This window comes from Carcharodon carcharias, chromosome 20 (assembly GCF_017639515.1).
Source record: "Carcharodon carcharias isolate sCarCar2 chromosome 20, sCarCar2.pri, whole genome shotgun sequence".
NCBI classification, from domain to species: domain Eukaryota; kingdom Metazoa; phylum Chordata; class Chondrichthyes; order Lamniformes; family Lamnidae; genus Carcharodon; species Carcharodon carcharias.
In genome coordinates this window covers 66,027,096-66,171,274 of record NC_054486.1, presented here as the reverse complement: position 1 = coordinate 66,171,274, position 144,179 = coordinate 66,027,096, and the positions used below count along the sequence as shown (strand labels likewise).

Genomic DNA, 144,179 nt, shown 5'->3' with positions numbered 1-144,179 from the left:
GGACTGTCACTGACCTCATCTCCTCTGGAAATCTTCCTTCCACAGCTTCCAATCTGATAGTCACCCAACCTTGGACGGCCCGCTTCTACTTCCTACCCAAAGTCCACAAACAGGACTGTCCCGGCAGACTGATCGTGTCATCCTGTTCCTGCCCCATGGAACTCATTTCTCGCTATCTTGACTCCCTTCTCTCTCTCCTTGTCCAGTCCCTTCCCACCTACATCCGTGATTCCTCTGACACCTTACGTCACATCAACAATTTCCAGTTCCCTGGCTCCAACCGCCTCCTCTACACCTCCATCCTCCACGGGGATGGTCTGGTGGCTCTCCACTTCTTTCCTCGAACAGAGGCTGGAACAATCCCCATCCACCACTACTCTCCTCCGTCTGGCTGAACTTGTTCTCACACTGAACAATTTCTCCTTAAACTCCTCTCATTTCCTCCAAATAAAAGGTGTGGCTATGGGTACCCGCATGGGCCCCAGCTATGCCTGTCTCTTTATGGGGTATGTGGAACATTCCTTGTTCCAGTCCTACTCTGGCCCCCTCCTACAAATCTTTCTCCGGTACATCGATGATTACTTCAGTGCTACTTCATGCTCTCGTCGGGACCTGGAAAAATTTATTAATTTTGCTTCCAATCTCCACCCCTCCATCATTTTCACATGGTCCATCTCTAACACTTCCCTTCCCTTCCTTGACCTCTCTGTCTCAATCTCTGGTGATAGACTGTCCACCAATATCCATTACAAACCTACTGACTCCCACAGCTACCTCGACTACAGCTCCTCACACCCCACTTCCTGTTGGGACTCCATCCCATTCTCTCAGTTCCTTTGCCTCCGTCGCATCTGTTCTGATGATGCCAATTTCAAAAACAGTTCCTCTGACATGTCCTCCTTCTTCCTTAACCGAGGTTTTCCACCCACAGTCGTTGACAGGGCCCTCAACCGTTTCCGGCCCATCTCCCACGCATCCGCCCTCACGCCTTCTCCTCCCTCCCAGAAACATGATAGGGTCCCCCTTGTCCTCACTTATCACCCCACCAGCCTTTGCATTCAAAGGATCATCCTCCACCATTTCTGCCAACTCCAGCATGATGCCACCACCATACACATCTTCCCTTCAACCCCCCCCCCCCGGTGGAATTCCGTATGGATCGTTCCCTCCGTGACACCCTGATCCACTCCTCCATCACCCCCTACTCCTCAACCCCCTCCCACAGCACCTTCCCATGCAACCGCAGAAGATGCAACACCTGCCCCTTCACTTCCTCTCTCCTCACCGTCCAAGGGCCTAAACACTCCTTTCAAGTGAAGTAGCATTTCACTTGCACTTCCCCCAACTTAGTCTACTGCATTTGTTGCTCCCAATGCGGTTTCCACTACATTGGAGAGACCAAACGCAGACTGGGTGACCGCTTTACAGAACATCTTCGTTCTGTCTGCAAGCATTACCAGACCTCCCTGTCACTTGCCGTTTCAACACTCCACCCTGCTCTCATGCCCACATGTCTGTCCTTGGCTTGCTGCATTGTTCCAGTGAAGCTCAACGCAAACTGGAGGAACAACACCTCATCTTCCGACTAGGCACTTTACAGCCTTTCGGACTGAATGTTGAGTTCAACAATTTTAGATCATGAGCTCTCTCCTCCATCCCCACCACCTTGCCTTTTCTTCCCCCTCCTTTTTGTTTTTTCCAATAATTTATATAGATTTTTCTTTTCCCACCTATTTCCATTATTTTTAAATGTATTTCCACCCATTGTTTATCTCTACCTTTTAGCCTTTTTAGTATTCCTTCCCCCCACCCCACCCCCACTAGGTCTATCTGTACCTTGTTTGTCCTGCTTTCTACTTTTAATTAGCACATTCCTTTAGATAATATCACCACCTTCAACACCTCTTTGTCCTTTTGTCTGTGACATCCTTTGGTTATCTCCACCTAATACTGGCTTCTTGTCCAAACAACCACCCCGACTCCCCCCCACCCCCCAAACCAGCTTATATTTCACCCCTTTCCTATTTTTACTTAGTTCTGTTGAAGGGTCATGAGGACTCGAAACATCAACTGTGCTCTTCTTCGCCGATGCTGCCAGACCTGCCGAGTTTTTCCAGGTATTTCTGTTTCTGTTTTTGTTTTGGATTTCCAGCATCCGCAGTTCTTTGCTTTTAGTTTGTTTATACTAGTCAGACAAGCAAGGCTAAGGAGTTTGTTTATTCTTCTCAAAGGTTACTGACAATATTGGCAACATGAAATTTTTTGTATTATGGGAAAGATACCTATCCAAAGACATATGGAACAATAGAATTTACATATTAAAGAGACACAAACATATATAAAGGAGAATGAAGGGTTACATGAGGTGAGGGCCATGTAAGATCTAACAGGAGGATGTAAAACAGCCTTGAAGAAACTACCAGCCTTTTGTGCATAAGTTGGCTGTGTCCAATAACTGAAGTTGGGGAAAGTCATTTGGAATTCCCCTTGTCAAGTGGGGACTGTGTTAACTTGCTTGTCTTGTTTTAAATCTAAAATCTATTTTGGACTGTTGCCTTAAAGAGGGTGTGTAACTGGGAGTCAGGTTAATTAGGAATTTTAGGATTTGTTATAGTAGTAAATAGTTGTAGTCTTATGCATGTGTTTAAAATCTTTTTTTTTGTTAATAAATATTTTAATTTAATTTTTAAAATCTCTAAGTGTCTTGGTGGACTCATTACTTCTGTATTCAATGCACACATCTTCTCGAAGTAGATATAAATTGCAAAACCATTGTGATAGGGCAACCAATTTTCCCTTGTGGATTTGGTCTGCCTGGCACACATCATCTGCCAAGTCATAACACCAGGCTTTCCACAACGGTAACATTCTGGGCTGCTTGCTATCTTGTGTGTACACTCAGCTGTCACGTTATGCACTCGAGTTGATACATTCAGCTGCTGTGCTTCTTTTGCAGCCAGTTCCATGGAGACTGTGCTCTCTATGGATTTCTGCAAAGTGAGGTTAGCCTGTGTCAAGAGATGTTTCTGAATTGCTTCACTACAAGGCCACAGACCAACATGTCACAGAGGATATCATTCAATACTTCATTGAATTCACAATGTTCAGTGAGATTTTTAAGTACTGCAACATACTGCACAATTGTTTTCCCCTTTTCTTGATTTCTTTTGTGAAACCTAAATATTTCTGCTATGACAAGTGGCTTGGGGAAAAGTATGTCTCCAGGACTTTTACAATGTTCTCAAATGATTTTTTTGCCAGGTTAGTCAGGCCGCACCAAGCTTCTTAATAAGCCAAAGGTTTCATCTCCCATCACATTTAAGAAATTTGCCACCTTTCCATCATTTTCAATTCCATTTCCAAGGACAAAAAACTCAAAGCATTCAGTGCAGGAGTTCCACTGTTCATCAGTTTCATTGAAATGTCTCATAGGTCCGGTAAGTGTAGTAATTTTCTGCCTTAAATGTGTTACTGCTTTAAGAGCTGTAACTCTTTAACTTCAGGTGTTCTCTGCAGCTGTTCGCTTTCTGTTTTTGTGTTTCCCATGCTCTTCTTGTTTTGGCGGGCTCCCATTGAGCATGGGCGTTCTTTTCCTAAAGTTTTGAAAAATCGCTGTAGAAACCTCTTTGACCCCAATGTAATTTTTTCCTTTTGTTTTTATTCTGCAGGTGTTGCTTTTTTTAACTTTGGGGCTGTCTGCAGTCAACCAGTCCACTCCCAGTAATTTTCCCGTGCTTTTCGAGCTGGAGAGGATCTGAGCGATTATGGACCTTATTTTTCTTTTAAAACCCCCAAAACTTTTAGAACTGTATGTCTTGTTTAGCTTGCTGTACTTTGCAAGCCATTGCAATATGGGATCGCAGAATCCATCTTGTTGGTTTGGTTGCTGAAGTAAAATAAAATGGAAGCTGCAATGTTCAATCACCTCTGCACCCACGTGTGTATTGATTAATCTTTGAAAGTTATCAGCAGTACCAGTATTAAAATGTAACAGTCAGGAAGAAGGAGAGGCTGTGAGTCAGAGATTCAGCAGCAATCAGGAGGATCATTGAGAGGGAGAGTCAGGGAGTTGGAGGGTTAGGAAGCAGGAGAGGCCGTAAGCCAGAGGGTTGGAGAGAGGGCAAGTCCGCATCAACTGGAAGGGTATAGGAAATGGGTGAGGCCACTATAAAATGGTGCAAATAGGGTCGCATAGCCCTACGTCAGACCAAGCGTGAAACAACTTTACAATTAAACTCCTGCTGCTAAATGCGAATATCAGCCCCATTACTGACCAATATTAAATTGGAATGACTTAAAACGGGGCAACTTAAAGCAGGGAATTACTGTACTGAAACTCTTATGGTTTGCCGCAATGTAAAATGGGCTCATGTGTTGTGCAGTGGGGAGAGCAGTGCTGGTTGTGGAAGGGGTGTACTGGGGGTATGAGTTGGTAGTCAAAATTTAAGATGAGACAGGATCCACTGGTTTAAACCATTTTTAGGTTCTGGCCCAAATTTGACTGGGAAAGAGGGAAATGTAAGGGGCACCTGCCTTAACTAAGGTACAAGCAAGCAAATAATGGGATTAGACCAGGATGAAACTGTTGGTGCAAAATTCCAACATTTCCATCTTAGTATCTATCCAGTTAACTCATGCCACTTTAAAACAGCAATAACTTAGATCAGCAACTGAGGAAGAATGGGGAGGAATAATGATCAGTAGTAGAACCTTGCCCTAATTTCCCTTCTCTAACCCCAGGCTCTGGTACTAACAATAGCAGCCTCAACCATCTTTGACTGTGATGAGCTAACTTAATATTGACAGTGGATTAGACCTGTCATCTTCTATGCTGTATGCCTCAGCTACTTACTGTTTCAGTTAGCTGGGTTAACAAAGAAGTTGTCTCACCTCACTTCTGACACAAGGAGCTTCAAAGCAGAAGTACAGGCCTGGTTGGTTGTCAGAAAATTAGTTTTGGTGAAGTTAGTTCATTCATTCAATTTGAAGAAAACTTACTAGATTTCCATGCCCTGATAATTAGCATCACAACGATGGCAACCTCCTATCAGTTGAGTGAATTTGGATTCATTTGCTGTGAAGCTATAATTTGCAAAGATCTTGCAAAGAGATGAACTAATTCCAATTCCTTATGGCCATCGTTAAACAGGACAATGACAACATTGCCCACTTAAATGTTATTCAGTGTTAGTGTTAGAAAGCAAATCACACAGCCTAGTGAGAAACGCATCCCTAGTGTGTTACAAGGCAATATAACAGGCTTATCAGATTTACATAAAGTTTAATTTCCTTTAGTCTAGTGAATGAATCCAGTATTTCAAGATATGAACTTACTTGCAGGAACCCAATTTGATTTGAAGAATGACTCATGTTTCAAAGCTGTTTTTACAGTAACTTCTTCTTGATCGTCAATGAAATTGGCAACAGCTGGTCTAGAATAGCCACGGAATCAATAATCTTCCTAACTTAGCTAATGTGTCACTTGATGTCAGCTTTCCTCCTTTTCAATTGCCCTTAGCTGATTGGCTGCCCCATGTGTTTCTTAATCTCTGTGTGTAGTCTCCTTAACTGTGGGTAGCATGGATTAGTTGCTTTTCTCTCCCCATCTTTACTGCTCCAGCACTGCTTTGTTATGGTTTTGTTTGGTGTCTCATTGCTGAGATCTTGAGACTTGTATCTTTAAACATGAACCATTTATTGGTAATCCTTAACTATGTAGAGACGCCAGTTACTGCCATGCATGGTGCTGCTCCCATGCAGGTTCCTTCTAGGCTGTTCTCTGACTCTATTACCATGTGACTCTATACATCATACTGTGGGCGGTGTTATTCTCCACTGCCACGTTAACACTTGCTCTGCCGAACACCTTTACATTACAATGGCATGCAGGCACATACAATATCCCCCTTTCTTCTCAAAAGAAAACTTTCCTCCCTTCCAATGGAATATAACTATTTACAATACAATCTTTATTTTCTATCCCTTCTCCCCCACCTCATGTCTCTGACTTTATAAATTCAGATGGTCTTAACGTTTGACAGTTCTTCCACAGCTCGGTCTGTCACATTTGGAGGAATGCTTGTAGTACTCTATGTATCTAGTACTTGGTTATCTCCATTTGATTCGCTTTATGCACTCCTTCCAGTTGTGTTGCTCTTTATTATTAACCCATCTGCTTTGTATGGGCATTGTGGATTTATCCCGTTTCTTCCAAAGGGAATATGCACTCCGTTCATTCCTAGAGTGGACTTGGATTTTCTGTTTCCATGTGGTTCACCATGTTCTTCCTGGCCATTGACATTTCAAAAATGGGAACTTTATTTCCACTCATTATACAATTTCAGCCAAATTAGTTTACTCTTTTATTTCCCAATTCTTTTGCAAGCTTATGAAGCTTTTCATTCAGCTCAGCAACTACACTGGTGTGTTCAGTTGTCTTTGTTTCAGAGTTATCTGTGAGGTCCTTATACATGCTTAACAACTTCACCTGGGCATTCAATTCCTTTTGGAGTCTTTCTTCTATGGTCACTGACTGCTTCTTAGATTCTACCAATTCACTTGTTAGATCATCAGTCTGTTTCTCAGGGTTTTCCTTTCCTACTTTTAAAGTCTGGATTTGCTCTTCTTCAGATTGGATTGAAGTTCAAGAATTTCATTTCTCTTTTCATGATCAAGTTCCAATATTTCATCAAACTCATCTTCTGTACACGAAAGTTGGTTCTCTACATTGGCCTATTTTTCCTTAGCAGAGTCTGATTCATGTGTACTATCCTTTGAGCTCATATTCTTTACTCCTGCTAGTTGTATCTTAGACTCTTCGCGCTCCTTTGTGAGATTCTACTTTTCACTGCAACTGCTCAACTTTTTCTTGACATTCTCAGCTCTTGATTTTCATTTCAGCATTTTTATTTTTCAACAACTCGATGATTCTCAGTACACCTGAGACATCGAGTGTTATCTATCTCTTCTTCTAGTTCCTTGCGCTTCAGAGTCAGATTTACATTTTCCGATCTTATTTCTGTCTTTTTTTTCTCTGTCTGCAACAGAAATTGGTCCTTGTCATTCATTGTGTTGGCCAGGTCTGTCTCCAGTGTTACGATCTAGGCTAATGTAACTACTGGACAAGCCTGATTCCAGGGTGGAACCTGGCTTGATAGATCCTAACTTTTGTTTTTTTGTTTAGATAAGTGGAGAGTGGCTACTGAACAAAGTCACAGGAGTCAAATGATGAACTTTTAACAAACATTTATTAAACGAAAAAAGATAAACTATATTACAATACTCCACCCACAGCTATACCTTTACAGATATATATAGATTTGTAAGGATAACACAAGTTACAAAAGCTATCTTATATTCTAATGTTCACAATAAATACATAGTCTATGTAAACCAATAGGCGACCTGTGGTCAGGCACACCACACTCTGAAACCAAGTGATAGATGCCACCCCAAACAGATGCTATGGATCTCTCTTCAACTTCCCCCAGACGCTTGTCATACTGTGAGCCAACTGGCCTCACTGAGCTCCACCTTTCACATGAGGGTTTCCAACCTGCACTCTCCAAGAATTCATTTTAGAATCTTCTTCCAAACCAACAGTTTCTCTCAGATACCTTCCACAAGGGTGCACCTCCAGGGTTCAAACTTTCCTTCTAATGATCCTCTCCCCTGGATCACCACATGCATTCAAGCTTTCTTCCACACACTCTCTGATTCAGCTATGCCAACACTACTGCTTCCCTTGCCCATTGTAAAGAATTACAGACCTTCAGCTGTCTCTTTGGACCTTCTGGCCTCTTGCACGCCTATATCGCTTCATATATTTTTCTATACCTTTAATCCCCGTATCCAAGGTCAAAACTACTTTGCTTTACCTGCTCAAACTTAATATAGGTCTGCTCAGGCTGTATTCTTACATTCTGAAATTTCTGCCTGTATGCCTTAGGAGCTAACTCATATGCACTAAGAATAGCCTTTTTCATTGCATCATACTCCAACCTCTTCTGAAAGTGCGGAATAAACCTCAATATAACTACCAAACAACTCTGTAAGAGCAATGTCCAGATCTTGCTTGGCCACTTCATTTGCTTAGTTACATTTTCAAACGAGATGAAGAAAGCTTCTACATCCCTTTCCTCAAAACTGAACCTGAATGATGAGGCCTGAGGTGGCCCAAATATTGGGCCTCATCTTCATGAGACTGAGGAGCTGCACAGAGAAATCAGTGAATCAGAACTGATGATAAAACCACTGATGATGTTAGTGGGCCTCAGTTATGTGAGGAAGGGAGGGTAATGGGGCCTGGGGCTTGGGCTGGGTGATAGGTGGATGTGGCGTGAGGTGAACAATCAGTGACTAGAGATAGAACCATAGCATAGTTACAGCGGCTCTCTGAAAGAGCAATTTAATTATTACCACTCCCCTGCCCATTCCCTTAGCCCTACAAATGTTTTCCTACAGGCACTTATCCAATTCCCTTTTCAGAACCATGATTGAATCTGCCACCACCACCCCTTCAGACATGCATTCCATATCCAAACCACTCGCTGCGAAAAGGAAGCTTTTCCTCATGCCATCTTTGGTTCTTTTGCCAACTACCTTACACCTGTGTCCTCTGGTTCTTCACCCTCCTGCCAATGAGAGCAGTTTCTCTCCACCTACTGTCTCTAGACCCCTCATGATTTTAAACAGCTCTATCAAATCTCCTCCCAACCTCCGCTTCTCTAAGGAAAACAGTCCCAGCTTCTCCAATCTATCCACATAACTGAAGTCCCTCATCCCCGGAACCATTCTCATGAATCTTCTCTGCACCCTCTCGAAAGCCTTCACATCTTTCCTAAAATGTGGTGCTCAGAACTGGACACAATGCTCCGTTTGAGACTGAACTAGTGTTTTATAAAGGTTCATCATAACTTCCAGGCTTGTATACGATGCATCTATTTACAAAGTCCAGGATCCCATATGCCTTTTTAATGACTTTCTCAACCTGTCAAGCCACCTTCGACATTTTGTTCACATATACTCCTAGGTTTCTCTGTTCCTGCACCCCCATTAAAATTATGCCCTTTAGTTTATTTTTCAGTCAGACGCCATTGGCCACAGAGCCAATAACAGTGGTTAGAGGGGTAGTCAGTGGTGACTGGGCAAGAGGTAGCAGTGCTAGTGGTGGGGGAGAAGCTTGTTTTCTTTTAATATGGGGATGGGAGGAGCATCCCTGTATTCTTTCTTTTTATTGGCCATGATAATGACATTGACACACATTATGGTTTAACTGTATTTTTACAGAACATACAAGGATGAAGGACAGGAGAAGACAAGCAGGGCTATCAAACCTATCCTATATTGTCATGGCAGCAAGATTTACATCATGAAACTCCATCTTAGGATGATTGCTTTTAATGGTGAGAGGGAAATGTAACATCTTGCATGCTGCATTATATGAGTGGTGTTTATGCATTGAGGTTCCAGGCCCTCCCCAGCTAAAAGGTTGTAAAGAAGCCTGGCCACAATCCTAAACCTTGTCCCACAGCAATTTAACATTAGGATCAGTGTTAGTTGCTTTAAGGTACTGAGACTTCCAACCCTTTCTTGGGAGGCAGTCCCACCATGTCAAGGAGCCCAGGTAAGCCCGGCGTCAGGAGTCTCAGCGAGGGCTTCTTTTGAAGATTGGCTGAGAGCCCAGACTCCCATAAAAGATTTTACTTTGTTGACACAGCTGGACAAGAAAGGAAAACTTTGCCTGATTGACAGCTTTCTGATGTTATAATAAGCTCTTTTTTCTCTGCGATCTGTTTTGTCAATGATTCAATGTTTATTTGCACAAGATAATGAGGTTTCAAGTGTTTCTTCGTTATTGATACTTTAAAGGTCTGTTTCATTGCTACTTATAGTGCTGTAACAACAGCATTTTTAAAAAATTATAAATAGGTCTTTTTTTAAGCAATTTCACAAGTGCCATTGTTACCACAGGGTTCATTGGTCCTGTACAGGTTGTATACTGGAAGAATGGGAATAGAAGTGCTATGAGTTGGTATGAGGGGCTATTGGGGGTGGATGGTAGGGCAAGAGTTTGCATGGAATGTATGAGGGGCCCTTGAGGGTGGGTGGGTGGCATGAGTTGGATTGGAAGGGACATGGATGAAGCCTTTGGACCTTACCTGTGAAAAGATTCCCAAATCTACACTATGGTTTACGATTCCTCCAAAAATTGTAGGGGCCAGGATATGCCCAGCCATGCAATGGAGCTGGCCAGGGCAGGAGTGCAGGGTGAGGGCTCACTACCTGCACCCTTATTCTGTGCTACTTAGAATTTGGGTCACTATGAATTGGTGGGGGGGGGGGGGGGGGTGGGTGCAGAAAACTCTAATCAGGTCTCATGTGCCATTTTAAAATTCCCCACATCTCCATTCCAACACAGTCAGAGGCATGAAAATTGAGGCCAAGTTTAGTCTTCATGCCTCTAACCAGGACTTGCTGAGTAACAATGATGAATATAATTGATGTAAATAAAGTGATCACTCAAAGGTATTGAAGCAAACACCTATACTTTCAATCAGCCATAGCGTTTCTTCACTCTCAATTCCTTTTGGCCATAAAAGTGATATCGCAAAATATCATAAAAATTCATAGAATAATTATAGCATCGAAGGGTTTTGGCCCTTCATGAATGTGCCAGGTCTCTGCAAAAGCAATTCTGCTAGTCACACCTCCCTGCCTTTTCCTCAAAGCCCTGCAAATGTTTTCTCTTCAGGTAATTATGCTGAAAGGGATGTACTGTACTTAGATTTCCAGAAGGTATTTGACAAAGTGCCACATTATGTTTAACTAACTTACTGGAGTTCTTTGAAGAATTAACGTGTGCTACGGATAACGGGAACCAGGGGATGTATTGTACTTAGATTTCCAGAAGGCATCTGATAAGGTGCCACATCAATGATTCTTGTGGAAAATAAACGCTTGTGATGTAGTGGTAACATACTGGCATGGATAATGGATAGAAGATTGGCTAACTAATAAGAAACAGAGTGGATATAAATGGTTGGCAAGAGGTAGTGAGTGGTGTGCCACAGGGATCAGCGCTGGGGCCACAACTTTTTACAATTTATATAAATGACTTGGATGAAAGGACCGAAGGAATGGTTGCTAAATTTTCTGATGACACAAAGATAGGTAGGAAAGTCAGTTATGAAGAGGATATAAGGAGGCTATAAAGGGATAGGTTAAGTGAGTGGGCAAAAGTCTGGCAAATGGAATATTGGCGAAATCACATACTATGTACAGTATTCGTTTCCTTTTTTAAGGAAGGGTGTAAATGTGTTGGAAGCAGTTCATGGAAAGATTACTAGACTAATGCTTGGAATGGGTGTGTTGTCTTATGAGGAAAGGCTGGATAGGCGAGGCTTGTATCCATTGGAGTTTAGAAGACTAAGAGGTCACTTAATTAAAACTTATAAGATCCTGAAGGGTTTTAATAGGATGGATGTGGAGAGGATGTTTCCTCTTCTGGGAGAATCTAGAACTAGGGGTTACTGTTTAAAAATAAAGGGTCACCCATTTAAGACAGAGATGAGGAGAATTTTTTTTCTCTCAGAGGATCGTGAGTATTTCGAACTCTCCTCCCCAAAAAGCAGTGGAAGCAGAGTCTTTGAATATTTTTAAGCAGAGGTATATAGAGTCTTGATAAGCAACTAGGTGAAAGGTTATCAGGGGTAGGCAGGAATGTGGAGTTGAGGTTACAATCAGAGCAGCCATGATCTTATTGAATGGCGGAGCAGGCTCGAGGTCAGGTGGCCTACTCCTGCTCCTAATTCGTATGCTCATATGTATCCAATTCCTTTTCTTAAGCCCCAATTGAATCTGCCTCCACAACACTCTCAGGCAATGCATTCCAGACCCTGACCACTTGCTGTGTAAAAAAGATGTCCCTCATGTTGTCTTTGGTTCTTTTGCCAATCACATTAAATTGATGTCTTCTGGTTCTTGACCCTTTTGCCAATGGAACAGTTTTTCCCTATCTACTCTGTCCAGAACTCTCATGATTTTGAACATCTCTATCAAATCTCCTCTAAACCTTCTCTTCTCCAAGGACAACAGCTCCAGCTTCCCTAATCTATCCATGTAATGGAAGTTCTTCATCCCTGGAAGCATTCTGGTAAATCTTTTCTATACCCTCTCTAATACTTTCATATCATTTCTGACATGTGATGCCCAGAATTGGACACACTACCTCAATTGAGGACTAACCAATGTTTTATAAAGATTCCTCACAACTTCTATGCTTCCAATTATAAAACCCAGAAACCTGTAAACCGTATTCACCACTTCTCAACCTGCCTTGCTGTCTTCAGCAATTTGTGCACATATACACCCAGGTCCTCCAATATCTCTATTAAAGTTGCACCCTTTTGTTTTATATTGCCATTATTAATTCTTTAATGCTCGGCATTAAATTTCATCTGCCGTATGTCTGCCCATTCCACCATCCTATCTATGGCCTCTTGAAGTCTGTTACTATCCTCCTCACAGTGTACAGTACCTCTGAGTTTTGTGTCATCTGCAAATTTTGAAATTGTGCCTTGCACACCTAAACCTATATATCAAGAAAGCCAGTGGTGCTGATACTGACACCGGGGGAAACCCCTTTGTACAGCTTCCTCCAGTCCAAAATGCATCTGTTCACCATTACTCTGTTTCTTGCCACTCATCTGAGTTGGTATCCATGCTGCAATGTCCCTTTTATTCCATGGGCTTTGACTTTGCTGATAAGCATGTTGTTTGACACTTTGAATAAACACCTCCTAGAAGTTCATCTAGATCACATCAGCTGCATTAACCTCATCAACCCTCCCATTACCACATCAAAACACTCAATCAACTTAGTTGAACCATTTCCCTTTAACAAATGGGTGCAGAATTTCCTGAACTAATCCAGATTGGTGCAAGTAACTGTTAATTTTCTCCTGGTTTATTGTTGCTTAAAGCTTTCCCAACACCAAGGTTCCTCCACCTATAACTGGCCCCTTATCGAGCTCTACCTGTCCCACCCACCCTCCTCTACCAGCTTATATTTCATCTCATTTCTATATGTCTTAGTTCTGATGAGGGTCATATGGACTCGAAACGTCAACTGTATCCCTCTCCGCAGACCTGCTGAGTTTTTCCAGGTATTTTTGTTTTTGTCCAAGGTTAAACTAACTGGCCTGTAATTATGGGGCTTATCCTTACACCTTTTTTGAATAAGGGTGTAACATTCTTCAGTCTTTTGGCACCATTCCTGTATCTAAGAAGGATTAGAAGATTATGGCCAGTGCTTCAGCAATTTCCATCCCTACTTCCCTCGGTATCCTCGGATGTATCTCATGCCGCTCTGGTGACTTATCAACTTTAACTACATCCAGCCTATCTAATTCCTGTCTTTATCAATTTTTGATACACCCCATGACTCAACTCCCTCATCTTTCACTACTTGCAGTATCATCTTCTTCCTTAATAAAGACTGATGCAAAGTATACACTTAGTACCTCTGCCATGCCCCTGCCTCCACGTGTAAATCCCTTGGTAGGTCTCTAATTGGTCCCACTCTAACTTTTACTAGCCTTTCTCTATTTAGATGCCTATTGAAAACTTTTGGATTCATTTTTATGGTAGCTTCCATTCTCTTCTCATATTTTATCTTTGCTTCTCTTATTAATTTTTTCACTTACTCTCTGAAATTTTTATATTCAACATGCTTCTCATCTGTATTATGAAGTTGACATCTGTCATATGCACCATTGTTCTGCTTGATCTTACTCTCCATCTCTTTTGACATTCAGGGAGCTCTGGCTTTGTTTGTCATACCTTTCCTTTTGTGGGAATGTACCTTGACTGTACCCGAACCATCTTTTCTAGAAAAGGCATCCCATTGTTCCATTTCAGATTGCCTACAAATTTTTGATTCCAGTTTACCTGTGCCAGATCGATTCTCACCTCACTGAAATAGGCCCTCCTCCTGATTAGTTATTTTTACCGTCCTTCTCCTTTTCCATAGCTAATCTAAACCTTATCTTTCCTTCTCCATCTTTCCTGAACACCTTGTATCCAGGAATATTTAGTACACTGCCCTGCCCCTTCTTGAGCCTAGTCTCCATTATTGCCATGACATCGTATTCCCCCATGTATATCTGAGCCTGCAGCACACCAACCTTATGTGCCATGCTCCATGTGTTCACACACATGTACTGTAAAGTTAATTTGGACCTTCTTGCAATCTGTTTTACTCTGACCCTGCCTAATGCCTTCCTATTTTTTACACTACTGCTATTTGCCTCTCTCAGGCCCTTATGTACCTTGTTTTTCATCTCTAATGTTACATCCAAATTCCTATTCCCATATCAAGTTAGTTTAAACCCTCTTTAATAGCACTAGAAAATTTGTCTAACAAGGATATTGGTCCTTAATCATGCAAAATGTGTAAATTCATTACAGGCATATTAAGGAACGTGTCACATAGATTTGATAGCAATTGATTAAAATCAGAATGATTGCGTTCATTAAAAAATTGGCCCTGACTTTCCTCATGACCTTCAGCATGTTTACCATTATTTTTGCCATAATTAGTTTTAGAGTTTTCCCTTTGAGTGCTGTTAATATGCAACATGCAAGTTACCTCAATCATTTTGACGCTATTGATAACTTGCCAATCTAAGCAGGGCACATTTCTGTAGGCGCCACTCGCTTAGTGGCACGGTGTTTGGAATTTCCTGCTGCTGCTCTGGGAAAATTCAACACATATAAAGCAAGCAGCACTGTATAGAACCTTGGTTAGGCCACACTTGGAATATTGCATGCAATTCTGGTCACCACATTACCAGAAGGATATGGAGGCATTGGAGCGGGTGCAGAGGAGGTTTACCAGGATGATGCCTGGTCTGGAGGTTATTAGCTATGAGGAGAGGTTGGAAAACTCGGATTGTTCTCACTAGAGCGACGGAGATTGAGGGGCGACTTGATAGAAGTTTACAAAATTATGAGTGGCAGGGACAGAGTAGATAGTCAGAAGCTTTTTCCCAGGGTGGAAGAGTCAATTACTAGGGGACATAGATTTAAGGTGAGAGGAGAAAACTATAGAGGAGATGTGCGGGGCAAGTTTTTTACGCAGAAGGTAGTGAGTGTCTGGAAGCAGGTACGATAGTGGTATTTAAGAGGCAGCTTGACAAATACATGAATAGGATGGGAATAGAGAGATACGGACCCCAGAAGTGCAAAATGTTTTAGTTGACGGGCAATATGATCGGCGCAGGCTTGTAGGGCCGAAGAGCCTGTTCCTGTGCTGTACTTTTCTTTGTTCTTTGTTCACTGCTCCGTATCACCCAGCGCAGGTCGATTAGAGGAGTTTGAGAGCTTTGAAAATTTCCAAACTTTGCTTGCTGATTTCTGACTTCCAACTTTTTCCAACCTATTTTCCTCCAAGAGTACTGCATTTGACCTCCTATACTTCACAACCCATCCCACACATCGCTGGCCAGCCCACAGATTCAGAATGACTTTGGGTATTGTATATCAAATTAATAACCTAAGAACAGGAGTAGACCATTCAGCCCCTTGAGTCTGTTCCACCATTCAATGAGATCATGGCGATCTGTGACCTAACTCCAAATATTCCCCTTGCCCCTTATCCATTAATACCTTTGGTTAACAGAAATCTATCAATCTCAGATTTAAAGCCAGCAGTTGACCCAGAATTAATTGCTGTTTGCAGAACTTCTACCCCCTTTGAATGTGGATGTGTTTTCCAACTTCATTCCTGAAAAGTCTTGTTTTTAGCTTATGTCTCCCTGTTCCGGATTCACCAATCATCAGAAATAGTTTCTCTCCATCGAACCTATCAGTTCCCCTTAATATCTTGAGAACTTCCATCAAATTACCCCAAAATCTTCTAAATTCCAGGGAATGCACCCCTAGTTTATGTAATCTCTTCTCATAATTTAACCCTTTGAGTTCAAGCCTGATTTTAAGCCACCCAAAATCTATTCACTTACACAGATACTCCTCAGGTAATCATTCTGGTAAATCTACGCTGCACTCTCTCCAAGGTCGTTATATCCTTTGTAACGTGCGGTACCCAAAGCTGATCACAGTACTCTAGGTATGATTTAAATAGGGCTCTGTATAGCTGTAGAATGTTTTCTAACCCTTTGTATTTTAGTTCTCTCACAATAAAGGCCAGCAATCCATTAGCCTTCTTTGTACCTGTCCGTGACATTTTAATGATCTAAATACATGAGCCCCTAAGTCTCTTTGGACTTCCAATGTTTCCAGCTTTAAAGGTTATGGCATTCCTCATTTCCTCATGGACAGATCTCCCATATCATCTTTATGGAAGAGGGGGAGGAGGAGAAACAGCAGTATCTAAAGATGAGATGTATAATGGTAAAAGACATTGGTAATGATTGTCAGACTACCTCTCTCCAAGTGACAAGGCTGCATCTCCTGGATTGCTTGCTGCTAAGCATAGACAGGAGTCAATCTGTTCTGTCTTCCAATGGCTGGATTTAATGCAGCCATTGTGGTGGGAAACATAGTCTGCCAGGCAGGCTTAATATTGGGAGAGACCCTGCGTCAATCCCCCGGTGGCTGCGAAACCTCCCCCAATTAAGTCAGAGTGCGGAAGGGGCTGACACGGGATTTCTGGCAGCCAGTGGTAAGATGTTAATTAGGCTCATTAATGGGCCAATTGACACCCGCGATTTTGTAGTGGCTCAGGGACTAAATTGGGGCCAGATGGCTTTCCCACGCCCTCAGTCAGGTTTGCCAGTGGCCTCCTGGGGTTAGTACCTCATACTGAGGCACCCTGTGTCTGACTGAAGTTGCTGGCATCAGATCCCCTGAAATGTGAATTCAGAAAGCCCTTTTGTAATATATCTTTTGTATGTAACTATAATCTATGTAAAGTGAAATTCTGCCATCTGGAGGAATGATGAAGAACGTACATGAGGAGGCCTATCAAAGTTGTACAAGAAAAATTATTTAATTCTAATTTAATGTGGTGGGATAGTGGCTCCCAAGCTGTGGGTCGTAACTCCAACTGGGGTTGTAGAAACAGTGACTGGAGTCCAAAAGTCCCCCTCCTCTGAAACTGTGCCCCTTACCAAAACGCAGCGAGTGCCCAGCCCTATCACCGTTTGTCTCTCATCTTGGGGATTTTATTTTTCCTCTTCTCAAGACCATTTAAAAATGTCACCTGCAGGATCATAGCTGCACATCAGCTGGAGTTCAGGCTGTCAGAGCTGCTGCACCTCTCCACTGGCTGCCGTTGGCTGGTTGACTTATGTGTGTGTGAGGGAGAGGGGCTGATTACAGTGTGGGTGTGTATAAGTGTGTTCAGAGGGAGAAGAGCTAATACTGTTTGTGTGCATGGTGTAGGGTTGGGTGGGATGGCATGGAGAGGGGCTTCACTGAGTCTTCATATGGAGAATATGGCTGAAACTTTAGTGGCCAGTAACTGTTGCACGTTACATTCTAAATCTTTTCAGAAGCTTTGTGCTTTCCACATTCCCATGTTGGAAGGAGCATGACTCCACATTCAAAATAGTTACTTACCTTATGAATTGAATCCATTTTATTTTAAAGTTGCATCACATGTAGCAAAATCCACAGTGAAACAGTCTCTGGAAATATAAATATTATTTTGTGTCATTTGAAATGCTCATACAGAGTTAAAAGTTTATTTGATTCATCTCACATTAAAATCAATGATGTCAAGATGGCCTTTTGGGAACCTTGCTGTGATGTTGCTATTAATCAGTAATGCCAAATGTAAATGTAAATATCAATAATATCTACTGCTTCCTGGCCAAGGTCCATGAGCTGGAGCAACTCAAATGAAGTAATGGACTGGTGAGTACATAAAATAATAATATTTTTACACGGTACTTCAAAACATTGATTTTCATAATTATATGATGTATTATATGTTGCTCTATAATATGTAAACTTTAATAATTATACACTGAATGTCGATATGCTGTGTTATTTCTGCTTTGTTTTTCTTGGCATCTGTTAATTTTCACATGTTAAAACAGGGTCACATTGGGGAACCTGGGAAGCATTGAGGGTCGGTAAAACTATTAATTTGCACCTACAGAATGCACGTCACCATTTTGAATGTTGTACTCATATAAATACACAAAAGTAAAGCAGCTTAGTAAATCTATTTTATAATTTAACTTGTGTAACATAGCTATTTCTGTTGTCATCAGAGAGAAATTTGAAAACACAGAACTATAAAATCTCTACATCTTAACAAAGCTCAATATGCTTATGAATAAAATCAAGTATTACATTTGAAATCAGATAAATTTTTTTGATAATATTAATTAAAAAGAGTATGTGAGAATAAAGTATGAGCAAATTTCAACCTATAAATTCAAAAATGAAAACATTGGGCAATAATGAATGGAGGGGGGGGGTCTCACCCAGCGCTGGAGAACCAATGGGAGGCCCTCTTTTGGGATGGCCCACCAAATAATGTGCCACTCAGGTACAACTGGAGAGTGGAGGGCCTAGTCTGGGATCAAGGACCCTGGAGATGGAAGCCCTGCCCAAGAGCTGCCAGCCAATCAGAAGCCGGAAGCTCTAATGAATTGCAATGCCAACCAGGAGGAGGCGGCTGCTGCAAGTACGACACCCACCTGAGGCTTAGTATTGTCGCTGAATCCCAGGCATAGGTGCCTTATGATAGGGGTGGGGGTGGGGTGGTCGTGAGGGAAGTACCTCCCTTCCCAATGTTGGTTCCTCAATCAAGCACTGAGTACCTTTGAACGAGGGACCTCCTGGCAGCCTGCAAACAACCCTGCACACGATTGCTTCTTATGATCCCCATATGGCGAGCCCCCCGCCAGCCACATTAAATTCAGTACGTTGAAGTACATTTGGTACTTCACTTCCAAAGTATACTTACTCAGAAGATGCAGTTTCCATTTTAAACTTATTCAGACCCAAGATCTAATAGGTGTTGTTGGTTTACTTTCTGAGTTTAGCTTTTCTAACCATACAAAACAGTGAGATCTTATTCCTCCCCTACACTGAAAGATAGTCTGGATAAATGGCCAACAGCAGAGCACTTTACGTTACCTAGTTAATAATGAAGAAGTGTTTCAGCCCATCAAAAAAACTGTTTGTCCTAAGAGAAATTCAAGTATTACAATTGACCCTTATGCTCTACAATTTTAATTAATGTATACTTTTTAAATAAGGTTTTATTAGACATTTTTTAGAATGTGGAAGGGAAATCCCAGATTACATTCAGAATGCAGCAATATTCTATAGAGCAGAGATGAAGGCAATCTGTTACAAGTCAATAAACAGGTCCTGTTAAAGGAGTGATATCTTCATGCATAAAATATTCACAACCTTCATTTGTTTGGGGATGGTGAAGGACCAAAAGAGCAGTATTCCATTTTTGCCATGGCCAACTTGACTTGGCTGTTCAATTTGATGCAACTGATAGTGCACTCTGAGATTGTTGAAATGTTGTATGTAGGGGAGTTGGGAGTCGGAGGATAGTTGGCGGTGTAGGGGGAAGAGAAATGCTTGACAAACACTTTATTTTCCTCCATAAAAACAGTTCCCCTTCATTGTACAGGTATGCTTGTTTGCAGATGTGTAAGGATTTTTCTATGTTGTTATGCAAAGGTTCATAGAAGTGCTAATAAAGACCATTGGGATTAACTGTCAAGGCCACATGAAATTACATAGAATATGCAGCACGGAACCGGACCATTCAGTCCATCTCATATGTGCTAATGTTTATACTCCACACAAGGGTCCTCCCATTCCATCTACTTCATCTCAGCCGATCAGCATATCTTTCTATTCCCTTTTCTCTCATGTACTCATCTAGTTTCTTTTTGCAAGTATTTAAGCTGTTTGCCTCAAATATTTTCTATGTAGTGAGTTCAAATTTTAACCATACTCTGAGCAAAGAAATTTCTCCTCATTTCCTTATTGGATTTATTAGTGCCTTGTGTTTATAATCCTGATTTTGGATTCTTCCACTGATGGAAAGCTTCTTTCCATATCTACCCTGCCAAACCCATTCATCATTTTAAAGGCTTCTATTAAATCTCCTCCAAGACTTGTCTTTTCTAAATAAAAATGCCACAATCTTCCTCAGTAGCTGTAACCTCTCAGTTCTGGTATCATCCTTGTAAATCTTTTTTGCACTTTCTCCAGTGCTTCTGTTCCTTTTTTATGGTACGGAGAATAGAATTGTCACACATCTATAATACCTTTGTCTACTCTTTCTGTTATCTCTTCAGAGAATTCTATTAAGTTCATTAAGCATGACAGCCTTTCAGAAAGTATAATTTGTTTTACATTGCCTATCTTTAGATTCACATATTTCTCCTAATGTTAAGTTGACGGAATTATAATTCCCAAGCTTTTCATCTCCCTTTATGTATATCGATACAACATCTGCTATCCATCTATCCTCTGGCAATACCCACCATTCTATGGATTTTTTATATAAATTAGCATCTGCGTTATCTCATCCTTAGTTTTCTTGAGTATGCTTGGGTGATGGGGTTTCATCCTCTTTTAGTTTTGCTGATTCATCAATTGTTTCTCTATTTAACTGAATTAATATTTTTTAAGCTCATCCTCCAATAAAGTGTTTATTATCTTTAGTAAAAAACTAAGGCAGCGTAATTAATTATCTAATACTTTGCATGATTTTTTTTATTCATTCACGGGATGTGGGCTTCACTGGCTGAGCCAGCACCAGCATTTATTACCCATCCCTAGTTGCCCTTGAGAAGGCAGTAGTGAGCTGCCTCCTTGAACCACTGCAGTCCATGTGGTGAGGGTACACCCACAGTGCTGTTAGGAAGGGAGTCCCAGGATTTTGACCAAGCGACAGTGAAGGAACTGTGATATATTTCCAAGTCAGGATGGTGAGTGACTTGGAGGGGAACTTCCAGGTGGTGGTGTTCCCATCTATCTACTACCTCTGTCCTTCTAGGTGGTATTGGTCGTGGGTTTGGAAGATGCTGTCTAAGGAGCCTTGTTGAATTCCTGCAGTGCATCTTGTAGATGGTATACACTGTTGCTACTGTGCATCGGTGGTGGAGGAAGTGAATGTTTGTGGATGTGGTGCCAATCAAGCAGACTGGTTTGTCCTGGATGGTGCCCAGCTTCTTCAGTATTGTAGGAGCTGCACTCATCCAGGCAAGTGGGGAGTATCCATCACATTTCTGACTTGTGCCTCGTAGATGGTGGACAGGCTTTGGGGAGTCAGGAAGTGAGCTACTCATCGCACGATTCTGAGCCTCTGACGTGCTCTTGAAGCCACAGTATTTATGTGGCTAGTCCAGTTCAGTTTCTGGTCAATGGTAACCCCCAGGATGACGATAGTGGGGGATTCAGCGGTGGTAATGTCTTTGAACATCAAGGGGTGATGGTTGGATTCTCTTTCGTTGGAGATGGTCATTGCCTGACATTTGTGCAGTGCGAATGTTACTTGCCACTTGTCAGTCCAAACGTAGATATTGTTTAAGTCTTGCTGCATTTGGACATGGACTGCTTCAGTATCTGAGGAGTCACGAATGGTGCTGAACATTGTGCAATCATCAGCGAACATCCCCACTTCTGATCTTATGATTGAAGGAAGGTTACTGATGAAGCAGCTGAAGATGGTTGGACCTAGGGCACTACCCTGAGGAACTCCTGCAGTGATGTCCTGGAGCTGAGATGACTGACCTCCAACAACCATCTTACTTTGTGCTCAGAATGACTCCAACCAGCAGAGAGTTTTCCCCCCTGATTCCCATTGACTCCAGTTTTGCTAGGGCTCCTTGATGTCAAAAACTGCCTTGACGTCACTCAGATCTCACCTTGAGTGTTCAGTTCTTTTGGCCATGTTTGAGCCAAGGCTGTAACGAGGTCAAAAGCAGAGTGGCCCTGGCGAAACCCAAACTGAGCATCAGTAAGCAGATTATTGCTAAGGAATGCCGCTTGATAGCACTGCTGATGACCCCTTCCATTACTTTACTGATGATCGAGAGTAGATTGATGGGGCGGTAATTGGCCAGGTTGGATTTGTCCTGCTTTTTGTGCACTGGACATGCCTGGGCAATTTTCCACATTGCCGGATCAGTACCAGTGTTGTAGCTGCACTGGAACAGCTTGGCTAGGGGCGCCGCAAGTCTTGGAGCACAAGTCTTCAGTACTATTGCCGGAATATTGTCAGGGCCCATAGCCTTTGCAGTATCCAGTGCCCTCAGCTGTTTCTTGACATCATGTGAGTGAATCGAATTGGCTCCGATGCTGGGGACCTCTGGGGGAGGCTGAGACAGTTCATCCACTCGGCACTTCTGGCTGAAGATTGTTGCGAATGCTTCAGCCTTATCTTTTGCACTGATGTGCTGAGCTCCCCCATCATTGAGGATGGGGATATTTGTGCAGCCTCGTCCTCTAGTGAGTTGGTTAATTGTCCACCATAATTCATGACTGGATGTGGCAGGACTTAGATCTGATCTGTTGGTTGTGGAATCGCTTGCTGCTTATGCTGTTTGGCATGCAAGTAGTCCTGTTTTATAGCTTCACCATGTTGACACCTCATTTTTAGGTATGTCTGGTGCTGCTGCTGACATGCCCTCCTGCACTCTTCATTGAAGCAGGTTTGATCCGTTGGCTTGATGGTAATGGGAGATGGGGGATATGCCAGGCCATGAAGTTACAGATTGTGTTCAAGTACAATTCTGCTTCCGTTGCTGCTGGCCTCATGGATGCCCAGTCTTGAGTTGCTAGATCTGTTAGAAATCTATCCCATTTAGCATGGTGGTAGTGCCACACAACACGATGGAGAATATCCTCAATGTGTAGGGGGGATTTCGTCTCCACAATGACTGTGCGGAGGTCACTCCTACCAATACTGTCATGGACAGATGCATCCACAGCAGACAGGTTGGTGAGGATGGGGTCAAGTATGTTTTTCCCTCACCATTTGCTGCAGGCCCAGCTATGTCATTTAGGACCTGGTCAGTGGTGGTGCTACCAAGCCTCTCTTGGTGATGGACATTGAAGTCCCCCACCCAGAGTATATTCTGTGCCCTTGCCACCCCTCAGCACTTCCTCTAAGTGATGTTCAACATGGAGGAGCATTGATTCATCAGCTGAGGGAGGGTGGTACTCAGCAGGAGGTTCCCTTGCCCATGTTTCGCCCAATGCATTGAGATTTCATGGAGTCCAGAGTCGATGTTGAGGACTCCCAGGGCAACTCCCTCCTAACAGTATAGCACTGTGCCGCCATCTCTGCTGGGTCTGTCCTGGGTGGTGTCTGGGACATTTTCTGTCAGGTATGATTCCGTGAGGATGACTATGTCAGGCTGTTGCTTGACTAGTCTGTGAGACAGCTCTCCCAATGTTAGTAAGGAGGACTTTGCAGGGTCGACAGGGCTACGATTGCCATTTCTGGTGCCTAGGTCGATCCCAGGTAATTGTCCAGTTTCATTCCTTTTTTGTGTCTTTCTAGTGGTTTGTTACAACTGAGTGGTTTACTAGGCCATTTCAGAGTCAACCACATTGCTGTGTGTCTGGAGTCACATGTAGGCCAGACCAGGTAAGGATGATTTCCTTCCCTAAAGGACATTAGTGAACCAGAAGGGTTTTTACAACAATTGACAATGGTTTCATGATCATGATTGGACTTTTAATTCCAGATTTTTATTGAATTCAAATTCCACCATCTGCCCTGGTGGGATTCAAACCCAGGTCCCCAGAGCATTACCCTGGGCCTCTGGATTACTAGTCCAGTGACAATACCACTACACCATCGCCTCCCCTTCATGCCTTAATCATTACCTGTGATCATATCTTACTCAACCTTTAATAGCCCTAGCCCTGCTTTAATTTCCCTTTTATCATTTATAAGTCTATAGAACACATTCTTATTGCTTTTTATTTTCCTTGATAATTTGATTTTGTAATTTTGTTTTGCCATACTGATAGTTTTTTAAAACTTATTTTCTAAGTTTTTCCTTATATCCTTTTGTCCTCCTCTCCTTTAAATATCTATGTGCTTTTTTATGTCTTTTTCTTTAGATTCATGTTCCATTTTGTTCTTTATTCAATAATGGTGCCCAACGGTTAGCTTGCTAATTTGGGCTTTTAACGGAATACATTTCTCTTAAACTCTATTGATCACCCTTTTTCTCACAGTTTTTCAGTCTGTTTTTCAAGATATTCTCCTAGTTTGCCTTGTTTAATACCACCCTTGTTTTCTCCATAATTGTTGCTTTCCAATCTATTAATTTGATCTTTGCCTTACTTAGTCACTCTTGATCCTAAACTTGTTGTGATCATGACTGTTAAAATGCTTTCCTACTTTTACTTCTCTTATCTGCTCTGATTAATTATCCATTAAAAGATTCAGCAATGATGCTTGTTGGACTTTTATGCTTTGTGTAGGGAAGGAGTCCTGTGTACACCATAAAAATTCAATACCCTTTTCTCCTTTTGCTACTACTTTCTACAAGTTTATTAGGAAGTAGTTGAACAACAACCATTTGTGTTTATATAGTACCTTTAATGTAATAAAATGTCCCAAGGCACTTTAAAGGAATGTTACAAAGCAGAATTTGACAGCCAGCCACATAAGATGAATTTAGGGCAGATAGCAAAAAGCATAATTGAAAAGGTAAGGAGCATCCAAAAGGAGAAAAGAGAGACAGAGTTAGAGAGACTTAGGGAGAGAATTCCAGAGATTAAGGCCTAGGCAGTTTAAGGCATGACCACAAATGGTGAAGCAATTAAAATTGGGCATGCTCAAGGATTAGATGCATTAGATGAGCACAGTTATCTTGGAGGGTTGTGGGGCTGGAGGAGGTTACAGAGATAGGGAGAGGCTCTGGAGGGATTTGAAAACAAGGATGAGAATTTGAAAATCAGGGCACTAGGGGCCAGTGTAGGTCAGCAAGCACAGGGGTGAAGTGGGCTCGGAGCAACTAAGTATATGGACAGCAGAATTATGGATAACCCAAAGTTTACAGACAGTAGAGTGTGGGAAGCTGGCAGGAATGCTTGAAATTGCCAAGTCTAGAGGTAACAAAGGCTCCTATAATGAAATCTCCTACAATTATTTTAAGCTTGCTACTCACCTTGTAGATTTGCCTACATATTTCCTCCTCCAATTCCCTTCTGAATTTTCTCTTGCCTCCAGTTCATCTATTTTATGTTGACTACTTCGTACATTGCGGTACCATGAGTTTAAATTGATTTTATTTATTAGTCCTCTCATTTTGCTTTTAATAGTCATTTTGACTCCATATTATATTCTCTATGTGCTGCCTGGCTATTTGTAATATCCTTAATCTTCCCTTTAGTTTGTCCTTTATTTTCCTGGTTCTTTGATTGTTATGTTTCTGTAATTTCTACCATTACACTCCATACCATGCTATTAGTTTAACATCCTATTTTCAGTCCTAGTTATCCTTTCTACTGGGACCTTGATCCCAGACCAGTTCAGATGCAACCTATTCCAATGGTACAGCTCCTTCTTGTCCCTGTAATAGTGCCAGTGTCCCATGAAATGGAACTCCTCTTACCCACACTACTCCTTGAACCAAATTTAACCTAATCTGTTCCTCTGTCAATTTGCAAAAGGGCAATAAATGCTAGCCTTCCCATTAGGACTCAAATTCCACAAATTAACTAAGAAAGAATGCCTTGGGTAATAATCCCAAGATTATGTGAAGTCCTGCTCCTCAGTTTAGCTCCTAACTCCTGATACTCCCTGAGCTTCCAATGCCATTTGTCCCGCCAAGAAACACAACATGAAGTTTCACCATAATGAAACTACTATATTCTTTAAAACAAGCTAAACAATAACCATGGAATGATTAGTGGATTTTGATAATATTCCCTGTTCCTGAGTTTTACCATTACAAATTGACCCTCGCCTAGTGGAGAATTTTATATCTCATCAATTTTGTATCAGCATCCCATGCAATCCTCAGTTTCAGTCCTGCAACCCCTTAACTTAATAATCCTCATCCTTTATTCAAGTCTGTATTGGCCTCACCTTTCCTGTCTTTGTAACTTCTACCAGCCCACAAACACCGCCTCCACTGAATTCTCTGCTTCTCTGTCACAGGCCTTTTTTTTTTAATTCATTCATTCATGGGATGTGATCATAGCTGGCTAGGCCAGCATTTATTGCCCATCACTATTTGCCCTTGAGAAGGTGGTGGTGAGCTGTCTTCTTAAACCACTACTGTCCATATGCAGTAGATACAGCCACAGTACTGTTAGGAAGAGAATTCTGCAGAGTTTAGTTATGATCCGTTAGTTGTGGAATCACTTAGCTCTATCGATTGCTGCTTATGTTGTTTGGCACGCAAGTAGTCCTGTGTTATAGATTCACCTGGTTGACACCTCATTTTTAGGTATGCCCAGTGCTGCTCCTGACATGCCCTCCTGCACTCTTCATTGAACCAGGACTGATCTGCTGGCTTGGTGGTAATGGTAGAGTGGGGGATATGCCAGGCCATGAGGTTACAGATTGTGTTCAAGTACAATTCTGCTTCTGTTACTGCTGGCCTCATGGATGCCCAGTCTTAAGTTAAGATCTGTTTGAAATCCATCGCATTTAGCACGGTGGTAGTGCCACACAACACGATGGAGGGTATCGTCAATGCGAAGAGGGGAATTGGTCTCTAAAGGGACTGTATGGTGGTCAGTCCTATCGACACTGTCATGGACAGATGCATCTGCGACAGGCAAATTGGTAAGGATGAGGTAAAGTATGTTTTTCCCTCTTGTTGATTCCCTCCCCCATGGCAGAGGCAGTTGTGTAATGGTATTGTCACTGGACTGGTAGTCTAGAGACCCAGGGTATGCTCTGTGGACCCAGGTTCAAATCCCACCACGACAGATAAAAAGCAGTGAAAGCAGACAGACCACCTGGCATTGACTGAGGCACTGGAAATGACAGTGGCAAACCCAGTCCTGTTGACTCTGGAAAATCCTCCTTACTAACATCTGGGGGCTTGTGCCAAAATTGGGAGAGCTGTCTCACAGACTAGTCAAGCAACAGCCTGATATGGTCAAACTCACAGAATCACACCTGACAGATCATATCCCAGGCACCACCATCACCATGCCTGAGTATGTCCTGTCCCATCGGCACTGTGGTATACAATCGGGAGGGAGTTGCTCTGGGAGTCAGCAACATTGACTCCAGCTCCCATTAAGTTTCATGGCATCAGGTCAAACATGGGTACGTACCAACTCCCTCAGATGATGAATCAGTACTCCTCTAAGTTGAACGCCACTTGGATGAAGCACTGAGGGTAGCAAGGGTGTAGAATATACTCTGGGTGGGGAACTTCAGTGCCTATCAGCAAGAGTGGCTCGGTGGCACCACTACAGACTGGGCTGGCCAAATCCAAAAGGACATAACTGCTAGACGGGGTCTGCAGTAGGTGGTTTGTGCTCAAGTCTCTGGAGTGGGACTTTGGCACATAACTTTCTGACTCTCCTTTTGTGCTGTACGATTCTATGGTTCACTATGATCTGACAGGTTTTTCAAACCACACTCAGTAAGGGATACATGGAAAGGAGATTCTGCCAGAGTGGGACTCGGACAGTTTGTAGTTGAGAGATTTGTTTCAGGTGGCAATTTGGTGCAGAGGGTTAAAGGAGGTCTTCCTTTTTCAGCCTCCAGTAGCTGGTGAGTTTTCTTCCTTTGTCTCCAAGCTAAGTGAGTGCAACTTTCTGTGTAAATTATTGACTAATTAAATAAATAAGTTTGGACAGAAATAGCAGGGCTGGTGTGCCATGGCTGCAGCATGTGGGAGTCTGGACTGTACTGCAATCCTGGAAACCCAGGGCCATCAGGGAGGTGGACAGTTGCCTGGACCCTTGCTTCCAGGAAACAGTCACATGCCTTGGATTAGGCTGAACTTTAGAGTTGATCAATGGTCAGAGACAGGAGGGTGTGGCTGTGGCTGTGAGTCAGGCAGGAATGGTGAATCAGCATGTTGTGATGGAGGAACCTCAGCCCCTGACTTTGTCCAACAGGTATGAGATGCTTGCTACCTGTGTGGATGACTGAGTAGACTAGTTGTGGTCCAATGGTGAAGGATGCCATTCAAGTAGGGGAGTGAAGGGGAACTGGCAGTGATAGGAGACAACATTGTCAGAGGGATAGATACTGTTCTCTGCAGCTGTGATTGGGATCTTTGAAGGTTGTGTTGCCTGCCTGGTGCCAGTGTTATGGAAATCTCGCCATGGCTGGAGAGGAACTTGAAGGGGGAGGATCCGTTTGTCATGGTGCATGTGGAAACCAATGGTATATGTAGAACCAGGAATGATGCTCATTTAAGAGAGTTTGAGGAGTTCGGGTCCAAATTACAAAGCAGAACATCAAAGGTCCTCTGGATTGTTACCTGCCCCATGTGCCAATTGTCATAGGATCAAGCAGGGTAGAGAATTAGATGTGTGGCTCAGAGTGGTGTGGGAATAAGGTGTTTTGATTCATGGGGCATTGGCATCTGTAATCAGGGAAAATTGAGCTAATCCATTGGGATGGGCTCCACTTGAACTAGGCTGGGGCCAGTGTCCTGATCAATCATATTACTAGGGTTGTGATCAGGGGTTTAAACTAATGGGGCTGGGTGGGGGGGTGGGGGGGTGGTGGGGGGGAGGTTGGGTGAAGTGTGATTTAGAAATCCAAAGAGAAGGGTTGAGGCATCGGAACAGTATAGTAATGCAGGTAAAGACAACCAGAATGGGACAGGAAGGGACAGAGTTTAACAAAAAAATGTACATTGGTGAATAAAGTCATTGCAGGTAATAGAAGTCAAAAAATGAAACTTAGAGTCTTTATCTGAAAGCACCTGCAGTAAGAGAGATGAATTAGTGACACAGAAGTAAATAATTTAGATCCAATTGCCATTACACATGGGGCAAGATTTTCTGCTTGGCATGTGGGCATGCGCCCAATGCACTCGAACATGAAATAGTGCGCAATGATGTCAGGCAAGCATCCTGACATCTTTGCACACTTGTGCGATATTTCGGTCAGCAAGCGCACGCAAGAGTTGGCAGTAAGCCCACTGACAATTAAGAAGCCTATTAAGGCCATTAAAGTATCAATTAACAGGGATTTTTCACTGCCCGTCCAACCTTGCAGTTGGCAAGTGAGCGATTCAATCAGGGGGCCTTTGCATTTTTTAGGAAACCTCAACCAAAGGCGGGAAGAGTTTTCCATAATTGAACGAAAAAAGAAAAATCTACACACGGAATTTTCATAACATCCACACACAGGTGACTCATTCCGATGCATGGATATTTTTTCTGGATTTTAAATTCTGTCTTTTATTGATTTTAAACTCATCAGCTCCCTAAGGCAGCTCTCTGCCTTCAGGGAGCTTTCCTTCCACACTGACTTCAGCACTCACCCTCTTCCCAACCCCATGCTGGCAGTGCTGTGTCTTTCACGCTGGCTGGCTGTTAATTGACCAGCAATGAAGCAATCCATGAATTGAAATTGCAGTCGGGGGCCGATCGCCAGTGGTGGCCCATTCCCTGGCCACTCCTGGGCCCACCAATCGCAGCCGCTCGCCGACCTGAAAATTCTACCCATGTTACAAGGTGACCAAGGTAGGGAAATAAATATTCCAGACAGAATGGCAAAGGAGGAGTGGTAGCTGTGACAGTAAAGGATGATATTAGGACATTAGTGAGAAGGGATCTGACCTCAGTAGATCATTAAGTAGAATCAGTATGGGTGGAAATTAGGAATAGCAAAAGACAGAAAAAACAGGTGGGAGTAGTTTATAGCCCCCTAACAGTAGTTATACTGCTAGGCAGAGAATTAAACAATAAATCATTGTTCCTTGTAACAAAGGAAATGTAGTAATTGTGGGAGACTTTAATCTTATAGACTGGGACAATCAAATTGGCAAGAATGGTCTAGAACAGAGTTTGTAGAATGTTTTCATGGCAGATCCTTGGAGCAATGCATTGTGGAACTGACTAGGGATGAAGATATCTTAGATCTAGTGTTGCATAATGATGCAGGATTAACTAGTAAATTGTAGTAAAAGATCCACTGGGAAATAGTCTGAAAAGTCAAATGGACTTGAAATGTTAACTCTGTTTCTCTCTCCACAGATGATGCCAGACCTGCTTGAGTTTTCCAGTATTCTGTTTTTATTATAGCTAAAGTAAACATTGGTCCTTTAGAAGCCGAGACAGCAGACTCATGGGGAATGAGGAAATGGCAGAGGCATTAAACAAATGGAGGGTCCACAAATATTCCATCCTCAATGTTGGAGGAACCCAGCACATCAGTGCAAAAGATAAGGCTGAAGCATTTGCAACAATCTTTAGCTAGAAGAGCTGACTGGATCTCAGCCTCTGCCAGAGGTCCCCAGCATCACAGATGCTTGTCTTCAGCCAATTCGATTCACTCAACGTGACATCAAGAGATAAGACCATAAGACATAGGACCAGAAATTAGGCCTTTCGGCCCATCGAGTCTGCTCCGCCATTCAATCATGGCTGATAAGTTTCTCAATCCCATTCTCTCGCCTTCTCCCATAATCTTGGATCCCGTTACCAATCAAGAACCTATCTATCTCGGTCTTAAATACACTCAATGACCTGGCTTCCACAGCCTTCTGTGGCAATGAATTCCATAGATTCACCACTCTCTGGCCAAAGAAGCTCCTCCTCATCTCTGTTGTAAAAGGTCTTCCCTTTACTCTGAGGCTGTGCCCTAGGGTCCTAGTCTTTCCTACTAATGGAAACATCTTCCCCAAGTCCACTCTATCCAGGCCTTTCAGTATTCTGTAAGTTTCAATCAGATACCCCCTCATCCTTCTAAACTCCATCGAGTATAGACGCAGAGTCCTCAAACGTTCCTCATATGTTAAGCCTTTCATTCCTGGGATCATTCTCATGAACCTCCTCTGGACCCTCTCCAGGGCCAGCACATCCTTCCTGAGATACAGGGCCCAAGATTGCTCACAATATTCTAAATGTGGTCTGACCAGAGCTTTATAAAGCCTCAACAGCACATCCCTGCTTTTATATTCTGTCCTCTCAAAATAAATGCCAACATTGCATTTGCCTTCCTAACTACCAGCTCAACCTGCAAGTTAACTTTAAGAGAATCCTGGACTAGGACTCCCAAGTCCCTTTGCACTCCAGATTTCTGAATTCTCTCCCCATTTAGAAAATAGTCTATGCCTCTATTCTTCCTACCAACCTCACACTTTCCCACGTTGTATTCCATCTGCCACGTCTTTGCCCATTCTCCTAACCTGTCCAAATCCTCCTGCAGCCTCCCTGCCTCCTCAATACTACCTGTCCCTCCACCTATCTTTGTATCATCTGCAAACTTAGCCAGGATGCCCTCAGTTCCTTCATCTAGATCATTAATGTATAAAGTGAAAAGTTGTGGTCCCAACACTGACCCCTGCGGAACTCCACTAGTCACCGGCCACCATCCTGAGAAGGACCCACTTATCCCCACTCTCTGCCTCCTGCCAGACAGCCAATCTTCTATCCATGCTAGTACCTTGCCTCTAACACCATGGGCTCTTATCTTACTGAGCAGCCTCCTGTGTGGCACCTTGTCAAAGGCCTTCTGGAAGTCCAAATAGATAACATCCATTGGCTCTCCTTTGTCTAACCTACTTGTTACCTCCTCAAAGAATTCTAACAGATTTGTCAGGCATGACCTCCCCTTGATGAAACCATGCTGACTTTGCCCTATTTTACCATGCACTTCCAAGTATTCTGAAATCTCATCCTTAATAATGGACTCTAAAATCTTACCAATGACCGAGGTCAGGCCAATCGGCCTGTAATTTCCCGTCTTTTGCCTCACTCCCTTCTTAAACAGGGGGGTTACATTAGCGATTTTCCAATCCTCTGGGACCCTCCCTGACTCCAATGATTCCTGAAAGATCACCACTAACGCCTCCACTATCTCTTCAGCTATCTCCTTCAGAACTCTGGGGTGTAATCCATCTGGTCCAGGTGATTTATCCACCTTCAGACCTTTCAGTTTTCCAAGCAACTTCTCCTTGGTAATGGCCACCATACTCACCTCTGCCCCCCAACTCTCTTGAACTTTGGGGACGTCACTCGTGTCTTCCACTATGAAGACTGACGCAAAGTACCTATTCAGTTCCTCCGCCATTTCTTTGTTCCCCACTACTACTTCTCCAGCGTCATTTTCCAGCGGCCCAAAGTCCACTTTTGCCTCTCTCTTACCCTTTATATATCTTAAAAATCTCTTGCAATCTTGTTGTATATTACTGGCTAGTTCAACCTCATATTTAATCTTCTCCCTCCTTATTTCTTTTTTAGTTGTCCTCTGTTGGTCTTTGTAGGCTTCCCAATCCCCTGGTTTCCCACTGCTCTTGGCCGCATTGTATGCTTTCTCTTTAGCTTTTATGCTGTCCCTGACTTCCCTTGTCAGCCATGGTTGCCTCATCCTCCCTTTAGTATGCTTCTTCTTCCTAGGGATGAATTTTTGCTGTGTCTCCCAAATTACTCCCAAAAACTCCTGCCATTGCTGTTCCACTGTCTTTCCTGCTAGGCTCATCTCCCAGTCAATTCTGGCCAGCTTCTCCCTCATGCTTCTGTAGTTGCTTTTATTCAACTCTGATACCATTACAACTGATTCCAGCTTTTTCCTCTCAAATTGCAGGGTAAATTCTATCATCTTATGGCCACTTTCTCCTAAGGGTTCCTTCACCTTAAGCTCCCTTATCAAATCTGCCTCATTACACATCACTAAATCTAGAATTGCCTGTTCCCTAGTGGGTTCCACCACAAGCTGCTCCAAAAAGCCATCTCATAGACATTCCACAACTTCCTTTTCTTGGGATCCACTACCAACCTGATTTTCCCAGCCTACCTGCATATTGAAATCCCCCATGATCACTGTAACCTTGCCTTTCTTACACACCTTTTCTATCTCCTGGTGTATCTTGTGCCCCACATCCTGACTACTGTTCGGAGGCCTGTAGATAACTCCCATTTGCGGTTCCTCAACTCTATCCACACAGATTCTACATCATCTGACCCTACATCATTTCTTGCTATTGATGTAATTTCATTTCTTACTAACAAAGCAACCCCACCTCCTCTGCCAACCTGCGTATCTTTTCAATATAGGATGTATATCCTTGGATATTTAGCTCCCAGTCCTAATCCCCTTGCAGCCATGTCTCCGTAATGCCCACCACATCATACCTGCCAATTTCAATCTGCGCCACAAGCTCATTTACCTTATTTCGTATACTGTGTGCATTCAGATGCAAACCTTCAGTCCTGTATTTCCCGTCCCTTTTCTCATTGTCATCCCTTTATCTGGTGTGCTTGAAGTTAGATTCCTAGCCCTTTCCAAACACTCTGTCCTATTTTGTGTTCTGGAGACTTTAATAGCCTCTCCTGGGCTCTCCTTTCTTTTCAGTTTTTTCATAATTTTCCATGAAGTTGAATCCACCTGCCCCCCACCGCCCCCCACCCCACACGCTAACTTGCTGCTTTGTTTCCCATTAATCATACTTCTTGGAGTTTTACCCTTCCCTCCCCCCGCCCCCACTTTCTAGTTTAAAGTCCTGTTGACCACCCTATTTACCCTTTTCGCTAGAAAATTAGTCCCAGATCAGTTCAGGTGGAGACCGTCCCAATGGTACAGATCCCTCCTGTTCCAATACTGATGCCAGTGCCCCACAAAATGGAACCCCTCTTTCCCGCACCACTCCTTTAGCCACGTGTTTACTTCCCTTATTCTCATGTCCCTATGCCAGTTTGCATGTGGCTTGGATAGTAATCCGGAGATTATAACCTTTGAGGACCTGTTCTTTAATTTAGTTCCTAGTTTCTGATAATCCCCAAACAGGACCTCTTTCCTAGTCTTACCTATGTTATTTGTCCTGACGTGGACCACAACAACTGGATCCTCCCCTTCCCTCTCCAATATCCTTTCAAGCCGGTCAGAGATGTCCCTCACCCTGGCACCGGGCAGGCAACATACCATGCGGGACTCTCGATCCTGCTTATAAAGGAAGCTACCAATTCCCCTAATTATAGAATCCCCTACAACTACCACTTGTCTTTTTGCTCCCCCCTCTTGAATGGCCTCCTGTGCCACGGTGCCATGGTCAGCTGGCTCATCCTCCCTACAGCCCTCTTCCTCATCCACACAGGGAGCAAGTACCTCGTACTTGTTGGACAAGGTCAAGAGCTGAGGCCCCTCTGTTCCTGAACACAGGATCCCTCTACCTGCCTCGCTTGCAGTCACACCCTGCTGACCCTGACCACTGATCAAACTTGAGGTACTTAATCTACCAGGTATGACCGCCTCCTGATACAAAGTGTCCAGGTAACTCTCCCCCTCCCGGATGTGCCGCAGCATTCAGAGCTCGGACTCCAGCTCATCAATTCTGAGCCGGAGTTCCTCCAGCAACCAACAATTGCTGCAGATGTGGTCACTGAGACTCGCGATGGGATCTGCCAGTTCCCACATCATACAGCTACAGCACATCACCTGCCCAGCCATCTAGACTTAGATAATTAATTTATTAATTAGCTTTGCAGTGTTTTTTTTTCAAATTTGGTGCAGATTTCCTACCAACTAATCAGGTCACAGCTTTCCTGTGACGTCACTTTTTCAGTTTTGGCTCCGGTGCTCTTCCCTTCCATTCTTAGACAGTTAGTTCTCCTCAATTCCCTCCTGAGTCGCAGTGGCTGCGAGGACTTGTCCCAGAATGCTTCAGTCACTTCTCACCAGCACCCTCTGTTGGTTGCCCTTCCTCCTGTTGAGTGCCAGAGTCCTTCTCCTCGGTTCCCTCCTGAGTCGCGGTGGCTGGGATGACTTGTCCCAGAATGCTTCAGTCACTTCTCACCAGCACACTCTGTTGGATGGCTGAAGGCACTGGATACTGCAAAGGCTATGGGCCTGGACAATATTCCAGCAATAGTACTGAAGACTTGTGCTCCAGAGCTTGCCATGTGCTCTAGTCCAGGCATTCCAGTACAGCTACAACGCTGGCATCTACCTGGCAATGTGGAAAATTGCCCAGGTATTTCCTGTACACAAAGCAGTACAAATCCAACCTGGCCAATTACTGCCCCATCAGTCTATTCTCCATCAGTAAAGTGATGGAAGAGGTCATCAACAGTGCTATCAAGCGGCACTTGCTTAGCAATAACCTGCTCACTGATGCTCAGTTTGGGTTCTGCTGGGGCCACTCAGCCCCTGACCTCTTTACAGACTTGGTTCAAACATGGACAAAGGAGCTGAACTCCCGAGGTGAGGTGAGAGTGACTGCCCTTGACATCAAGGCCACATTTGACCGAGTGTGGCATCAAGAGCCCCAGCAAAACTGGACTCAGTGGGAACTCTGCTGGTTGGAATCATACCTAGCACAAACTAATATGGTTGCAGTTGTTGGATGTCAATCATCTCTGTTTCAGGACATCTCTGCAGGAGTTCCTCAGGGTAGTGTCCTAGGCCCAACCATCTTCAGCTGCTTCATCAATGACCTTCCTTCCATCATAAGGTCAGAAGTGGGGTTCTTTGCAGATGATTGCACAATATTCAGCACCATTTGTGATTTCTCAGACATTGAAGCAATCCATGTCCAAATGCAGCAAGACTTGGACAACATCCGGGCTTGGGCTGACAAGTAAGATTTGTGCCACACAAGTGCCAGGCAATGACCATCTCCAACAGGAGAATTTAATCATCGGCCCTTGACATTCAATAGCATTAACATCGCTGAATCCCCCACTACCAACATCCTGGGAGTTACCATTGGCCAGAAACTGAACTGGACCAGCCATATAAATACTGGCTAGAAGAGCAGGTCAGAGGCTAGGAATCCTGCGGCGAGTAACTCAGCTCCTGATTCAAAGCCTGTCTACCATCTACAAGGTAAAAGTCAGGATTGTGGAAAATTCTCCACTTGCCTGGATGAGTGTAGCTCCAACAACACAAGAGGCTTGACACTATCCAGGACAAAGCAGCTTGCTTGACTGCATCAATCCCACAAACATTCACTCCCTCCACCACTGACGCACAATAGCAGCAGTGTGTACCATCTACAAGATGTACTGCAGAAATGCACTTTCCAAACCCATAACCACTGCCATTTAGAAGGACAAGGGCAGGAGACACAAGGGAACACCACCACCACCTAGAATTTCCCCTCCAAGCCACTCACCATCCTGACCTGGAAACATATTACCTTCACTGTCACTGGGTGAAAATCCTGGATCTCATTCCCTAACAGCACTGTGAGTATACCTACACCATGGGACTGCATTGGTTCAAGAAGGTAGCTCACCACCACCTTCTCAAGGGCAATTAGGGATGGACAATAAATGCTGGCCTAGCCAGGATGCCCACCTTCTGTCACTGAATAAATAAAAAATGTCTTCACAGCAGAAGATACATATTTCAAACCAGAAATAGATGTTGCCTAAGGGGTAAAGAGTGAAAATTGAAGGAAATTAATATCGGCAAAGAAAGTGTTGGAGAAACTTTAGGGACTAAAATCCAACAAATCTCCAGGACCTGAATGCCTTACACCCTAAAGTTCTAAAAGAGCTGCAGAGATAGTGGATGTTCTGTCTATGATTTTCCAAAATTCCTTTGATTTGGGAAAAGTCCCGCTAGAATGGAAATTAGAAAATGTTACATCGCTTTTTCAAGAAAGGAGGGAGAGAGAAAATAGGCCAGTTAGCCTAACATCAGTTGTTGGCAAAATGCTGAAATGTATTACTGAAGTTTTAACAATGCACTTAGAAAAGCATAGTATGATTATAACATGGTTTTAATAAAGGGAAATCCTGTTTGACAAATTTATTCATTTTTTGAGGTTGTAACTAGTAGGGTAGATAAAGAGGGGCCAGTAGATGTAGTATACCTGAATTTCCAAATGGCATTTGATAAGGTGCCACACAAGGTTAATAGGCAAGATAATTGTTCATGAAGTTGGGGGTAATATTTTAGCATGGGTAGAGGATTAGTTAACATATAGGAAGCAGAGTGGGCAAAATTGGGGCTTTTTCAAATTAGCAGGCAGTGGATTGTAGAGTGCCACAAGGATCACTGCTTGGGCCTCAGCTATTTACAAACTATAGTACTGACTGGATGAACAGACAGTAACGTATTCAAGTTTGTTGATGATGCCCAAGCTAGATGGGAAAGTAAGCTGTCGGGAGGACAGAGGCTGCAAAGAGAGATAGACAGATTAAGTGAGTGGGCAAGATAGCAGGTGGAGCAGGATGTAGTTATTCAATTTTGTTGTAAGAGTAGAAAAGCAGATTTTTTTTTAATGAGTATGAAACTTGTAAGTGATGTTCAGAGACTTGGGTATGCTTGTATAGGGAACACAAAGTTAGCATGCAGGTGCAGCAAGCAGTTAAGAAGACAAATAGCATGTTGACTTTTATTGCAAGGGGATTGGAGTACAAGAATAGAGGTCTTTATCCAAATAAAGAGGAAAAATCAATCACTGGCTGTCAGTAGAACCTCAGATCTTGCAATAAAAAGAAATTTGCTGAAACGTTTTGGAATTTAAAGCAATTTCATATGTATCATATGTGGCTATTATTGTGTAGTACTCCAAAAGAAATAGAATTATGGAGCATTTGCAGTAAGAAACAGGCCATTCAGCCCATCTGGTCTGTGGCACTGTTTATGCTCCAAACAAACGCCCTCACTCTGCTTCACCTACCCTCATCAGTAAATGATGGGATGGGGACAGGATTGATCAATAATGTTCTATTTCTGCTGGCATGAGAGGTGCTTTAATTAGCTTCTTGCTTCTCTCAATGGATGTATGGGTGCTGAGGGTTGGAGGAACAATGGGCTAGGACAACTCCCAGTTGTTATCTAGTGAGATTTATTGAAGTATGTGTGTTATATATATGTAGTGGGAAAATATGTGATCAGGTTGGCTGTGAAGTCCTCCAGTGGTAAAATAATGTGCCACAATTATGGTGGCCAAATCTCCAAGCAGCAAATGAGTACTGGTAGTATACCTTTAATAATTCAAATACATATTCTGAAGTAAAATGAACAGCTTGTATGCACCTGAGATGCAATGCTGGGGCTCCTCATTAGAGTAGGATCAATTACCTTGTACATGGCAACTTCACTTATTGTCTCCCATGAAATGTGACTGATGGTTCGTGAAGACTTGTGTGGACAATGGGAGTGACAACTGCAGGAACACCTGCAACCATCTCTCATTACAAGGAGGCCTCCAAGGCATTGAATGCTTCTAATGTTGGAAACTTGTAAGAGCATGTTAAACTAAACCAAGAGTAAGTGGGAGAGGTTAAAAGCTATTTCTTACACAGTTACTCAAGCATAGAATATTTTGCCATGGGGAATAGTTTGTGCAGAAAGCATGATATCTTTGGCAGAAGAAGTGAATAAATATTTGAAGCAGAGAGAGATACAAGGATCATGTGGGAAGAGCAATGCCATGGGAATCATTTTGAATTAATTTAGCATTCAGCACAGGTATGATGGGGGGTGGGATTGGTGGGGAGGGGGATGGGGGGCAGTGGCGGGCAGCAGAAGGACTATTCCCAGGAATTTAGAGGCTGGAAGGCTGGGAAAATCATGGAGGAAGAAGATCATGCAGGTTTCCCCCTTGTGCTTTTCCTGGAGGCCAGTTCAGTGCAGCCTCCCAGTGGTGGAAGGAAGTCAATTAAGGCTTATTGACAACAAATTAGCAGCAATTTTCTATATGTTCAGGTGCCTGATTGTGATGCTTGGGCTTTTTTTTTTCCCCTGATTTTTAAAAACTTTATTTCCTGGGTTTCGGGTCCTCAGCTCCCTGACGCAGCTCTCTGCCTTCAGGGAGCTTTCTGTAAGCACTTGCTCACGCCTCTGTTGATATTATCGCCCACACTCCCAGCCCCTCCCACTTAGGCCTAGGACTGGCAAAGGCACTCACAAGATGGGCTTTAAGGGAAAGTACAAGGGTAACTGGTTCAATTCTGTTTGTTACAGGATATGTTTTTGGATAAAATAGTTATTGTTTGTGGTTTTTATTCTGGAATCTTGACCAACAGGATGTTGTTGAAGGAGGTAGCACCATTCTGTAACCAGTCACTTCCTCAGTGAACCCGAGTCACTTCGGGCATTGTACCTGGGTGAGTTGGAGGTTTGAGAAGCGCTCTCAGAAAATCGATGGTTGGTAGGCCCTTCTGTGAAGAGCCCTCCTCCTCCTCCTCCTTGTCTTCCCTCTTCAGAGTTTTCTCCTTTCTGCACCTCTTACAGACTAAAGGTGAGAAATCCTCTGTCACAAAATCACAGAATTGTTACGATGTAGAAGGGGGCCATTCAGCACATAGTGTCTAGAACGGCTCTGAGCATTTTAACTTTGTGCCAATCTCCTGCCTTTCCACTGTAACCCTGCACATCGGATGATTATTTAAATAGAAACAATGCCCTCTTGAATACCTCAATTGAACCTGCCTCCACCACACTTCCAGGCAGTGCATTCCAAATCTTAACTACTTGCTGTGAAAGTTTTTTCTCATCTGTCTTCCCCGAATGGATGCACCAGCTCATGAAAAAACAAACCACAGTATTTCAGCAAACTTCTCCGCTGCAGCAGTAAGTCAAAAGCACCTCACCCGTAAGTTGGAGTGCTATCCCTTTAAATAATGGTCATGGAGGGGAGGAGGGAGGTTCCTTATGCAGCTGAGTGATCGGCACAGGTGGACCTGCACAGTCAAGGATTCAGCGACACGCACCAAAACAGTCAAAACAGCTGCTCAACATCACAATCCGATCTCTCCTCACATCATCAGCACATGCACAGCACACTCATACTCATGCCCTGCCCAGCATGCAGCTCTGTGGTGTGGTGTGCATGATGGATGTGACCCTAGAGCAGCACACACCATTTTATTCCTTTGGGGGCTTCCATAGTACTGGCATTAGCCCAATTCTGTTGTCATAGCACAGAGGTGGATAAATGGAGTTAGGCTACAGATCAGTCACGATCTCTTTGAAAATGGAACAGGCTCGAGGTGATGGATGAATACTCCTGTTTCTATGTTTCTAAATTTCTACGGTTTTGTGATTCCACCTTGGCAAAGGCTGCGAAAAAGTTCAAATATATTTTTTGATGCTCGCATCTTTTTCCTAATTTTTAAAACCATATAATGCCATGTCCCTGTAATTTTCCCTTTCATTTAAATTTCATTTGTACATAGTTTTCTGCTTTAACCATATGTCCAAATCTATAACTGGACCTATATTAATGAATTGATTTCAGAAAGTTGTATGTTAACATTTATTTCAGGGAGGGAACAATTGGGCTCTTTAGTACCTGTTTTCTGGGCATTTTGAGGCCTTTTATACCATAAAAATGCCATCCATGATGTAGGCTGCAACATGGGTAAAAGAAGAAACAGAATGGTATCTTGAGAAAAACTAGTTTAGCAGATAAAATTTTTTTCAAATCCTGCAAGGTGAGGTGTTTGCCAAATGAAGCTGCGATGTAGTGAATAAGGCATTGTGGCTGGACCTTAAAGTCTGCCGGGAAGAAAGCCTTTGGGTGGAATTTTCCCAGAATTCCACTAAGTGCGGTAGCAGGCATGCAAAATGGAGTCCTACCCACTGACGAAAATGGCAGGTTTTCACGCCGTATCGTCCCAAGCCCACCTCATTATTTATTCACTCTCGAGAAACACACCATTTCCATGGTGAGCAGCCTTTCATTTGCCCACCTGCCATCACCCCACTGTTGCATCACACCAGCTGCCATCTTTAAAAGGCAGCCGTCAGCAAAGCGCTCATTGCCACCAGCTTATCACCGCTGCCTGGGAGACATGGCCAGCAAAGGAAAAAAGACTGCAACCCCGCCTCCCGGCTTCAACGATGGGTCCGTCAAGCGATGCTGGATGCTATGGAGGCCCACCGGGATATGTTCTACTCCCACTCTGGCCGCAGAATGGGCAGCAAAGTCACAAACCCAGCATGGGAGGCAGTGGCAGTGGTGGTCAGCACAAGTGCCCTGCAGAGGAGGACAGCCACCCAGTGGCACAAAAGGATGAAGGATCTCCTCCATTCTGCCAGGGTAAATCACTCTTTTCATCACTCCCAACTCTCACTCTCAAACCCATCGCACATCCACAGGGTCCTCGCTCACTGCCAGTACAAGAGATTCACCATTCACTCTTTCACACACACCATCATTGTATTCCTCCCATCCATGGGACCATTCATCACCCACACAGACTAGGCATACCTATCATCTGGCCCGGCAGGTGTCCTGATACACTCTCCCCATCTCCATCCTGCTTGATTGGCACCACATCGACAAACACTCGCCCACTCCACCACCAATGCTCAGTGGCAGCAGTGTGTACCATCTACAAGATGCATTGCAGGGATTCACCAAGGCTCCTTAGACAGCACCTTCCAAACCATGATCACTACCATCTAGAAGGACAAGGGCAGCAGATAGATGGGAACACCACCACCTGGAATTCCCCTTCAAGTCACTCACTATCCTGACTTAGAAATATATCACCATTCCTTCACTGTCGCTGGGTCAAAATCCTGGAACTCCCATCTTAACAGCACAGTGGGTGTACCAACATCACATGGACTGCAGCAGTTCAAGAAGGCAGCTCGCCACCACCTTCACAAGGGCAACTAGGGATGGACAATAAATGCTGACCCAGCCAGTGAAGCCCACGTTCCATGAACGAATGGGGGGGTAAAAAAGGACAGACTGGCACACAACAGGAGGAAAAGGTCGCAGACAGGTGGAGGGATGCTGGAGATGAAAATTCTGACAGAATTCAAAAATGGAGCCATCTAGCTGGCTGGCGATGATCGGGACCGGTCCTGTGTTAACAGTGAGGTTGGCGCTGCTCAACCAAGTCAGGACCCAGCAATGCAATATCTATCAGACAACCATGCTGTGAGTGATGTGTCCTCTTTCACAGGCCACTGCCATGCACTAATTATCTCCCTTTGCTCTCGCAGGCACACCTGCAAACAGCCAACAGAGTCCATGGCCCAGGGTTTCCAATCAAGCCCCGAAGAAACCTCGAGGAATCTAAAGGCACCCTCCCTGAAGATCTGTCACAGCGTTTATCCACACCCTCCACCAGCACAGAGACACACACCTCAGTGGGAAATACTTTTATAGTAGCCTCAGGATCACAATCTGGTGAGCACATCGCACTTTCTGATTGACAGCAGGCAGAAGCAGGGACTTCCCAGACCCCCTGCACTTGGAAGACTGCTGGAGGCCAAAACATTGCTGAGTCCAAGCCGCTGGACTTGGTCATACCACAGTTGCTGGAGCTGCAAAGGCAAGTTTGGGAACATCAGGAAGGGATGTCCGCTGCACTCCTCAGATTGCAAGGCACAAGGACCAGTTCATCCATCTTCAGGCTGGAGGGATTGTGCATTTCACTACCACGACTGAAGTCAACACTGGCAAGATGGTGGCCACCATGGAGACCTTGGTCCAGGACGTCACTTCTGCTGCGTGGGCTGAACTCCATCGCTGACACCATAGTTGGCCTCCAACAGTGTGTATACGAGAGGAGCGTTGGGCAGCTTGATCTCACTCCAGCTACCCCTTCCGCTCACAGAGTCAGCCAGGGGCCTTCGGGCACCCACAGGGAGGAGGATCAGCAAGTGCACTCTCCGGGGTCATCCACCCAGGTGACTCTAGGAGTGTCCAGCCCATCCAAATCCCCTAAATCCCCTCTTCCTGTGACCTCCACAGCTCCAGCTTCACAGGTCAAGGAGGGTGCCACTGCCACACAGTAGGGCCCTGAAAGCAGGCCAAGAATGCCCGCCAAATTTATCACAGACAGGGTAACACAGTTAGCAGGCTGCCTCCACCTTTGCTGTGGCTGTCTGGCAAGTACCAAGGCATAGCAGCAGGGTTAGGGCAGTTAAGGAAAAGTAGTTGCACAGCCTGGGCATGGGTGTTAATCACTTGTACATAATGTTCGCTATTGTCAATAAACTCCTAAGAATGCCTCCCTGCCTGTGGCTCCTTGTTTTGGTGAGCAGTGTTTTTTGAAACTCAGATGTGAAACCTTTCTGCACAAGACAAAGGCAGGTGTCTCAGTCCAGGGCCCCTTCCCTGTGCAGCCTTTAGACCACAGTGACGGTCCTGCCTCACACTCCCTGGTGCTGCTTGTTGCTGCCAGACTGTAGTGGGCAGAGGTCTCTCGTTCTCGGTGTGCTCTCAGCACCTTTAAGGTGGGGCTGGCCCCCATCACATCAGCATCTGTAACCAGTGATGCTGTGCACCAGTTCCTGAAGGGCTGAGGTGCTGAAAGTGGACACAGCATCAGATGCATTTAAAGTCTCATGGCTGTGTCTGAGATGGCCCTGATTATGGAGCACAATCAAGCTGCCCTCAGCCAGACAGGAGTCAGACATTCTCTGTGAAAATCTATGGAGTGTCGGCACTGCATGTTGTCATCGTTGGCATCCTCCTGTGATTAAGTGACTATTATGGTCTCCACTGCATCTCCATGATGGGAGCATTCTCAGAGGGTATTGGCACTGCGATAAGCCAGATTGGAGTCAAACATTCAAAACTGCGATGTGAGGATCTATGGGGATACCTCGCTGCATGTCGTCATCATCCTCCACAAGTCTGGCAGCTATGAGGGCCTCCTGAGCACATCTGTCCCAATTAGCCAGTGCAAGAGCCTCATCCCCATCATCTTCACCACCAAGGTCCCTTTCACTCTCATCCCCGTCGGCATGTCCTCATCGGAGGAGATGTGCTGCTTCTCTCCCCATTGCAGCGCCAGGTTGTAAAGGGCGCAGCAGACGACGATGATGCTTGACACCCTCTGCTGATTGTGGTGCAGGGCTCAACCAGACCGGTCCAGGCACCGGAGCCACATCTTCAGCATCCCGATGGTCTGCTCCACCAAGTTGCGAGCTGCAGCATGAGCCTCATTATAGCGTCACTCTGCTGCAGTCTGAGGCCGCCGCACAGGTATCGTCAGTCACAGCCTCTGCAGGTAGCCCATGTATCCATTGAGTCAATCCTGCAGCCTCTGTGAACCCTGGAAGACTCCAGGGATCTGCGAGCGACTCAGGATGTAGGCATCGTGCACACTCCCTGGAAACCGTGCGCACATCTGCAGGATGTGTTTCTGGTGATCGCACACCAGCTGCATGTTCAGTGAGTGGAAGCCCTTGCAGTTGATGAAGTTCACCCGAGTGTAGTGATGGAGACCTGAGCGCCACATGAGTGCAGTCATTCGCTCCTGCACCTGTGGGAATCCCGAGATCAGGGCGAATCCAATGGCCCTTGCATCCTGGCTGTCCTGGCCCTGGGTGAAATGCACAAAGTTGTGTGCCATGTAGAAGATGGCATCCGTGACCTCATGGATGCATTTGTGGTTGGCGGATTGTGAAATCTCACACAGGTCACCTGTGGAGCCCTGAAAGGAGCCACTGGCAAAAAAATTGAACGCCACGGTCACTTTCACAGCCACTGGCACTGGATGCCCTGCATGTCCCCTTGGCGCCAAGTCCTGCAGTAAGTGGCAGATGTGAGCCACCAGATCCCAAGACATGAGCAGTATTCAGCGACACTGGTAATCTGCAGGGATGGCAGATGACGTCTATAGACCCTGGGTGTCACTAGGCGCCGACCAGCCATGGCTCGCTGTCACTCCTGGGCAGCTTGTGCGGCAGACCCTGCTGCCCCTTCTTCATGAGGTTGCTGCTCTTGCCTTTGTGCAGCCAGGTCCCTCAGTCGCTCACTCCTCAGTCTTCCACAGTCTCTGTAGGCCATCAGGCATACAGCTAGGTCACCAGGATCCATGATCCTAATGTGGTCCTCCTGCAGCATAAAAGAGAAAGGGACATGGTTATCATGGCTATACTTAGCACCTTTCCTGGCCCTGCGTGACTGCCACTTAATGCTTCCTGGAGTATGCCAGTCACCCCTTGGATGGCCAGAGATGAGTGCACTGCACAGCTGCCCTGTTGACCTTTGACATAGGGGACACTGGTCCAAACTGGGATGCTGAGATTGCAAGGGGCTGTGAGAGCCTCCCGCAGTGACTGCTACATGGTCAATGTTGGCAATGAGATTGTACTAAGCGTGCAGTCCAACTGCTCCGCAGTCCATAAAGTTGTGATGCATTCCAAGTCTGTGCCGGGTGGGCAGGAAGATATGGAACAATTGGTGGCCCTTTAATGCCTTCACCTTGCTTGTATGGACAGGCAGGCTAGGAGCCCGACCCCAATCATATCACTGTGGCTGCGCCTGATCTGCCTCAGTTTCAGAGGCATTGTCAGTTTATACAGGTGTCCCTAATGTGTGACCACTTTCCCTCGCTTACCCTGCCCCCCCCCACCTCGATTTCCTGTGTGCGGAATGCAGCTCCACTTGACCACCGCCACCACCTCCTTCCCACCCCAACGACAATGGATGCTTCCAAGGCTGGCCAGCACTTGCCCCCAACTCCCGGAGCCCCTGAAGCCTATAAACAACAGGCGCGCTTTGGAGAATGCTGCTGCTCACTCACTTCCGTTCCGCCAAGTGCATGTCAGCTGTGTGCTGTTGTAAAACACATCAGCATGCTTTCCTGCCAACATGGCTGGATGATATGGCGGGGTGGCCTTATAACTGTATGCTGATGTATTACAATTAGCTCCCACTGACCAATGGCAGCAAACGTGGCCCACCATCGACGGCTGAGCTGACAATTGCGACCTGCCTTTGACATCATGAAGCAGGTCGCGCCATATTTTCCACGCACGCCACCTATCACGCCCGCTGCCAACGAGCTCGGAAAATTCTGCCCTTTGGCACTGGAAGTTTAAAAGTCTAAAGTGTTATTAAATGCAATTTTCAATTAAAAACCATAGTGGGGAGTGACGAGACAAAGGCAATACCCAAAAATGACTTGGACTCTGGAGCCGATGTGGGAAAATTACTGAAGGAGAAGTGCTGTGTCAAGTCAAGTAGCAAAAGGAAGCCAATGAAGTGAAAGGAGGCAGGTTCAAGTCTGCTACATGTGGAAGGTTAGAGAAGGACACATTTTGTGCTTTGACCATCAGTGCACTGAATGCATGCGTATAGATGTCATAATCTACTAGTAAATTGCTCACTTTGCTGAAAGAAGAAATGAAGGATTTTAACCTTACTCTTTTTGACACTACTCATGTGAAATGAAAACATCCATCTTTTTCTGACAACACACACACACACATACACAAACACACACACACACTCTTTTGATGAGAAGTGGTGCCTGGTAGACTATTGTGAAGGGGTAACTCTCATGCAGCTAACAACCACTGACAACATGTGGAGCAAGCGGATACTGTCAAACAGCACGTAACTCTGATTTTACGCTAGTGCTGCCATTTTGCAGCTCCACAGTGCAGCCTCTCTAAACCTGGACAGTAGAACATAACATGACACAACAAGACAGACCCGAACCAACACTAAAATCAATGACTTGCTGCTTTGATGCTGGATTATTTCCTCTAGATATTGCTACAATTCTAAGCATTTTAGGTGCTTTCCTGTATTTGTTTAAAGTTTCAGTAGTCTATAGCAAGTGATTTGGCTGGTGCGAAACTACTTTTTTGGTGATTTTTGAAGGTCTGTGCATAAGCCATCTATAGAGTGTTGCCTAGTAGGGTTTGAGCATGAGTGGGAGAATGAGTGGAGGTCATACAGAGTATGCAAAGCTGCTGGAAGAGGGTGGAGGAGGAGGAGAGGAAGAAGTGCTCTTAGTAATACAAGATCTCTCTCCTCGTGACCTCTTCCACCAAGAATTCCAGTGCAGAATGCAAAAGCTTTGATGCGCACTCTCTCCTATGGTCAACCTTTGTTGATTCCTCCACAGCACAATATTCAGAATGAGCTCAGCATCATCAGCAACCACAATCCACCTCTCCTTTTAAGAGCTGCAATCTACTACTAAGTAGTGCTAGGCAATCATGACAATCACAACTCTTTTGATTCATGCAGCTAATCAACAGCATGGGCAGTAATGACTGCACAGAGTAATCATAGAAATGAACAGGCAGCACAAAGTTGGTGCCCTGCCTGCATTACAATCAATAGTTGCAAGTTAATTGTGCCTCACAATCCTTGCATCCATTTTTTTGGTTATCCAATTTAAGAACCGACCGCTTGAACATGGCTAAAAGTCACTTCTAAGCAATCGAGTTTAAACTGTTTCCACATCGGAAAATCTAGGCTCTGGTGTCAGCATCAAGCACTCAGGAGAGGTGCATTGAGCAGTTGAATAAAATGTTCTCCACTGAGGTCCATTCCGACCAGTGCGACACCTCAATTTCTCATTCACCTGAGATTGCCATCTGGTTCCTTTGTAGGGAAAATCTACAGAAACTCATATCAAGTAATTATTTTAGAACTAATAGAGAAAATAAACCTTTGTCCCATAATCATATTTGATTCCAATCCGGGTCCCAGGAATAAAAGAAAATTTTCTCAACAACTATTCCACTCGTGCCTTTAGCTGTAATTCTAATCAATAATTGAATAGTTATGGTGACCCTGAAAGCTTGCCAGCCTTTGATCCTGGCTTAAATAAGCAACAGGAACCACTGAGTGGCTTCAGTGTTGATCCTACCCAGGCTGCTGGAATTGGGTCACCTAAGTTACATCAGCAGGACAGATGCCTGAGTTGCTAGCTGTGAATCCTGAGTGTCTACCCCGATGGAAACAATATAAATGCTACTTCTGGGGCCCTTTAAGGAGATATTCCAATACAGTTCATTACCCCCATCACGGATGCAATGGCAGAAGTGTGTACCATCTACAAGATGCACTGCAGGAACTCCCCAAATTTCCTTAGACACCAAACCCACGACCGCTACCATCTCGAAGGAAAAGGCCTCAGACACAGGGGTACACCACCACCTGGAAGTTCCCCTCCAAGTCACTCAGCATCCTGACTTGGAAATATATCACCATTGCTTCACTATCACTGGGTCAAAATCCTGGCAACCCCCTCCCTAACAGCACTGTGGGTGTACCTACATCACATGGACTCCAGCGGTTCAAGAAGGCAGCTCATCACCACCTTCTCAAGGGCAATTAGGGATGGGCAATAAATGCTGGCCTATCCAGTGACATCCATATCCCATGAATGATCAAAAATAATTGCCCATCTGCCATCCCTTTATAAAGGGTCCAAGAAAAAGTGTACAATCCTAAAATATTTGGAACTCTAGCTTATGTTCATATAAGATATTTAAAGACAGTTTAGAGTTCTGACTCATGAAACAAACAATCCTCACAACTCATTGGGGATAGTGAGCTGTAATATCAAGCCCCACTGTTCCCCAAGCCATGACAAATGTGAAAAGTTTGACCAAACCACCAGATTGCCCCAATTCTACCTGTTTAATTTAAGTTAACAGAAGACAAGCACCAGGTTTGTAAACTAAATAAGTGAATAACTGTTTATTGAACAAATTGTCTTTAACTAGTGGCAAAAGAAAGAAATCCGGGTTAACGTCTAACACCAAAACTTAAACTCTATCCTACTCTTAAATCCCTATACACACACACCTACAGAAGACACATAAGACACACAAAACATGGATTTTAAGGGTGGAATAAAACAGTTCAATAACACCAATCCGGAGTACAGGATTCGATGGGTTGATTTTGATCTATGTCTTCCAAATTCCTTTCAGTTCTTTTTGATGACACGAGGTGGTCTTCCAGCAGTTTCAATATTTAATTCACTGGTTGAGCACTTGCCTTTCATTGTCTCTAACAGTGGTTTTCCCCTTTTCCTCTTGACAGGGGTTTCCTCAGAGAGAGAGCAGGTTATAGAGATAAGAGAAAGAGATTTTGGATGTTTTTCCTTTGGAGGCTTACTGTTGCCCTGCTCTTCACATAAAACTTTGATTACCTGGTCAGGAGCCAATTAAAATGCTGTTGTTAGGCAGCTCCCTTGGTCCAGGACTCCTTTCCAGCACCATCCTGAGTTTCATGGCAGACTCAGTTCCAGGACTGCAGCATTGGATATATATCTCATCCTCTTCCAGTGGACGTGCCTTTCAATCTGCAGCCATTGTAATTCCAATCCACAATCCAACAGAAAATAAAAAGGTATGTTCTTTACAACAGTTCAACCGAAATAAAAATATATCTTCCTTACACAATGCAAAACAAAGGTATCTGGAACACTCAGAATCATACCTTACAGATCAGGTCCCAGACACCACCATCAACATCCCTGGGTATGTCCTGTCCCACCGACAGGACAAACACAGCAGAGGTGGCAACACAGTGGTATACAGTCAAGAGAGAATTGCCCTGGGAGTCCTCAACATCAACATCGAATTCTCATGGCATCAGGTCAAACATGGGGAAGGAAACCTCCTGCTGATTACCACATACTGACCCCCTCCACCCCCTCAACTGATGAATCGAACAACGGGGGGTGGGGGGGTCGGAGGCTGCCTGGGGCCTTGCAAAATCTTAGAGCCACCCTCCAATGGACCCAGGGGGCCACTTAAGGAGGGACTCCCACCTGTCATCTGCTGGGCTGGGCTGCTTGCCATGGGCCTCTCCTGCCACAGGGTTTCAATTGGCAGCAGCAAATTCACTCCCTCAAGTGAGAATTAATTGCCCACTTAATGGTCTTTTATGGATAGGCAGCCCTGATTTCTCCTCTCACCACCTGTCTGTAAACAGAGAGGTGTTTTGATTGCTTCCCTCCTTTATAAGTGGTGACGTATTTCCCAATCACTCAGTTTTGGTGTGATCCATTTTTCTATTAATGACCCCACAGCATACTTGAGGTGGGATGAACTCAAAGGGTTAGTTTATTTACACACACTGAAACTCAACGAGAGTAGCAACTTTTACTATACAAGTGCAAATGAGATAAAGAGGGATTGAGAAAAGAAGATTTGCAGGGCAAAGACCACAGAGAAAAGAGCTATTGTTTCACATGAGTCCAGGCTCCAGAATCAAAGTCCAATGAGGTAGTCCTTCATGGAGGTCGGCAGGTGGAAAACCTATGCTGCATAATTCACTTTTCCAATGGAGTTGAGGTCACACAAAGAGCTACGCATGCAGAGGTGAACCAGTCTTGTAGGCAATATTGCAGAAGTTCCAGTCAAAACAGTGTAGACGGGGTCAGGTATGCAATCCAGGCAGCGCCCCTTTACTACAGCTGCTGCTTGTAGATGGTAAAATGGCAGACAGAGTTTTGAAATACAGCAAGGCAATATAAGTGGCTCCACCAGCTAGAGATTCGGGTTACATGCTCCCACCTCTTCACAGTGGCTTTGGGAAAGGGTTTGTATCCCCCGTCTGGGTCTCCAATATGGTTAACTGTTCCAACCGTTAAGAATTGAAAGGAAGGTTGCAGGGTCCTTTGCCCCGGGTTAGGAAATGCAGATTGCCTTTGTATAGTTCCCTTTGAATTGTGCAGCTCATAATGGTTATTAGCATCTCTTCAGAGATAGTGAGGTATTAGATCCTTCAAAACTGCCAGGTAGCTCCTTTTGTTCAGGGGTCACAGACAGACATAGCCTCAGCCATTTTAAAAGGCCTTTGTCCAGCTTTCAGACTTTTTAGAAATTAGACATGAGGATTATCTATATATAGTTTATAAAAACATATAATGAGAGGTCTTAGTCCCCTGACAGGCCTCAGTTGGCCCAACAGTGGGCAGGCCACCTGACACCACCCCCACTGCTGGTATAATTGCGATGGGGCAGGGGCGGGCAAATAGATGGTAGGCAGGCCACCTGCTGGATTTAACAAGGCCCCTGCCTTCAAGCCCATCAGAGGGGCTGTGTGAAGTTCGAGCCAGTGTTTCTGTTTGCCTGCTATGAAGTGCACATACTCTCCCTGTAGGGGCACATGCCACTAACCTAATTAGGTGGAGTTTAGCAACAACCAAAGGCTTAGGACTCCCCCTGTGTGCAAGAGTATTGCTGGAGTTTAATCAGCTAAACCCTGCATGACATCCTAGCACAGAGCATGTATAACCTATCAATGTTGTGTCCTGCTATAGCTATACTACTTGTTAAAGTGTTGAGATATGGAGTTATCTGGGGCTAAGCATGAAGAATTTCAGTTGCTGGTGACAGGTCTGTATTCCATATCCCATTAATGAACCAAATTGAATAGTCAAGTGTCAACAGGACCCTAGAGCAGTGATCTCAATACTTTTGCTTCTGAGGCTTCCTTTCCATGTTACAAAAAAATCCGCAAAGCCCTTTAACACTCAAGATTTTTTTTTGTATAAAAATTAGTTATACAATTAATCATGTATTTTTTATTTCTTTTAATATGAAACTTATTGCTGGTGATGAGACCAAATGGAGGCTCATGTGAGGGGAATGGGCACTACAGCTAGGCCTGGAGGGGAGGAACGAGTACCAGGTCAAGTTCCCTCTTTCAGAGAGTGAATAGAATATGCAGCACAGAAACAGGCCATTCAGCCTGCTCTTGACAGGAAGAGATGTAGGATAATTTTCCCCCCTTTTTTCACCCCATGGCTGATTGCAAAAGGTGTAATTTTGAAAAGGAGTGTTTTTCCTCATTTTAATGCTGTGACTTTAAAGAACAGGCACGAAACAGTCTTTCCTGTAAGTTTAAATCAAAAGAAAGGATAAGCGTTTATTTCTCAGTAGCCTTTGCTGCCAACATGGTGCATGTGCAGTTGTACCAACGTGATGTCATTGCAAGCAGTGGATATCAGAACTCTACTCATTCCCCCAACCTCTGTGTAATACTTAACCTCTCCATTTAGTTTCTCATTTTTTTAGGCAAAATTCAAACTCTCAGCAATCCAACCAATGACAGCTGAGACCTACTGTCTCTGTTTTTTAAATATAAAAGTCTGATAGTCAGCAGCTTCTTCAGGACAGAGGAGAAAAGGGGAGCGATTTGAATGAGAATGTCTTGGTGGGGAGAAAAGAATTCTTAATTTTATCTTCTGGTGTATCATAGGAAAACCTGTGTGAAAATCTGCAGAGGAATTACAGCATTGCTCCAAAACAGCAAGAGTGCTCCTGGCACTTTTGCTAATGCAACAGAAAATCGGGCACTCTGACTTCCATACCTAATTTTCTGATCTACACTATCATCCAACGAGACTGTATACCCATGATAATCGGCCTCTTGTTTTCTTTGTGTATTCTTTTACCATGTTTCAAAAAAGGCTTAAAAATTTTAAAAGTTGCTTTTCTTCACATGTGCAGACAAGCATGTATGTGTAAATGGGTATTGGCGGCCACCTTGCATGGTAGGAGACAGTGTTACTTCCTCCACCCAAAATTTAATTGCAGCAACACTCACTCCTCACACACATACACACACACAAACAGATGTAACATGCATTTAAATTACTTGAAGGGAAATAGAAACTGGTAACTTCTTTACACATTCCTTAAGATGGTGGTTGAAACGTTGCAAGCCTGGCGGATTCTTTCTTGGTTCAGTGAAGACAAAGTATGTTGGAAGTTTCTGGCTTTTCAGTCGAAGTTGTGTCTGAGCTTCTGAAGTGAAGGAATATAATTTTGCAAGTAAAACAAATAAGCCCCAACTGTCTGCATGAGGTGACTTCTGAGGCAGCATCCTCCTTTGTGCTGGGTGAGAAATGGCTTCCCTCTAGTCTTCATATTCCAGACTGACATGTTGGGCTACCCTTGTGGATTAATAAGTTATTGGCTCTTTCTCCAGCCAGCTTCAGTCATGTGACAATAGTATCGATGTATTCCATTGTCTACACAATGGGTTTGATGGCAGATGCAATTGACACAATGGGGAGTGAATGATATCCCATCAACTTTCCAACTATGATTAGCCTCCTGAAGTGTCTTTATTTGAAATTCCACTTTCATGGGGCCAGCCAGTCAGGCAGCCATTGTAATTCTAACTCTCTCACATTGAAATTGTGAGGGATAGTTAATGAGCACCTGGGAAGGCTGTTTGCATTTTAAGCAACTTCCCAGGAATATGTTTAGATATATCTGACTCTGTACAGAAACCTCAAAAGAAAGGTACCTGATTCTCTGGAGTCCATTTTGTGATGGTACAGTGTCCATATTCCATTATGCTTTTTAAAAGTGAAGTGTCCATGTCCCAGTAAGCTTTAAAGGCATATGATGTGTCCATTACAAGCCCAATTAGCCTGTGCTTGGGTTTATACTCCACACAAGTCTCCTCCCATTTAATTACTTCAGTTCAGTTTTTCAGCATTTCTTTCTATTCCTTTTTCTCTCTTTCTTTAGAAGCTATTTGCCTCAACCACTTCCACTGGGAGTCACAAGACAAAAACTCAGCATTCAAAACCAAATACTTGGCAAATTGCCAAATGTCTCTGGTAGAATGTGTAATTTGCATATATAATAAAGAAAATACTTACATTAAATTTATATGTCAATAGACAAAAGATTGAAATTAAAATTCCTAACTGAATTATTGCATTTAATTTTGTCAGGGAAGTCATTGTTAAAACAAACGTTAAGATGTGTAGAATTAAGACAATTTTTCAGTTATTCATTCTCATGATTAAAAAAAACTTCTAATAGCACGTCAGAATAATTTATCATCAGAGCTATATTAGTAACAATAATGGTCGCAGCCATAAAACCTGTTTCCTTGAATCAAAGGGATTATCTTTAACCGTGGTGTATCTAAACCACTTGAACAAGTTTATTTAGAGTGCAATTATGTTTTTTGTTAAAATAATCATTAAAAAACAAAAGGTGCAGAATAATGATTACTCTGTTATCCCCACTATAAAATCATTGTTCTTTCTTTTCTTGACTTAACTTTGTTTTAGGATTTTTTTCATGTTAATACAATAAGGTTGGAAGCCACAAATGAGATGTTAAAGATCCACATGGAGCTCTGGAGCGGCAGGTTGCGGAATGCTCCCCGCCTGTTGATCTATTAAGAATGATTTGGCAGTGGGTGGTGGGGGCAGTCTTAATGCTGCTGCCCCAATCAGATGGCCGACAGTTCTGGCGTCTTGGTAGCCCCACTGGGACAGCTGTGTGCTGCTAAGGCAGGTTGGGTGCCATGGGAGCACCTCAACCTGGAGGTGCACTAGGGGGCCCTTGGGGACGTGGATACAACCATATAGTAACCCAAAAGTCCTCATGTCGGCTGCACACAAGTCAGTCCTTTAAGTTATCACACATGCACAGCCATGAAAAAAGAATAGGGACTTAGATAAATAGTCCATATATTCCCAAAAAAATTAGAAGGCACATTTCACCTGAGAGGGGTGCAGTGCTGTGTAGCTACTGCAACCCTTCTTGTGTGAGCAGTGAAACTCATGTTACTGGCCATTGGCTGAATTGAAAGTTCGTGACACTCAAGCACTTGTTTAAAAATTCATCAGAGAGAGAAGCGAGAGAAGCAAGAGACAGATTATGCAAGGGTCATATTCTACACATCCTCTAGATGGCTGGCGAATCCTGTGAATCCTTCATCTGGATTGTCAGAGCCCTGTCCTATCCAACGTCATGCCCTGCTAACTCATCACTCTATGTTCACGGACCGACATTGGCTGCCAGTTCCCTATACCTTAAATTTAAAATTCTCATCCTTGTGTTTAGATCATTTAATTGCTCCTCACTATCTCTGTTACATTATCCAGCTTCACAACCCAGCACGTACTCTGCATTCGTCTAACTCCGGCTCCTGTGCATCCCTGCCCCCATTGCCCAACTATTTTCCAAGATGGAGGAAGGAACGGATATACAGATGGGGTGGATGCATGGAAATGGGGTTTGGAGCATATAGTGATTTAAACATGAGGTTGAGAATTTTAAATGAGGTGTTGGAAGACTGGGAACCTAAGTCAGTCAGACAAGCTAATGGATGAGTGGGACATGATTTGGGAGAAGATACAGACAGCAGAGTTTTGGCATATAGTCTGGGGATGACTAAACAAAGATTATACTGGGTCCAAAATAAAGCAAAATTCCTCCTACTGACAGTACATTCTGAGGAAGCTAGCAGGCACTAGGATCAAGCAAACAGCTGGTTTCCCCTTCTACCTGAAAAAACATCCCTGTATCCCACCCACATACCCCTACCTTTAACCATTAATTTGTTTTGGACAAACTGAAAGAGCCTTTATTGTTTATAGTAAGTGAACAGGATGGAGAAAAACAAATCACAGTTTGGAACACAGAGCAAAGTGCTGGCCTTGCCTGATAAGTGGCAGGATTTACTCTGTGGGCATTAGGACATTGGTGTCAGGCTCAAATGGGGTTTGGAAGCCCACACCATTTGGGAAACAGTTACTCAATGGAATTTTCCCAGAGAAACCAATGAATGACCAGAGGGTGGGGTCACCATCCAATTAAAGAAAGCGGGTCGTCTTTCAAAGGGCCGGTTAAATGCCTTCCAGCTTGAAAGCAGCAGCAGGTTGCCTTGACGTCAAGGCAACATTTGATTGAGGATGGCATCACAGAGTCCTAGCAGAACTGAAATCAAAGGCAATTGGGGGAAAACTCTCTACTGGTTGGAGTCATACCTAGCATACACCCTCTAGACTGTTGCCTCCAGGCAGCTAACCTGGCCCTGCCTGCTGCTGGGGATGAAGGCTGAATGAAAAATCCCAGTTGGCTTCCTGTAATTGGACTCAATGAGCCCTGTCGCCTCCCATCCACCCTGCGCAAAAATGGCTACGGGTTAGCGTGGAGCTGGGGAACTGGCTTACTGGTCCATGGTGCTATATTTAGCACCTCCCTGCCTTTGATTCTGGCCCCAGCAGGTGCTAAAAATCAAACCCCAACAGTAGTTTAAAAATCAAATATCAGAAAATATAGTTTTGAAAATATAGTAAATTTTTACTATGAGAAAAACATAGGCATAATGCACAAGGCGCATTGATTGTTTTTGTTGGACCTCCTGGAATCTGTTCACAGGCCTCTAGGAGACTGTGGACCCCTGAATGAGAACCCTAGCCCTAGATTACTTGGGAGCTGCCTGGTTCAACTATCAGTTCAGTAAGTTTACCAACTAAGTTCTGGCTAATGTGTTTGCCACCATATTCAGCAAGAAGTCCCAAGTGGATGATCCATCTCCTAAGGCCCCCACCATCACAGAAGCAAATTTTCAACCAATTTGATTCATTCCAAATGATATCAAGAAACACTAGAGTGCACTGGAAACAACAAAAGCACAACATCCCAGCTCCAGAACTAGCTGCACCCCTAGCCAAATTGTTCCAGTAAAGCTATAACAATGGCATCTACCTGACAATGTGGAAAATTACTCAGGTATGGCTTCTTCACAAGAAGCAGGGCAAATCCAATCCAGTGCAAGTCAGCCACTTACCCTCTCAGCCCTCTTAGTCTACTTCCAGTCATCAGAAAAGTGATGGAAGGGCTCATTGACAGTGCTACCAAACGGCATTTACAGAGCAACAACCTGTTCACTAATGCTCAGTTTGCATCTCACCAGGGCCCCTCAGCTCCAAATCTCATTAGCTGGTAAAAACATAAACAAAGAGTTGAACTCCAGGGATGAGTTGAGATTGGCTACCCTTGACATTGAGGCAGCAGTTGACCAAGTGTGGCATCAAGGAACCTGAGCAAAATTGAAGTCATTGAGGATTGGGGGAAAACTCTCAACAGATTTGAGTCATGCCTAGCACAAAGGAACATGGTTGTGGTTGTTGGAGGCCAATCATTTCAGCACAAGGCTATTGCAGCAGGATTTCCTCAGGAAGTGTTCCAGGCCCAACCATCTTCAGCTTCTTCATCAATGACCTTTCCTCCATCATAAGGTCAGAAGTGGAGAAATTCACTGGTGATTACATAGTTGTCAGTTCCATTCACAATTCCTCAAATACTGACGCAGTCCATGCAGTAAAACTTGGACACTATTCAGGCTTAGGCTGACCAGTGGAAAACAACATTGCTCCAACAAGAGGGAGTCAAACTGCTTCGCCTTGATCTTCACTGGCATTACCATCTATACATATCACACCACCAACATCCTGGGGGTTCCCAGGGGTCAGAAACCTTACTGGAGCAGTTATATGAATACTGTGGCTACAAGAGCAGGTCAGAGGCTGGGAATTCTACAGTTAGTAACTCACCTCCTGACTCCCCAAAGCCTGTCCACCATCTACAAGGCACAACTCAGGGTTGTGATGGAATGCTCTTCACTTGCCTGGATGAGTACAACTCTTGCAACATCATCCAGGACAAAGCAGCTTGCTTGATTGACACCCCATCCACCACCTTAAAAATTCACTCCCTCAACTCTACTCCCTCCACATGCGTGTGCCTTTGTCCTGTTTCGCTCTTAGGTTGACATGTATTCTTATTGACTCTTCCAAAGTGGTTTGATACACTGAGTGTTTTGCTGGCCATTTCAGAAGGCATTTTACCACATTGACATGGGTCTGGAGTCACATGTAGGCCAGACCTTTAATGTCTGTTAGTGAAATAAATCTGCCAGCCTTAAGTGAACTAGATGGGTTTTTATGAGAATATGATAGTTTCATAGTCACCATTACTGATATCAGCTTTTAAATCCAGATTCATTTAATTGAATTTCAATTCTCCAGCTGAGATGCTACGGGTTCAACTCATGTCTCTGGTGTATTAGTCTGGGCCTCTGGATTACTAATCCAAAAACATGGTTTGCCATGTTTTACTACCATTTGCTTCAAAAAGTTTCTTCAAGCTGCAGGTTCTAAAGTAAAACATTTCCATAGTGTTGTCTGATTTGGGCATGTTGCCCAGGATGCAAAGGAAATGCAAGTCACAGGATGGTGGGGGGTTCCAACACCATTGTATTATCTTAATATACAATAATGTACTCCCAATAGCATCTGTGAACATATATAATGAAGACTCCAGATTGTAGCCATTATGGAATGGAAACCTGACTGAAATAGGTCCTGGCCCCAGAATCTATTCACAAAATTTATAGCATGTAACAAAGGAAATTGAATATAAATGAGAACTATATTTAAAGCAATGATCTAGTTCCAGAGCAGTGCTGACGGAAATTAAGACATTGAATTAAGACCTTGTCAGCTTATACAGGTGGGTCAAAGATCCCACAACATAACTCTGAGAATGGGGAGTACTGATGCCCTGGTCAATGTTCTGTCATTAATCCCATCTGTAGTTTGTTGAACCTTGCTCTGCACAAATTGTCTGCTGTGCTTGTCTATGCAACTACAGTGATAACACTTCCAAAAGTAATTCATTTTTGTGAGGCTTTTTGGAACATCCCAAAACTGTGCTGAGGCATTATATAAATGCAGAGGATTATTGGCATACATGGAGCCAACATTTAAAGGAAGATTTATGGTTGCAAATGCAAAGCAATGTGACGCACACTAGGAAAGTGAAAATGATACATTGGTGTTAATTCATTATGATAGAAATGTAAACGGGGGTCATAATAAATACAGATGAAAATCATTGATGATGGCCACCAGGAAATGAACACCAGTAACAATTTCAATCCGGCCATTCATGTATTATTCATGTCCAGGTTGAATTACTGGTGAATACTTTATATAGTACACAATGCTTAGAAATCACTGGTTCACAGAAATCAACAGCAAATCCTCAATTGTCACGCTTCAGGAATCATTACTGGGCGAGGTAACAAGTGAATGAGGCATTTAAAGGAAAGAACATATGTACAGAGACAGTAGTAATTGTACTCATATCAGTACCTGCCATGACTGGAGCTTTACTTTTGAACAAATCGCATCCTTCTTTATAGCGTAGATGCATACTTGGAGCACATGAAGAAAGAATAAGATTTCTGTTTTTAACCTCTGAGGATTAGATTCTGATTACTGTTCTCTGTCTGCTGTGCAAAGACAGCGGCATTGCTACATTTACATAAACAACACAGGAAATTGGTCATTCACTGTTGCCATAGTAACACTGGGGAAATCCATTTTACTAAAGTCCACTGTGCCCCTCATAGAAACATTGCAAATAAAAACCTGGAATAATAGAACTAGATTGGGTGCAAATGAATAGTATTGTACAATAAATCAGAGTTTTAACATGGGCAGCCTTTGTTGCTGATGCTGGTCTGGTAGCCTTGATCTGGGAACACCCCTTCATACCAGCAGCTGGGAAGAATATAAAAGTCACATAGAGATTTCTGTTGGTGGGGGAAGGGGGAAGTAAGCCCTCAGAATGATTTTATCTTTTGTTTAGTATTTCAGTCTAAGGTTAAATCCCCAGTTACTTCAACTAGTGCTTCAGGAGAAGCTCAAAGAGCAGCCCAGAGCATTGCTAGTAGTGGAATCTCTGCAGAAGAGCAAGTATTAAGCTGCTGAGAGCAATAGTTGTAAGGAAGGGAGTACAAGGCACACAGAGAGAAGGGCTAAATGAAAGAGAGAGACAGAGGAGGGGAAGTTACAGCAGCTAGAAAGGGGAGGAAGTGGGAGATCTGCTGCTTCCTGTAGACAGAATGATGATTGAAGACAAAGCTGGGTGTGGACTCGTCTCTCAGGGCTGCTGCTTACACAGCTGGTAAGCTTGGATTCTCCTGCATATTTAACCTATTTTAAGAAGAGAAGAGTGAATATCTGCTTTCAGTTTACTGTACAAGGTAAATTTGCCTTTTTCCTCCTTGTTTTTAATCTTTCACTGAATAATTGTATTGATTAATGTATTTTTTTGCCCAAACAGACTTGGTTTGCATACAGTACTGTCATGAGTCTGTAAAATTGTTAAAGATTTGTGTCCATTATTCCATGAACCGATATTATCAACAACTGTGGAATAATTGTTATTGGCTAGGTTAATAATTGGTGTTAGGAAAAGGCAGTGCTTTTAATCTGAAAGCTTGGGAAAACAAATGTGTAGCTGGAACAAGAAGAAGGCTAGCTCTTCGCTGTGGAGGAGGATAGAATGATTTAAATGTAACTAATTTAGTGAGGTTGAGAATTTGTACTTTATCACTAAATACTGCTTGCAGATGTTATACAAAAGAACACACAGCAACAGTCAGTAACAAGCTCTGCTCTTCTGATAACCACATAAGCCACAAAGGAGCCTGTGTGGATTTTGCTGTATATATGTATTTTCGTATTCAAATTCTAATTGTAGTTAAATGTCTGTATTTATAAAATCATTCTCTAAACCAATAAAGACAAAGAACTAAAACAGCAGAATGAAAGCAAATTTTTAATTTTGCAATTACTTCTGAAAGCTGTTGAGATGACTACACAGGGCAGTGCAAAAACAACACTCAAACCGTTTTTTTAATATATCATAGTATCTGCATGGAGGAGCCCATCAAATAGAAAAAGGTGTTGATTTGGTTGCCAGTAATAGCATTTAATTAGTAACTATGAATGCTATTTTTGAATACTGTGATGTCACATGACTTATTTATACTGCACCTCCTCCATTTTATTGAAGAAAATGTAGACACTTCAAAATTCAGATTAACTCAGACTGATTCATACATAGCTGCATGCTACATTGATGCCTTTTGAATTCTATAGGGCTGTGAACTGTAACGTATTAACTTGACATTGAGGAATGGATGTTTTTGATATCAATATCAGTCAAATAATGTAAAATAAAAAGAGAAGATGCCAGTAGGTCAGGTAGCATCTGTGGAGAGGCAGAGTTGAGATTTCAAGTATATGATCTCTCATCAGAACTTCTGTTGAAAGGTCATGGAACTGAAACATTTACTATGTGTTTCTCTCCACAGATGCTGCCTGACTTCCTGAATATTTCCAGCATGTTTTTGGGTTTTTTTTAGGTTTCCAGCATCTGCAGCATTTTGCTGTTGTATTGAAGTCAAATAATGTGTTCTGATTACTTAACTGAATTTTCGCACCCAATGAGATTTTTACATACCTATTAACGTGCTCTATTGCATGTTATAGATTGTACATTACCCAAACATCTGAATAAGTAAATAGCAAATATTGTGGACAAACTTGTATCAAAATAACATCTGCTTTATAGATTCACTAATTGTCTTTTATTGTTGTGTAATTTGAGACTCATTTAATCAATTGGTCCTGCATTCAGGCTTAATTTACATTGGGGATTGTAACTGTTGCACAAATGAGAATCATTTGGGAAATCATACACAACAGTCTCTGAAAGTTTACAGCCCAGTGAGGTTTCCACTGCCCCTCCCAATCTGAGAGCAAAATTTTCTGCTGCCTATTACAATAATGGACACTTCAGAGTCAAATTTCAGTTTTAGACAGTACATTTCCTACCAGCAGTCTGTTACACGGGAACATTAGTGAAATCCAATAGGCGTTTGATTTTAATAACATTTAAATCACTCATTAAGTTTTTGCCTACTGTCAGTTGTTCTTTACTGATATTTAGAAATGTTAACTGAACTAAATTACTGACCAACACCAGGGATTGATGTAATCTTTAATGTTGTATTGTTAACTGAATTATGAATCCCTTAATTAAACTGGAGAGCTTCTTTCATTGTCACAAGGAAGTTCAATCTGATGTAAATACCAAAACAAGAAGCCTACAGCAATGGCCTCCCATTGTCCAACAATAGGTCATTTTGTATTGATAAATAAGTCAACATCAGATGTTTGAATTGAATCAGAAATGATCACAACAGTCCATTTATAGATGTATAACTGTTGTCTTTGGATTAGATGATATGAAGAGATTGGCACAGCACTGTACTGTAGAAACTGGTACCACCATTACTCATTCTTTCATTTCCATTCTCAACTACAACACAGTATTTGTTCATAATCAGAATTATAGACATTGAAGAATAAGATGGACATTAGAATATGATACCATGTTGTAATAGTTTAGTGTGTAGCATGATAAATTAAATGCATTATATTTTTTGATTACAAAACAACTGTGTTTAAGAAGAGCTTAGACCTCCTAAGTAGGTCTTTCTACCTGAATTCAGAAATTATTGTGGCACAAATAGACTTTTTGTAATGGCAATAGGAGACACTGCAATACACAGGATTACGTAGGATATATGGCACAGAAACAGATCATGTGGCCCAACCAGTCCATTCTGGTGTTTATGGTCCATTTAAGCCTCCTCCCAAATTTCCACATTTAAATTTATCTTTGCAACTCTCTTCCCTTCTCCCTCATGCTTGTCTAGCTTCCGCTTAAATGTGTCAATACTATTTGCTTTAGCCGCTCCATGGTAGCAGGTTCCACATTCTCACCACTCTTTGGATAAAGAAATTTCTCCTTAATTCCCTATTAGATTTCTTGGTGACTATCTTACATTGAAGGCCTCTATATTATACTGTTCCCTGCAAGAGGAAACATTCTATCTGCATCCACTCTATCAAAACCTTACACAATTTTAGACCTCTATTAGGTTGACTCTCATCCTATTTTCAAGAGAGAAGAGGCCCAGTCTATTCATCCTTTCCTGATATGTATACCTACTCATTTCCGGTCTTATCCTTATAAATATTTCTTGCACCCTGCACAATGCCTCTATATCCTTTTGATAATATGGTGACCGGAATTCACTATACTTTTAAGTGTGGTCTAACCAAGATTCGATACTGGTTTAGCATAGCCTCCTTACTTTTCTACCCTTCTAGAAATAAAGCCGAGTGCTTGGTTTCCTTTTTTAATGGCCTTGCTGACCTGTGGCACAAATTTTAGTGATTGGTGTGTTTGTACTCTTTGTTTCTCTACCCCACCTAGACTTGCACCTTCAAGTAATAAATGACTTCCCTATTCTTCCCACTAAAATGTACAACTCACATTTATCTGTGTTGAACTTCATTTGCACATCCCGCAAGTTTATTATGGTCCTCCTGTAATTTGTTGCAGTCCTCCTCAGTATTGACTCTTTCTTCCCCACAGCCCAATTTGGAGTCAGCTGCAAATTTAGAAGTTGTGTTTTTGATTCCAAAGTCCAAATCTTTAATGTAAGTTGTGAACAGCCGTGATCCCAGCACTGATCCTTGTGGGACACCACTTATCATCTTCTGTCACTGTCTGCTTTCTGTCTTGTAGCCAGCTGGCAATCCATTCTGCCATGGGTCCCCTGGCTCCACATTCTCTGACCTTATTCATTAGTTTATTATGAAACACTTTATGGAAGGTCTTTTAAAAATCCAGATAAATTACATGTGCTACATTATCATTGCCTACTTTCCCTGTTATCTACTCGAAAAATTCAGTAATGTTGATCAAGCATGATTTTCCCTTTTAAATTCCATGGGCAGGACTTTTAGGTCAGCAGGCGGGCGCGATCGGCTGGCCTGGGATTGGCCGGAGAATGGACCGCCGACCGCGTTCGGCCCCTGATTGCGATTTCATGCTGGCTGACCAGTTAACGGCCAGCCAGTGTGAAGTATGCGCTGAAATGCTCAGCGCTGCTGAGGTGGGGGCAGGAGGAGGGCAGGCGCTGATATAAGCGTGGGCACGGGCGATCGCTGAATAAAAGCTCCCTGAAGGCAGAGAACTGCCTCAAGGAGCTGAAGACTTGAGAACAATTAAATAAAGCTTTTAAAATCATGAAAAAATGTCCAAGCATCACAATCAGTCCCCTGAATATATATATGATAAAAATGCTGTCCATAGATTTTTATTTTTTTTATTTAATAACGGAAACCTCAACCCGTCCTTGGATGAGGTGGCATGAAAAATGTAAAGTCCGCCTGGCCGATTTGCCCGTCCGCCAACCATAAGGTTGGACGGGCCACGAAAAATCAGAAACAGTTGCAATTTTAATTACACTAACTGGCCTCTTAATTGTCGGCGAGCACAGTTCTGACTTTTGTGTGTAGTGGCTGACTAAATTTTCATGCAAGTGCAGAATGATGTCAGGACTCTCGTGCGATTTCGTGTCCGATCAGGTCAGGCGCCCGTCCGTAGACCGCCTTAAATGCTGTGCCATGCTGATTATTCAACATTATACTTCTTCGCTAGATATTCCTCTATTCTCTCCTTTGGGATTCCATTAGTTTTCTATAGTTCCTGGATAACCAGGGACACTTTTCTACACCATTAAGCTGAAAATGAGCAGTTCTAAGCAAGTCCCCACAAATAGCAATTATCTAAAATTTTATTACATTAAAACGGTCTGACATTTTGACAGAAAATGTCATGGTTTATGTGATATTTCATGATTCTTAGCATTACTAATGTGTCAAAATACAGAATAATGATTATGTTATCAGAAAAAGTGATATGTTTTTCTGATTCTATTTCTTTTGTTCCACTTGAAAGTTGGTGAGGTCTAAAGGGACTCCAAGATATGTCAATATCCATTCTGTGTATATACGTTTAAAGTTTAACTATGCGTAAATCACTATTTTGGGGGCTGAACGTGTTTGGTGCTTGGGGTTGGGATGAATATTACGGGAGGTTTGGACACCATGAAATGTTGGGCAACAAGGGAAGGCTGGATAATGGAAGGAGGATTTGGACTTGAGGGGAGAATCAGATACCGCAAGGGGAAAGTGAATTGGACATCATGGGGATTGGATGATTTCCAGGGGTCTGATCATGTGAAGGTAAACTTGTAGAGCCTGAGGGAAACATTCCTGCCCCTCCCAGTCCACAGGCAATGCAATAAAGGCCCTTACCTCATGAGTTGACTTATTCTCACTTCCTTTTACTTGCCAGGATTCCTGGAAATCCCAGCTTCCATGTGTTAAAAATTCAGTTAAAATGGGTTTTCTCTCTCTGTGGTCCACTTGCATGTTTCCAGGTCATGATCTCAAGCCCCTAGTTACCATCTTTAAATGATTGTAGCAGGTATTGTGGAACCTAGAAACCTTCAAGCTGCTGGAATCCAGATCCCTCATTTTGCAATGGTAATAAGAGATATGGACAATTATTGTGACTGGGTACTTTATATTATTTTTACATATACATAATATATGTATTGCTTAAATGTTCTCAGTTTGAAAAAAGCATAATCATTCAGGAACTTTCAAGATGACCTCAATTCCAGTAACAACCTGGAAAATCCCTCCTTTGAAAATTCAATTTTTGAGTCACTACTAATCAGTAGTATGATAGATATGATACTTACTAGAGAGATAACTTTTGAGATGCACGATTTAGTGCACTATACTGCAAACCATCTTCTTAAACCCCTCTCCCCTGTTTCCTTCACCCTTGCCTTGAAGAGCTCCTTTGTCACTAAGATCAGGACCACCTGATCCACCGCCTCTGCAGCTTCCATCCCTTTCACTAGTCCACTGGACCACACTATCTCTAATGTTCCCCACTGCCCTCACCCTGAACTCACATCTTCCTTCAGTTTCTCTCCTGTCCCCCCCTCATGCCCTGTCGAAGCTCATCTTGTTCATGAGATCCACATCCTGCTTTCTTGAGACTATTCTCACTAAACTGCTGATCATCCAACTTCCCTTCCTGGTCTCCATGTTAGCCAGTATTGTTAACAGCTCTCCCTCTTCAGATATTGTCCTTCTCTCCTTTAAATCTGCCATCATCTCACTTCTCCTCAAAAAAAAACTCTTGACTCCACCATCCTTGCAAACTACTATCCCACCTCCAGCCTTTCTTTCCTCTCTAACACCCTTAAACTTCTTGTCTCAGAAATCTGTGCCCATCTTTCCCAGACCTCCATGATTGAATCCCTCCAATCGTATCTCTGCTTCTGCCACTTAACCAAAATGGATCTTATCAAAGTCACAAATAACTGTGTAAACCTTTCCTTCTAGTCCTTCTCAACCTTTGATATGGTTGACCATCGGCCTCCAACATCTCTCCACGGTTGTCCAGCTGGGTGATGCTTCCCTCACCTGGTTCCCTCCTTATCTATTTAATTGTAGCCTACACAGTTACCTCTGGTGTCCCCTAAAGATCGATCCTTGACCCCCTAAAGTAAGGTATTAGCTTCCACGCGCTTACCTCATCGCCACCTCTCTTGACACCTTCACTGTTGCTAATTTTTCTGGCTGCCTATCCAACATCCAGCACTGGATGAGTAGAAATGTCCTCCATTTAAATATATATTGGGGAGACTGAAGCCATTGTTTTCAGTCGCGGCTATAAACTTCAATCTCTAGTTGCCAATTCCATCCCTATTCCTGGCATATCTGAGGTGAAACCAGATTGTTTCCAGCCTTGGTGTCATATTTGACCCTGAGATGAGCTTCCAACCATATATTCTCACCTTCATTAAGACCAATTTTCACCTCAGTAACATCACCTGGCTTCACTCCTGCCTCAGCTCATCAGTTGCTGAAACCCTCATCAATGCCTGTTACCCCTAGACTTGACTATTCAAATACATGTCTGCTTGGTCTCCCACAATCGACCCTCCATTAACTTGATGTCATCTAATATTCTGCTGCCCTTCTCCCAGCTCTCACCAAGAACTGTTCACCCATCACCCTTTTGCTCGCCTAGTCACATTGAGTTCCAGTTTAGCAAATACTTGATTTTGAAATTCTCATCCTTGTTTGCAATTCCATCCATGGCTTTATTCCTCACTATCTCCGTAATCTCCTCCAACCTCACAAATCTATTCTTACCTACTTGTGGCCTGCTGGGCAATCCCAATTTTAATTGCTCCACAATTGGCAGCCATGCCTTCAGTTGCCTAGCCCCTAAGCTCTGGAATTCCCTCCCTATGCCTCTCCAACTCTCTACTTTGCTTTTCTCCTTCAAGACGCTTCTTGAAATCTAACTCTTTGATCAAGCTTTTGGTCATCTGATCTAATATCTCCTTTTGTGATCATGGGCAGGATTTTGTGTCCCGCTGGTAGGTGCGCGCGCTATTTGTCGGTGGGTGCACGCGAGAGTCGGCAGTGCACCCGCCGACAATTAAGAGCTCTATTAAGGCCATTAATCAATTCATTTAAAGCTATTTTGGGTGAAGGCAGGCGAATCGGCCAGGCAGCCTTTGGATTTTCTAGGAAACCTCATCCACGGGCAGGATGAGGTTTCCAACATTAATTTAAATAAAAAATGTTTTGACAACATTTTTTATGACGTTTTATGCTCATGTGAGTGAGTCCTATGTGGGGACATGTTTTGCACATTTTCAGAATCTTTATTTTTGATTTTTAATATTCTTCAGCTCCGTGGGGCAGCTCTCGGCCTTCAGAAAGCTTTCAGTGCCCGCTCCCCCGCGTATGCGCAGATTCCTGCCCTCGCACTCCTCCCTCCCCACCCCGGCAGCCTTGAGCTTCTCGGGGCACCTTTCACGCTGGCGGACCATTTCTGGGCCCGCTCGCTGCGCCCACCCGACAACCCAAAAATCCTGCCCCGCATTTTGTTTTATAAGGCTCCTGTGAGGAGGCTTAGGGCATTTTATTATGTTAAAGGTGTTATGTAAACAAGTTTTATAGTCATTTTTAATATTTTTGAAAACATGCGTTCAAGGTAGGATGACCATTCGTCCGATTTTGTAATGGACAGTTCAGATTTCAGTGCATCTAACACCGTCCCACTACCAGACACACTTAGGTCCCGTATTTTGAAGCCCTGTTTTAATCTCGTTATCTCAATTAATACCCACATTGTGGACTGCGGTGGAAGATGGTTTTGGGTGTGGTGGGGTCCGGGAACAGCCTGCAGTAAGGGGTGGGGTGCTGAGAAGAGGCCACAGTTAGGAAATGGGGACAGCTGGGGGCTGGGGCAGGCTGCAGCTGGAGGGTGGGAGGCTGGGGAACGGACTGGAAACAGGCTGCACTGATAGGGAAGGGCCAGGGAGGTTGGCCAGCAACAGGCAGCAGTGGAAGGGTGGGAGGTTGGATTTGAAGAGGAGGGTAATGGGCCCAGGAGTAGGTGCCAGTCTCTGGTGGACGATGCTTTCGCTGAAGGTCAACAAGAAGCCAGGGCCGGTATTACCGCCATGGGTCCGCATGAGGCAAGCCCACATCATTTACTTTTCCTCACTTAATGAACACAAAATCACTTGTGCTCTATTTAACTTCCAAAATGTATATATATTTCTTAATGTTTGTGTTTTTGGTACTTCAGCAAGCTGTGCAATTCCATATGTTACATAATGCAGTCGGAGCGGAACTATTAATAGCTATTCTGTCCGTTCAAACTGTTTGTCCTCCCTTTCTTTGACATATATTATAACAGTTCTATTAACATCTCCATGTATATGTATCGATGATGCCCACCTACTAATCTCAACTAGGGGACTAGAACAGCCCTCAGTGCCCAAGTAGTCCAGCAAAATTCAACACTTTTCCCAGTGGAACAAAAAAAAATGTTTGTACATATTAATGCACGGGGGTTGGTGGGCTGGGCTGACGGGGTCTGGCTCCAGCACGATAACCCCTGTCGTCGACCAGGACAGTGATGGTGCATATGCAGATTTGGAACTGTGCCTCACAACTTTTGGAAGCTGGCTCTAGCTATAAAGATAACGCACGAGATGCTTTACACCCTGTTTTTGGAGGCAAGAAATTGAATTCAGTTTCTTGGACATTCAGCGAAGCTTGATTATGGCCAGGAACTTTCCGTTAGCGAGTGGGGTGGGTGGGGGGGGGAAAGGGCCTGCTCGCCGACACGCAAAATGACACATGGTGATGTCGGGCAGAATTCCCGATGTCATCGAGCCCCGTTTAAATTTTCTGGTAGGCGGGGGCGCAGCAAAGTCAGCTGCGTGCCCTCTGGCCTGTCAATGGCCAATTGAGGCCATTGACAGAGTCTTTTAACTAATTAATGGACCTGCCCGTCCAACCTTAACATTGGTTGGCGGGCAGGCCAGGAGCCCCGGCAAGCATGAAACCTCATCCACGGGCGGGATGAGGTTTCATGTGGGGTTTTTAAAAATTTACTAAAGTTTTTTTCAAAAATTATGGACATGTGACACTGTTGGGACATGTCAGGAGTTTTAAAAGTTTTGTTTTTAATATTTGTGACAGAACAGCCGACCTCCCTGAGGCTGCACTTAGCCTCAGGGAGATGAGTGCACTTTTCCATGCGCATGCGCAAAAGAGCGCACTCTGGATTTTGGGATTCCCCCCTCCCCCCGCCGGCACAGGGTGTGCATTGTGCTTCCGTGCAGACGTTGCGCTGGGCGGGCCTTAATTGGCCCGCCCATGTAAAATGGCGCCGCACCACCAATTGGGGGCACCGATCAGAGGTACACCTGTGTGCGCCTGCAATGCAGCTTCGCCCCAGATGGGGGGGGAGAAATCCTGCCCTATGATTTCACGAGTTATTAATATCCCGCCTCCCATATCAACATTATTCTTGTGGTTAAATATGAATAAAATGCAATTCGTAAATGCTCTCAACATGCTGCAGGGCATGTTTTTAATTTCACAGCGGGTGGGGTTATATTTTAATCGAAATAAGGCCAATAAGTCAGTGAACAAGTTGGAAAGGCTCTGTTCAGGGAGTTCCTACACAGCCTCACTTGCTCTCTTGGTTGATAATGGCTCTTTTAATTTCAGAGTCATTGTTTTGAGGCTCACATTAGGTGATTAATTTTTTCCTTCAATATTTTATTCAAAATATTTTTACCAAAGTGTTTGAAATTAAATGTTGCAGTCAATTCTGCACATTGGAAGTTGGGAATCTCATTCCGGATTATGCATCCTCAATTCCTGATTATAAATCCTCAAGTCCTGATGATATATCCTCATCATTCATTGAATCATCAGAAGTATGTTTTACGGAGGGAACAGTTGATAAATGAAAAGTGGACTAGATACAAGAACTTACAATTGGGTATGGACTGCGCAGACCTAAATATGGGTAACTTGAATTTTATTGTCAGGCTGAGTCAAGCCCGTTTGTTTTCATGCAGGCAGCTGGCACTCTGACATTTGGCAAAGACGCTGGTTAAGATTTTCGCTCCCAAGACAGGTGTATAGAGTCGGGAAACTTCCTGACTCCCTGATCCGCTTCAAGAGAAACAGACCGGAGTGGCCAGACTTTCATTCCAGGGGGCAGGTGTCTGCTGGAGTAGGGCCTGCTGCCCCTGGAAACAGTTTGGAGGTAACCATAGGGGCTGCCAAGTGCCGGTGTGGGGTGTTTAAAGAGTTGCCTCAGTGCCCTAGGACTTGGTCCCAGTTGCATTAAAAACAGTTAGGCCCTCTAGCCCTCACCCCTCACACCCACTCACATCCTCCTCCCATTCCCCATGCCCCATCCATGCCAACTCATGCCCTGCCAAACCCTTACATCCCCTCATAACCTCCATGCCAACCTATGCCCTCATACCCTCCAAGTGAATCTGTGCCTCTGTCCACCCCAATGGTCCCTCATAGCCCCTATGCCAACTTAGTGCCATCTCCTGCCAACCCATGCCTTCCACCCAATACCTTTTGCCCTTAAGCCCCCCATGCCAACTCATCCAGTACCTACCATTGGGAGACCTCAGGATCAATGCTGAGATAAAATTAAAATAAAGTTCTAAGGGCTGAATATTACGGGTGGGTGCATAGATCCAGCACTGCCGTCGGGAGCAATGTCAACGTGGAGCTGGCCTGCTCCATCGCCATAACACACTGCGGGCAGGCTATACAAGTTCTGAGCAGGACTTTTGCCCGTCACTGGGGAGGAAGTCCTGCCCTCGGGGGTTGCCAATCAATCCAATAGGTCAACAGCTCCACCAGCCCCAGCAACACCAGGAGCGCATTAGTAGGTGCTGCCGGGACTGAGAGAAGAGGAGGAAGCAGGCCTATGGATTCCTGGAAACGGGTAAGTCCGGTACCTCGGACAGGGATGGTTTGGGCATGTCAGGGAGGAGGTCCAGGGTGGATTTAAGGCTGCGGGCAGGTAATAAGAAAGGGGTGTTCTATCTTAGGGGGGGTGCCACCCAATTGGTAAAGGGCGGTCCCCCAAAGATAGTATTGCCCCACCTTCCCACCCCTTGAAGGAATTATTTTAAAAATTGGGCTGCCCACTCCTCCTCTCCCCCCCCCCCCCCCCCCCACAATTGCCCACACCAAACGTTTTATGACTTGGGTAGTGTTTTATTGGTGTCAATTGTCTTGTTAACAAGCCTAATTGAACCTTGATTATCTACTTACATATGGTGGATGGGCTGGCAACTTCAATGCCCACCCAACAATGCCGCCCCCCCCCCCACCCCCACCCCCAACTCCCCCCCCCCCCCCCCCCCCCCCCCCGCCCCCACAACCCCACTGCCTCCACCCCCGGTGCAAATATGATATGTTAGAAATGGGGTAGGATTTCCAGGATTTACAAAACTCTGCAAAACTCCAGGTCACTACGTCTGTGCACGTGCAGGAAGCGCTTCTCCTAGTGTTGTGGCACATATAAACACAGCCTTACTTTATTACTAAATCAATACTGCAGAAATGTGCTGTTTTCAACATTCTGTGCAATTCTTCTAATTGGAGACATTGAAGATAATTTTGACTCTGTGCAGTAAAGTAAAGCAGGTGATATTGGATCAACCATTGTTTAGACACCTTTCTTGATTTTCATTTCTATTTCAAATGGGAGTGATGCATGGCGGAAAGCAGATCCAATGTTGCTCATTTTACACTATACCACAAAAGTCAAATTGACCCCCAAATCACTTTAATGGAGAATGGTCACTGCTGAAATGTTGCTAAATAATCTTTTTAGAAAAATGTGTTCTAACCCCATTCTTACCCTGTGATGTAAGCACCATTAGGATGACTTTGTGGTGAAGTAGTGTAATGAGAAAGTTACTAATTTTGAGAATGTTTTTTAAAAAAATGATGAAGCAATGAGGTTTGAATGAAAAGAGATTGAGATTTCCTCTATCTGTGGATAATATATGTGCTTACCAATCCTGTTCTAGTAGATAACAGTGCTAATAAATAAGTATGCTAACAGCATGGCTGAATTAGATAAACGGAGGTAGTGCTAAACTCCAAATTCCTCTGAAGATTTCTTGTTATTCACCCCTTGATGTTTTCCAGTGAAATTCAACAGGTGACCTCCTTGAAGACCTTTGAGAAGGTTGTGGTGGGCAGGCTGTAAGAAGGTACACAAGAGCTACCTGTGGGTGACTTGTCTTCTAATTTACTTTCCCTCCCTGTCGGAAAGTACAAATCCCTGTCGATATGGCAGTGATTAAGAGCTTGTCTACTGTGCAATCACATGTTGGATCAGCATCACAACACTTTGCTACACCTTATACATTTCTGATAAGGATACGATTACAGAGAACCAAGTCCAGCTTCTGGTTAGTCTTTTCTCCAATAAAATTTTTTGCAAATGCCAAAGAGAAAGATTGAAAAGTAGATTACCCCTCCCATATAAACCAGTATGGCTCTTTTTCTGAGCCAAGCAGTAACACTGTACCACCAAATGCAGATCCTATTGCCCTTTGATCTGTGCCGCTTTTGTTTTTAACAGGTTCTTCTCTGAAACGCGGCAGCAGCTTGTAATTGCTGGTGACTGAAAGTTGGGAAACTGCTAGGTGCCAGTCAAATCTGTATCCATTATCGCCACTTTGAGTAAAATTAGAGTTGCAAATGAGGGGGCAGAGGAATGTCAGACAAACATCTTGTCTTGCCATATGGAATGAGATTTTTGAAAGTTTCAATTGGCATTGCTGAGAAAAGAGACCTGCTGTCGAAGTTTTACATCTTGCACTCATCAGGACAGATTTACAAGAATACCAATTCCAAAGGGAACAACAATTTATATTGCATGAGAAGAGTGTGCTGATTGGGTAGAGGCATTGCCAAGGAGAATGCACTAGGGAACAATTAACTGCCAAGCTTTTTAAATTCAAACCAGGCAGGTCGACTCTGCTTGATTAAGGCATTGCTATGGGGAAGGAACCGGGGAGTGACTGTCCCCCAAGCTTTTGAATAGGTTCATTTTTGCATGTCTACTTTTGTCAAGTCACATAGGACCATAGAAAAGTTACAGCACAGAAGGAGGCCATTCAGCCCATCTCCTCCATGCCAGCCAGAGGACACCCAGGTGCTCTTGCTAATCCCACCTTCCTGCACCCGGCACATAGCCCTGCAGCTTACAGCACTTAAGGGGCAGATCCAGGTACTTTTTAAAAGAGTTTAGAGTTTCTGCCTCTACCACCAACTTGGGCAGTGAATTCCAGACATCCACTACCCTCTGCGTAAAAAAAGTTCTTCCTCATGTCCCCCCTACACCTTCTGCCACTTATCTTGAATCTATGTCTCCTGGTTCTAGAATTCTCCACCAAAGGAAACAATTTTATTCTGTCCACTCTATCTATTCCCCTCATAATTTTGTACACCTCAATCAAGTCACCTCTCAGCCTTCTTTGTTCTAAGGAAAATAACCCCAACCTATCCAATCTCTCCTCGTAGCTACACTTTCTAACCCTATTCTTGTAAACCTGCTCTGCACTCTCTCCAGAGCTATTACGTCCTTCCTGTAATGTGGTGACCAGAACTGTACACAATACTCCAGTTGTGCCCTCACCAGGTGTTTTATACAATTCCAACATTATATCCTTACTTTTATATTCTATACCTCTGCTTATGAAGGAGGGCATTCCATATGCCTTCTTTACAACCTTGTCTACTTGAACTGCTGCCTTCAGGGACCTGTGTACTTGTACTCCAAGATCTCTCACTTCATCTATCCCTCTTCGTATATTCCCATTTATCATGTAATCCCTGTAACTGTTTGACCTCCCTAAATGTGTGACCTCACACAACTTTATGTTAAAATCCATCTGCCACTTTACCGCCCACTCCACCAACCCATCTATATCATTTTGGAGATTATGGCTATCCTCTGCACTATCCACTACTTGGCCAATTTGTGTCATCTGCAAATTTCCCAATCGTGCCCCCCACATTCACATCCAATTCGTTAATCTATAAAACAAACAACATGGAAGCTGCTAAAAAAAAAAGCAACCTTTGACACTTAGCTTATTGATCATGGCTTTTCATATGGGGTAAGGTAATTGATTGTCTGGAAAATTTAAGCCTATTTCAGATGGAATACAAACTATCATTTAAGAAGATATTGTGCAGGATGGACATGACCTGGTTGCTGATGTTGAAGAAATATGGCAGTCATGACTGACGTAAGATTTTTTTTCCCAATTTTCTTTCTGCCTTGTGGTACACTTTGCCGAAAACAATTTTGTTCTAATTGAAATGAGACTTTCTGAAATATATAGAGGTACTAATTAATTTACTTGTTTTAGGCACCCATGAAACCTGTGGCTACGCGAGATCCCTGAATTGGGCTAGGGGCTTAGCCTGTCTGTAAATGCTGCAGGAAGAGATGACTGAAAATCAAACACTTAAAAACAAGTTTGGTGTGCTTTCCCTTTGCCGTCAGTCCACTGTTCTTTGCTATATTGTGAGGTCCCTGGATATCCCAACCACACATCAATTTGGACTTGTGTTAAATTTGAAAAGATGCATTGGTCCCTAGGGTACAGCACTGTGACATCTTTGTGTCCAGCTTTATGATATCTATAGTGCAAAATAGTAACATGTATTTTTCCTTTAATGTGACAAGAGACATTATTATAATATGATTGCTATTGTGTTGTATTAAGAGTTTAAAGTTTATTGGAACATCACAGGACCACTGCCTAATAATCAAAAGAAATGAAGCATCATAATAATCAATGATTAAGCTAAGAGTTCTTGTGTGTTCACCTGAACAGATAATACCGTGACTAATTAGCATATAAACAACAGAAATTCTGCATTCTTTTATTTTTGGGAGCTATCTAGATTAGGTTGTATCCATTTACATGGGAAATTATTGAGCCTTTTTATAGTAATGCCTCAGTGAGAACCCTGCAGTGTTTACATATTCAGAAGGATTGCAAATTCTAAAATTCAATACAGGTCCTTTCTTAATACGTACTTTCTGGGTCTAATCAACATATTCACATACGAATGGAGAAATTATCTCACCTGTCCAATAAATAGGCTGGCCTGGTTCTGCTGATTAAAGTCCCATCATAGACTGTCAAGAATATTTATTTTTATAATTCATATATTACCCCAACCCTACAACAATTTATTATAGTCAAAACAAAAAGCTTACAACAAGTTATTTTATTACATTAAGTCAGATAATTGGTAGTTAATTAGCCAATCATAGCATATATTGGAGGAATGAGAGCATAAGAAATAGGAGCAGGAGAAGAACATGGACGTTGAGTCAGTTCTGCCACTCAGTATGATCATGGCTGATCCTGGGCTTTAACTCTAATTTCCTGCCTGCTCCCCATATCCCTTGATTCTCTGAGACATCAAAAATCTGTCTAATTCAGCTGTAAATGTATTCAATGATGGTGCATCCGCAACCCTCTGGGATAGGGAATATCAAAGATTCACAATCATTCGCATGAAGGAATTTCTCTTTGTTTCTTCATTTGTCCTAAATGATCGGTCCCTTATTTTGAAACTGCGCTCACTTATGCACAATCAGGAAAAACAATGTCTCCCTATCAATCCTCTTCATAATGTTGAATGTTTCAATGAGATCATCTCTCATTCTTCTAAGCTCCAGAAAATATAGGCACGATTTACCTAGCCTCTCAACATAGGACAATCCTCTCATCCCAGGGACCAATCCAGTGAACCTTCACTGTACTGCCTCCGATACAACTTTATCCTTCCTTAATTATGGAAACCAGAATTGCGCACAGTGTATTTATAGGTGTATCTCACCAAGGCCCAGTACAATTGTAGCAAGATTTCCTTATTCTTGTACTGTAATCCCCATGCAACCTAATTGCTTGCTGTACCTGCATGCTAACTTTTTTGTATTCCTTCTACAAGTCTCTTTGAACATCAACATGTACAAGTTTCACATCTTTTAGAAAAATATTCTGCTTTTCTATTCTTACGACCAAAGTGAGTAACCTCACACGTACCCACATTATACTCCATCTTCCACCTTGTTACCCACTCACAACCTATCTATATCTCATTGCATCCTCTTTGTGTCCTCCTGACAACTTGCATTCCCATCACTTTTGTATTGCCAGCAAAATTAGATACATTACCCTCCTTCACTTCATCTAATTCATTGATATAGTTTGTAAATAGCTGAGGCCCCAGTATTGATCCTTGTGGCACTCCACTAGTCACAGCCTACCAAATTGAAAACGCCCTGTTTATCTCTACTCTCTGCTTCCTGTCTGTTAACCAACCCTCTATCCATGTTGATATATCACCCCAACTCTATAAGCCCTTTAGTAAACTTTTGTGCAGCACCTTATCGAGTGCCTTTTGGAAATCCTAGTATTACTAAATTTACTGGTTCCCCTTTATTTTCCCTTTTACTTATATCCTCAAAAAACTCCAATAGGTTTGTGAAATAGGCTTCCCCTTTGGTAAAGTCATGTTGGCTTGTTATAATCATACTATGTTTTTCTAAGTGCATTGTTAAGGTTTCCTTACTAATTGATTCCAGGACTTGCCTGCTGACTGATATCAGGTTAACTGGCCTTCGATTCCTTGTTTTCTCTCTTCCTCCTTTCTTGAATAGCAAAGGTACATTTGCTAACTTCCAATCTGCTGGCTCCATTCCAGAATCTAGGGAATTTTGGAAAATCATAGCCAGTATATCCACTATTTCTGTCGCTACCTCTTTTAGAATTCCAGGGTGTAGGCCATCAGGTCCTGGGGGTTTGGAGGATTTTGGTCCCTTGAGTTTCTTGCACTGTACATTTTCTCTGCTGATATTAATTACCTTAATTTCTGCACTCTTTTTAGTCCCTAGGTTATCCTTTATTTCTGGATTGTGAAATGTTTTATAATAATCAGTACCCCAATGAATATTCTTCAAAGGTGTTTGCTCATCCCTACTTTAATAGCTAAAAGCAATCATCACTCAATTCCCTAAAGTTGATACCAATCGCATTCAGCAGTTGGAAAGATTTTATTTACATAACAAGTGACAAACTAGTTTTGGCAAATCATTATGGCAAAGTACAGTTAGTAAATTAGAAGATTTCAGGGGCTTTTTCTTTAATGTGTGTCATGCCATTTCATGTTTTTAATAGTAAATGCTCCCTTTTCATGTGACAAAACCACTTGATTTCATTGCAAAACTTCCTTTTCCTGTCATGTCATGTTTAAAAAAAACTAGTACAGCCAAACTCAGCGGCCAGTATGTTGGGTGTTGGTGGCACTGGGGAAGGATGATAAGCATGCTCCTCAGCTGCAAGAAACAACATTGAAAGACCATTGTTTGTGCATGCTATACTTCCTGTGCAAGTGGCTGGAAGTGTGTACTGACTGTAAATGACTCAAGTTTCACCAGTGCAGTTTATGAAATCAGAGCCTCGCAATTGTATGGTAACACACTCCCTCTTCTAAATGAGAAATAAACAATAATTCTCAGCAATATTTTGGGAGTGCTAGAAAGTTTCTCAGGGTGTTAGTTCTGAGTTAGGTTGTGAAATTATCTTATAGTTTCGAGCAAACTAATGAATTTCATTATAGCCTCATGATGGGTGTGTTTAATTTTCCATTATAATGAAGCAGATTGGATCCTATACTGAATAATTTACTTAATAATGTTGAGCAAAGCCAAATAATGAAAAATGAAGCAAATATAATGTATATGGGATTTACTGATGTGAAATTAGCAGATTGATTACTCATTCTGTTCTTAAGCTTACTACAGATTACATGTGGATTCATTTATGTTTATCAGCTGCAGTACAGTGATTTCCTGTGGTCATAATGGGAGAACAGGGAGAGGTTCAACTAGTACAATGGTTTTCTCCCAAGCACAAGGCAAACTCCTTAACACTAAGCTTCTTCTAAAGGAAGTCTGTCAGTTTATGTAGTGATTTCTGTATCTTTCAGATTTTGATCATTCTTTTGATGTAATTTGGTGAGAACTGGACACTTGGTCCTCACCAGAATGACAGGCAAGTGGTAAAGAAGTACATATGCCTCTAAATATCTTGTGTCAGAGTGCACAGAATTGGCAATAGAAAATGACATTGATGCACTTTACATAAAGTGAATTAGATCTGAAAAGAATTAAAACTGTGGGTGGGGCTGACAAGTTGCAATAAGTGTCATACTAAGAAATAATTGAGAGGAAGAGATAGTAACATAGAATGTGTGAAACTCGGACGTAGCTTTCAGGTCATCTGACCGTACTTTCAGAACAGTATTTTCCCTAGCGCTCTAGAAAAACACAATATTCACCAAAAAATTATGCAGCTCCCTCCTTAAATTTGCTGATGCCCCCTTTGCTTCCCTGGGAAGCCCTTCAACACATTCACCATCCTCTATGTGAAGTAAGTAAATCAAACCTATCCATTTACCTCCTTTCTTCTGAGAGGCAGTCTGTGCCCCTTAATCTTTGGGCATGACAGGCAGGTTTCGTTCACCTGCACTCCTTAGAATTTTAAATACTCAATAAAGTTTCTGCCTCTAAGCCATCTATTTCCAGTTCAAAGATTCCCAACTCCCCCATCGTCTTTTCAATCTTTTCAAGTATCTCAAGTGCCTAATTGCCAGTATTAGTTTACTTGGATTCTTTCTAACACCCAGATGTCTTCACTGAAGTGCTCCGACCAGAATTGTGCACAGTGCTACAAGGGCTCAATTGGTGTTCTGTACAAACTCACTATTATAAGCTATGATTGGTATTGAATCCCTTTGTTTCTACACCAAGATGCCATCTTTACCTCTGTTGCACACAGTGCCGATGGTTTCAGTGGATCTCTCTTCTGTGTTGTGTTTTGCACATTACTAACATTCTACTAACATTCATTTTAGATTTTCACTGTTTAACCCCTTTCCCATATCTTATCACCTTTTTATTTGTTATTTGCTAGTTGTTAGCCTAATCAATCCAACTCTTCCCAGTTAAGGTTTACTTCTCTGCTGCTATTTGGAGTCCTCCTCAAATGTTACATTATCAGCAAACCTAATAATTTTGTTCTTGTCTCAAGTTCTAAACCATTTATGTACAGAGAAAGCAATATAGTCCAAACATTGACCAATGATGCACCCTAATAATCACCTTCTGACTGGCGGCGGCTGCTCCATCCTAAAACTGTTGGTCATTTTGCACCCATTTTATTCTTTCATTTGAAAATGATCAATGTCAGCTGTTGTGCTTTGTAAGGTGAGGGATGTCTGGCACCATGGAATGGAATAGTTTCCTGATTTTCTTACTACTAGAATCAACATTAAACACGCCCAAGTTAAACATAACATGGTCCACATGAAATGTGAAGTTACGTGTAGACTTGATAATGTGCCGTAATGACAATCTCAAACAGACAGCTGCAACACAAATTCATGCACAAACCTTCATTGGGATGAAAGTTCTCTCTCATTTTATCACATAGGGGTTACAAGTGAAACTATTGGCATTTTGACTCAGTTCCTTATTTGGGCTAGGTCATAAGCATTACTGAATTATGACTGATTTCAAATCAAGGTCCACAGTGCTCTAAACCATCCCTGGCTTTTTCTCCATCTTAGTCGGTCATTGTTATTCTCTGTCAGTCATTGATACCAGTTGGCTAGAGTTATCACAAGACCATGCCAGCAGACTTCTCCTTTGCCATGCTGCCAGCTCCACAAATGTCTGTCTGTTGTCACTCTTCCATTCAGGTTGTCTTGTGCTCACCTTACCACCTACATTGTGACATGCCACATGGTCTTTTCCCAGCTGGAACCCACTCTATGTCCCTTGAAGATATCTCTATGTAGTAATACAGCACACATGTACTACCAATTGCAATCTTCTTGCTGTAATAGATCCTTATTACATACCGGCCACTTCTTCTCCCTTCAATGTTTGCCATATTTTCCTCCCAGCTGATACTCAGCAGCACCCTTGCACGTAATATTCCAACCACTTTCAGTCTCTATTTCTGCATCTTCATCAGGGTCCAGCCTTTGCTTTCACATACTTTTTCATATTATTTCATGAGATGCGGGCCTTGCTGACCAGGCCCTTCCCTAATTGTCCTTTAGAAGGTGGCGATGAGCAATTTTCTTGAACGGCTGCAGCCCATGTGGTGTAGGTACATCCACAGTGCTGTTAGGGAGGGAGTTCCAGGATTTTAACCTAATGGCAGTGAAGGAATGGTGATATAGTTCCAAGTCAGGATGGAGTGTGACTTGGAAGAGAACTTGCAGATAGCGGTGTTCCCACATATCTGCTACCGTTGTCCTTCCAGTTGGTAGAGGTCACTGGTTTGGAAAGTGCTATTGTAGGAGTCTTGGTGAGTTTCTGCAGTGCATCTTGTAGATGGTACACACTGCTGTGTTAGTGATGGAGACAGTAAATGCTTAAGGTGGTGGATGTGGTGCCAATTAAGTGGACTGCTTAGTCCTGGATGGTGTTGAGCTTCTTGAGTGTTCTTGGAGCTGCACAGGCAAGTGGCGAGTATTCCATCACACCCCTGACTTGTGCCTTGGAGATGGTGGACAGGCTTTGGGGAGTTTATAGGTGAGTTTCTCTCCACAGGATTCCTAGCCTCTGACCTGCACTTGTAGGCACAGTATTTATATGGCTAGTCCAGTTCAGTTTCTGGTCAATGGTAACTCCCAGGATGTTGATGGTGGGGATTCAGTGATGGTAATGTCATCGAATGTCAAAGGGTGATTGTTTGATTCTATCTTGTTGGAGATGGTCATTGCCTGGCACTTGTATGGCACGACTGTTACTTGCCACTTATTAGCCCAAGCCTGAAAATTGTCCAGGTATTACCACAAATGGACACAGAGTGCTTCAGTATTTGAGGAGTCATGAATGGTGCTGAACATTGTGCAATCATCAGCAAACATTCCTACTTTTGACAAGCCATGATCTGAACCACTCAGCTCTCATGTCATTTCTGTATTTTGTCAAAACAACTCCTGTCGATGGATATCCCAATGAATTTATCTTGGTCACTTTAAACATAATTCCTTTCACTAATGTTAAACCTGAACTCACAGACACTACAAATCATTGAAATCCATCCCATGATGCAGAAGTGCAGAACCAAGGAGACAAATCTCATACAGTATTACAGAAAATGGTTGTGGGCTTTCTTTCCCAATGACATCATTTTATTGATAGAACTGTTTTTCAAAAAGATGAATTCTCAATTTCACCAACTTCCATGAATCACACACCTGAATGATGCAGTGCGTTTGGTTCAGGATGTCAACTTCCTCTTTGTGCATGTAGCTGGATATGTCACCTAAGCCATGCACCTCCTATAAGGGCAGATTAAACCTGCAATTTATAATATGTCAACTATAAAGACCCATGCTTCTTGTTTTGTCTCTTGGCTGGTGGTTGTCACTAGAAACCTAATAAAGTGCAATGGTGGGTGTGATTTTTTTTTCTCTCTGCTATTGCCAAATTAAACAATACCCAGCAGTACAGGGTTATGTCTGCAGAGAGCATTTCAAACTACACAACAGAGGATGAAATACAGGCAATCATAGGTCTGTCACTCAATGTGGTTACTGTGAGACCAATTTGAAATGATCAGTTAAGAATATTATACAAGTGTATTGATACGTTTTGAAAACTGTTCAAAGTGCAGTTTTTTTCTCTTTCAACAACTGAAGTACAAAGATATGCCGAGTAACAGAAACACTGAATTTAATAATTAGCGGCCGGTTTAGATATGCACAAGGATCCCTGTCATGGGAAATTTGTAATGATCCATATGTACAGCACCTTGCTCCAGCATAGGGGATACTAAAATAACAATGGACTTTCAAGTCTTTTACCATATTTTCATTGGTGCTCTTCCAATCCTAAGGGCAGAGACTCACGGGTACTTTTCTACATGCAGTCCCTAATCTCCAATTAGATGTTTTGATGAAGGGTCATACGGACTCGAGATGTCAACTGTATCCCTCTCCGCAGACGCTGTCAGGCCTGCTGAGTTTTTCCAGGTATTTTTGTTTTTCTTCTAGATTTCCAGTATCCACAGTATTTTGCTTTTATCTAATTAGATATTGTTTGTGTGTGATACTGGAGAGTGAATGTTGTTAGATAATTTAACCATGTGGGCCATCAAGGAGAAAAGCATAAGTCAGAAGGAGCCACTGGATAGGAATTAAGAGCTGCACTCCAGACTGCATTCCCCTCCTTAGCTCAGGGGTGCTGATCCAGTTAATAATAGTCCAGTTACTTAAGTTAACATTTTGTATCTCTTATTTTATTGATTAAGCTCTCATTCTGATAGAGGGAAAGTGATGAGATGTTTTAAAAGGAAAGGTAATCAGAAATGTGTATTCAATGCCCTCGCACTGGAGATCAAAGTAGGAGTTAGGCTTTGCAAAGGTCACTAAAGCCTTTAACTCGGTGTTTGTACAAGCAAAAACAAGTAGTTTGGATGCATAACAGCAACATCAACTTGCATCCAATATGAATAAATGTGTCTAGACACTTAACAGTGGCACAATCAAAAAAATGGAAGCTAAGCCAATGAATTAAGAGTGGCTTTAGTCAAGAAGGTGGGCTTTGAGGAGGATTGGTTTGTGGAGGGAATTCCATTGTGCAAAGCCATGGTAGATAAAGGAATAACCGCCTAATGTGGAGCAACAGGAGGTAAGATGAAGAAGAGGCATGGGTCAGATGAAGAGATAGATTAATGGGAGTTTTTGGTTGGAGGTTACAAAGAGCAGGCGAAGTCATGAAGGACCAAGCAAGATCATGAAGAGCTCTGATTGATTGGACACGAAACGTTAACTCTGATTTTCTCTCCAAATATGCTGCCAGACCTGCTGAGTTTTTTCAGCACTTTGTTTTTATTTGTCATGAAGGGGTTTAAACACGAAAATAATAATTTTAAATTTGAGGTCCGGGAGTCATTGTAGGTCAACGAGATCGGGGGTAAGAAGGACTTGGTGTGGGATAGGACATGAACAGCAGACTTAGGATGAGCTGAAGTTTACAGAGGGTAGAAGATGGGTGACCAGTCAGGTGAGAATTGGATTAGTTGAGTCTGGAGGTGTCAAAAGTATAAATGAGGATTTCAGTGGAGGTAGTGAGCGAGGTGAGCCATGTTACAGGAGGAGGCAGTGTTTGCATTCGAGACAGTGGGCGGAGCCTTTTGAAGCTCCCGGGAGCAGGAAATGAAGCGGGCGGGGCACTTTTAATTGAGCAGGAGGCAAAATGTCAGCTCCCTGATGACGGGATAAGAGTTGAAGGCGGACTGAGAGCGGATCATACTTCTGATGGTAAATGCGTGAACTTATGTTTTATACATTAGCATGTTGTGCATGCTTATTAAAACACAACTTCGCCAGACTAAATTGTCTCTTTGCAGTTGAGTGTGCGGCAAACGGAAAACACTTGTTTCAGATTCATGACTGGTTAAAGGTGCCATGCAGCAGGCAAGGTAGGTTTCCTGGACGATTTGGACTGAGTAGGAGCTGCTTTTCCTGTGTTGGGAACTTTGCTGAACCAGGGGAGAGGAGGCATTCGTGCACTGAGATTGGGTAACGGCTGTGAAAGGGGGCTGGGCCATGGCAGTCTGAGGGAGGCAGGGAGGGGGCAGCCCTGCACACGGAAGGTCACTGCCGAAAGATGTTAGATTAACCATGGCTGTGGGGAGATCGAGTGTTATGCAGGAAAGATCAATGGTGAGGTCCTGAGAGTTGAGCGTTACAGAGGACAGGTCAAGGATGATAGAAGGAGTGTCAAGGATGATGGATGGCAGGGCGAGGGTAAAGGGTGGGTGGGGGTGGGTGCGTAATTTCAGTGTGTTGGGGGGCTGACTGATTGTGACCAGGGAAGCTGTAGGGTGAATGACAGTTGGTCAAGGGTGATGGGGAGTGAGAGGAGGGTCACCGAAGGCAGGGCAAGAGTGATGGAGTGACAGTTAAGGGTAATGAAGGGACAGTGCAGGGTGATGGCTTCCAGTTCCAGGGTCACTGTGTGTGTCCATGGACACGGCTGCATCAACAAGAGCTTGCTGGAGTAAAGGGTTGAGTTCTTGGTGAAGTGGGTGTGGTCCAGTGTTGACCAGGGTGTGGTCAATGCAAAGTATAGGGTTCTCTATTGGTCTAAAGTGCTCAGGACAGCGGGGAGTATCTTAAAGAAAGCGTGGACCAGGTCTCTGCCTGCCTTTTGTTTGCAGTTCACCTCAGGCAGACAAGAGGAGTCAACTGCACCCAGTACTTCTGCTAGCTCTGGCACAGTTGAAGATTTGGCAAAGGAAGGTCCAGGTGCAATAATGGCCAGAGCATCAATAAGGGAAGTCATCAGGGGGTCAGTTAGCTCAGGATGCTGGAAACCAGGGGCCAGTGCGATGCTGAGCATTGGCATTTGACAGAATATACCACAGACAGAGTAATTACCTGCAAATGTCAGAGACAGCTGACGATGTCGAGGGATTCTGTTACTCAGTTATGTTAGCTCCTTCAGGAAGACCCACTTCCTCATGAATTGGGAGGCAATCCAATGCCAGTAGCTTTGAACATCACCATGGCATTGAATTTCTCTGCCCAGTTCTTTCCAGGACTCCACTGGGGACATTTGTGGCATCTCCTAGTCAGCCACTCACAAGTGCATCAGGGAGGTCCCAAGAGCCAGTGAATTTGTGTGATTCGCCACAGACCCAGAGAGCCAGGCAGCCACAGCTATGGGATTTGGTGCCATTAATGGATTTTCACAAGTACAAGGGGCAATTGATAGCACAAATGTGGTCTTCATAAACCGAAAAGGCATTCACAATGTGCAGCTGCTGTGTGACCACCACAAATGAATCCTGCAGGCGTGTGCTGGCTTCTCAGGGAGCTCTCATTATTCTTACCACCTCAGCCACTGTTTGCTCCCCCTCAGAGGCAAACTGCAGGAGTGGCTCCTGCGTGACAGGGGATATCCACCGAAGACCTGGTTCATGACACCTGGGGGGAAGCCAGCAGAGGAGAGGTATAATGTCGCCCATGCTTCAATGAGGGCAGCAAAAGAACAGACCATCAGATTGCTGAAGGTGGGGTTCCGCTGCCTCGACCACTCAGTGGAGCACTTCAGGACTCTCCACAGTGAGTCTCCAGGTCATTGAGGTCTACTGCACCCTCCATAACCTAGTGCAGCAAAAGGGTGAGGAATTTACACACGGAGAAATGTAGGTGCCAGATGCCTCCTCAGGCGGGGAAGAAGGGTAGGAGCTGATGCTCATGAGGGAGTGGATGGTGGGGCTCCTGCTGCAGCTCCCAGGGCAATGGAGTAATGTGCCAGTCAGGCTCGTGACACCTCATTGCAACCAGATTCCAGGCAGATTGATGCTGCTGGATGACGAGGGGTGGATGACTGTATGGGTGCCACTTAAATATGGCACCCAGACCTTTGACCCCATGAGGTAACCATGAGGTTTCCTGCTCATCCCTGCTACATGATTGGCTGGGGCTCTTGCCTCTGCATATCTAATTGGCTGACTGCTATGTGATTGTGTGGCCAGCTGCTCTGCCTCTGAGTGGAGGCTCTGCACATTTCCAGTCCCGCCATCGGGTCCCCTGATGTGAAAAGAAGATTTCGCCAATAAGGGATTCAGAAGCTCAGCTTGGGGTCCAACTAACGTGAAGGTTGTTAACAGTGTGGTTCAGTTTGACACAGTGACTAGATTAGAAAATGAAATCTGTAACAAGGGTAAGAGTTTATGGCGGGGCCAAACATAAAGGTTTCAGTCTTTCTCCTGTTTAACTGTTTGAAGTTGTGGCTCATCCAAGACTGGATGTTGGACTAGCAGTTCTGACAATGCAGGTGCTATAAAAGGGCCAAAAGATGTGATGACGATGAAGAGCTGTGTGTCGCAACTATACCTCTGGAAGCTGACTCCATGTCTGTGGAATATTTCACCAAGGAGCAGCAAGTAGGGGGGAAGAGGAGGTATCCAAGGATAGAATCCTTGGTTGAAAGGGTATAATGTAAAACTCAAGGATGGATTTGAAATTATATTTGGCTTTTGAGACCAGAAAGGGGGTTTGTCGGGTTTTGCTCCCCCTACTTCGAAAGGGATATCATTTTAATGGCGAGCATTCACCAGAGGGCTAGATGACTAATACTAGAACTTAGGGGAATGAGCAGTGTGCACCCTGACCCTTTTGAGAAAAGAAGCCAAAGGGGAATGTTGATAGAAGTTTGTAAGATTATTAGGGGTTTAATGATTTTGCGACTGGTATATTCTTCTGCCATAATAATACAACTTCAGAATGAGGTACACGTTTTAAAGATGTGGAAAAATAAAGAGGCAATTCATACAAACTTCCTTCATTTAAAAGCGAACTGAAGTATGAAACAAAACCTTAGGAACAAGGTGTAGATGATGAACAGGAAATTTTAAGGTGTTTCAAAAAGGAAATTGACAAGCTGGAAGGTTTCATGGCTATTAAGTTTTTTATAAAATATAAAGGGAGATATTTTATAGAAAAAAAAGTGATACATTGCATGAACAGGTTAGATAGTTTGATCATTTTTTTCGTTGTTGAACATGTGGCCATGTTACATGTGCCCATCTGGTAGATGTCAGAAGGCTTCAATAAATGCAACTTGGTTCACTGTGGGTGGGCACTTTATAGATCCTACTTAAACATTATTTGGATTCATTTCATATTGTCCTGGTTTGATTTGGATTATTTTTAATTCATTGGATTCTTGACAGCCCCAGATCATCTGATATCCCTTTCTGAATAAAGTAATGGCTTCAGGTTCCACAACACCAATGAACTTGACCTACTTAGTATGACCAACTCTAGAACCACACAATTGGACTATATGAACCGATTAATAACACAAATCAAATTAGCCATTTAATAAAGATGTACATTGAAATTATTAAATGAACATAAAATGGTAACAGCTTGTTTAGAGTTAGAATTCTATGTAACTGATTATAAAATGCTTACTAGATGGAGGGTTGTCTCTTCAGAGCGTAGGAACAGGAATAGGCCATTCAGCCTCTCGAGCTGCTTCTGTCATTCAGTGAGATCATGTCTGATTTGTATTTTGATGCTATTCACCTGCCTTGACTCCATGTCCTTTTATACCTTTCTCTCATAAATAAAAATCTATCAATCTCAGATTAAAATTATGAATTGAGCTATCATCTATGTTGGTTATGGAAGGGAGTTCCATACTTACAAGTGTGGAAGAAATGTTTCTAACTTCTCTCCTGAATGGCTTGGATCTGATTTTAAGATTATGTTCTCTTCTCCTAGACTCACCCATTAGTGGACAAAGTGTCTCTCTATGGAGCCTATAAATTCCTTTCAAAATCCTGAAACCCTTGATGTTAACTGTCTATATTCCACAAAATACAAGACTAGTTTACATAATCTCTCCTCATAATCTAACCCTTTCGGCCCTGTTAACATCCTGGTAAATCTGTGCTGCACTCCTTTTAAGGCCAATACATCCTTTCTAAGGGGTGGTTCCCAGAATTGTACACAGTGCTTCAAAGGTGGTCTAACCAGGACTTTGTAAACTGTAGCAAAACTTCCTCCCCTTTTGTATATTAGCCCTCTAGTTATTAAGGCTAATATTTCATAATATTCTTTTTGATTATTTTTGTACCTATGAAATGTTTCATTGTATTACAGAAAATGTAAAAATGTACTTAAGGTACTGATTTAACAATGAGAAATTGATAACATAAAATTACTTCATTTGGAGGGGCAAAAATGTGAACCATGAGTTATGTCAGTGAGAGCTGAGAGCTGATTATGAATCTTGTAATAAGCAGTTGCTTGGTAACAGTTCCAAATACTTGCCTCACACATCTTCCATCCTCCACTCCCCAGCTGTAGACAATTTCATATTGAGTCCTGAAACTCAAGTTGTGGTATCAGAGTGGTTGGGGTGGCATCTGAGGAATGTCAATGCAGCAGGTAAAATAAGGGCAGTAAAGATAAAATTGAAAGTGAGAGACTACTGAAGTCCATTGTGTTGCCGGTTAGGCCACAGGTGGGGCTTGTGAGGGAGCTGCCAACCATTACTTTATAAATAACAATGTTTTGAATTCTCCAACCTCACCTAGTCTATGTTCCCTAACGTTGGCTTGGAATCCTGTCAATCAAACGGGGAACAGTAAGAACAGCCATGTGCTTATTATTGGCCAATGACAATGCTATGAAGTGTCATTTGAAGTGATCACTCATTACTATGGATTGTTAGAAAATTAACCTCATGTTTAAAATTGTCAAGATATCAAAATTTAATCTGGCTACCAGCCACCCTGAAACCAAAATCCGTTCTTTCTCCTCACTTTGCCCTCCTCTGTGACATTGTCCAATTGGACATAAGATAGTCTCAGTTTGATGCAAGGAGAATTGCCAGCACCAAAAGCTCAATTGAAACAAAAGGGATAATTGGAAGTGAATGTGTGCAGTGGGAGTGCAGTATCTATAGAGAAAGTAAAAAAAATGGTTGCATCAGTGAAAGCAGGAGAATGGGGATTAGACCTATGGCACACAGGGCAGAATTTTCCATTCAGGAGACTAAGTGCGGTGGCAGGTGGGAAAGTCAGCATGATTCCTGCTGTGAAGCGGGTTCAATTAGTCTGAGCGATTTTTCCACTTTTCAGCTCATTAATTATGCATCAACAAGGAACTCATCGAATCTCGGGGCAGGCAGGGATTCATCCACCCCATTGTTACCTCATGGGGCCAAAGGTCCTGGTGCCATATTTAAACCGCACCTGCACAGACACTCACTCACTTCAGGCCAGGTGTGTTGTTTAGTCCTGCTTCACTATGGTGCCCGAGAGAACAAAACCCTCCACTCCACCATTCAGCAAAGCCTTTGAGGGTTCTCCTCCAGGCTGTCCAAGAAAGACGGGAGGTCCTCTTTCTTCTGGATGAGAGCAGGTTGTCCTCCTACCTGACCACGCCGGCCTAGGAGGAGGTCAGGGAGGTTAGTGCCCAGGGGCAACAAAAAACGGACCACTGAAATGCAGGAAAAGGGTGAATGATCTGATGTGCTCCACCAGGGTAAGTGAAACTTCTACTCATTCCAAACTCTCACTCTCATAAGAACTTCAGGTAGCCTAGGGGTTAGAGCCCACAGGGATATTACACATGACCAGCAGATGGGACATCAGCACCGCATGCCTGCCAGCCACTTTTTAAGACCAACATCTCATGTAAGATCCTGCACAAGCAGTGTCTTAATCCCTTACTGGGGAGGGGTCAGCAGAGCCAACAGGCGTGCATGCATCTGAACTGTCCTTTCATCCATGGTGCTCACAGTCAATCCATCTGTCTTCATGCAGGACAAGATCACCACAACAAGGGAGAGAGCCAAGACCAGAGGGGGGATCCCAGAGTTGCAGACACTCTCCTCCCACGAGCAGCAGGTGGCAGAACTCACTGGAGAGAGTAGAGATAATTCCTGCATGGAAGGCGGGATCAGCCTTCTCTCAACAAGCCAGTAAAGGTGCATCCAGTAAACATCAGTCACATGTGGACAATGACTGACTGTGAGTGACCTATAATGTGGGAGCCTACTTGGCCAAACACTAATTATCTTCTCTCTATTCCAGCTATCAGCAAGAAAAGGTGAAGGAAGACCTCCAATAAGTACCTTAGCCCCAGACCACCTGAGGATGCAGAGCAACCATCAGATGAAGGCCCATCACTGCACCCTCCACCAGCGCAGATACATGCACTTCTGTGGGTCCTAGTTCTAGAGTAGGTTTGGATTCACAATCTGGTAATCACCTCATGGACACGTGAAGACCTGTCACTGCAGGCGGAGGCAATGGCAGCCAAGGTCTCTGCCACTTTGAGGGCTGCTGGAGACTAGGCCCCTACTGAGTCTGAGTCCAATGACGAGCCTCTGGAATCATCCCTGAGAAAATGTTGAAGGTGGAAAGACAAGCAGGGGAGCATCTAGCAGAGGTGTCAGAGGCTATCAGCAGGCTGGAATGAAGAATGGTGGAGTCCATCCACATTCTCTGACATGCACGCGCATCAAAGTCTCCATGGGAAGGGTGGTGGCCGCCTTGGAGACCCAGGTCCAGCAGTTTCAGCTGGATTTGCGCTCGGACCTGCACACCATCACTCTCGCCATGGTTGCGTTCTAGCATTGGCTAGGTGAGAGAGGGATGGGACATCTTGACTTCCCTCCCGGTGCCCCTTTCCTCAAGTAGTCAGTGAGGGACCAAGGGGCACCCAAAGGAAGGAGGAGCACAAGCCAGACATCCTGGGGGCATCCACCCAAGGGTGCCCTGATGCCCCAAACCCCCTTTGCCTGTGACCCCATCAACTCTAGCTAGTCAGACCGAGGAGGGTACGTCTGCCCCAGAGCAGGATACCCTTAACAGGCTAAGGCCATTCAAGCCTCGGGCCACCAGAGGACGCTTGCCAAAGACATCTCAGGCAACAAGGCATAGCAGTCAGCAGGCTGCCTCCACCTCTGCAGCAGATGTCAGCTGCAACTAGGCATAGTGGTAGGGTAAGAAAAAGTAAGAAGTTTTGAATGCACAATGGTACTACGGGTCTTTGATCGCTGAATGTATTCTTCACTATTGTAAATATAGTTCGCATTTATCTCTCTCCAAGTCTCGGGTATTGAATGGCTAATCAATGTGATGCAAAGCCCCACGTTCATTCAAGAGTCCAAAATGAACCCACCCATATTATCTCCCATCTGGTTCCTCGGTTCCATTAAGCCTCACTCAATATCATCACAGTGAATCGCCTTTAGTCCACATTTACGACATGACAAAGGCACTTCATATGTGAGAATGATGGCTGGACAATACACTGTGACCCTTGGATCTCAGGCAGACATTATTTGACCTCATGAGAATTGCTTCTTATCCTGATGCTGTCACAATGAAGTCTGTAGTTTGTGGATGTAACAAGTATTTGTTGTGACCAACATTAGAATCTTTTCTCCCAAGTGTACTTTCCAATGGAATTTACTTTATGACTGAGAGCTTTTGGGAAAAGTAGTATTCATCATCAAGCAATATAGCCTTTTGTGCCTCCCTGCACAGTGTTTTCTTCTCCAAGTTTAAGGCTGAATGTTATTCCTTTTATTATTTTCCATTCTCCCCATGCATGCTGTTGAATGATTGAAGTTGGTTCCACTCGTTGATATTAGAAATGTCTGCTAGTGGGAAATGTGTGTTATGTCAGAGGTATACGCTCATCCTGATGAAACCGTCTACTTACCTGTGAGGATCGCACTTCGCTCCGGAACGGCTGCCAAGCGGTGCTTTACAGAATCCTTTTGTAAAGACACATTATGCAATTTGATATGGAATTCATTGAATGACTACGCATTCATTAACTTAGGGTAGCTAGGAAGGACTGGCCTTTGTGATGTGGACACTGTCGAGAACTGTAATGCTATGAAAGTGATGCTTTGGTATATCTGAGTGCTCAGCAGGACCTGTGAAGAGAAGAAGTTGCCATTGACTGCTGTGTCAATACTGACTGGGCCATGTTTCTCCCAAATGTCAAGGCAATGCATGACATAGACTTGGCAGGTTTCTGACAAATGCAGGGTCATGAGTGTTTGTAAATAATCAAACCATGGTCCTGCTGAGCCACTCTCTGTAGAGACAATGTGAACGTACATCACAGCTTTGGGTGCATAATGTGGAATAACAGGTCACTGCATCTTGATGTCCGAAGGTATCTTGGGGCTCAGCAGCAAGATGAGCCTCTGCATTATTCATCCGTGAGAGCTGGCATTTGGAGAGATGATGCTGCCCAATGTAGCTCCCTCTTGAGATGGTCAAGTGCTAACTATTGACAAATGTTTTTTTCTGTTAGTGCCACCTTGCTAAGCTGCCATCATACTGGCATGAGTGTATCCATGTGTGCAACGGTGTTTCAGCACGGTGATAAGGGGTGAACCCCTTGAAATCCTGTAGCTATTAAGTTGTCACGGGCACACTGTCATGTCGTGCCCATGGCTCATCTGAATCGGCATCCTCTTCAGATTTGTCCCCTTTCAAGACCTCCTCATTCGAAGAGATGTCTAGCTTCCTCAATGTCTCCCTTTGGAAACACATCCCCCACTTTGTAGTGCTACTTTGTGCAAAGCACAGCACACAATGATGATGTAAGACTCTCGCTTTCTGTGGTGAGTACTGGAGAGCCCCACCTTACCAGTCCAAACATCGGAAATGATCTTTAAGAGGCCAATAGTCTGCTCTATTAAGGACCTGGTGACTGAATAAGCAACTTTGTATCTCTCCTCAGATGCACTCTGTGGCCAATGTACAAGCGTCATTAGCCATGTCTTCTAGGAGTACCCCTTATCACCGCGGAGCCAACACTCTAAGCATTGAGCTCCTTCAAATATCTCTGGCACCTAGGAGTGACTGAAAATGTACGAGTCATGTGAGCTCCCTGGGTACCTAGCACAAACATGCTGGATCTGCTTTCTTCAGTCACCAGTTAGCTGAATGTTCAGAGAGTGAAAACCTTTTTTTATTAATAAATGTAACAGGCTGCTGCCAAGGCCACATGTGTGCAGTTGATGGTGCCCTGCACTTGCAGAAAGCTGGAGATCACAGCAAATCCCACAGCTCTGGCAACCTGGCTTGTGTCATCCGTGCAGAGCTGCACATAATGGTGAGCTTTACTGAAAAGGGCATCTGTCACCTCCCTTCGGCATTGTGTGTCGTCGATTGTGAGATTCCGCAAAGGTTGTCAGTGAAGCACTGGAAGGATCTGCTGGCAAAAAAGCCTTTAGATGTCCTCCAGGTCCATGCAGCGTGAGTTCCTCATGGAGAATGTGGCAAAGGTGAGCTACCACATAAGTGAAGGTGCCTGTGGCACTGTCTTTTGCTCATCCCAATGTATGAGCTGCATCTTCTGTAGGCCTTTATTTGTGCCAAACGTCTCTGTGGATTTGCCCCCCCCCTCATGGGCTTCCTGGGGCTCTCTGGCTGATGCTTCTCAAGGTGATGGTCTTCCCTCAGCTGTGCCAATCCACAATGGGCCCTTCTCATTCTAATCAAAGCTATCAAGAAGGCAGCATTGCCTGCATTCTCCACTCCTTGTATCTGTGAATGGACACAATGGAGCAATCAGTGATAGTTCCCATTGAATGGTCACCCTCCATATACAAGGCAGGAATGCAGTCTCTAGCCCTTGACTTGCCCTCAGTCTGTATATGGCATACCAAGGCCATCCTTGCAGGATATCATCCTACAGAACAACAGGTGACTGAGCTTTCCCCTCAGATGTGAATGCGTATTCACAATGAGGGTCTTAATTTGGATCAAAAGACCCAAGTCCTATGCCTCCGGCTTCTGGTGGTTGAGCCAGGCTGAGTCAGGTATCTTGGAGATGGTGGTTCTGCAGTGGCCTTGACAATAACTTTTGATACGCAATCCTTGCATTTATGCCATGGTTGCAGGCATGGTGCCTTGAATGCCATGATCAATACATTGGGAACACGGAGCCTTGTAGGGCCATGCTGCCTTTGTGCAGCAGCTGTGCCCCTTGATTGTCTGACCCTACATCCATTCTCATATGCCTCTGTAAGGATCAGATGTCAATTTAAAACCATATACACTGTAGCACCTAAACTTAATGATTAATGCCTAAATGCGCAACATTAGTAAAGGAGCCAAGTTCATTCACTCTGCATTAGACCCTCGAGCCCAGCACTCAGCTGAGCCATGCTCTCCATGGTTTGAGCTGGACGTTTATCGAGTGTCCCTTCAATGAGCCAAAAATTGCTGCGCTGAGCTCCTCCCGCACACCCTGAGATCCCTGATCGATTTTTCTTTTTCTAGCTTGTTTTTCAAACCATTATTCTTAAGCGAGGTCGAAAAATGCCACTACTGACTTTCATCCATGAGACCAGCTTCTGATTTCCTCCATCACCCACGAAGTTACTCCCATACTCACCACCACCTAATTCCGCTTCCACCTATTTATCCATCCTCCCCTATTACCTTTGATCCTATCATTGTTCCTGTGGATATTCCTGTTCTCCTTGCTTCAATGTTGATGTCCCAGGCCCTTTGTCAACCTGATTGCTTTTCAAAGCCACTGCATCCTTATTTTCTGGATCACCCTGCTGATGAGACCATCCAATTCCCCTATATGACTTTTCTGCAACCTACTTACAGATACCTTCCCTGACCGTGACTGTGCCATCTGCCTCACAATACCATGACTCAAACTCCCAGGGCAGAATTCTTCAGGTGATTGACCATGTCCTGCACACCATACCGTGCATGACCGTCACTGCCCAGAGAGGTCTTCCCCTGCCCAAGACTGGGGCCAAGACATGTGTGCCATTCATAGCTCTCTAACATGGCCTGCATAGCCCCAGAACCGTCTCTTCAATACGCCTCTATGAGCGTGGCATCAGCCCCAGAACAGTCTCTGATTCTTCCTTGGACAGCCTTAAAACTCTTGCCCTGCAGGATAGTCATTCACTACTTCAACTCTGTTCTTTAACCCCCCCTCCCTCCTCTGTCTCCCCACTTCGCTCTCGTGTTTCCACCCTCGTCCTGTCGCTGTCTCCCCCAGTCGTGTTCCACACCCTCGCCCCAAGTCCTGCCTCTGTCTCACCACTCCCCTCTCATGTTCAACGCACGTTCGTCTGCACCGCGCACCCACCCTCCACCCTGGCCGAGTCCTAACTGTCTCACCCCTCACCTTTTGTGTCTCCCCCCCCTCCCCCCCAAAAGCCCAGCCCTGCCTCCATCTCATCACTATCCATTGGTCCTGCCTCCTATGACCAGCCTTGGTGCAGCTTGTGATACAAGCACCTGATATCTCGCAGCAACACTCTAGGTGAAAGCAGTGTCTACTGATCTCCAAGTCACTGATGATGTGAAGCTCAGCATGTGTACACCACTTATATACAGTCGTGAAAAAAATTATCTGCTGGTGGGGTACTTAATTTGAAGGGGAAACGTAATTGTGATGAGTTGGCCTTTTAATGAGCATTCATGAGGTGCAGATGAATGCAGATGAGGTTCCTGACATAGTTCCAGCAGGAAACTTGACTCACCTTTAACCCACATCAAAGCCGGGAGAACAAAATTCCAAACTAATTTCCTGCCTGCGGGACACTTTTTCCATCACACCAAATTTAGTGCCCCCACCCACCATCATGCCCCACCGCTGACGGGGGCAGAAAATTCTGCCCACAGAGTGCAACCAAACTTCCACTTCTGTAAGCAATGCTATTCAAAAGAATGTGGACTGAGTTTGCTCGACTGTCACTTGAGTCTTCATTGTCACATAGTTTCTTTTAGCTGGGAGGGCAGGGTGAACAAATCTGCTCCTTCCTATTCCACAAAATGCTATTGTTTGAGGAACATCCGGTGCCCCTTCAAGGATTGCTGGTTAGGCTACTCAAGATGTGGAATGCCATTGCAATATCCATGTAAGGCAACAGCTTTAGGATTCAGGGCCTGAAATGAGAATTTGACCCAAACCGGCTCCAAAAAAGGCTCTGACAAATTTAACAGTGGCTGACATCCCATGTCAGCCTCTGCAGTGCTCAGTTAGTTATTGATGTGCCTGTTTTAGGCATATACAATGGGCACAATAAGGTTACATTTAGACACATTAAATTATTGTGTGGTGTGACAAGTATCTTGAGTTACTGTCCATCATGACAGATGCATTGGAAGGCAGACCAGAGTGAAAATACTTAAAAAGCCAAATCTTTTTTTAAGCACTTGAGATAAATGGTGCATTGTCTGATTGGAAAAAAAATAGTTGAATTCTTGAATGTAACCTATATTTATTGTATTACAGATTATTTAGATTATATTGAAGGGAATTCACTGCTATTTCAGAGAGGGAATAATAACCACTCAATTCTGTGAGGGGTCAATATAATTGCAAGTCATGTTGCCGCTACTTACAAGTACAAGAGACATGATTACGAGAACTACTTCCTCTTAAATGCAAACTGATTTTTAAAAACTCTGCCTTACATCTTCACAGAGTCAATGACTTTCTGCTTTAAAATGAAATATTTCCATAAGACTTGAATTTGTAATTTGCTGCAATGAATGACCAAAACAGCCATCTGCTTATTTAAGTATGCTTGGCAGGTGTAATAAGGAGAGCTAATGTGGAGAGAATGCCTTAGTACGATATTTGCTTTGCTAACTGCAAAACCTGAATGTTCCAACCCTAATGAAAGGCTGCCTCTTTTTATCAGGTCTAAAGTGGAGCAGGATAGGAAGATAGTTTCTCTTTGCTGATGTTAAGAATTCTTGACGACCATAAGAATGTAAGTGGTTGGAGCTGTAGAGGAGTATTCCCAATCTCCTGCTGTAACTGTGGTGAAAGATCAGTAGAAATCAATGGCAAAAATTTGAGAGAAGTAAAAGATATATCCAAGATCCAGAGAATGTGCCAATTATGTTTATGTATATATATCTGTAATTTAATTGCATCCTGTCCTTCACCTAATTACTTCACAGGCTTTTATTCTTTTGCACCTGGCCATTTTTGTGCCACATACCATTTTCCTGGCTTTGTTTCTCCTTAAGAACATAAAAAATAGGAGCAGGAGTAGGTCACTCAGCCCATTGAGCCTGCTCTGCCGTTCAGTAAGATCATGGCTGAACTGCTACATCAACTCTGTTCTTTGCAGGCTTCTAAAAAATTTATTATTAAATATTTATTATGCGATATGCTGGGTTCATCTTGGGATAATCTTCCTTTAAGAGGGTAATTTTCCCTGATTTTAGATTTTGCTGGTATTTATAAGTGATGGAAATAATTTAATGTGCAAAATTCAGCATTGAATATTTAGTGCTGTTAATTGTGACACGCAACCAAATAGAACAATTTTTATTCTAAAATTGTGTAGCTTTTCTGTGTAGTTCATGCCCACAAATAAGTGTCTCCTTTTAACATGATACAGCAGATATAACATAAATACAAGCATGCCATTTTCAAAATACATATGTAGTTTCAATACATAAAATGTACAAAAATGAATTAAGTACTTTTTGAATTTTGACATTAAAAATATCAGAACACAAATATGATAAAATGGCAGCCGAGTATTGTTTGGCTGTGAATATGGTAGAAAATGATTAGATTCAAATTTGCACAATTCTGTATTACAGCACAGAGCAGTTAGATAATAGCTGGTCACTAATGAACTGAATTGTTTACTCTGTTATATTTCGTGATAAATTAGACTCTTATTATTTTCTATTGACCAGCAAATCTCCCATGTCATTATTCCACTTATCTGGATTATTATTGAACACTGTTGCGATGTTCAGCTGCTACCACGGAACCTATGACTTTAACTCTAGATTCCCTCCTATGATCCCCTGTCCATTTCCCCGGATTATCAGGGGCAGAACTTTAGGTCCCGCGGGCGGGCATGCGCCCGACCCGATCGGGCGTAAAATAGCTCGCAGTGACACAGGTGAGCGTCCCGATATTTCGGTCAACAATTAAGAGGCCTATTAAGGCCATTAAAGTTTCAATTAGAGGTGATTTATCGCTGCCCATCCAACGTTATGGTTGGTGGGTGGGCTAATCAGCCAGGCGGCCTTTGCATTTTTGAGGAAACCTCATCCAAGGGCGGGATGAGGTTTCCGATATTAATTTAAAAAAAAATAAAAATGGGCAGAATTTTTATTATCCATATGTTTAGGTGAGTGAGTCCGATGTGTGGACCTTTTTTTTCTGCATTTTTGTATCCTTTATTTGATGGTTTTAAATTCTTCAGCTCCCTGAGGCTGCTCTCTGCCTTTAGGGAGCTTTCATTGTCCACTCCCCTGTGCCCGCGCTGACGTCAGCGCTTGCCCTCCTCCCACCCCGACTCCGGCAGTGCTGAGCTTCTCAGTGCGCGTTTCACGCTGGCTGTTAATTGGCCAGCCATTGTGCAATCGCGATCGGGGATGATCACGGGCGGCGGCCCGTCTTTCAGCCATCCCCAGGCCCACCCGCCTGATGACCCGAAAATCCTGCCAATCACTGCCCCTTCCAACTCACCCCCAGCACTGCAACTCCTGACCTTGTGGCCTCTACCAGCGGATCAGATCTTACCACTCCTCCCCAAATCTCCCTTCAGAATGTTCATTTGAGGAAAAAGCCCTTTTCATCCACTAACTTACTGTGGATGATTAAACTGACATCTAGGCCATGACAGTGTTGACACCTTCCCCTTAAGTGAGGCCTCCCTGCCTGGTTATACCTTCCACGACTTGTCTCATCCAGACTGTTGCAGCGGTGGCGTGATTCTTATCACCAAATCACACCTTGGTCTGACCCCCTACTCTTTTTGCACTTTCTCTTTGTTTGAGTATCTCGCCTTTTGCCACCTCCTCACCTCTCATGCAAAATCCTCATTCTCCACAGCCTGTCCAAGGACCATAAACATTTTCTCATCCAGATATCTTCACTGCTTTCCTCCCTCAGGCTCTGCTGGTTTCTCATCCTTAGTGATTTCAACCTCCATCTCAACTCATCATGTTCTCTCTCCTCTATGTTCACTGACCTCCTGTGCTCCCTTATTCTCTCCCTCCTGTAAACTCCCCAACCCATATTCACAGGTTCCCCCTTGACTTTTCCATCTCAGGTGGTCTGATTGCTCACATTGGAGCAGTCGCACAAGTTCATCTCTGGTCACTTAAATTGCTCTCCATCCACATGTCTCTTCCACATTTTAACCCTATTTCCTTCTACATTGCTCTCTGGAAGAAACTACCCCCCAATCCACTTACAGCGTCACTTGCAAAATCCCAACTGTCCAGCCTTTGGCTCTTGATTTGCCACAACATTCAGCAGCTATTGATTTGCTCAACCACAACCTCAGCTCCACCTTTGGTGACCTGGTATCCAATAATCCCATCACTCCCTCTCACCCTGACCATTTCCCCTGGTATGGCCCCTATCACCACTCCCTTAAGTCCAAGGGATGCAGCCTTGCATAGATGCTGGGCAACTGGTTTAGCCATCCATTGCCAGATCTGGCTGAAGCACACAAAACTATTGAATTCCGCTGTCGTCTGCCAAAACGGCTCACTAACCCAGGATCATCCTGGAATGCAAAGATAAACCCTAGCTTATTTTTTCTACTGCAAACTGTCATTTTAAACACCTCACCCCTTTCTCCTCCACCAACAAGTGCAAGGAGCTTACAAACTCCTTTACCACTAAGATTGTGGGCATCTGATCAGCTGCCTCCACTGCTCCCCTAATTCCACTAGCTCACTGGGCCAAAGTTCCTCTAAAGATCTCTTCCCCGCTCCTGCCTTCACCCTAAACTTGCATCTTTCACTAATTTCTCCCCTCATGCCCTCTTCAAGCCCATCTTGTCCATCAGACCCATCTCCCACTCCCTTAACCTTAATCTGTTAAATGCTGACCACCCAACTTAACATCCTGGTTCCCACCATGGCCAATATTGGTAATGGTTCTCTCTTCAGATGTTGTCTTTTCCTTTAAATCTGCCATTAGCACCACACTCCCCAAAAAACCAACACTTGACCTCAGCATCCTTGCAAATTACCACCTCATCTCCAAAAATCGTTTTCTCTTCGGTTATGATCCTTGGCCAGACTCCCACGTTGTTGGTGAGATCCAGTTAGGGACCAATGATGTTTTCATTTGAGATTCAAGAAACTTGCTCAGCGAAGAAAGCCACAAGATTCCAAGGGTTTTGAACAAACAATAATAAACTTTATATTACAGGGTCAGAAAGATAAAATAATTTACAATATCTAGCATATACTCTAACATTTAGGGTAAGTGTGAGGTACATGTGAATTAACAGGCAAACTGTGGTCGGATACACCACACTGCACAAATAAATGACAGATGTGAACAAAACAGATTCCGTGGATTTCTCAGCAACACACCCAGACATTAGTCACATTGATTCAACTAATCTCACTGAAGCTCCATCTTTCTCATAAGGGTTTCCAGTCTTTGCCTTCAAAGATCTCGCCTTGGGGAATTCTCTCCAAAAGTCACTCCAACTTGGATGGCGTTGCCCCAGCATGGAGTCACCAACCTTTTGCTGCTTTCCTGGATCATCTTGAGCCCTCTTCCATTACCAGACTTGGATGGCATCAACAACAGTGCATCTTTCAGGGTTTCAATTTTGTCTTCCAAGATTCCATTCCCCTTAGCTCTCGAGTATACACCCAAGCACCAAATTACAGGCATAACTCCAGATCTTTGCCACGCCAAGCAGAATGCTACAACTCCAAAGGGATACCTTTGCCCCAGTGGCCCTCTACTCGGCTTCACCTGAGCCCTCTTTACTCAAAGTCTGCTCCTCACAGCCCTTTCTCTAACTTGGAGCCTATTTCCCTGCTCCTGTCTTTTAACTGAACTTAACTGGCACCTGTTTCTATCCCCGGTATTTGTCCCTTACCTGGGACTTCCTTTTTGGGACCTTTCCCGTCCCCCTCCCTTGTCCCCTACCTGGGATACTGGCTGGCCATGGAGCCTGTACCCCAGTCACCTGACCCAGGTTTTCATGTCCTCCTTCTGCACAAACACATTGGGCTGGTCCTCAGCCCAAAGAACATGAAGGGTGCAGAATTGCACATGTGCAGCTGGTCTGAGGTTTATTGGGACTTGGAGTTCCTGACCTCCACGCTGAAGATTAAGGTAAGTTGGGTTTCATAGCACACAAGTCCTTGAATATGTTGCCATCTCCCAAATCCATGCTCATCTCTCCTGGAACTCCATGTTTGAACATCTCCAATTAGGTTTCCGCATCTGCCACAGTTCTAGAACAGCACTTATTAGAGTCACAAATGACATCCTATGTGACGGTGATGGAGGTAAACTTTCCTTCCTTGCCCTTCCTGACCTCTCTGCAGCCTTTGACACTGTTGACTAAACCTTCCTTCTCCAACACCATTCCACTTCATCCAGCTGTGTGGGACTAGTCTTGCCAGGCTCCATTCTTATCAATCTGTTCATGGCCAGAGTTGCAATGTCTTCTCTTCCTACTCCCACACCTTTACCTCGGGTGTCTCCTTGGCCTATCCTTGGCCCCATCTTTTGTCATCTTCAGGCTGCCCCTTGGCGACATCATCCAAATGCACAGCGTTAGTTCTAACATACACTGGTGACACCCAGCACTACCTCTCTCAAATTCTCTGCTGTTGTTCAATTATCAGACTGTTCATCTGGCACCCAGTGCTGGATGAGCAAAAGTTTCCCAAATTTAATATTGGGAAACCATTGTCACTGCTTCATTCCCTAGCAACTATCTTCATCCCTCTCCCTGGCAACCGTCTGAGGTTGAATCAGACTGTTTGGAACATTTCTGTCATATCTGACCTCGAGACAATCTTTTGACCACAAACGTGGCATCACGAAGACCACATTTTTCCATCTCCTTGGTATCGCCCAGCTCTACCCCTGCCTCATCTCACCTGCTGAAACCCTCATCCATTTTTTTGTTACCTCTAGATTTGAGAATTCCAATGCACCCTTGGTCAGCCTCCCATGCTCTGTCCTCCCTAAACTTGAGGTTATCCAAACCTCTGCTGCCTGTGACCTTACTCGTAATTGAGTCCCATTCACCTGCAACCCTGTGCTTGCTGAACTACACTGGCATGCAGTCAAACCACGCCTCAAAAGAAAATACTCCTCATTGTTTTCAAGTCCCTCCATGGCCTCACCCCTCCCTATCTCTATAATCACTTCCAGTTCCACAGCTCTCAAATATCCACACTTCTCTCATTCAGGCCTCTTGTGCTTGCCTAATTTTAATTGCTCCACCATTGGTGATGGTGTTTCCTTCAGCTGCCGAGGTGCTAAGCTCTCAAATTTCCTCCCTAAACCCCTCCATCTCTTTACTTTTCATACTTCCTTTAAGACGCTCCTTAAAACCTACCTCCATTACAAAGCTTTTGGCCATCTGCCCTAGTATCTCAATTTCGATTTATAACACTCCTCTAAGGTGCCTTAGAGGGATGTTTTGTTACAACATTGGCACTATATGTAGAACAGGTTGTTGTGAATTGTTGCCACTAATCTGCCCTGTCTTTTTAACACCACTGTTCACGTTTTCCCCTGTGGGAATCCAGGTAATTGCAGCTGATTGAACATGGTCAATTAAAGTCAGTAAATTGTCCACAAACTTCAGAGTCCAGGGTTGTATTTTTTAAAAAGATTGTTTTGCACTGTTTAAAAAAGATAGCGTGATGTCTAATGGGCACATATTAGAAGCAAGAATTTATATAATGATGTCACAGTGCCAGTGTTACACACTAATTGTGAGCTCAGACAGTTTTTTGAGTCGCATTCTTCTATTGATTCAACAGATAAACAACCATGTCATTTATCAAATGACGATATTCCACCCAGTTGATACATTAGCTATGCATAGGTAATTTGATACAGCATAGCCTTTGCAATGAATAAATGTGCATTGCGCAGAGCTTGGAATAGCTGGTATCATATAATAATTTGTGATATGAAGCTTATTACAGGGCCATTTTGAACAGGAAAAGATAAGCATGTGATTGAAATTAATTTCTGTCACTTTGACTCCGTAACATACTGAATCAGTGTAGAGGAGTTGTAAGCCGCAGAGTCATTTATGGCACAGAAGGAGGTCACTTGTCCCATTGAGTCCATGTCAGCTCAGTTTCTGTTCTTGGAAGTTGTGAAGACACTGGGGCAAGATTTTAAAGAGTTGCTGAAACCTGTACATGGTGAATCTATCAGTCTTTATTTATTTTCTACTGAAGTGACTGCCAGGTAGAATATTTTGTAACCATGGCCTTAATCTTATGTCCTAAGGTCGGACACATGCCCAACCTGAATGCACGTAAAATTGTGCGAAAAGACGTTGAGCATGTGTGCTGACAGCATCGCGCACGCGTGCAATATTGAGGTCGGTGGGCACACACGGGAGTCGAAGCAGCACGTGCCGACATTTAAAGGGCCAATTAAGGTAATTAAAAAGCCTATTGACCGCGATTTTATGTAACCTGTCACACGGGCAAAACGGGTCAGCGGAATTCACAGTTTAATCATTTCCTCATTCACGAGCGGGATCAAAGCCTCCGGAGCAGCAGCACTTTCTCTGTCATTGCCAGTTCATTGCTGTGTAAGTACAGAGTTGTCCCAGAGTTCCTTTGCATCTTGTTTCATTGTCGAGCCTGCCTTTCAGCATCTCAGGCCCTCATCTTCCCTGGAAGGTTCCCCTGAGTATTGCAGCACATTTGCTCCCTCATTTTCAAGGCGCTGGTCCTCTGTATCCCACCTCATGGGGATAGTGTATTCTGCTGGTGGAACCTCCTCTGAAGAGGAAGAGAGGGGCAGGAGGGAGAGGAGGCCAAGTGGGCATGAGCAGCATCCCAGGGACAGACCTTTAAGAGGAGAGGCACAGACTCAATTGGTACAGGGCCAGCAGGGAGGCCAAGGTGGGAGAGCACGCCAAAGACGCCACTACCCAGTGTCTAGATTGTTCAGGCAGCACTCTAACTACCTTCAGATGTCCGAGGTCCAGTGCCGCAGGAGACTCCGCCTTTCCAGTGACACAGTGACAGCAATGTCACATGATTGGTCCGGAAATCGACTCCAATTGCATGGGCTGACACCCATGCCGTTGGCTTTGAAGGTCACGGCCCTCAACTTCTATGCCTCCGATTCTTTTCTTTCCAGGGCTCAGGGGGGGATCTGTGCTGTGTTTCTCCATCAGCTGCACACAGTTGCATCAAACTTGTAACTGATGCTATCTTTAGGCACATCCACATGTACATCCACTTCCGGACAGCCGAGGCAAGCCAGGTGGAGAGAGAACAATGCTTCGCAGCTCCCTCAGCCTTCCCCACAACTCCGGGCAACCTTCAGGGGGCTGCCTCTTCAGGTTTTGACCACCCATTGGACCCGGTGCCCAAAGCGTTCCCGCCCCCACGCACCGAAAACAGCTGGCAGTCCCGTCTCCCGCTGAGTGGGCCTTAATTGGCCACCCATCGTAAGATCACATTCACAGCGTGAATTCAGCTGGGAGTGGGTTTTACATCTGCTCTGGCCGCGCCGACTGTGGGCACAGCCCGAGGGTAGAATTCAGGCCCATTCCTAACATTAAGCACTTGGCATGAAGGATATAATGGTTCAGAAGCCGAGTACTATCCATCTACTCCATCCAGCAACACGCTTATTGCCAATTGTAGAAGACCATCCACTAAGGCTTATGCTTAATGTTTCCCACAATGGTCATACTCAGGACCTGATTTTATTGTAATTTTCACCAAATTTTAGGCAGGCTTATGCTGTGGACGCACATTCACTTGGCACTGGACTGTAATATCCTTACGATCGTCATTTTTTTTTAATCCCAGTCAGAGCCAGATTAAAACTCAGGTCACCATCACTCACGTACCAAAAATCTCTGGCAATCGGGACTCATACCTAACATGCATATGCATTGAGCAGTGAGAGACACTAGCAGTGCAGGTGGTGGGATGTGGCATTTGAAGAGGCATTTGTTGACCTTGGCTGCTCATTTGAGGTCATTGATGGCACTGGATCCAGGTTCTTGGGGCTTGACTCCAGGCATTGACCATCGCAGCTATCTGTCGTCATTGCCTTTAGATCATGTATCTGAAAGATCTCTCCCCTTCCCCCTGTCCTTCTTTCCACTTCCTTCACCAAGACCTCCAGTGCAACATTGAAAACCTTGGAGCCCACTTGTGCCATGATTCACTCTCCCAGATTAGATTCTGTTCAACCACAACCCTCAGCTCCTTCTCCAGTCACATTGCTCCTCCCCTTTAAAAAGTGCAAGCCCTTTTGAAGCAGTACAAAATTTAAGTGCTACTAGCCACCCACAATGTTGACCTCCTGCTGATGTACCAGCCATTAAACAGTATGGGTCGTGCGCTAGCTAGATGCAGAGATCATGAAAATGAATAGGCAACACAAAGTTGGTGTGCTGCCTGCATTGCAATCTACAGGCACAGGATAATTAAGCAACACAAGCCCCATGCATGTTTTCAGAGGCTATCCCAATTTTGTTCCCACAATAATTGTCATGTTATTTATAATGAAAGTCATTGTTCAGTTATTGTATCACTTCTGTATTTTTGTAAAATGGTTTCAGATAAACATCAGCTTGAAAAGTGACAGTATAATTCAGGCATATGATCCCTGAGTGCACTAAAGCCAAGCAGTGGGAGAAACCCTTCAAAATGTTGTCTCACCCTGCTTAAGAGTTTGCACTGGCTTTTGAGTGGCTAGTCAATCTCCTATGAACCTTTCAACTTTGTGATAAATCTCTAATACATCAGGTTACACCAGCATTCCCCCAACATTAAAAATGAGCTGCAGATGAAATTAAATTCCGTGTGTGGATTGAAGCTGCGTGTCAACAATCAGACCAAGGTCAGTATGCATTATAACAGTGCTTTACTGATAATCTTTTAAATGAAAACAATTAAACCAAATCAACAAAAGTAGCCAGCAGACCCTGGCCTTTTGCAGCCATTTCTCAAAGCAACCATCTCTCTGGTGTCTTTGAAAGAATGAGCCCTAGAGTGTGAACAATTCCATACTCGGGAGCCATGCTCATTGCAAATTCAAAAGCAAAATACAGTTGCTGGAAATCTGAAATAAAAACAGAAAATGCTGGAAATACTCGAGGTCTGGCAGCACCTGTGACAAGAGAAACAGCTAATGTCTCAGGTCAATGATGCTTCTAATGAAAGGTCATCGACCAGAAAAGGTAACCCTGTTTCTCTCACACAGATGCTGCTTCATTGGAAATTGGATTGAGACTGCGCAATCCGCATAAATTAAGCCCTTAGAAAGGTAGAGTGAGGAGTCTATTATTCTAGTTTGGAATCAAACTGAGGTGACAGGACAGTGTGTTAATCAACTATGTTGTCAATTCTCCACAGTATTGAAATGTATCATAATTCAGCGTTATGTTAAGCAGTTCAGACTTTTAGCTTAAAATGTGATCTGGAGTGACAGTCACTTGCATGTCATTAGCTTGTTTTAATGTAGCTAGGATGTTCCTCCAGGAATGACTGAAAAGACCGTACTGTCTGGCGTGCATATCAAGTGGATGACTCATTTTGTCAGACAATGCTTTCCAGCAATCAGACCCTTTGATATGATTTTGGGCTCGCAAAGTAAGACACTGGTTTTGAAATAATACAGTACCCTTATTACATCAAGAATGGAATTTGCTGCATCATTATCTTTCTGACTTCTACAGAATTCTATTTTTGAGCATTGGGATTTACAGACTAATGGTTAGAAATTTAAGAAAGGGCTTCATAATTTTACATGGTACACAGTGATTCAGAGTTTGCTCACCTTATTTATTTGCTTTTGCTGTATTGTATTACTGAAAATGATTCTATTACCATTGGTATTGAATTGCATCCAAAACTTTAAACATTTGGACATTCATGCAGCTTGACCGTGAAAGTTTGAAGAAATCATATTTTCAGTCCAATAAGTGATAAGTGGGAAAGACAACTACAGTAAAATAAAAGCAAAATACTGCGGATGCTGGAAATCTGATACAAAAATTGCTGGAAAAACTCTTAAGACAACTAGAGTGTTGGAAGAACCAATCTCCCACTGAGATAATTCAACACCGTGACAAGATGCTGAAGCTCATGCAGATAATTTCTTCTGGACAATTTGTTCATTCCACTGGCTACTTATACTCTTTTTTTATTTTTCATTTTTACAGGACATCTGGAAGAAATGCTTTACCACCAATACAGGAGCAATGTTTTAGTTAGGCTTTTTGTTTAAAGTGTGAGTTGGTGACACATTCTTCTCTTAAGGTAGAAGGCTATGGGTTCAAGTCCTATTCCAGGACTTAAGCGCAAAGATGAAAGCTGACACTCCAGTGAGGTATTGTACTATCGAAGGTGCCATCTTTTGGATGAGACGCTACACTGAGGCCCCATTTGCACTCTCAGGCAAATGTAAAATATCTGATGGCACTATTCTGAAGAAGAGCAGGAGAGGTATATGCCATCACCTCGTCGATTCATCATGCTGAGCACCATTTTAAAAGTCCTAACACGTGCACACATCTGTGCTTCCAGCCCAGGACTACTGCTGGGAAGATGACCACAAAAGGCAAAAAGACTGCAAACCCCAGGTTTAGTGACACTTCACTGGAATGCGTTTTGGATGCCGTGGAGGCCTGCCACGGTATCCTCTAACCCCACTCTGGCTGCAGGATGGGTAGCAGCGTGACCAACCAGACTTGGGTGGCAGTGGTGATCAGTGCCAATGCTGCACAGAAGAGGTTGGCCATCCAGTGCAGATAGAGGATGAATGATCTCATCCATGCAGCTAGGGTATGGCAACCATCTCATCACTCTAAACTCTCTCACACTCAAGAACCTCACACATTCACTGGCATCTCACTCACTGCCAGCTCAAGTGACATCAGCAGCCATTCTCACACACATACCCACACATGTCCACCTAGCCACATCTCCTCTGGAGATTGCTCTTCGACCCTCGCCATCTTAGGGCCACACCCTGGGTTACCCTCCTTCCCTAGTACAGCCCTCATCCTGCAGCCTCTTCCCTTTCCTGAGGCTACTTCTCCCCTTTGCCAAGCAAGCCCTGGCCCTGCAGCCATTGAAAAGCCACCCACATATGGCTGATCTGGTAGGTAGAGACCTGCCGTGAGCCTCCCTAAAAGTGATGTCTGGTGTTGATAACTGCGAGTGCTGCCCAGAGCAATGTAGGCAAACAAACCTTGAAATCCCAAGCGAAGTGCATTTCACCAGGTAAATGTTGCTTTCTGTACAGTTGTGGGCTGAGCGGACGACCGCAAACTGGTTTCATTGCTTTGTGAAACCAATCGTGCCATATTATCAGCTCACACCACTCAACATGCCCGATACTGGCGTGCATAGAAAATCCCAGCCTATATAAATGCAAGTCATTCCTTCAGCAGTTTCTGGTTTTGCCTATTTCACGCATGTTCTTTGATAGGTTGCAGAACAAACCCTTATCACTGCCTTAAAATGTTAGTGGATGCTGATGATTGAATAGGGTGGCAGCTTTTTATTTCATCTCAATTTATGTTGTGCTTAAAAATGCATTGTTTTTCATTCAACATATAAAGTCACTGCCGGATTGGAAATGTTGTCTTGCCCTTAAATCAGACACTTAATAAATAGACTGGAATCCTGCTAATGAAAAGTATAGTTATTAGAATAATGAGCCTACCTGTATTTGTGCACTGGGGAATCTTAAGCTAAATTGGTATGAGTTGTCACAAAAAGCATTTTGTACTCATTGCATTAATTGTAGACAAATAATTGATTACATTTAGATGAATGAATCCATTATGGTAATGGTCAACAATGGCCATATTAGAAAAAGTAATGCTTACTTGTAGCAGAAAGTAATCCACTAGTAATGATAAATAATATTTGGATATAAAGGAACAGAATGTTTACTTGTAGTGGCAAGTTCGAGCAATTTCAAAGGGGTCTGAAATAGATATTGAAGCAGGGTCATTCATACAACACTGAGTTCAGTGCATTTGCAAAGATGGCTTTTTACAGCTAATCTCTTGCCATTGTTCAACTTTATATTTATAACCTATTATTTTATTTATTCTTTTATAAATTGTGTCCTGACCTATGTTCAGTTATATAAAAGTTATAAATATGAGGACGTGGTCCCCACCCCGACCCAGGTAAGTCCTAGGTTTTGGGTGGGGAGGATTGTGGATTCCCAAGGAAAGGGGTGTGGGGAGCGGGTTTTGGAGGCCAGGTGGGAAGGCACAAAGGGGTGGGGTAACATGTTGGAGGGGTGACCTGATGCACACAGGGCGCCCCAAAAAGGATACACCTTTTTTTCCTTCCTGCCTGTTGTGTTTGCTTACAAAAGCAGCCTACGCATTCTGGCCCACTTTCCCAGCCCAAATGTATTATCCCATGGGCAGATAATACTCTGGTCAATTGGCTTGGTAACAAACCCAATTGCCCAGTAACTATTTATTTAAAAATGGCAGATGGGTTGCTGATTTCAGTGCCTGCCTGCTTACCATTTTGTGGGGACCGGGTTGGGGTGGGTAGAAAGGAGGCGGGCTGGCCACTTGTATTTTACATGCTCCCTCAATGAAAATATGCCTGGCGGGGGCCATAAAATCCAGCCCAAAGTATCTACTTTAATTTTTAAAGCTTCAACTCTAACTTCTGAAGGAATGGGACTCCATGCGTACAAAGTTAAATTTTTAGGGTCAACGAGGTTTTTTGGCTGTATTTGTCACTTATCATTTACTCCCGAATGCACCAGACCTAAACTTTCCTGGTGTCTTTTTAATTTAGTGGGCGAGTACCATTACAGTGATTTCAGTGTCAACTCTGTTGATGCTGACTGTTACAGCACGTTTTGTAAAGTAAGGTGCAGCATCTCTGACAGTAATTTCTGGATTTCCGTGTTTAAGTTGCTATCAGGTTTCTCCCGCTATCATGGTGAGCACCGTCATTGTCACTGGAGTATCCAGGCCGTAACCCATTGTTTCTATGAGTTGCTTTCTAAGCTTTAACCTATCCCTGAATCACATGGACATGCTCCTTCCACAGTGCTTCTGCTCATGCTTGCAACACTGACACCAATCAATTCTGTATATTTTTCAGTAAACAAGTTAGGCAATAAAGGACACAGTTTGTATTATATGGCTGCAAACAACTTTTATTACCAACCTATAAAATGGGTCCAATTAAAAGAAATATTATTGAAATAACTTTAGTTTCTGCAAAGCTCATAACATTGTGTCCTGAAGCTCCTGCCCAAAAAATAATTTAAATACAATCAATTCCACTTAAATGAATAACCGATAAAAGAATAAAATCTCCAAGCAGAAACGTTTAAATTAACTGCAAAACTCTGGATTTATTTATTTAAGTGTTGTACTGCATTGTTAAAGCCAATCTGTTGAGCCCTTTTTGCCAATCAACGTGTTAGGCCTTTTATAAGCATTTTTGTCTAGGTGTGAAAATTATCTGGTAACTGAAACATCTATGTTTCAGGCTCTTTTTCGCCTCATTAGGTACTAGGGCACAAACACTTTTGGCAATCAATGTGACAAGCACTTTTGTGTATTTTAGGTGTGAAAACGCCTCACGAGGTGCTAATATTCAAAGCATGATTAACTGTTAAATGCTGTACCATATTACTAGATGTATTTCATCTGTTGTTAAGATCTGATTTTAAAAAAAATGGCTTTTTAAAGACTTTTAAGTCCTTTTTAAAAGGTTTATTATGCTCTTTCTGTAATGTGTATATTGTAATGAAACAAATTACATAAATGCACTGTTATCAATAACAATTGTGCAACCATTAGTGCAGCACTAATTGCATTCCAGTTTGCATTCTATTGTTAGCATTGTCAAACATGAGACTACAGTTAAAACTCTCAAGAATAAAATGTTAAAATAAATGAAATTACTTGCCAAAATCATCGCCATTTTGCACTGTACGTAAAGAAAAACCTATGCTATTGGCAGAATCACCCCAGATTTGCACTAAGTGTGGTAGTGGGTGTGGAAAAGCAACGTCTTACCTGCTGGCTGCAATTGCGGGTTTTCGCACTGTATTGTCTGCCTCCTGCCTCATTTATTGTACAGGCACAGGAAACACTCGTCTCGCTGGCAGGCGGCCTCTGATTTTCCTGCCACGCCGTTATCTCTTCGCTTCCTCCTGCTGGGCACCATATTTAAACTGCAGCCATGCGCATGCTTCTCGATGCTTGCAAATCAGGATTGCTCCAGTGAAGACATGACCCTGAAAGTCAAGTAGAGTTCAGTGATCCATCACTAGAATAACTTTTGGAGGCCTGTCATGATGTCCTCCACCCCTGCTGTGGCTGAAGGAGGTCCAGTCCAGGTCCAATCTCACCACTCCAGCTTGGGGGGCGGTGACAGTGGTGGTCAGCGCCAACGCTGCACAGAAGAGGTTGGCCATCCAGTGCGGAAGAGGATGAATGAAATCATCCATGCTGCCAGGGTATGGCAACTAAAGGGAATGGCAACTAACTCATCACTCTAACCTCACACTCACAAGACTATCACACGTTCACTGGCATCTCACTTACTGCAGCTGAAGGGACATCACCACTCACTTTCTCACACATACCCTCACATCTCCATCTCCTCTGGAGACTGCCTCCTCAGCCCTCACCATCTGTGGGCCACTTGCATGGATCAAAATGTGCTCCTACTTACACTTTGCAATACCCCCCCTTTCCCCATTACAGACCTTACCCTGCAGCCCGTTGTCTTGTCTGAGGCTACTTCTCCCCCTTCCCCAAGCAAGCCTTAGCCCTGCAACTGTTGAAAAGCTACCCCTGCCTTACGGCCGGTCTGGTAGGTAGAGACCTGCCTCTGAGACCCCCTAATCATGATGTGGGTGCTGCCTGCGAAGCCTGGCGCTGATGACCATGATGCTGCCCTAGGCCAGGCAGACAAACAAACCTCAAGTCCAGAGCGAAGCACGGGTCGCTTATGTACAATTGTGAAACGCTTGGCGTGCCATCACGCTAACGTACCTGGATGATCCAGCATGGGTGCATGATTCCAGTGAGCAGGGCTTATAATAAGATGCTAAAGCATTGAAATTTGGTTCCCACTGTGCAGCGGCGGGAAACCTGGCCTACCGTTTACGGGTGGAGCAGATGATTGCAAACTAGTTTCATGGCAGTGTAAAACCAATTTTTGATGATCTCGCCATATTGTCCGCTCATGCCTGCCATGACGCCCACCGCCAACAGAGGCGGAAAATTCCACTGTATGCCTTTGCATTTGTGCTGCCACTTTTGAAGTTGCATATGTGCTAGTTTTCTTTCGTAACTTACTTTTGCTCTTTTTATTACTTAAGGAGGAGATAGATATTTTTAATTAGTAACGGGTTGAAAGGTTTTGGGGAGAGGGCGGGAAATTGGAGTTGAGGCTGAAATGAGATCAGCCATGATCATATTGAATGGCGGGGCATGCTCAAGGGGCTGAATTGCCTACTCCTGCTCCTAGTTCTTATTCTTTGGAAATTTCCAAATGGAATTTTTTCTATCACATTCTTAAATTATTAGCATCTTTCAGGGCTACAGCAAAAATATAGTTACAAAAAGTAGCAAGTAACTTTTTTTAATGAAATGTGATGGGATAGAAATTTTGCCGAAATGGCCACTCATGCCATTTCTTCAGGGTTCCTGCCAAGGTAATGTAGGCAATCGGTAGAACCACATCAGAAATTCCAAGTGATTGCAAACAAAGAAATGCTCTGTGTTATGTCATCCCTAGATTATAGCTTTGAATATATGAATCATAATCGTAGAATCTTACAACACGGAAAGAGACCATTCAGCCCATCTTGTCTGTGCTGGCTCATTGAAAGAGTTGTCAAATTAGTTGCACTTGCCCCACTCTTTCCTGATAGGTTTACAATTTTTTTTCCAAGTATTTACGCAATTTCTTTTATAGGTTATTATTGAACCTTCTGTCACCACCCTTTTCAGGCCATGCATTCCAGATCACAACAACTGGCTGTGTAAAAAAAAAAACTTATCTTCCCATTAAATATTTTGCCAATTTTAAAAAAATCTGTGTCCTGTTCCTGCCATTCTTTCTACTTTCATTCATAAGTGTTATAATATTATTATTATTTGGTGCAATCTGCTAGAAATAGAAAATCCAGGCACCAAATGGTTATTACCAACTGGAAAATAATTAATAGCAAGACAAGGACCAAGAACATTTGCTCACTCAGAGAATATTGAAATGGTAAAAAAAATTCTGCACTCCCCTATTTTTAATATTTTATAAAAATAATTGCTGTTTTGGGGTGAGGAACAGGTGGATATTCATGCGTTTATTTTCACTGCAATTGTCGTGTACCAGCTGATCTATTTGGATACTTTGAGGTGAATTATACTATTGAACTATCAATGACATCTTCACATGTTTGCCAACAGAGAGAGGTTTGCCAAACACCATTCAGTGATAATGCTGTTTTAAGCATCCACTATGTACAGGGGATTGATTGTGTAAATTCTGTGTTATGGAAACTCTGTGCCAGTTTTTAGGCTTACCAGAGAATTAGGAAATCTGAATAAAAGTGCTTTGTAACTGCAGTTAGCTCATCAATTGCTTGTGCCCATACTCCCATAACAGCTCTGAAAAACAGTTTACAGACTCTTATTCCAAAGCTTTCAAAGTTGCAGTGAAACAAGGACACACGAATAGTTTCAAGCCCACATTTCTTGCCCTTATATATCCTGTGAGCAACAAGCTTTAGTAGATGCGCATATAGTCAGGTGATTTTCTACATTATTCAGCTTTTGTGTTTATTTTAACCTGTTGTTTTACAGTGCCTGCCTCTCTTTTTCAGTTGGAAAAGAGTTGGTCTGTTCTTTACAAATTATTGTGGTGAACAATTAGCCAATTTGACAGATTTTGCCGTATAATCACATTAGAAATCTTTGGAATGCTCCTTCCCACGACATCTGACATTTGCCTGACATGCTGCCTTTGATCCAAAATAATCGTTTCTTTTATATAAAGGACGGGCTGTACTGTAGCTATGATCCTGAATGTAAAGTGGGGAGTTTTATTATACTTAAAAACTCTTACTTTAATTTATGTGGATTTTATTCATTGAACAACAATGAATGTATGTTTCTTTTACCCACCCACCCCTCCCCCCAAGAAATCTGAAATGCATGTGGATTTAGTTGCGTAGGTGTAGCATTGGATGATATGCCTTTAGGAGACCTGAGCTACATAGGAACTGCTGGGTGGATTCCAGAGGCCCCGAGTCAGGTATGAAGCACCTTAAGCCTGCCAGTGTACTCAATGACAACATACAAATCTCTTTGTGTATTGGAATGATTCCCATTTTATATCTATTTCACTTCTCTAATTAAATGTTGCTAAGAGGCACATTGAATTCAGCAATTCCTGTAGGTCTGATTGTTTATCTGTCAATATAGGGATCACCTTGATTACATGTAAAAGTGAGTGAATTGCTGCCCTGTGATATGGCCAAGGCTACAATAACTACTTATGGCTTGAGTGTTCCAACCAGATGCCCATGGGTGCCATTTTGGAACATCTGAGTAAATATTTACTGGAATGTTTCAAATCACACTATTAAACTTACCAAATGTTTGACTCATTGTCTTTCTGGTTGTGGAGGAGCTAGAAAAATTTTTTAATGGTGAATACATCTTCAAATGTGATACAATAGTGCACTGCCTGGTTTTGTATGATTAAATGATGAAATAGTTGCCAACCACTTTTTCTTGAAGGCAATAACATTTAAGTTACTCATAAATGAAACATTTTTAAAACAAATATTCCAAAGCCTTTCCATAGTTACAGCAGGTGGCAGGTCTTGTTAAAATGCCCTCTTGAGAGAAATTAAAAGCACAGTTTATAAGCATTCAGCTTACTTTTGCAAGGGTAAGTAAAATTTTACTTTGTAGAAAAGAAGGTTGAGTCATCCTACCACGTGTAGACCAACAGCTCAGCAATATTTGAAACTCCAATCCCTGCTCAAAAGTCCTGTGTTGCCATATTTGGGAATTTTGGAGCAGGCTGACTTCCTGGGTATGCTCACTCGGGAAGCTCTGCTGTAAAGTTAACTTGTTGGCTGCTGTGAGCATTACACTATATACTGCATCTTTGGTATGCAAAATGTAAAATTGTTATAATATCTGTACCAAAAAATTAAGTGCAAAAGAGCTAGACATGAGTGTTGACAAAGTTACATTTTGCCAATGTTTATGCACCTGTTGCATCCAAAAATGATTATACTGCAAACTAACAGCCTGCCAATTAAAGAAATGCTGGTTCGATAAAAAAGTGTTTTCTAAAGACTGTCTTTCTGGTTGTGGAGGAGCTAGAAAAATTTTTTAATGGTGAATACATCTTCAAATGTGATACAATAGTGCACTGCCTGGTTTTGTATGATTAAATGATGAAATAGTTGCCAACCACTTTTTCTTGAAGGCAATAACATTTAAAAGTAGAATTTACAAAGTGCTGCAAAACCAATTTTAAGCAGAATGGAACTACTCACCTGTTAGAGCTATCATTTTGCAGGTGGTGGTCATGGGTCATGCTATTCCAATGTACAGGTACCGGACCCCGTGTCCGGGAAGCTCAGGACCAGATATGTGATGGATTTGGGGATTTTATGGATATTGGGTCCTTGGCCTAAAACGCAAAATAAACTATGAAAAATAAAGAATAAAAGGGTTTTATTGAAATTTCTACCAGGGCGCCAGCTTCGCATGCAGTCGGTTTTTGGGTCCTTCTGGATTTTGGGACACCAGATAAGGAGTCCAGTACCTGTATTTTACGGATGTGATGGGTTCTTCATTTAATCTGATCTGAAAGGAGGTGTTTTACTGATACCCTAGACTGCCAGTATAATTATTATCCAAATTTACAAACATTTATTGAATAAACAGAACAGTGGCCTCTTATGTGAAATGAGGAAAAAGATTACACTGGCCAGTCCTACATAACTCCTAACTACATTAAAAAACAACACTGGATGAATGTTAAGTGCAGCAAAGGAGGGGAAATGGAACAGTAAGAGAACATAGGCATATTTGAAACAGAGACCAAGAGTTTAAAAATGATTGCTAAATTTAGTTCTGTACTTCTTTTTGTTTCCTGTTTGCAACTGGGCATTATTTTCATACTGCTTAAATTCCATGCAACAATTGACCTCTGTTTATTTGCTTTAGGTTTATTGAACTAGCTGCTGGAAGAAGAGGAAACTAAAAAGGGATCATAAAGAAACCGAAGCCCTCAGAGAGGACATAACGCCCACAGTGCACACTTAGGTACAAATTTTTCTTCTGAATATGGAAAATGTTATAGATATTTAGTTCTGTGGAAAGAACAAGCTTCAATTTGGAAGGTGCGATAAACAGAAGACTTAAATAATGCTCAACTGTAGAACTGATTGAGCTGTAACAGTATGGTGTACTTTGAGCTGTTTAATTTGCACAAGACTTGCAAAGCAGAATTAAGTATTAATCAGAAATCAACTGATTTCAGAAGCTAAGGTTTCTCAAATTTTGCTTGGGTTTTCCTTTAATTTTCCAGTTTGGATGTTGAATGACATTCACTGCCCAGTTAAAGTGTGAGCCTGTGAACTACAGTTTTCTTTTTTTGAAAGAAAACAAGCTGGGCCACTTAGTACTGGTGAAAAAAGCTTCAGTAATGAATGAAACGGTGCTATGAATCAATTCACTTCAGATTCTGTCAAGCAAGTTGTAGATCTGCATTACCGATTTGGATTTAGCTGATTAAATTTATACATCAAATAGATTTCACTTGACTGCGCTCATCTTGAATTTCATTTCACACTTAGTTTAATTTGTTCTGAAGTGTATTTGATTGTAATTTATTGCTGAAAATATTGAAATTAACAATGAAAAATTAATATCTTTAAATGTATATGTACTTTAGTGGTAGAATTAGTTTGTGACACAATATTTTAAATGTAGCTGAGCTCAGAGGATCATAAAGAACTTTTGACTCAGGGTAACAAGTTGAGTATAAAACAAGCAGAACAGTACTGGGAGTAGGCTGACACTGAGCTTTCAATATTACATAAGTCAGCAGGAAATCCTTTTGCTTTACACGTTATAAGAGAACACAGGATACTTACTAAACAGATGAAGAGGTCAAAGATTAAAACTTTTCAGTTAAATGAATATATTCATATTTGCCATTATGAGCATTTCCATAGACAATAGCTATTGTCAGGATCAGCTAGTACTGTTGGAAGTGTTTTGTAGGATGCAGCCTGAAGAAATACTCAAGAGATTGCTAGAGTTACAGACAGGCCTTTGAAGTTCTTTCTGTCCCTTATGCTCAGATTCAGCTGGACTGGCCTCTGACAGCCTGATTTGGACAATGAGTAGTTGGGGTTTGCCTTTACCTTTTTAAAGTTAGACAAAGATATTTGGAAGAGCAGAGTGCTCTGCTAGTACTCTGTCTGCACCTTGCCTCATATAAATGCACCACAAAGCAGCATGCATGTAGTTTCAGGTGTCAAGTTAAATTGGTGCCACAATGTTCAGTATGACAATAGAAATAGTTCGAAGTGTCAGCCACAGAATCCAGCCTACATAAGATCTATACCAGTCTTCCCTTTCTCGGATCACTTTATAGATACCAACAGCTATCCATTTATGGAGGCCTCCTATCTACAAGAGCATTAATGATAATTGCTGAAAGAAGAGACATGTCAAAGCTTTTTGTCTTGCACTTATCAGGCCACTTTGCAAGAACACCTACACAAGGGGAAAAAACAATTTGTACTGTATGTGAAGAGAGTACTGATTGGTTGGCAACGCCATGTGCCAACCACTCAGCACTCTTGTCACAGACAGCAGAAGCTGTTAACATGTCTCTTTTTTCAGCAATACTCAAGTGTGCCACCAAATAACTATTAATGATTATATGGGTGCTCCATATGGCTCCAGACCTAGATATTTGGGAATAATTTCATTAAATAGAGCCGTAAGTCTTGGGCTATGGTGGTGACACATAAAGTTCAAGATAATTGATACAAGGGGGCCCTGTCCCTTTTTCTTCTGTGTCATATACCAGACCTAGGTGCATATGTGCTGTAGAAGAAATCCCTAATACACAAAATGTAGCAAGTGACATTTAGCAAACTTAAATATCTAACATTTCCCATGAGAACTAAATAAACAACATAATCTCACTCAGAGATTTTCCTGTATATTGTTGTAAATTTTTCCAAAATGATAAATTCATACAGCCAAAATCCCTGAAGACACATTTCAATATTTTAAAATCCTTGACAGCCTCCTGTTTAATCGATGTCTGTTAGGAGTCCTCCTCTAACACTCGAGCTTTTCCCTACAAGGTTGCACTTCATCTCTGCCTCCTAATGCCTTTCCTCTCCCCCTCCACTCCCAAGTCCAAAATACCGCAATAATCCTCCAGTTTTCTCAAGATATGATTGGTTACTATAATTGTGGGGAGGCAATGGTGTAGTGATATTGTTGCTGGACTAGTAATCCAGACACCTAGGGTAATGCTCTGGAGACCTGGGTTCAAATCCCCCCACAGCAGATGGTGGAATTTGAGTTCAATAAAAATCTGGAATTAAAAGTCTAATGATGACCGTGAAACCATTATCAATTGTTTTTTTTTGTAAAAACCCATCTGGTTCACTAATGTCTTTTACCTGGTCTGGCCTACATGTGACTCCAGACCCACAGCAATGTGGTTGACTCTTAAATGCCCTCTGAACAAGGGCAATTTGGGATGGGCAATAAATGCTGGCCTAGCCAGCGATGCCCACATTCCATGAATGAATAAAAAAAATTAGACTCTTCAAACATGGCACATTACACAGACCTCTCACTTAGCAACAGTGTAACGTTATGCGTAATGTGCAATGCGGTTCCCATCCTTAGAAAATAAAATTTACTACACTTATGATTTACAACACTGAAAATTCTTTTACATCAGGGATGAGAATGAAGCTTTAGCTATGGGGAGAAATGAGAGGCTCTTTGCCTAGGAACAGAAAAGGTCAGAGAACATTTTATAGAGATTTTAAAATATTGAGGGAAATGCTGTTTCCTCTGATCAGGGAGGCAGTACCTGCAGGATCCAAAATTAGTACAGTCACCAAAAAAAAGGAGGAAATATTAGAAGAAACATTTTTGAACAGGAAGTGTTAGTGTTTGGAATGGAGTGGTGGAGGCTGAATCATAATACACTATTGAAAGGAAAAAAAAAATACTTGCAAAAGAAAAAAATATATACAAGAAAGGAGCAGAGAAATGAGTCTAAACAGACAACATTTTCAAAGGATCAGATTGGATGAGACAACTGAAAGACCTTCTGTAAAATTCCATGGGCTGAATATTTTGGGTAGCAGGGTTTCCGTTCCCTGCCGACTCTGCCTACCCCGCAGCCATTACGTGCTCAAGTGAGCATCAGTTGGCTGCAGGCGGGACTTCTGCCCCTCACTCGGGAGGAAGCCCGCCTTAGAGAGCTGCCGGCTAATCTGATTGGCTGGCAGCTCTCTAGTTGTTGCAGTGGACAGGAGAGGAAGTTCAGGAAGATGCCTGAGCCGAAATCCCGAGACTGGACGGCAAGGTAACATTAAGTTGTCACAGGGCGGGGAGGGTAGGGAAGGGGTGGTGGGGTGGAAAGTGGGCGATTGGGTTGTCAGGGGAGAGGCTGATGGGCGTGAAGAAGGGAGGTCCAGTGGCCTTAAGCTCAAATTCAGAAAGGGGCTTCTGAGGGAGATGCCCCCACCCTCCTGAGGCCTAAGTTTGATTGTTTTCGGGTTTCTCCCACACCCGGTAAACCTTCCCATTAGCCTAAAAATTGAGGCTGGGTGGGAAATGGCCCTTAAGTGGCCAATAATTGACCATTTAAGGGCCTCAACTGGGGCAAGGGCAGGTGGCTTGTCTGATGCCTTGCCCGCCCCAGCATAAAATTGCTGTGAGGTCAGTACGGGCAAGAACTTAGAGGGAACCCCTTATCTTCAATTTTGCACTCCCCCCCCCAAAGCCTAAAAACCCACCGGGGGTGTATGAAATTCAGGCCCATGATCCTGTATAACTGGCTCTTCTATTTATATGATATTTTTTTCAGTAGCCTACAAGTTTCTGTTTGGCCCATGATTTTCTTAATCCGTTTGCTGAAAGTCTTGAATGTTTCACTAAAAAACTGTCAGGTTTTCTTCAGCACCTGCAGGATAAACAGGAAAACCTCAGCATCCTGTTCTGTGTAAATGTGCGCATTAGTTTGACAGTACAGCCGTTTTATAGCGATTCGTGTCACTTTCCATTTAGATAGTTAAAGTCGTGTTTAATCTCTACACTCGAGCCACAGTACTTGGCTCCCATCTCTTACCTGTCCCTAAGCACCACCACAATATAACAGACTGCTTTTTTAATCTGTAGTAACCTTGACCAAAGATTTAATTGTTGAGGAAGCTATTCTGATCGTGCCATAGTATTTCTAAATAGTGCAGTAATTAAATACAACAAATGTTCTGGTTTTCATCACGGGTACAGAATTTTTCGTGCATTAAAGTGTGGAAAATGATGAATGAAGTATTTCTCTTCTTTTGTCTACACTCTGAGATCAATTTATGCAATGGATTAGAGGATGGAAACAGATCTCCTTAGCTCCCCCAACAATGATGAATGCAGTTCTCTGACTTATCAATGTGCTTTATGTTTTAATGCAACAATCCTCAACAAAATGGTTATCCTGTTGGAAAAGATTGTGCAATCAACAACAGCACAACACCTTGCATTTATATAGCATCTTTAATATAGTAAAGCGTCTCAAGGTGGCACACACGGGTGTTATCAAATAAAACTGACACTGAGCCTCATAAGGAGATATTAGAGCAGATGACCAAAAGCTTGGGTCAAAGGGTGTCAGGAAGTATACTAAAGAGAAAAAAAGAGGTAGGAAGGCAGAGAGGTTTAGAGAGGGAATTCCAAAACTTAGGACCTTGACATGGTTACCAATGGTGGAGCGATTAATATCGGGGATGCTTAAAAGGCCAGAATTAGAGGAGCGCGAATATCTCAAAGATCACAGAGGAATTTAAAAACAAGTATGAGAATTTTAAACTTGTGCTGTTGCTTAACCAGGGACCGGTACAGATCAGCAAGTACCGGGCTGATGCGTGAACGGGACTTGGTGTGATTTAAGATACAGGCAGCAGAGGTTTTGATAGCCTCAAGTTTACAGAGGGCAGAATGTGGAGGGCCGACTAGGATTGCATTGGAATAGTCAAGTCGAGAGGTAACAAAGGCATGGGTAAATGTTTCAGCAGAAGATGAGCTGAGGGAGGAGCAGAGTCAGGCGATGTTACGTAGGTGGAAATAGGCAATCTTGGAGATGGCACAGATATGTGGTCGGAAACACACAACAGCAAGATTGTGAACATTGTGGTTCAGCCTCAGGAAGTGGCCAGACAGAGGGATGGAGTCAGTGGCTAGGGAACAAACTTTGGAGCGGGGAATAAAGACAATTGTTACGTGCCCCCAGCAGGCGTGTTTCCCATGGAGTGGGGGGGGCACATAAAATGGGGAGGGTACCCATCCCATCACCTTCCTGCCCAACCCCGAGCCCTCCCCTATAATACGGGGGCACGGGAGGCTGCCACCCAGCATATTTAAATGAATAATTAAGGCTTGGGGCTGAATAATACACTCCGTGATTGGGAGCACTTCCCACTTCAAGGAGTGTATTATGGGGCATGGTGACGTAAGGCGCCATTCATAACATCATCACGCCTGTTTACGATAATACCATACATGGGTGGGTCAAAAAGTCGGGAACCCACCCGTGTTATTTAAATGTTAATTTAAATGCCAGTTGAGGCAATTAACAAATTATCTGACTGGAATAATATGGCCAGAAGGCAATAATACACATGAAAGGTAAGATTTATATCAGGTGGAGAACCTGTTTCTTTTTTTAAGGGCAACCTTGTTTGGGTAGGTTTTTTACCTGCAACTGAGAGCAGAGTCTGAGTTTTGCAGTTCAAAATCCTTTGACTGCAGGGACTGCTCTCTTCAATGGGCAGAGTTACATCTTGGATATTTTCTCTTGAGAAAGACTGTCCTCTCATTCAGAGGGCTGTTTTGATAGTTCACTGAATTTCCTCCTGTCCATAACTCAGGGGTGAGGGGCGAATACTCTCTTGAGACAGATGGGGATTGTGGTTTCTGTTGGAGACACAACCTGCAGTGAGGAGGAGAGGAGCAGAAGGGTGAAAGGAATAAGGGCTCAGCCTGAGGCTCAGAATGCTGTGGGTCCTCGGGAAGGGGACAGAGCAGCAGCCGACCCTGATGGTCAGGAGGAGCCTAGAAGCTGTCATCGGAGGCGCAGACGGCATTTAGCTGCACCAAGGGTATGCAGATAGTGATTCAGCTACTTGGAACTGAGTGCAATTCAGTGCAGAAGACAACTGAGGCTTTCAAGGGCAACTGTTACATCACTTTGTGAGATGTTCGCAGGGGACATCTTGTTAAATTGCCTTGGGGGCCACCCAGTGCCTGTTGCCTTGAAGGTGACAGTGGCGGTGACCTTTTTCACCACAGGCTCTTTTCAGGCAGCCTACAGAGACCTGACTGAGATAATATAGCCTGCTGCACACCATTTCATGGATGCAGTGTTCCGGAGTGCCAGCAATTACAGCCTTCACGCAGGATGCCCAAAGTCAAAATGAGAGATCCTGAGGATTTGCCACCATTGCTGATTTCCCCAGGGTGCAGGGAGCCACTAATTGCACACACATAGCCAGCAAGGCTCCTGCAGGACAGCTGTGCATGTTCACAAACAGAAAGGGATTCCACTCCATCAACATGCACTTAGTGTGCGCCCACAAAGCAGGTCACACAGGTGCGTGCCAGATATCCAGGCAGCAGCCACGACGCATATATTCTTAGGAATTGTCAACATCCAGACATTTTCACCAGTCCAGATACGTTGGAGGGATGAGGCGATGAGGGCCAACCTCTCGATGTGACTCATGACGCCTGTGAGGGTGCCAAGATCTGAGGAATAGAGAATGTACAACAAGGGCCACACCAGCACCAGGTCCATAGTGGAGCTGACAATTGAACTCCTCAAGATGCATTACTGATGCCTGGACCATTCTGGCACTGCAATAACCCCTCCCCCACTACCTCATGTTTATCCCAAATGGTCATGGTTTTCTGTGTCCTCCACAACATCGCCATACAAAGAGGAGATGCCCTGGAGGATGAATGCAGGCCAGAAGGGGACCAATCCTCTGAGGATGATGGTGAGAATGGGGTGAGGGAACACGGCGATGCTGCTGCGAATGCCCCAGGCCATGACCGAGAGGATGGCCATGACACCAGCGATGCCTTAATGTGCCAAAGGCTGATGTAGAGCCTCTAGCCCCTGCAACATCAGGGGTTATGTGAAACATTGCAACTGCACGATGCAGGGACAATGAGCGAGTCCTGAAGCCCTTATATCCAAACCTTCTCCATCTGCTCACACGTTTGCACGATTCTTCTAGTCCTCCCTCAACCTTTCACTTCCTACCTCAACCTCCAGGTACAAGTCACACAGCCACAGCTATCAATAAGAACATAAGCATGAGGTAATGTGAGTATTCTGTTTATTCGCAAGCCTTCAGGGTGTAACAACATTATTAAATGTCACCTATGTGCCCCTATTCATTATGGATATGTGGATATTTACAAACACAGTGTGCTGGCGCGGTGATCCCCTCCCCCCCCCCCCCCCCCCCCCCCCCCTCACTTGTGGCTGCACTGTAGAGAGGCGGCTGATCTGCCACCTCCTTTGCCCTCGATGACTTTGGAGGACATCCTCTGTGCGGCTATGGCCTTAAGCGGCCAGCTACTCCAGCAGACTCTTGCAAGTCTTCAGTCGCCGCAACAATGGTTAAGGTTTATGTCTTTGGCCAGTGGACGGAGGAGATGCTGCCCCCATCAGAAGTACTTTGAGAGGAACTTCCAGATGCTGCTGCTGCTGGTCCCTAACCACTAGGACCAATTGGTCCTCCCTGCAAACCAGAGAGGTTCCAGAAGCTGGGTGGGCGACCAAGGTCCCACTTCCCCTGCCTCCCTGGGCCTGTGCAACTGAGCTCCGAGCCAGGTAAATGGTGTGCAGGTCAGAGCACATCCTAACAATTGCGTCGGCAATAGGCTCGGTTTGCTCCTCCAGGACAATTGCCAGTCTGTCCATGGAGGAAGCTTGGAGCTCGAAAGAGGTGGTGATTGCAGAACTCATGGCTGGATAGATGCATCCGCAGTCTGAGCCAGAGCATACAACCCCTCTGGTATACTCAGGAAATCTTCTCGCGCTGAACATCCAGCATCTGCCACCTTACAGATGACTCCAGAGGCTCATCATCTGACTTGGAATCAGACTCTGGATCACCCTGGACACTCCTCCGACTGCCTGAGGCTTGTTCCACCACACTCTCCAGCAGCCACGTGTGTGTATGTGAAGTGGCCTCACTGGTGTGTGCATGACCCCTGTCTGATGCGTTGAACCCTGCTCAAGTACCAGTATCTGTGCTGGTGCTGGGTGCAGAGAGAGGATGTGATGCTCCTGGGAGGGAGGCTGCTGCACGGTTTCTGCTGCAGCCAGTGCTGAAGAGGCTTCTGCTGTAACAGAGAGAGATCAGTAAGAGGGTAATTGGGTATCACATCACTTGATGCATCACCCCATCACATGACTGACATACACCTTTTTATGGCCTGACATGCATGAACTCAGTAGGCATTGAGACCTTGGGCAATGACATGACGCTTCTGATCATGAAGATTTCCAAACAGATTGCATATTTCCTAACCTCCTACAAAACAAACAAACCATCTCCTCTTATCACCTAGCCAGATACTTTTGTCATCTCACCAGAACGAGCCATCCCTCAAATCTCACCACTGCCTATACTCAAGCTCCAGCAGAACCAGCACTTGCTCCTCATAAAGAGTCAGGACTTCCATGTGGGGTATATCCTGCCTGTACAGGCTTGCTGTCAGGAGTTATAGGCTCTCCTGAAAAGAATTGACACTGAAATTCTATCAACAATCTCAAACTGTCACATGTCATGTCTCAGTCCCATTATCAGACAGCATGTGCCTGACTGAAGCCTATGCTTAGGCGTCATAAGGTCATCCTGCCAACCACCCACCGATGGCTTGATCATTGCTTGGAATGCCCAATGGCATGGTCTAGGACAGCCGTGTGCTTGTGGAAACACGCAACTTTGGATGAGCAGCTAATCTCGAATACCTACTGCATTCACAGAGTCCTGTATCACACTGGACAAATATTGTTCATACTGATGCCATATTCACCCTTGCCAAACTCATGAGGTCATTGAACTTTCTGTGACACGGGGACCAGGTTCGCCTCACAATGTCCAGACGCATGACGTCCTCAGTCACCTCTTCCTATGCAGCATGAGTCTATCTGGGCTTCCTCCTCTTTCCAGCGCTCAGAATTAGATCTTCACACCTCTCAGTTACACGGAGGAGGGCACCAAGGGCGGCCTCACTGAACCTAAGGACAGCTTTGCCCCTTTTGGAGGTCCTCTCCCCATGCTCTGGCACAGATATCTATGCATGGAAATATTTAATTAACGTATAACTCCTCAATGCCTGAAGGTGATAACCCTGCTGATTTATGACAATTTTGCCACCTATGAAGTTTTAGATGGTTGGCAAACATAAGCTCAAATTAAAATAGAGTTATCTGGATAAACTACAAAAGTCAAAATTCTTCACTATACTCTTCGAGAGTCAGATGAGTCACCTGACACTGGGTCCTTGGTCCGGGTCATGATCTGCGTCTCCAAGACCGGATGTCCCACCCTCCACACGTTGGGTGGGATGAAGGTCTACAAACCACCCTTGCAGTTAATTGGCGGCAATCAGATTCTTATGAGGGGGGTGGGGGGGGGGGGTCGCTCTGACAGGGGCCCGGATGTCGGAAGGCCGCCAACTCCCGGGTGTGGAGCCCACCATCGGCACAGGCCCATATTATTCAGCCCAGGTTTTCAAGCCAATTGACCCTGATAATACGCTGCCCACCCTGTAAAACATTTGGCCTGGGCAGCAGGGCGGGAGTGGGAAGCCCATTTAAAAAATTTAAATGTTTAAAATGTGGGAAGGAAGGTGCGGGAAGGTCGCTCCTTAGGAGGTGCCCTTGGCGGATTGTGGTTAAGTCGAACACCCCCTTCCCTCCTACCTACTCATTCCTTTAAGCCCACGCCCTCCCCGCACTGTTTCTGTATCTAACCCACCCAAACCCTCCCAGCCCAAGACCCCAGACCCAGAACTTGCCTGATCTGGGGATCCGTGGGCCTTGATTTTCCTCTTTTCTTGTAGTCCCAGCAGCCGCCACTGATGCCTTCCTGGCGCTGCTGGGCCTGATGGAGCTGCCAGCCAATCTGATTGCCCGGCAGCTCCAGAGAGCAGGACTTCAGCCCCATCAAGGGGCAGAAATCACATTTTGCCCTTATTAGTCTGCTTCTCAGCACGTTATGGTTGCAGGGCAGATCAGCATGGAGCCGATTCCGCCCAATGGCTCCAACCTTCCCGATATTTAGTTGGAAGAAAATTCTGCTAATGTACTGGATGTTGGATAAACACTGATAATTTAGAGATATGGAAGAAGTCAAGAGAGTTGGGGGTGAGGCAGGACTTGGTGTCATCAGCGCACATGTGAAAACTGATACTTTGTTTTTGGGTAACGTAATCAAGGGCAGAATATGGAGGAGAAATAGGAGGAAGCCAAGGATAAATTCTCGGCAGACACCAGAGGTAACAATGCATGACTGGGAAGAGAAGTCATTGCAAGTGATTCTCTGACTTTAATTTAATAGGTAAGAATGGAATAAAGCAAGGGTAGTTCCATCTGGCTATGTTATAGATGTGTGGAAGACACTGGTGTGGTCAACTGTGTAAAAGCTGCAGACAGGTTAAGGAGGAGGAAGGGAGATATTTTATCGCAGTCACAAAACTCCACGTTGGTGAATAAGTACAAATTAATTCACATGAATTCCCTCAATAGCGATGTGCCAGCAATTCATCGGGGAGCAAGGGAGGAAACAGCTGCACATGGTACAATTAGAATAACAGGACAATTGTTTCTCAAAGTAAAAAGCACAGGAACAAAGCAGTGCTGTGTATGTTGAGAACAATTTTTAAAAAGGTTTATGGCTACACAAATCTAAATAATCACTACTTTGTGTCACTCTCCACCTACATCCCCCTTCCATGCCCCAATCCTACCTCTTTCTGTATCCATTATCCATCCCTGGAAAAATCTATCCGCCAATTTACTTACAACTATATTTTCAAAATCCCAATTGTCCAGCCTTTGGCTCTCTGTTCACAATATTTCTACAGCTATTGATTTACTCAGTCGCATCCTCACCTATACTTTGGATGTCCTAATTCCCAATAAAACCATTACTCTTTCTCATCCTGGCCATTCGCTGTGGTATGTCTCTCATCTCCAGTCACTTAATTCCAAGGAACACAGACTTGAAAGGGTATGGTGGATAGATGCTGGACAACTGGTTTAGCTAAATCCACTGCCAGATCTGGGTGGATCGCATAAAACACTATTGGGCCCTGCTTTCATCTGGGAAAACTGTTCACTATTCCAGGAGCCAGGGTCAAGAAGAAAAATTATGGGTCCTGGTGCATCTCTTGTTTCCAAGCCCCCTATTTCTCACATACATACATACACACACACACACACACACACACACACACACACACACACACACACACACACACACACACACACACACACACACACACCCCCCATTGTTAACCGTCCCCCTCATGATATTTTTCCCCTTTCAAGATTTATTAATCAATTCACCAAACGATAATTTGACAGGAAAATATCCCATTAGTTATTTCTAATATTATGCAGACAACAACACTGATTTTGGTGACTGCCTCAGCCCTCGTTAACATGTTCTGTACATTGCACCGTATGGACACTGACAATATATTGATTTTTGGAGGAAAGATTTATTAGTTGCAACCCAGATAAACCGCACAAGATATTTTCCATTCTGCAGGAGTAGAAGATGATTTTCTTTTGTTTGGGTGCGTAATATTATTCAATGTAATTACTTTATAGAAGGAGTGTAATTGAATTCTATTTTATCAGTAACCTCACTGGGTGGAAAGATCAAATGACTCCTGAGCAACAAAATAGAATGATTGATTACTTAGGTCTTCACCGTCAGTGAGAAGCATTGGAGCCCTCAGGTGTCTCTGTGCAACACAACTTTTAAGAAACCAGAGGACAAAGACTGAATGTTTCATAATTGTATTTGTGCCTTCTTGATCAGCAAGTCTGAAGACTGTGTTGTGTTGATTGCTGCTTCTCACGACAATATATTTTTAATATCTACTATGTAACACAACTTTATCATGATATTTCAATAACTCAAAAAACTCAAAAGCACCAAGCTTACCTAAGAGGTAAGTAGACAAAAGGACAGAATTGAAGTCAATGGAAAAGACCATTTAGAATCATGTGCAGTGTAAAACAGGTTACTGATTCACTATAAGCCCATTACATACTCCTGTCCTGGCAATCTCACCCCACAAAGCCTGCTCACAGTAAATTTACATTAGCAACAAGATAAACATGATTACATCCTCTGTTCGCAAGATAGTTATGGATGAAAAAGGCCATCTAGTATAGTTCATCTCATTCATCCCAGAATGACATACGGATATACATATTGGGAGCAGGAATAGGCTATGCAGCCCCTCGAGCCTGCTCCACCATTTGATAACATTGCCTACGTTATACTGGTATACTCAAAAGTATTTAATTGGCTGTAAAGTGATTCGAGGCATTGTGAAAGGTGTTGTATAAATGTGAGTCTTGTCTTTCTTTCATTACACCTGCATGCAGAAAGCAGAGTGACTGTAGCAATGGTGAATTGGAGGCCCAATGCTGATTCTCTAAAGATAATTAAGCACAGTGCAATCAACTGATGTTAGGTAGGTGGCTACAAAGAAATCACTACCTTTACAAAAACAATTCAGCTCTGTGGCTAACCTCCACCCCAGCCCCCGCCAAACCTCCTGCAATCTCCCCTCCACAACCACCCACCCCCACCGCCCCCCCCCCCCCACACCCCCCTCCCCCGCAACCCCCTTCTAACCTGCCCCCAACCCCACTCCAACCTCCCCCAAGCCCCTCTCTAACTGAATTTTCTGAAGTCATATTAGACTCAAAACATTAACTCTGTTTCTCTCTACACGGATGCTGCCAGACCTGCTGAGCTTTTCCAGCATTTTCTATTTTTACTTTGGATCTCTCTATCAGGTTTCCACCTCTGCCACAGCTATCAAAATCACAATTGGCATTTTGTGACTGTGACAAAGGTAAACTATCCTCTCTCAACCTACCTGCAGCCTTTGACACCATCCACCTCCAGGCCCTCCACACACAACTGCATGGAACTGTTCCACCTTGTTCCGTTTTTATCTAACTTGCCAGCACTAGCGGATCACTTGTAATTGCCTCTCTTCTACCCCCACATTGTTACCTCTCGAATCCCCCAAGGATCTACTCTTGACCTCCCCCGCCCCACCCTCCACCCATGTCTCATCTACATACTGCCCCTTGGCGACATCATCTGAAAGCACTATGTTCATTTTAACATGTATGCTGATGACACCCAACTCTACCCTACCACGCCTCTCTCTCAATTCCGTCACTATTGCTAAATTATCAGATTGCTCATCCAGTACTGGATGAGCAGAAATTTCCTCCAATAAACTATTGGGAAGACTGAACCCCTTGTTTTCTGTTTCAGTTCCAAACTCTGTTCCTCAGCTACCAACTCTGTCCCTCTCCCTGGCAACAGCCTGAATTTAAATCAGTCTGCTCGCAACCTTGGTGTCATATTTGACCCCACGATGTACATCTGACCATATATTCATGCCATCAGTAAGACTGCCTATTTCCACCTCCTGTAACTGTGCTGACCTTCACCCCTGTTTCAGCTCATCTACTGCTGAAACCTTCATTCATGCCTTTATTACCTCTTAGACTTGACTATTCCAACGCGCTCACATTCTACTTTCTGTAAACTTGGGGTCATCCAAAACTCTGCTATCCAAGGCTTAACTCATAGCAAATCCCATTCCCTTATCATGCCTTTACTCGCTGAGCAGCAATGGCTCCTGTCAAGCAACGTCTTGATTTTAAAATTCTCATTCTAGTTTTCAAATTTCTCCATGCCTCACCCTTCCCTATCGCTTTAATCTCCTCCAACTCCAAACCAAACTACCTTTGAGATATGTGTGCTGATCCCATTCTCGCCTTTTATGCATCGGTGGCCACGCCTTTAATTGCCTAGGCCCGAAACTCAGGAATTCATTCCTTACATCTCTCTGCCTCTCTAGCTTGGTTTGCTTCTTTAAAACAATCCTTAAAACCTGCCTTTTTGAGTAACCTGCTGCCCAAATATCTCCCTTTGTGGCTCGTGTCATTTTATAAAATACAAGTCCTGTAAATCATCTTCGGATGTTCTATTATGTTAAAGGCACTATATAAATATTAGTTGTTATTGTAAAAGTATTTCCCTCCACTGCTCATTCTCTTGACACCACTGGCAAGCTACAGGATGGAGCCTACACACCAACCAAAGTGAAAGCATTTGGCATGAACTTCTTTGCCAAACTTGTTAAGTTGTCTTGCAGAAAACCTGAAGAGGATGAAGTAACTTGTTTTTTTAACATGGAGAGTAATTTTTTTTAACATCAAGCGGAAAGGAAGCTTAGTTTTTAAAGCCTAGCGCAAAATAACTAAATACTTCTAAGGAGGACAAACAAGGAACAGGAATACACAATGAATGGTAGGACCCCAGGAAATACCGAGGATCAGAGGGACCTTGGTGTACATGTTCACTGGTCCCTTAAAGTAATGGGACAGGTAGATAAGGTGGTTAAGAAGGCATATGGGATACTTTCCTTTGTTAGCCGAGGCATAGAATATAAGCAGGGAGGTTATGCTGGAACTGGTTAGGCCACAGCTAGAGTATTGCGTGCAGTTCTTGAATCCACATTATAGGAAGGATGTGATTGCACTAGAAAGAGTGCAGAGGAGATTTACCAGGATGTGGCTTGGGCTGGAGAGTTTTAGTTATGAGGAGAGGCTGGATAGACTGGGGTTATTTTCCCTGGAGCAGAGGAGATTGAGGGGGGACATGATTGATGTGTATAAAGTTATGAGGGGCATAGATAGGGTAGAGAGGAAAGAACTTTTCCCCTTGGTGGAGGGACCAATAACCAGGGGACATAGATTTAAGGTAAGAGGCAGGAGGTTTAGAGGGGAAGTGAGGAAGAATCTTTTCACCCAGAAAGTGGTGGGAATCCGGACCTCACTGCCTGAAGGAGTGGTAGAGGCAGAAAACCTCATAACATTTAAGTATTTGGATGTGCACTTGCAATGCCAAGGCATACAAGGCTATGGGCCTAGTGCTGGAAAATGTGATTAGAATAGTTAGGTACTTGTTTGACCGGCGCAAACTCAATGGGCCAAAGGGCCTTTTTCTGTGCTGTAGACCTCTTATGACTCTATGCACCAATCTTTACAGAAGTAAAATCACTGAATCTTAGTTTCTTGCAAAGCTTCTCTATCAGTAAGCATTGTTCCCTGAACTCTGGGAAAACGTATAGCCACTAAGTTTTTTGGAGCCTGATACTTATGTTTCTCACACCACCTAATGCCAGCCCCCAGAGACATGTTCGGGGTTGGGTGGGATGGGCCTGTGATCTGGTGGGACGGTGCCATGTTCTGACATTCCACCGTGTTCTGGCACTGTTGGGACTACTCGGATTGGCCAGCAGCACTCAAGGGCTGGACTGCTGGACTTCCTTTCCATGAGGGGCGGAAGCCCCACATTTACCTTAAAGCCGCCCCTGTTGGTCTTGAGCCTGTTTTAAAGTCGGCGGGCTCAAGACTGATCTTTTTCTTTACCAGGATGAGGGGGTGGTGAGCAAAACACCCTCTTCCCCTGTTTCACTTCTCTCTGGAAAATCCAGCCCCAACTAACTATTTTAGGTTACCAGTATCAGTCTTTAAATTGGACTTTCTCAGTAGCTACTGAGTTATTATCTGTATTAACAAATATTGAACACTGCATAACCAGACTGATTTTGTTGATATTTATACCAGTGGAATGGCTTATTAACTGCTCAGGGCATGCTGAAGGATTGTTGTTATTGCATCTCATGTAATTTTTCATTACAACTGAAGAAATTAGGGATTGCACATTACAAATCGAACCTTTTCATGATTTCCTTAGAAAGCTGCAAATTGCAGTGAAATTGATCTTCCATCTGTCAAAAATTATCAAAATATTTGCTTGAATGCTCTTTCACAGTAATATATTATTACTCTCTTTTCTGTGAAATAGGATTGTCTAAGCTCCCCATTTATTCCTTACTTTTTAGAAACTCATCTGACAACCTCTGCACTTGCTTGGAAATTTTATCGCCCAGAATATTTTTGGAGTTTAACATCTCATGTTCGTTTGACTTGTTTCTTGCACCCTTCAGCTCAGATATGATTTTCCCTGATTCATAATTCAGTGTCCCTTCCTCGTCACAAGTTGCTGGCCGATTTGCATTAAGAATGGAGTGTGTTATTCAGACACCATTATTTTCGTTGCAGGTTCAAGCCCAATGGGTTTTGAGAGCATAGCTGGAGGTGCCTTTTTTTTTGAAAACGTTGAATAATGCTTAAACTTCTTCTAAGTGGTCCAGAATATCCGACAGGTCCCAGAGCTTTTTTCAAAAGCTGCATTGGGGTTGTGCTCCAGGTCAGGCCAACAGTTTTAAGCAGTTTCTCTGACGAGCTATTACAATATTGCATGTTGGACTCAACTCGAAGGAAAATTATTCAAAAGAATGTATCAAAATATTAATGTATTTAACTTAACATCATCTATGCCAAAACAATAAAATCTTATTTTTACTGTAACTTTTGAACATGAGCTTGCGATGAAAAGCTTCATACGAGGAATAAATCTCATGAAGGCACAATAAACCCTGACGCAAAGCAGCGACAAGGAAATAGAAAGCTGAAGAGCATAGGGCACCAGCTTGATTATGTGTCTTTGTTGCTTTAATGCTCCAGCTAGCGTAATCTTTTTTCTCAAAAATAGTTGTTCTTCCCAATTAATCAAGGCAGTCCAGACACTAAAGGAAATTAATCTAACACTGAAACAGGTTTGGCTTTATTGGACTCAGACTTCAGACTGATGTTTGTCTGTTTCCTCCTAATTGACTAAAGTCATCAGAATGCTGCTTATTGGCATTTTCAGCTGGAAAATGTGTATACTTGTCTAACCATTACCCTCCCAACCATTCCAACAAGCAGTTATGAAAAGTATGTTCAACTTTAACACTACAATGGCCCAGTTTCAAATTCATAGCAAAAAGGTAAAATATGAAATTTATTGTTGTCTGAAGCTAACACTATCTTATATCTGTGCCACTCTTCTGTTCATACAACCCAATACTATGCCATTTTACTGCAGCCACACACTCATCAGTTTTTTTTTGCACAAACACTAAGCCCTTTAGTGATGGATACATTGAATGGTTGTCCCATTCAACTCATGGACCTCAATTAGAAGGATAGCAAAGAAGAAAAATAGAGCATATGTGTTGAATGAAATAAGAATTTGGGATTAATATGGGGGCAAAAACTGCTTACATTGTAAAGGACAGAGGTCCAAAAACTGACCTTTAGGGTACTTCTTCTATAAGCCCTTTCCACTTTGAAAGTCTCCACTTACGATTATTATGTATTACTTAAGCTACATTTTGTTTAGCAATTGTCTTATTCTAAAATTGTTTTGACATACTTTCTGTTTTCCCTTACCAGATATCAAATGGCTAGCAACAACACAGCAGGCATAGCACAAGCCAGAAAGATGGTGGAACAGCTGAAAATGGAAGCCAACATTGACAGAATAAAGGTGAGAAGCCTATTATTTGCACTCGCCATACATTAAGTAAAATAACAGGGATTAATTCAGTGGTTCTAATACATCTTTCTTTGGTTTTGTGTCCATTTTTTTCTTGATACCACAGTGAAGAAGCGTGGGCTGTTCTTCCATGTTAAATGCGCTGTATAAAGGTTGAGTTGTTGGTGCAACAAACCTCTAGCTCTTATCCCTGCTCATTTTTTTTTTTAAATGAAATTTCTGGGATCTGACCTGCCAAGATTAAAAGAATAAAGTACTATTAATACAGACAATATATTTCTGAGTCTGTATACTCCATTTTAATCTGTTCAGGTCAAGTATAATATTTATAGCCTGGGAATTATTTTCCTGGAACCAGAAGTCATTGTGCTCTGTGAGCCTGTGACTTACATACAGTAAGTAGGTGACTGCAGTAAAATGTAGCTTTAATGTGTTAATAAATGCCTTTTTTATCAATCTAGTTAACAGGCTGGATGATGCTCATACATGGTGGCAGACACTTGTCAAAGATCATTAAATTGCATTTCAACATGAAATCATATGCATTTTTATGTGCAAACAGCTTGGATTATGTTTGTAATTCAAAGCCTGCAGGAGCAGTACTAAAATGATAAAGTCACCATGAGGCACAAAAACTTCATTTACACAATTACACATAGGCAGTATTTGAAGAGAAAAATGCAAATCTGGGAACTAGTGGAACTGCTGCCAATGGCATGACATCTGATACACCACAACCACCCAAAAAGGAGAAACTGGACCTTGGGTTTACTTACAACACCTTCATCTCAGTTCTTCTTTTCCATTAATATTTTAAAATATCATCATTCCGCTACATTGATCCTATTACTGGTAGCCCTATGCCTAAATCAGAGTTGTACAAACACAATGTTTAAAATAACTAAGATATATCAAGGCCAAAGTTCCTTGCCATTCCGGCTTGAGTGTGCTAGAAAAGCCACAACATCATAGACTGGAACTTGAATATATCAGGTGCTAACCTTGCCCAGGGGTTTTGTTCAGCCCAGAATTACCAAAGAGGCTGTTGCAGGCAAAGCCTGAAGTTTCAGGAGATGGGAGGTGACAGTCTTCCTCACTTCAGCTTTCTAAAGCCACATTTTGCACTCCTAATGGTAACAGCGCCTATCAACTCCTGCGTACAAGGACACCTACTGATCCCCACATAGCTGCAGGAGCTGAGGCCATCAGTAGTCACAATCATGGCATAATTATTGGGTTTGCACACCTGATGGTTTTCAGGACTATTGTAAAAGACATTCGTTATAGGCTCTGAACTATGTCAATAAAAAGCATTGAAAGGATCCATCATAAAACATAAAAATGACACATTCCAATACATGTGCTGAATCCATCACAAAAGGTGACATGAATGTGAGTGACTAGTACACAGGACCCAACCTCAATGTTTTCTGGTGTGTCACAAGACAAATGTGACATCGATAGGGATTTGTTTGAAATAGCATTGAGGAGCATAACTAAATATAAGGGAAATTAGAAAGTTCATTCCAATCAAAAAATAGTAGAATAACATAGAACTTAGGTTCAGTGAATCACAGTTTCACTGTAAAAATATGACTAAGGACAGAAACCACAGAACTAGAGAACCAGCAAAGAGGAACTCCAGCACTTTAATATGATCAGTTACAAGTAATTTTTGATCATGAACGTGAAAGTAGAACTTCTTTCAATTATTGCATGCGTAAGGGATAACACAAAACAACTCTGAAATGTCTTCTGAGATAAATTAATTTAACAAAGAATTCTGAAGTCATTCTCCTTGGCTTTAGCTTCCGAAATCACATAAACAGCCTCACCCAAGAAGGCAAGAAGACATGAACTAGCACTGCCTTGCAAACTGCCTCTGGGAGGTGGCTGAGAGAACGTGTGGATGACTTATGTGCCTCCCTATGAGGAAGTGGTTTGCCTCCACTTTCCTGCTGCCTCAACAACATGGTCAAAAGCAGTTACTACCGTTGTAGGAAACTGCAAAGGTAAATCTCCATCCCATTAGCCTGTAGCATAAGCCCTAAACCAATTGACCAAATCCTTTATTGAACCAACCTCAATCAGTATGTTTCAGAAGCAAAGCAAAGCTGATGGAGTGGATGAAAACAGTTCCTAAAGCAAAACACTGCCGATGCTGGAAATCTGAAATAAAAACTAAAAGTGCTGGAAATACTTAGATCAGGCAGCATCTGTGGAGAGAGAAAAGATTCACAGGCAGAATTTTCCAGTCCCAGCAGCAGCAGGAAGCTTGGCGGACGGGGGAAAACTTAATTTGGCAGGAGGCCAACGTTGGGATGGACTTTAATAATTAAGTTCTCTGGACTTGAAAGGTGGGTTGAATTTCTCAGCGAACAATGTCGGGAAGCCCTTTTGCATGCATTAGCATCTCATGCATGCTCATTAAAAGGCCACCTCACCGGAATTAAGTTCCCCTTCCAAATTAAGGGTGGAATTTTCCACTCCCGCCAGCAGCAGGAAGCTTGGCAGGCAGGGGTACTCAATTTGGCGGGAGGTACAAAAATTTATTTCCTGCCGGAGGGATAAACTTGGAATTCTGTCCACCCAACTTTGGGTTAAAGGGGGGCATCGAGCTTCCCTACGAACAATGTCAAGAACCACATTTGCACGCAGTGGCATCTCATGCATTCTCATTGAAAGGCCACCTCACCTGAATTAAGTTCGCCCTCCAAATTGTTACCCACCAGTGGAAATTAGAATGTTCAGTTTTACAGCTGTGGATAAGTGGTGCACATCTAGTGAACTTCACCTCTTCCATGACTTTGAGATCTGTAGCCATTGTATTTTCTTTCTTGGGTACCTCACTTAACTTCACTCAGGTGCTGTTTACAAACACTGTGCCAAGGCTGGACAAGGGAGGCAGGCGAAGACTGGAAGAGGGGGAGAGTGTTGGGGTGGAAGGTTTGGGTGAAGGCTGGACAAGGGAGGCAGGCTTCGGGAATGGTGGGGAGAATGTTGGGGGGGGTGGTGCAATGTCCGGGAAAGGGGGAGAGAGGGAAGAACGTCCAGGGAAGGGGGGTGGGGGTGGGGGTGGTGTTATCCGGGGATGTTGGGGGGGATGCCCGGGGAAGTGGCTGGTAGTGTTTTAGATGGCGGGGTTTGTGGTGTTGACCATGTGGTTCTGTGGAGGAGAACTAAGGGTACTGGTAATGGGAGTTTTGAGGGTAATGGATACAAGTGGAACAGTGTCTGAGTCAGGCTTCTTGGACAAAGAGCAATGTCTCCATGCACAGTCATGTATGTATGGGAGGAACATCCATCTCTTGTCCTCCAGGATGTCCTTTACCTGGAAGGGGTGGGCTAGGGATGCCATGTCTGGACAGAGGCTGGGTGAAGGACTTAGCACTGCCCTGTTGGTTTTGAGATGGGGAGAAACATGTAAAGGCTATGCTCACTTAATGTATCACTCCAATTCATTCACATATCCACCGAGGCATCGATGATACAGGCTGCAAGCAACCCTGCTTTGGTACTGGCTCTCATCCAGATGAGAAGGCGGGGCGGGGGGGGGCATTCCAGGTTGGCACAGGGATAGGAAGAGTAAGGGCCTGAGCAGGAAGAGGCAGCAGGGCCTCAAGAAGGTCAAGATGCTGACAAACAGGGTCCACGGCAACTGCAACCATTGGCTCAAACATGGGTGGGTCACAGGCAGGTTCTTAGCTAGAGATGAGCTAAAGGAAATGCCGGAGACACCTTTGCATGTCCCCAAAATGCGGTTGCTCACATCTGCCAGCTTCTCCAGTATAAGTTGCTGCCGCAAGGACTCTGGAGGAGTAATGCAGAGCTCCAAGCCTGCAGTGATTGAATGGTTGTCTTGGTGCCATTTAAATATGGTGCTGGGACCTTTGACCCCATGAGATAACAGTGGGGCAGGCGACTTGCTGCCCGCCCCACCACGAGATTCGCCGAGCTTCTCGCTGATGCGTAGTTAATGAGCTGAACAGCAGAAGATCGCGCGTGTTCAGCTGTCCGCGCGTGTTCAGCTGTCCCAATGTCCAGTGGGAATCATGCCGACTTTCCCTCTGACCACCGGAAGTAGGTTCCAAAACGGAAGATCCTGCTTTAGGTTCCCTGCCAGCGAGAAACTGGAATGTTCACATTCACGACTGCAGATAATTGGCATATACCTAACGAGGTAGAATTGTTCCATGATTAATAGTGAGCTTCTGCTGCATTGTCCTCTTTGGGGAACATCTGTAAATGCCAACCTATGCTTGAGACCGGGTGGTGGATGTTACGTGGAGGATAACCAAGAAAGGGAGGAAGGGTTGGCGGGGCAGCGTGTAGCAGTGGCCTGACAAAGGCATAGTGAAGGCTGTCCAGGTGTCCTTTTAAATATGGTGCCTGGACCTCCGACTTCTAACGATGACTTCCTGCCCGTCCCACCGTGACAATCTGTGAGTTCCACGCGAGTGCATATGTAATGAGTTGAACAACGCAAGACTGTGTGGGGTCAGCCATCCCGCCTCACAGCGGAAATCACTCTCACTTCCCCACCTGCCACCAAACTTAAACTTCAGAACAGAAGATTGCGGCCAACATTTCAGGTCAATGGCCTTTCATCAGAACTGAAGAAAGATAGAAATGTAAGAGTTTTTAAGCCATGGAAGGGACTAGTGGCAAGAAGAGTAAAAGGGAAGGTCTGTGATAGGGTGGAGGGCAGGAGAGATTAAATAACAGAAGATTTCATGATGCGGAAGCTAAGGAGAGTGGTAATGGGTGTAGTAAAGGAACAAGGGTTGTGTCCAAATGAGGCATGAAGGGCTACATGGAACCACATGAATGCAACATGAAGGGATAAAGAAAGAAGCCAGCAAATAAAGCCACAAAAAACACATAGGGCAGAATTTTGCCCTTGACGGGCAGGCTCGGCGGACGGGAGTGGTTAGAGAGCCCCGCATGAAAAGCGCACGGCATTGCTGCCTTGTGAGGGGGAGGGGGGCGCGAGCGGGGAACTTCACATATGCGAAAATGAAGATATATAAAAAATAAAGAACTTAAGGTGTTAAAAAAACATGTCCCCTCAAGTGACTTTGTCACATGAGCAGGGACATGTTAGAAATTAGTATGAAAATTTTTTTAAATGACGGATTGAAACCTCATCCTGCCCATGGATGAGGTTTTGCAAAAAATGCAAAGGTCACTTGGCCTTTTTGCCTGCCCGCCAACTGTAAGGTTGGACGGACAATGAATAAGTTTCATTTAAGTACATTGTTAACGGCCTTAATAGGCCTTTTAATTGTCAGCGTACACGCCCACCAACCAAAATATCGCACGAGTGCACAATGGCATTGGGATGCTCACCCAACATCAACGCGAATCATTTATGCTCGATCGGGTCGGGCACGTGGTCGGCCGACGAGCTAAAAATTCTGGCCATAGAACAAGATGGAGGCAGAAATTATGATCTCTAGCTGTTGAACTCCTATTGAGTCCAGAAGGCTGTAGAGCAACGAGACAAAAGATAAGGTGCTGTTCCTTGAGCTTGCGTTGAGCTTCACTGGAACACTGTAGCAGGCCGTGGATGTTAAGGTCAGAGTGGGAGCAAGGTGGAGACTTTTTGTTATTTCAGCTCAACGGAAGCTCGACATATATGTGTAAGGAGTTTCCATCACCAGTAACACCCAACCCCCAACTTCCTCTCCCCCTCCCCCAGCACCTTACAACAGCAACAATGTTTGAGGCAGGTGTACGATTGGGTCCAAGACTGGTTTTTAGTTGTTCTGGTGAACTCCAACAAAAAGGCTGTGGATTTTTGGAATATCACGCAGTAGGTCTTCAACAAACCTTTCTTTGGTCCAATGATGATCTGATGGGTCAACGTACCTGCATTTTATTGCTTCTCACTGTTGTCATGGAAAATATGCCCAGTTCCTCAGAGACCATAAGAACTGAGACATTTTGACAGCAGCCAAGAAGCGAACAGTCAATTTCCCCAAGCACATCACAACAGTAAGAAGAGACTAGTCTATAAATAAATTTTAAAGATACATGGGGTGGTTTTTTTTCCCCTTGAATTTCTGTCCACTTTAGGAGCTTATATTAATCTAAATCATTTGTTGGATTTGTGAAACCACTTTTCTATCTCTCAGGAGTTTCACCCTGACCAGTTCCTTCTGAGATTTCCAAATTAACTTTTTGTTCATAGATGCTTAAACATTGCCCAATCATCCCTTCCAATTCAGAAAAAATACAAAATTACTAGGCTTTCCTTTCATTTTGAAACCTACCGCTTCAATTTTAAAAGGTTAACATGGGGCAGGATTTTTCAGCTTGGCGTGCGGGCGTCACCGACACGCACAAGCGTAAAATAACACGCAGTGATGTTGGGTGAGTGTCCTGATGTCATCGCGCACTTGCGTGATATTTTGGTCGGCAGGCATGCGGGAGCGTTGGCAGTTCCCCCGCCGACAATTAAGAGGGCTGTTAAGCCCCTTAATCAATTAATTCAACTGAATTGTTTGCTGTCTGTCCAACCTTAAGGTTGGTGGACCGGCGAATAAGCCAAGTGACCTTTGCCGTTTTTGCAAAACTTCATCCATGTGGTTTCAACAATGACTTAAAAAAAAATTTTAAAACTCATTTCACATATCCCTGTTCATGTGGCAGTCACGTGTGGGGACATGGTTTTAAACTTTATTTCTCATGTTAAAAATCTTCAGCTCCCTGAGGCAGCCCTGTGCCTTCAGGGAGCTTTCACTGAGCGCACCCCAGCGCACGCGCACACTTCAGTACTCGCGCTCCTCCCACCCCCACCCAGGCAGCTCTGAGGTTATCAGGGCGTGATTCATGCTGGTTGGCTGTTAATTGGCCAGCCAGCGTGAAATCTCGGGCGGTGGACCGTTGCGTGGCCTCTCCTGGGCCCACTCGCCGTGCCCGTCTGACAAAGGGAAAATCCTCCCCTTGAGTCTGGAGAGAGTGCGGAAGAGGTTTGTAAAGAATGGTTCCAGGGGTGAGAAGCTTCATCAGAATTAGGAATAATTGGAAATGGTTTTGAGCAAGTGAAAGGGGAGAGGGTGGGAAGAAGAACGAAAGGGAAGGTCTGTGAAGAAGAGAGATTAAATGACAAGATTTCATAGTGCAAGGCCAAAGGGAGTGATAGTGAGACAAGAAAAGAATCAAAATATGTGTCTTGCGGAGGCTTGGACAGTTGCTGTCCAAAAGCAAAGAAAAGGAAATAAGAAAGAAACCTGAGGGGGGTAAAAAATAACAAACCAGCCAAGAAAAAGAAAACAAAATGGGGGCAGAGGTTACGATCTAAAATTGTCGAACTCCATGTTGGGTCCAGAAGGCTGTAAAGTGCCCGGCCGAAAGAGGAGGTGCAGTTACTCAAACTTACATTGAGTTTCGTTGGAATACTGCAGGAGTCTAAGGACAGAAAAGTCAGTGTGGGGATAAGGTGGAAAATTAAAATAATAGGACAGAACATTCAGAGTCTCATTTGTAGCTGAACAGAGCTGTTGTGCAAGCAATTGCTAAGTCTGCATTTACACTCCCCATCCTCGAGGAGACCACATCATTTTGACGTTTAGGTCTGGCTACATTTTTGCACAGCCCGCAAAATAATGGGGGTGAATTTCCATCGGCTGTGTCCCACTCATCCATCACAACTTTGCAGAGAGCCATGGAAATCACTTTTTACTGGGATTTGTTCAGCTGTTCCATCAATCTTACGGCAGATTAGTAGGAGAACATCCATGGACATAATTCCCCATAATTTTTCAGATAGCATAGCTCTATCATGTTTAAAGTTAGTTTCAGTGTGCGATCTGACTGCTTAAACTAAAGCTAAAAACTGAGGATGCTGGATATCTGAAATTTTAATTCTTGCTTCAGCACAGTGTGTTTGTATAGTATCATTAGTCATAGAGTCCCACTAATTTCAACCTAGAATCATTTAAAGAACTGGCATTTAAATACTGTGTTTCACATCAGGATATCCCATACTACTTCACAACCAATGAATATTTTTGAAAATACTTTGTTGGCTGTGAAAATCAAAAATAGGAAATTGCAGTGGATAGGTTGTACAAAGCAAGGCCCCACAAACAGCAATGAGATAAATGGACAGATAATCTGCTTTTGTGACATTAATTGAGGAATAAACTTTGGATGGGACAACTCGCCTGCAGTTCTTCAAATAGTGCTAGGCTTTCTTTGACTCCACCAGAGAGGGTAAACAACTCGATGTGATATTTTATCTGATAAATGTCACCCAGCTAGTGCAGCACTCCCTCAATACAGCTCTGAGGTTCAGCCTGGATTATGTGCCAAACTTTTTGGAGCAGCACTTCTGACTCAGACACAGAAGTGATGCCACTGGGGAGTCACGATGTTTTGCACAAATATCATTGACTTCCTATTATAGCCACGTTTTACAAAGATATGACTATGGCATTCTCTGGTGGAAAATTTTGTGACTGACCCTGGTTGACTGTTTTTGTTCATTGTGGGAAATCACATAAACCCAATTACTCAAAGCCTAAAGGCAAAAGAGAAAAAAATCTAAGTTTTACCTTCATATTCCAGGTGTCCAAAGCAGCAGCAGATTTGATGGCTTACTGCGAAGCTCATGCTAAAGAAGATCCTTTACTGACACCGGTTCCTGCATCAGAAAATCCCTTCAGAGAGAAGAAGTTCTTTTGTGCCATCCTGTAAAGCCCCACCCAGCCTGAAAGTCAGGCTGTTCTGAACAATGATGTTGAATTTTACCAATGTGGACACATTCCTGTCTGCAGAATTTTTAGCAAAGCCTGGAAGCTACAGGGATGTGCATGTTTAAAGAATCTTGTCAGCTTATTGGGAATGGAAGCAGAAGAACCACCTTGTGAAAATAGAGATTCTAAAACCGCTTAGAATGAAACAGTGTAGAGATGTGTAACATTTTTGCTCTTGCAAGGACCGTAAATTATGTTTGATAGTTTGATGTCTAAAGTATGACAGTTATTCCAAGAAAGGTAAATACTGAGGAAAATGTATAATTTTATTGGAATGATAATTGTTGTTCTTCAATATAATTTTAATTTAAGTTAAACAGACAAGTATACAATTAAGATAGATTACTGTGGTGTTGTACCTTAACATTTGGTTATGTGCTTTTTTGCATTAGAGTAGCACAATGATATGCTGGACTTTGCTTTAAGAGCTGATTTTCAAGGAAGAGAAATGTTACTAACAAGCATTTGGCAAATGGAATGTCATTTGCGAAACATAAAAGCTGGCAGCTTGTGTATTTTCTTAAACTCTTCTTAGTGCTTCTCCAACATTTGTGGATAGTTGCTTACGATTTCTGCTAGTACAAGTAACACGTGCTATTTAGTGATCCTAATATTTGTGATAGCAACAAAAGAATTGCATGGAAATGTTCCAGCCATTCCCCTTTTAATTGATTTAGTTTAGTTGATCTGAAATGATGCAATGTAAATATACAGAACACAAGATTTTAATTTCAAGTTCTAACTGCTAATGAAGCACAGCCTATTTCTTAACAGCCCTATTCTCTCACTAATGCTTGTGAACACTATAAGAAATATGTCGTTAAATCATTTATATAAACAGTTTATACCAAATTAAATATTGTAAAATAACACGTTTTACTGGAAGTAAAACTTGCATGCAAACAATAGTACATAGACATACATGTTAATGTTTGAAAAGCAAGACTAATAGTCAATAAGTAGCTTTGTATACAAAGAACTGAAAAGAAAAACAGACCAATGGTTTACAAAATTCTTCTTGGTTCATCAATTTAACAAAATAAAACAGTTTTAGAAGCCAAAAGAATCAATCCCTTGATGCAATCTTTCTGTGTATCTTTTTTTACCCAACTGAAACAGCAGGAAAGGCTGTTGGACAGTGTAATATGCAGATGAACAAACAGGTCTCAACTTTTGTGAATAATCGGATAATTTTACCTCAGACTGTTTCACCGCCTTTTAACAAACCTTTTTGATATTTTCAAAGTGTATTTTTACTCAATTGCTAATTTTCTTAGATCTGCATGTACCAACATCTGCCATTACACTGCCAAACAAGCCCTCTGCCTCATTTCCAATTCAATACAAAAGAGTGATATATCATAGTATTAGACCCACATCTGCACAGAAAAGTAGGAGTCATCATCAAACAAACCGATACATTAACCAAAATAGCTACATTGAAAACATTACAAAATGAGGAAGACTGACATGTATGACTATGGCTTGTTGAGTCTAATTTTTCTGCAAACTTGTGTTCATGGCAGCAGTGAGTTGTAGTGCCTATTTGAGTCACCAGGAATGCTATATATGACAGTAAGAATAAAAGGGATGTGTGAATTTTCTTAAACTGAGTACATTGTAAAAATGTGTATTGTATTTCTGGTTGTATACCCTTGTTAGCTTTGTATCGGGAAACTTGAACAAAGTATGATGTATTGCACATTTTCATGCCATGTGAACAATGTATCAGTTTTAAATAAAATCTTCAGAACATTTCATTTACAGGCATTTTAAACTGCATTGAATTATGCATAATATACTTCCCCTAATAAACATGCTGAATCATTACTGTTGGAATATTAAACATGGTGCTGTTCTTGAGAAGTTCATGCTACCATGGCAATGTACTTGTGTAAGAATCTCTTATCTGCAGGTTCACAGCCCAAGATAACAAGTGATGAACTTTGTCTGCTAGCTTAGCCGTTGCTAGGTGCGGAGCCATAT

General features: G+C 43.4%; 1 protein-coding gene across 7 annotated transcripts; it reads left to right on the top strand.

Annotated features, from left to right (window-relative positions):
* The first annotated feature begins 59,186 nt into the window (after positions 1–59,186).
* Positions 59,187–143,953, top strand: LOC121292662 (guanine nucleotide-binding protein G(I)/G(S)/G(O) subunit gamma-2). Of its 7 annotated transcripts, XR_005946311.1 has the most exons (6): positions 59,187–59,636; positions 73,912–74,012; positions 115,592–115,690; positions 133,329–133,422; positions 135,240–135,443; positions 135,523–135,625. XR_005946311.1 is itself a non-coding variant. In XM_041214920.1 (5 exons), the coding sequence occupies exons 4-5, from the start codon at positions 133,336–133,338 to the stop codon at positions 142,132–142,134; spliced, it is 216 nt and encodes a 71-aa protein (XP_041070854.1). In that variant the 5' UTR covers positions 59,465–59,636; positions 73,912–74,012; positions 115,592–115,690; positions 133,329–133,335; the 3' UTR covers positions 142,135–143,953. The 7 variants fall into 7 exon arrangements, 5 of the variants coding, with proteins under 5 accessions (XP_041070854.1, XP_041070853.1, XP_041070855.1 ...); XR_005946310.1 differs by lacking the exon at positions 73,912–74,012 and having other exon boundaries at positions 59,204–59,636; positions 135,523–135,619; XM_041214920.1 differs by lacking the exons at positions 135,240–135,443; positions 135,523–135,625 and adding an exon at positions 142,006–143,953 and having other exon boundaries at positions 59,465–59,636.
* The last annotated feature ends 226 nt before the right edge of the window (positions 143,954–144,179 follow it).

Bases quoted from the DNA above. Each gene is read 5' to 3' on its own strand.
- LOC121292662 (XM_041214920.1), top strand. From the start codon at position 133,336: ATGGCTAGCAACAACACAGCAGGCATAGCACAAGCCAGAAAGATGGTG. The intron at 133,423-142,005 runs GTGAGAAGCCTA...TTCATATTCCAG, and splicing joins CCAACATTGACAGAATAAAG to GTGTCCAAAGCAGCAGCAGA.